The 137,042-nt window shown below is 55.5% G+C and overlaps 6 protein-coding genes across 7 annotated transcripts; 4 read left to right on the top strand and 2 right to left on the bottom strand.

Moving 5' to 3' along the window:
- Window positions 1–14,559: 14,559 nt before the first annotated feature.
- CFAP410 (cilia and flagella associated protein 410) lies at window positions 14,560–21,491 on the top strand. 2 transcript variants are annotated; one of them, XM_054175604.1, is made up of 7 exons: window positions 14,560–14,670; window positions 15,406–15,424; window positions 16,117–16,163; window positions 17,113–17,342; window positions 17,975–18,137; window positions 18,915–19,008; window positions 20,101–21,491. In XM_054175604.1, exons 1-7 carry the CDS (start codon window positions 14,594–14,596, stop codon window positions 20,224–20,226), a joined length of 756 nt encoding a protein of 251 aa, XP_054031579.1. In that variant the 5' UTR covers window positions 14,560–14,593; the 3' UTR covers window positions 20,227–21,491. The 2 variants fall into 2 exon arrangements, with proteins under 2 accessions (XP_054031579.1, XP_054031580.1); XM_054175605.1 differs by lacking the exons at window positions 15,406–15,424; window positions 16,117–16,163.
- A 2,604-nt stretch (window positions 21,492–24,095) lies between these two features.
- On the bottom strand, window positions 24,096–32,606 carry PFKL (phosphofructokinase, liver type). Its single transcript, XM_054175588.1, has 22 exons — window positions 32,466–32,606; window positions 31,832–31,905; window positions 31,652–31,729; window positions 31,377–31,566; window positions 30,861–31,026; window positions 30,073–30,117; window positions 29,881–29,989; window positions 29,462–29,557; window positions 29,290–29,382; window positions 28,161–28,286; window positions 27,987–28,051; window positions 27,431–27,494; window positions 27,197–27,343; window positions 27,008–27,078; window positions 26,806–26,893; window positions 26,508–26,660; window positions 26,196–26,360; window positions 25,921–25,982; window positions 25,473–25,584; window positions 25,293–25,392; window positions 25,054–25,159; window positions 24,096–24,951 (listed from the first exon to the last, which is right to left on the bottom strand). Exons 1-22 carry the CDS (start codon window positions 32,548–32,550, stop codon window positions 24,804–24,806), a joined length of 2,343 nt encoding a protein of 780 aa, XP_054031563.1. The 5' UTR covers window positions 32,551–32,606; the 3' UTR covers window positions 24,096–24,803.
- A 2,067-nt stretch (window positions 32,607–34,673) lies between these two features.
- PROCR (protein C receptor) lies at window positions 34,674–37,288 on the top strand. Its single transcript, XM_054175603.1, is given in 4 exon segments — window positions 34,674–34,857; window positions 34,976–35,212; window positions 36,750–37,016; window positions 37,102–37,288. Coding segments are annotated over 4 exon segments (801 nt in total). The 3' UTR covers window positions 37,215–37,288.
- A 12,625-nt stretch (window positions 37,289–49,913) lies between these two features.
- DNAJB11 (DnaJ heat shock protein family (Hsp40) member B11) lies at window positions 49,914–70,832 on the bottom strand. Its single transcript, XM_054175584.1, has 10 exons — window positions 70,699–70,832; window positions 70,393–70,549; window positions 66,445–66,542; window positions 64,997–65,129; window positions 62,783–62,925; window positions 62,192–62,274; window positions 60,375–60,432; window positions 58,266–58,377; window positions 57,584–57,743; window positions 49,914–49,987 (listed from the first exon to the last, which is right to left on the bottom strand). Exons 1-10 carry the CDS (start codon window positions 70,764–70,766, stop codon window positions 49,923–49,925), a joined length of 1,077 nt encoding a protein of 358 aa, XP_054031559.1. The 5' UTR covers window positions 70,767–70,832; the 3' UTR covers window positions 49,914–49,922.
- Window positions 70,833–71,298: 466 nt separating this feature from the next.
- On the top strand, window positions 71,299–84,915 carry TBCCD1 (TBCC domain containing 1). Its single transcript, XM_054175539.1, has 7 exons — window positions 71,299–71,649; window positions 71,745–71,894; window positions 74,628–74,994; window positions 76,382–76,568; window positions 77,691–78,188; window positions 81,997–82,159; window positions 84,606–84,915. Exons 1-6 carry the CDS (start codon window positions 71,299–71,301, stop codon window positions 82,124–82,126), a joined length of 1,683 nt encoding a protein of 560 aa, XP_054031514.1. The 3' UTR covers window positions 82,127–82,159; window positions 84,606–84,915.
- A 9,133-nt stretch (window positions 84,916–94,048) lies between these two features.
- CRYGS (crystallin gamma S) lies at window positions 94,049–98,687 on the top strand. Its single transcript, XM_009902896.2, has 2 exons — window positions 94,049–94,333; window positions 98,393–98,687. The coding sequence occupies exons 1-2, from the start codon at window positions 94,049–94,051 to the stop codon at window positions 98,663–98,665; spliced, it is 558 nt and encodes a 185-aa protein (XP_009901198.2). The 3' UTR covers window positions 98,666–98,687.
- Window positions 98,688–137,042: the final 38,355 nt, after the last annotated feature.

The raw sequence follows: 137,042 nt of genomic DNA, 5'->3' as shown, positions 1-137,042 counted from the left end.
CATCAAAGCAGAATCCTCTAGCTGGGCCCCTCAGTTTAGGAAAGATGTTGAGTTGCTGGAAGGTGTCCAGAGGAGGGCAACAAAGCTGGGGAGGGGTCTGGAGCACAGCCCTGGGAGGAGAGGCTGAGGGAGCTGGGGTTGCTTAGCCTGCAGAAGAGGAGGCTCAGGGTAGACCTTCTTGCTGTCTACAACTCCCTTAAGGGAGGTTGTAGCCAGGTGGGGGTTGGTCTCTTCTCCCAGGCACCCAGCATCAGAACAAGGGGACACAGTCTCAAGCTGTGCCAGGGGAGGTTTAGGCTGGATGTTAGGAAGAAGTTCCTCATAGAAAGAGAGATTGGCCATTGGAATGTGCTGGCCAGGGGGGTGGTGGAGTCACCATCCCTGGAGGTGTTTAGGAAGAGACTGGATGGGGTGCTTGGTGCCATGGTTTAGTTGATTAGATGGTGTTGGATGATAGGTTGGACTCAATCTCAAAGGCCTCTTCCAACTTGGTTAATTTTATTCTATTATCTTTGAAGCTGCCTAACATAGAGAAGACTATTTTGCAAGTATGGCTACAACTCTGCCCTAAAGTGGGTAGGTGCTGCAGGAGCTGGTCCTTGAACTCAATCTCCAGCTGACACGCCAGCACAGAGCACTAAGAATGATCCTTCAAAGAGAGCTGAGAAGCCAGAGTGTGATGTGAAAGGTGGCAAAGAGACAGCACTATCTACCAGCTGCATCCAGAGAGGGGAGCCAGGGAAGTATTTTGGGTTGTGCTGGCCTCCACCATGAAGGCCAGGAAACAAAACCCCTTAGTGTAAAAATCATATGCACTGTCAGCAGCAGAGACCTGAACAGAAAGGCCAAGGCAGGAGGAAGACAGTATGGATGCTGGTAGGTCATTATCACACAAAAGTTCAGGAGAAACTGCAGCTGAAGGAGGGAATTCCTACATGGAGTCTCATTAATGAGCTACCCCACCAGGGCTGAAAGGAAACACGCAGCCCTCATGCTCTCAGAACAAGACATGAGACAGCACAGAGGAATCACTCTCTCTGTGTAGAACTTCCTCCTAACCTCCAGCCTAAACCTCCCCTGGCGCAGCCTGAGACTGTGTCCTCTTGTTCTGGTGCTGGTTGCTTGGAAGAAGAGACCAATCTCTGCCTGTCTACAACCTCCCTTCAGGTAGTTGTAGAGAGCAATGAGGTCACCCCTGAGTCTCCTCTTCTCCAGGCTAAGCAACCCCAGCTCCCTCAGCCTCTCCTCACAGGGCTGTGTTCCAAACCCCTCCCCAGCTTTGTTGCTCTTCTCTGGACTCGTTCCAGCAAGTCAACCTCCTTCCTAAACTGAGGGGCCCAGAACTGGACACAGTACTCAAGGTGTGGCCTAACCAGTGCAGTGTACAGGGGCAGAATGACCTCCCTGCTCCTGCTGGCCACACTGTTCCTGATGCAGGCCAGGATGCCATTGGCCCTCCTGGCTGCCTGGGCACACTGCAGGCTCATGTTCAGCCTACCATCGACCAGTACCCCCAGGTCCCTTTCCACCTGGCTGCTCTCAGCCACTCTGACCCCAGCCTGTAGCACTGCCTGGGGTTGCTGTGGCCAATGTGCAGAACCTGGCACTTGGATGTGTTCAATTTCCTGCCCTTGGCCTCTGCCCATCTGCCCAGCCTGTTGAGGTCCCTCTGCAGAGCCTCTCTACCCTCCAGCAGATCAACTCCTGCCCCCAGCTTGGTGTCATCAGCAAATTTACTGCTGATGGACTCAATGCCCTCATCCAGATCATCAATGAAGATGTTAAAGAGCATGGGGGCCCAGCACTGATCCCTGGGGCACACCACTGGTGACTGGCTGCCAGCTGGCTGTGGCACCATTCACCACCACTCTCTGGGCTCAGCCTCCAGCCAGTTCCTAACCCATCACAGTGTGCTCCCACCCAAGCCAGGGGCTGACAGCTTGGCCACGAGTTTTCTGTGGGGGACAGTGTCCAAGGCCTTGCTGACGTGGCCAGGCTGGATGTGGCTGTGAGCAGCCTGATGGAGTACGAAGTGACCCTGCCCATGGCAGGGGGGTTGGAACTGGATGATCCTTGAGGTCCCTTCCAACCCTAACAGTTTTAGGATTCTTGTAAGCCTTACTGACAGTGCTGCAGTTTCACAATGCTTCAGACACTGCTTTCAGGAAGAGAGAGAAACCTCTATCATCTGGATATGCCACAAGGATCAAAGGAGGAGCAGCTTGCCCCACCAACAGCAGAAGCATGCCACATATGCACTTGCCCAAACTATTTGGCAAACCAGAAGCATGCTAGGCAGGAGCAGATAGACCAGGGGGAAAGCAGAGGAGTGATTTCCTCACACACATTATTCTTAGTAAATAACCTGACTCACTTTGCTAAGAATAATTTTACAGGAACACAGTGCTGAACCTGTTCAAATCTTTTCTCTTTCAGTTGCCCTCCACGAACAGCTTCTGTCAGGATTCTATTGCTTCACAGCATGAGGGGACCAGAATTAGAGCCTTACACTATTAAGCAGCCAACTTCCCACTTGCCCACTGCTCCTGCTGTGTGCCTCCTCTGTGCAGAGCACTTCACTAGTATCCAACATACTTCTGTCCATGAGGAAATCCTAACCTGCAGTTTTCCAGGGTAAAGTACAAAACACCCTCCAGGAACAACAACCATAGAAGTAGTCACAGAATGATAGAATTGTCAGAGTTGGAAAGGACCTCAAGGTTTATCTAGTTCCAATCCCCCTGCCACACCTCACACTACAGCAGGTTTCTCAGAGCCACATCCAGCCTGGCCTTCAAAACCTCCAGGCAGGAGGCTTCCACCACCTCCCTGGGCAACCTGTGCCAGTCTCTCACCACCCTCATGGGGAAGAACTTCTTCCTAATGTCTGTTCTAAATCCAACCTGCCTTAGCTTGGATCGATTCCCACCCATCCTGTCACTCTCTGACATCCTAAAATGTCCCTCCCCAGCTTTCTTGGAGCCCCCTTCAGATACTGGAAGGCCACAAGAAGGTCTCCTCAGGCTTCTCTTCTCCAAACTGAACCCCAGCTCTCCCAGTCTGTCCCCATAGCAGAGGAGCTCTGATCATCCTTGTGGCCCTTCTTTGGACATGTTCCAGCACCTCCAGATCTTTCTTGTAACAGAGGCTCCAGAACTGGACACAGAGCTCCAGCTGTGGTCTCACCAGAGTGGAGTAGAGGGGCAGAATCCCCTCCCTGGCCCTGCTGGCTGTGCTTCTATTGCTGCAGCCCAGGCTCTGCTTGGCTCTCTGGGCTGCAAGTGCTCACTGCTTGCTCATGTTGAGCTTCTCATCCACCAGCACCCTCAAGTCCCTTTCCTCAGGGCTGCTCTCAAGCCAGTCCCTGCCCAGACTTTATTGTTGCCTGGGATTGAGAGGAGGTTGGAGTAAGGTGGGGGTTGTTGTCTTCTGCCTAGTCTCAGGTGACAGATGGAGAGGAAATAGCCCAAAATTACACCAGAGGAGGTTCAGGTTGGAGGTCAGGAAAAATTTCTTTGCTGCAGAAGTGGTCAGGGATTGGCACAGGCTGCCCAGGGAGGTGGTGGAGCCTCCATCCCTGGAGGTGTTCAAGAAAGGTGTGGCCATGGCACTTGGGGACATGGTTTAGTGGCCATGGTGGCATTGGATCAACGGTTGGACTGGATAATCTTGGGGATCTTCTCCAACCCAAACAATTCTATGATTCTGTGATTCAAAGCCAAGCACCTAAAGGCAAGGCTAAGCTTAAGCACACAAGCTGGATTTGGAGGCACAAGCTCCATTAGCAGCCAGTACCCTCCATGTACTGCTGCTGCTTTAGAGAGCAGACTTCCCTGCCACCTTCTAGGGCCTTTCATTTTCCTTCCCTGAGATCTCCTGCCAGAGGCAAAGAATTCAGAGCTTCTGTCTACCAGTGGGTCAGCTTCCCTCTGTGACATTAATGGGAATTGCAGGTGCACTTCAGCCCAACTGTTAATGCCTTCAAACAGCATTAAAAAGGCTACATGCACTGGGGAGGGGAGGAACACACATCTGTTGGTGCAACCTTAGCTGTCAAGGGGAAATGAGCAGTGGAAAAAGACAGAATGATAGGGAAATTAAATTAGAATGCAGGAAGAGGATTATTAGTAACAGAAGGGAACTTTTACCTGTGCTGCTGGCCAAAATACTTTCAAGATGCTCAGCAAGAATCCACCAGAGTACAGGAAGCCCAGCAGACTATCCCAGTACAACGCTGACCTGGAGGGTTCTGGGGAGATTTCTGCACTCTAAGAGAACTCATCAGCCCAGCCCAGGTCTGATTTTGGTGGACTTCCTGTCCCTTGTTTCTCTGGGTTGCCAGGAGTTCCTCACAGAGCCTGGCAGGACAGCCCTTCAGGCATTCCTGCGAGGCTCTTGGCTCTCCTGCCAAAAGGTCTGGGGCATGATCAAAAGCAGGGTGAGTGAAGAGGAGAGGCAGGGCAGTACTCTGACTGACATGGCACAAGTGTGCTCTTGTAAGAGTTTCCTGGGTGTTGCCTGACAAAGGACATCCCAGCTTGCTCTCACTGTCAGTCCAAGCTGCTTGCTCAGACCTACAGACTAAAGAGACCTCCAGCAGCCTCAGAGAGGGCAGTCACCCTGGACAGGCTGTCACCTCCAGAGCAGGCTGGCTGAGAACTGCACATCTATTTTTGGTCTCACCTTGTCATGCTTCCTGCCCTCTCCAGGCTGATTTCCCCCTTTGGTTAAGGCAATGGTATTTTATCATAGCACCACAGAAAGCACAGGACATTCAACTTGGCAAAAAGCTTTTGGCACTGACTTTATTAAGCACCAATGATTTACACCACAGCCTTCTCAAACATGCTTCCACTTCTCCTGTCCCTCTAATAACATCCTTCTATGCCCTCTCAGGGTGTTACCTTCACCTTAGCTCTGATCCTATCCCTATTCCTCAAGCTCTTCAACACACTGGCAGTCTTTTCATCCAGACTACTCTGCCTTGCCCTCCACCCTGCCTAGCCAGTCTCTCAAAAGATTGATTAGATCATGTAGCAGAAGCTAATAGCTCTCAGCCCAACTGGCTTTTCACCCCAATGTACCTGGCCAGCATCAGTTCTTGTTCTGCCCCAGGTTCCTTTTAAGATCTCTTTTCCTTAGTTATCCTTTCCTGTCCCACTGATTTCCAACCCCAAATACCACCAGCCTGCAGGGAAATAGTTTCCAGAGCTTTTCTACAGTGCACTGCAGCTTCATTTCAGGCTGTACAGAGGGATGTCTGAATGCCAATCTCCACAGGTCACCTAACACCTGGATTGCAGAGTACAGGCATGGCAGAACTGCCAAGGTTTGAACATCCAAGGCTGCACTGCTAATGACTCAAACAATCCTAAAAACAAAATGTGAATTGGCTGAAAACACGTAAGTGACTGCATAGAAAGTTCTTTTTCTTCTCCTTCTTCATAAGTTCAGAGGGATGGAAAGGTTTCTGATATGGACACCAGCCTGTTGAATAAAACCTGGCAGCTTTCACCCCACTCATGTCTCTTAGGCCAGCACAGGGCTGCATGACATTAACAGCTTCCAGCCAGAGCACTAACAGGAGGGAAAGAACTCCTTCTGTTACCTTACAAAGCATACCAAGTGCTAACAGCCTTCCCTCACCTCATTGTTTTTCCCAAACCATTGTCAGAAATTCTGATAACAGGTTCATCAGGCTCACAACAAAGAGGTGATGGCCATATCCACCAAGAATAAAACATGCAAAGAATACTGCAAAGAATTAACCAGGTTGGAAAAGACCTTCAAGATCACCAACCCACCACCCAACAACAGCTAATCAACTAAACCATGGCACCAAGGGCCTCATCCAGGCTCTTTCTAAACACCTCCAGGGATGGTGACTCCACCACCTCCCTGGGCAGCACATTCCAATGGCCAAACTCTCTTTCTATGAAGAACTTCTTCCTAACATCCAGCCTAAACCTTCTCTGGCACAGCTTGAGACTGTGTCCTCTTGTTCTGTCACAGGTTGCCTGGGAGAAGAGACCAACCCCCACCTGGCTGCAACCTCCTTTCAGGTAGTTGTAGACAGCAATAAGGTCTCTCCTGAGCCTCCTCTTCTCCAGGCTAAATACTCCCAGCTCCCTCAGCATCTCCTCAGCTCAAGACCCCTCCCCAGCCTTGTTGCCCTTCTCTGGACACATTCAAGACTCTCAACATCCTTCTTAAACTGAGGGGCCCAGAACTGGACACAGGACTCAAGGTGTGGCCTAACTAGTGCTGAGCACAGGGCACAATGACTTCCCTGCTCCTGCTGGCCACATTGTTCCTGATGCAGGCCAGGATGCTGTTGGCCCAGGGGTCTTTGCCAACCTGAATGATTCTATAGTTCCATGATTCTATGGTTCAGCTCAGCACATACTGTTAACTCTCATCAAAACAAGCTGAAGCAACTGAAAACTTGCCAGCCTTTGCATTATATGAAGTCCCTATTTTACCAGTTTAGTCAAGCCCATATCATCCCCCACCTCCCCTACTAAGTGGCTGTACTAGCAGAAGAGAAACAGATCTTGATCAAGATACTTGCAAAGCATTCAAAGCACATGTTGATAGAAATGATGTCTTAAGAGGGGAAGCTTTGATTACAGTTTACTGTCAACAAGCAAACAACAAAAACCAGCCAACCAACCAAGACAAAAACTGCTCCCCTGATAACAGCTGGCCACATCACTGTCTTGTCACAAAGCTTTTCTAGAACTGGGGGTGCTGAGGGCACCAGCCCAACCAAAGCAGGCTTTAATTCTTCCCTGTGTTTTGTTTCCCTCCCCTGTATTTACATTCTAGTGGACTGTGAAGTTTCCAAAGTGCCATTTTTCCATTGCTCTTGCAGGGCTGTAGAAGATGCAAATCACAACACACTCCACTGCTTATCTCAAAATCTGGGAGAGATAGGAGCACGTCTAGAGCGGGGGGCCCCAGGTTCAGGGGATTCAGCAGGAGCTAGACCATCTGTGCTAGGCTCTTCCCGTGGGCTTTGTTGAATGCTCTTCTGAAGCCTCACCTGCATGCCAAACCGAAGAGATTCACATCCTCCTGACCTCAGAGGAGCGCAGTTTCAGCACTCTTGTGCAATCTCCTCTGGCTCGCTTTGGCTATTTGTAGTATCACTAAGGAAACCGAACGTGAGACTGGCGATCTCTATCCAACATGTGCCTTCCCCAGACGTGATCTCAGCTAACTTGTGCATCACTTAACTTCAGCCCATTCCTTCCCATACAAATACTCAGGAAATCAGGTTGAACGGGAAGGTAAAGCTACCATAGCTGTGTCTGAGCAGATTTTCACGTCGAGCACACAAAGATCTCCAGTGACCTCTAATGGCAGGCTGCCAAGCCTCTGGATCTCCAGAACCTGTGATGCTAAGCAGAGTGCATTGTATATTTGCTCTAAAGAGAGTGAGTCACACCTAGCACTGGCTGGAAGGGCTCACAGCACTTTACAAGACTGGGATGTAATTACCTACCGGACATGGAGGCAGAGGGATATGATGTGATTCACTTAAGATCATGCACCTGGTCTGGAAGAGCCACCAAGGATACAGTTCAGGGCTTCTCTGTCCCAATTCAAAGCTTTCTCCAAGTGAACCTGATAATAAAACAACTGGATTAGATACAGATACAGCCAAGTCTGTCTTAAATCCAGTGTTCTGCTCTACCCTTTCTTGGCAAATTCAAAGCATACACCAGAAAGCCAACTAGAGCCTGGGCTGCAGCAAGAGAAGCATAGCCAGCAGGGCAAGGGAGGTGATTCTCCCCCTCTGCTCCACTCTGCTGAGACCCCACTTGGAGTACTGTGTCTAGTTCTGGGGCCTCTGTTACAGGAAAGATCTGGAGGTGCTGGAAGGTGTCCAGAGAAGGGCCACGAGGATGAGCAGAGGGCTGGAGCTGCTCTGCTATGAGGACAGGCTGAGAGAGTTGGAGTTGTTCAGTCTGGAGAAGAGAAGACTCTGAGGAGACCTTCTTGTGGCCATCCAGTATCTGAAGGGGGCTACAAGAAAGCTGAGAAGGGACTTTTTAGGATGTCAGGGAGTGACAGGATGGGGGGAAATCGATCCAAGCTAAGGGAGGTTAGATTTAGAACAGACATTCAGAAGAAGTTCTTCCCCATGAGGGTGGTGAGACACTGGAATAGGTTGCCCAGGGAGATGGTAGAAGCCTCACCTCTGGAAGTTTTTAAGGCCAGGCTGGATGTGGCTCTGAGCAACCTGATCTAGTGGGAACCATCCCTGCTCATGGCAGGGGGGTTGGAACTACATGATCCCTGAGATCCCTTCCAACCCTGATAATTCTGTGATTCTTTTCTGAATAAAATACTTACTGTGAGCCAGTGCTTGGTGTTGGTTAGAGCCTGTGCAAGGGCAGAGTTTTAATTATGGAAAATCAGGGGGGAAAACCCAAAAACTCCTTACTTTTGATCTGACTTAATCCAGAAGTGACTTTGGCCTGCTCCTTGCTCATGAGCCAACAGGGGTTTTGGATTAGTTTTTCCCAGCAATATAGAGTACAATTAGCAGCTCTAGGGGCTTGACTTTTTGTGTGCTTATCCTCACAACTCAGCTGGTTTTTTTTCAGAATCCGTACCATTCCCTAACTTAGGAGTGGAAATCTCAAGCAACTATTCACACTCAAGGCAGGTCATGGTCACTGACATGGCTACAACTCACACTGGGTGCAGTTTGAAGTCCACATAGGCAAGGAAACACCAGATAGCCAAGGCAAAACCTTGGCTTATTTTCAGGCTGGCCCTCCACTCTATCTGGCTCCAGCCACAGGGTGTAGCAAATGCCAAGATACTCAAAAGCACATTTCACACAGAGAAGCCAGAGGCACCAGTAAGCTACCATAGAATCATTAGGGTTGGAAGGGACCTCAAGGATCAGCCAGTTCCAACCCTTCTGCCATGGGCAGGGACACCTCACAATACAGCAGGTTGCTCACAGCCACATCCAGCCTGGCTGCAAACACCTCCAGGCAGGAGGCTTCCACCACCTCCCTGGGCAACCTGTGCCAGTCTCTCACCACCCTCATGGGCAACAACTTCTTCCTAACATGCAATCTGAATCTCCCCATTTCTAGTTTTGCTCCATTCCCCCCAGTCCTATCCCTCCCTGACACCCTGAAGTCCCTCCTGAGCTTTCTTGCAGCCTCCTTCAGATACTGGAAGGCCACAAAGTCTCTTTGGAGCCTTCTCTTCTCCAGACTGAACAGCCCCAAGTCCCTCAGTCTGTCCTCATAAGAGAAGAGCTCCAGCCCTCTGCTCATCCTTGTGGCCCTTCTCTGGACACCTTCCAGCGCCTCCAGATCCTTCCTGTAATAGAGGCTCCAGAATTGAATCCAGTACTTTGGGTGGCACCATGCACCACCTGATGTGAGTGCACCAGCTCTGTAAAGGCTCTGGCCTCTCAGCAAACACAAAGCAGTAAGACTTAGCTTAGCAGCAAGGAAAGGAAATCTCACAGGAGCAGCATGACTTAGAGAGAGAGCTGAGCACCTGCAGCACTACCATGACTCAGGTGACGAGCAGCCATTTGTCCAGCCCCAGCAGTGAGGGTGGTTATCCAAATCCAAGGCATTTTCCCAACAAGAGGCTCAGTGTAGAGCTTAACACTCTCCCAGAACCTTCAATAGTAAGCCCATGTCCCCCTCTCTCACTTGGTAATGAAAAATAACATGCAGGTGTATCCTTTTATCAGGAAACCAGCGTCCCCCTAATTGCTCCCACCATGGGAGTTTTTAAAGTGCCACTCATTTGAGCAGCTTCTGAGAGCATTAAACCTGGCCTAATGCAGATTAGCAGAAGATTTACAGTAACAGCACTTGGAAAGGATAGGTTTTGGATTTATCATCTTGACAAATTCTAAGCTGCACACATGAGTCCAGAAATAAACATAGACCTAAGTGAGACCTCAGTTGCCATGCAAGGCAGCTCCTATGCAAAGCAAAACTTCCCTCTCATAGCATTTTCCATTGCATCAAAGTACTTTTGCTCTTGAAAAGGAAATAGAGAATAGCTTCACACAGCTAAGAATTCCTCTTCCACCTTGCAGCATAAAGCTCCTCTGCACAGGAAATCAATGGAAAGAAAGCAAGCCTGAGGTTCTGGTGACACTTGAAGCCCTAATGCTCACTCCACTGCATATGCAGATCTAGGCAGGAGACCATAGCATACGCAGCTCTAAGCAGGAGATTGGAAGCCTGAGCTGCCTGTCAAGAACTGTGATTTACTTCAGACAAAAGTCAGATTGCTTTCTTCACAGCACAAAGTTTTGTGAGGCCAGGTCTGGTGGTGTGAATTGCCTGGTGCCAGCATTTAGAGCATACACTCCATGGTGTGCCACACCTCATCATTTGTATGTACTCCTTAGTGTGGCCAGCAGGAGCAGGGAAGTCATTGTGCCCTGTACTCAGCACTGGTCAGGCCACACCTTGAGTCCTGTGTCCAGTTCTGGGCCCCTCAATTTAAGGACATTGAGACTCTTGAATGTGTCCAGAGAAGGGCAAGGAGGCTGGGGAGAGTCCTTGAGCACAGCCCTATGAGGAGAGGCTGAGGGAGCTGGGGTTGCTTAGCCTGGAGAAGAGGAGGCTCAGGGGAGACCTCACTGCTCTCTACAGCTCCCTGAAGGGAGGTTGGAGTGAGGAGGAGGCAGCCCCTTCTCCTTGGTGTCAAGCAACAGGAGCAGAGGAAATGGTTCTAAGCTGCACCAGGGGAAGTTGAGGCTGTATCCTAGGAAATATTTCTTCACAGAGAGGGTTCTCAGATACTGGAATGCCCAGGGCAGTGGTGGGGTCACCATCCCTGGAGGTGTTTAAACACCTGTGGAGCTGGCACTCAGGGACAGGGTTTAGGAATGACCCCAAATTGGGTCGAGGGTTGGACTAGACGACCTCTGAGGTCTCTTCCAACTGGATGTTTTCTGTGATTCTGTGAATTAGTAGAATAAATCTCTGTGGAGATCATTTTCTGTGTGCCTGAGTATGGCACAAGATAACCCTGATGTAATGTGAACACCAGAAGGGAGGCAGAGCTTTACAGTGTTCAAAGGAGGTTAACCAAAGCTCCGGCCCTGGCACTGCCAGACCGGGAAAAAGAAGTCTGAATTCTATGTGGATGTTAAAGAGGGCCAGGCTAAGAGAATCCCGGTGCACGGACGCGGCGGGGAGGCGCCGAGCAGCAGCCCTGTCCCGGGCTGTGAGAGGCAGTGGCCAGAGGGTGGCCGCATTGTCCGCAAAGCCGTGCAGCCAGCGCTTGGGCGGCAGCCGCGGCCGGCAGCCGGCAGCCTGGGGAGCCCGCAGCGCTGAGCTTCACATCGCGCTAAGGCTTCCTTAACTGAGAGAGCTTCCAAAAGGCTGAGCAGCGCCTTACAGTGTGAAACTTGGTCAGTGCAACGGCAGGGTTTAGAACTAAGAAGCGGAGAAGGGTTTAACCTGGCCGTGCCCAGAGAGTGGTGGTGAATGGTGCCACAGCCAGCTGGAGGCCAGTCACCAGTGGTATCCCTCAGGGATCAGTGCCGGGCCCCATCCTGTTTAATATCTTTATTGATGATCTGGATGAGGGCATTGAGTCAGTCATCAGTAAATTTGCAGATGACACCAAGCTGGGAGCAGATGTTGGTCTGTTAGAAGGTCTGCAGAGGGACCTTGACCGGCTGGACAGATGGGCAGAGTCCAACAGGATGGCATTCAACAAGTGCAAGTGCTGGGTGCTGCACTTTGGCCTCAGCAACCCCATGCAGAGCTACAGGCTGGGGTCAGAGTGGCTGGAGAGCAGCCAGGCAGAAAGGCACCTGGGGGTACTGCTTGACAGCAGCTGAACATGAGCCAGCAGTGTGCCCAGGTGGCCAAGAAGGCCAACGGCATCCTGGCCTGCGTCAGAAATACTGTGGCCAGCAGGAGCAGGGAAGTCATTGTGCCCTGTACTCAGCACTGGTTAGGCCACACCTTGAGTCCTGGGTCTATTTTTGGGCCCCTCAATTTAAGAAGGACATTGAGAGACTTGAATGTGTCCAGAGAAGGGCAACGAGGCTGGGGAGAGGCCTTGAGCACAGCCCTGTGAGGAGAGGCTGAGGGAGCTGGGGTTGTTTGGCCTAGAGAAGAGGACGCTCAGAGGAGACCTTCTTGCTGTCTACAACTACCTGAAAGGAGGCTGTAGCCAGGAGGGGGTTGGTCTCTTCTCCCAGGCAACCAGCACCAGAACAAGAGGCCACAGTCTCAAGCTGTGCCAGGGGAAGTTTAGGCTGGAGGTGAGGAGAAAGTTCTTCATAGCCATTGGAATGTGCTGGCCAGGGAGGTGTTGGAGTCACTGTCCCTGGAGGTGCTCAAGAGGGGACTGGATGTGGCACTTGGTGCCATGGTTTAGTAGTCATGAGGTCTTGGGTGCCAGGTTGGACTTGATGGTCTTTGAGGGCTTTTCCAACCTTACTGATTCTCTGATACTTGAGGACTGGAGGAAACCTGTGACTAACAAAGAGTCTCTGTGCTCTTATCACAGAAGCCTCCCCAGAGATCTTTCCCTAACTAATGAGGTGTCCTTCAAAGACAGCAGCAACCAGAAGTGACAGGATACAGCCTGAACTTCTCAACTTTTAAGATTTTTTTTAACTTTTTAGAACTTCTCTGCCCAGGGAGGTGCAAAGCCTCATTTTAATCAACATGGAACAATCCTTGTTGTCAATACAGACTAGGGATGAGGTCTCAGAAAGCAGCCCTGAGGAAAAGTATTTCAAGGTGCTGATGGATGAGAAGCTGGACATGAGCAGCTTGCAGCACTGAAGGCCAACGGCAGCCTGGGCTGCATCCAAAGCAGTGTTGCCAGCAGATCCAGAGAGCTGACTCTGCCACTTTGCTCTGGTAAGTCCTCACCTGGAGAACTGTGTCTGGCTCTGGAACCCTCAATATAGGAACCTGATGGAGCAGGTCCAGAGGAGGGCCACTACAAGGACAGGCTGAGGAAGCTGGGGGTGTTCAGCCTGGAGAAGAAGAGGCTCCAGGGAGGCTTTCCAGTACCTGAAGGGGACCTACAAGAATGGGGAAAGTCTGTTTACAAAGGCCTGCAGTGACAGGCAATGGCTTTAAGCTGGAGAAGAGCAGGATTAGTTTGGATGTTAGGAACAAGTTCTTCACTATGAGGGTAGTGGAACACTGGAATAGGTTGCCCAGGGAGGGCCCCTTCCCTGAAGGTGAGGCTCGACGAGGCCCTGGGCACTGCTGGTCTAGTTGGGGATGTCCCTGCTGACTGCAGGGCAGTGAGGCTGGATGACCTTTGGAGGTCCCTTCTGGCTGGACCATTCTATGATTCTGTGGGGTATTTGGTGCAGGGGGTGTACTTGTAAGAGGGGAACATGGAGTAGGTGGCCTGGGCAGGAAGGAAAAGGAAAGGAAGAGGGTTACCTGCAGATGGGAATTCAGGATAAAAGCAGGCTGCATTTGAGACCCCACAAGGATCTGCCTCATGGACTCTCCCTGTATTCAAATCAAGTTTTACAGGACTCCTGCGTCTCCTTTGTGAACACCAACCTCTAGTGATGAAAACTTTTCCTGCACAAGGATTTGGATCCTGCAGCTGCCTAAGTTGCAGAGAAGCCAGGAGCTCCAAAAACTGCTTCACTTGCATCCAAGTGCCTGTATATCCAGCTCTGAAAGCGTCTCTTGGCCCCTCACTTACCCAAAACCACCACCATAAAATAGAAAGTAAGTGCCAGCCTCCATCCTGCAGTCATTTTGGGTGTTGAATAAGGCAGAAACATGCAGTAAAACCCATCGGGAGGCTCTGCATTAACCCATTTTGGACCGTCAGCCTTTACTAACCACACCGTTTCTCCAGACCTTTTCAGCTCAGCTTTAGCAGTTCCCCCCACTCCCCCTAGAGCTGCATGCTGAGCCCCTGAAGGTACAAACTGGAGACACATCACAGCAATTATACTCCAAAAGGCGATGGAGGAGGACTGGTGTTGGGGCTCCTGGTGCCGCGGCAGTCAGCAGTGCTCCCTGTGTTTCCATGTATTAACGTGTGAGGTGGCGTAGAAACGTGTATAAATAGGTGTTTCAGTTATGCCCTCTTCATAAGGATAGAGACAGAGGTTTAAGTACACGTGTGAGGTTAGAGGAAGGCGCTGCTCTAGGCACAAAACGTTCTTTAATAAGATGTAATGAAGCGAATAATCAAACGGAGACCTAACTATGAAGTAATTAAACCAAACTGCACCTCAGGGAGCTCGAGGGCACCGAGCCTGCTGCAGTCAAGAGGGCTCCGCTCAGGAACCCAGGGTGGGCAGAGCCCCAGCAGGACACCCAGTGGGTCCGGACGGCTGTCGCTGGCTGCCGGCTCCCGGCCGGCTCCCCCCGGCCAAGCGCCAGGCCCGGGAAGCAGGGCAGGGGAGGGAAGGGAGCGCTGCGGGAAGGCTAAGGACGATGAAGCAGCTCAGCGCGCCGCGGAACTCGGGCGGCTGTGCCGTGCCGGGCCCGCCCCGCCTGGGAGGAGCCTGCGCGGCCGCTGGGACCCGCCGCTGGGGCCCGCCCCTGGCGACGGCGATGCGGCGCGGCCCTGCGCGGCCATGAGGCTGACGCGGGCCGTCGTGCTCGCACGATCCAAAGCCGCCGCGCTCGACGGTGTCCGCCGCCTAAACTGCTGGTGGGCGTCGGGGGGGGGGACGGCCAGGGGCCTGGCGGGAGGCGGGGCGGGCAAGGCTGGGCAGCCAGGCCTCGGGATACCGGCAGGCCTGGGGCGCAGGCGGGGATGGATGGATGGCGGGGCGGGGACTAGTTAGGGATGGATGGTTAGCGTGGGGGCACCAGTTAGGGATGGACGAGGGGAAACAGGCAGGGATGGATGAGAGGGAACAGGCAGGGACGAGGGAGGACAGTTAGGGATGGACGAGGGGGAACAGGCAGGGATGGATGAGGGGGAACCAGACAGGGACGAGGGAGGACAGTTAGGGATGGAACAGGGGGAACAGGCAGGGATGGATGAGAGGGAACAGGCAGGGACGAGGGAGGACAGTTAGGGATGGACGAGGGAGGACAGTTGGGGATGGACGAGGGGAAACAGGCAGCGATGGATGAGAGGGAACAGGCAGGGACGAGGGAGGACAGTTAGGGATGGACGAGGGGGAACAGGCAGGGATGGATGAGGGGAAACAGGCAGGGACGAGGGAGGACAGGGATGGACGAGGGGGAATAGGCAGGGATGGATGAGGGGGACAGGGCGGTGTGGTGTGGAGGGGGCCCACAGTGGGCCGTGCCAGAGCAGCCTCGGTGGGTCCTGGCTGGAGGTGGTGGCGGTGCCTGGCTGGGGCCGCGCAGGGCGGGCGGCGGCTGCGCCCCGCCGTGCCCCCAGTGACAGCCCTCTCCCTGCTCTCCTCCGCAGGGGCAGCCGCCTGACCGATGTAAGTACGGCGCTTCCCGCTCCCATCCTGCCGGGACGAGCCAGCGAGGAGGGGCCCCGGCAGCCTGCCGCGTCCAGCCGCGGCCTGTAGCCGGCGGTGCTGTCGCAGCGGGGAAGCCTTAGCCTGGGCCGGCCGCCAGGGCGGGGAGGGGATGATGCGGTTTGTCGGGGCGGGGAGGATGGCGCAGCCCTGGCCTGGGGCTGGCCCGCTGCCAGCGAGCTGCAGCGCTTTTCGGGATTGATTAGCATCTCAAAGGATTGTTGTTCCAGAGACACTTGGAAAATTCCCAGAAAGCAGGACCCTGAGTCCTGCCTCGGTTCTCTGGATCTTTGGATGACGTACTGTCGTTGGGAGAGGGCTGGCTGGGGTTAAGAGGGATCCTCTCCCGTGTGCGGGGGCTGGAAACCGGGTTGGAGGCTGCAGAGTTGCTGGAGCGGAAGGGCGACGTGATGTTGGCTGGTGTCTGCACTTCCATTCCTGAGCAGAGAGGGCACAGGAGCTGCTGACTCTGCACTGACTGGAAGCAAATCTGCTGGTGTTAAGCTCTGGTTAAACGGAAGCAAAATCCTCAGTTCTGGTTCTCGCTATTATCTTGCTTGCCTGTGATTTAAATTGGCTTTCCAGCACCACCACCCCCACCCCTCATTTCTGGGGGGTGTGCCAACTTGCTTTTTCTCTCTCTACCTGCCTAGATATCCATATGCCGGGATTTACCCAACATCGAGGTGATCACATTCAGGTGAATATCAGAGTGACAGCTTTGGAGGGGAGGGGGAAAATCACCTTTGTCATGGGGCTGGTATCTTACCATCTTTCTGTGATTGAGTGTCTGAACTGCCTGGTTCTTTTTGCCTCATCTCTCAAGTGGCAGAGATGCAGAAGTGATTATTCTCCTGCTAGCTCCTCTGCACCTTTCCCTTTGATGCTTAAGAAAATAATCCTGGTTTCAAGAGGTGTTAAAACCTCTTAGCACTATTGCTCCCCAAGTCCTTTTCAGTGGTTTAGATGGAATCGTCCAGGCTTCTCTGTAAGGCCAGTTTGCAGAATGCCTGTTGAAATGCTTCTTGGATCTTGAAAAGCTTTCCTATCTTTAAGCCTCCCTCCAACACTCCCATCCTTCACCTGCTCTAGGGAGCCTGAAGAGTCAGTGCTGCCTGCAAATTTGAGCCTTTTAGACTGCCAATCTTGAACAGGCTGTCATTCAGTGAGTGGGCAACTGCTGCCGAAAAGGGTGTGTGTGATGCGTGTGCAGGGGAAGCTGCAGCTGGTGCTTTTCTTCAGCAGAGAAGACAGGCTGCTGGGGTTTAATTACATGTTGAAAAAGATGAAATGTTCTAATTTTGTTCTGTGCAAAGCCATAGGCCCCTGCATGGCCCTTGCTGTGCTCTGCCAGGATGAGGCTCCCCAGTGAAGCTCTTGTAGGAAAGGGGGATGGAAAGCTGCTGTGCTGTTGGATCACAGCATAGGCTCCCGGCCGGGAGGCTGCTGCGCTGCAGGGGCTGTGCTCCCGGCCTGGAGGCTGCTGCGCTGGAGGGGCCGCGCTGCCGGCCGGGAGGCTGCTGCGCTGCAGGGGCCGCGCTCCCGGCCGGGAGGCTGCTGCGCTGCAGGGGCCGCGCTCCCAGCTGGACAGTACAGCAAAGAAGGGATGAGCTCAGTGGTCTCTGATCCCATGATTGATTCCCCTGCAGCGTGAATGGCATCTCTGACCTTGAGCCTCTGAACCAGTGCCAGAATCTGAGTGAACTCTACCTGAGGAAGAACAACATTGCAAGCCTAAATGAGCTCTTCTACCTCAAAAACCTGCCCCGGCTGCGGGTCCTGTGGCTGTCAGAAAACCCCTGCTGTGGCTCAGACCCCCACCACTACCGGATGACGGTGCTGCGTAACCTGCCCAGCCTGCAGAAGCTTGATAACCAAGGTGGGTAAACAGACAGCACTAAACCATGGGCAGCAGGAACTGGAAGCTGGTGATGTGTTGGTTCCTCTTGTTTAGGTGTCCTTTGACGACTCCTGGATGTGGTAGTGATACTCAGCCAGGTGGCATCTGTTGGAGGCTGTCTCCTCTGGGAGATCCACCACTCCTAAGCTGTTTTCTCCCTTCCTTGCAGTGCCAGAGTTAACAATAGCCAAGAGAGCCTGATTGCAGCTGAGACAATCCCAGTAATTAGTGGGGATTTAAAGCTCTCTACTTTGCTGTGGCAAAACAAAGATTCTGTAATTGGATCCACTGTTGTAACAAAAATGAGAAGCTTTTTCTCTCTGGTGGCAGTAATTTGGTGGCTTTTGGAGCCTTCTCCAGAGACAGGAAGTGGCAAAGTGTGTTTGTATCCCAGATACTTTTCCCTCTTTGAGAGGCTGGTGGCAGCTGCTGGCACTCCCCTGCACAGGTTTTACCACAGGAGGATGGAAGCAAAGGGCCTGCACAAAGGACAGGTTTTGGACCAAAGCCCTGGAGTGTAACTCTAGAGCAGCAGTACCTGCCCCATTACAAACACAGTCTTCTGGGCTGCTGGAGTTGATTGCAGCAGGATTTTGTTCTGGCTTTTGCAGCTGTGACAGAGGAAGAACTGTCCCAGGCGCTGGTGGATGGGGAGGAGATCACAGCCCCACCAGCTAGGAGGAAGGTGGAGAATGGCAGCCCTGAATCCAGTGCAGCCGAGTCCACAACGGAGACCGAGAGTGAGCTGCTGAACATCAGTCTGGAGGAGACAAAGTGAGGGCTTGCTCGGGAGCTCTTAGCATTTTGGGTCTGAACTTGAGGGTAGCATGAAGGGATCCTGCCAGCCAACCCTGACAGGCCACGGGCCAGGCCTGCAACTGTGTGCAGATTCCTGTTGCTCCAGTTGCCGTGGTGCAGCTGTGCTGGTTTAATAGCACTTGTGGGGCTGGTTCTGTATCTGCAAACCAGTCTCTTCCCTAGGTGGGTCCTTACTCTGAAGCACGTCAGCTGCATGTGCAGGCAGAGGTGGATCTTCTCTGAAGTGTGAGCTCCAATCCACTCTTGCTTAGCTCTGCTTCTGCCACATGCTTTGGTGCGTGGCAGAGCTGTGGCACGTGTCCCAGTGCAGTGTGCCATGGGCTGCAGTCCCAGGTATGGGAATCTGTCACCCCAGTTAGGGCTGCGAGAAGACTCTTTGTGGCAGTGTGCTGCTTCTCTTTTTCTAGCTGTGAGGCTGTTGCTTGACCTGTGGGAGTTTTGCTTGGGGATGTTGTGGCCAGCAGGCAGTGGTGGGGTGTGAATAGGTGTGCCTTGAATCCTTCAGCCAGATACTTCCCACGTGGTGACCATCAAGGATTAGAAAGGATTGGCCTGGCAGAGTTAAGGATCTCCCAGCTGGTCATAGCATCATCAGGGTTGGAAGGGACCTCAAGGGTCATCTGGTTCCAACCCTCTGCCATGGGCAGGGACACCTCACATTAGATCAGGTTGCTCAGAGCCACATCCAGCCTGGCCTTAAACATAGCAACATTTGCTCTTCCTCCCCTTCAGCAAAATTCGAGAGGAGCTTGGTATGAAGCCTCTTCCCAGGGACAAGTTTTCCTCCTTTTCACCTCGAGAGACAGACTGCAGCCGAAAGAAGAGAGTGAGTATCCTTGAAGACCAAACTGCTTCTCATCCTCCAGGTGTCACACCACACACAGAAAGCCCCATGGGGTTTGTCCTCCTGGGGAGGCTGCTCAGGAGCTCACATTCACTGGGGCTGTGCTAAGAACACATGGGAGTTGGGCAGCATCTGAAATGCAGCCAGCAGACTGCCTGGTGGAAAGGAGGCTGCTGGGTTGAAAGCTTAGCTGGTTCCTCAGCCTCCTCCGTGGTGTAACCTTGGGCCAGCCACATGGACCTTGGCTGTTGAGCTGGGAATTGCTGTCTGCTGGGCTCGGTGCCACCTCAGTTGGCATGGGAAGGCCAGAGTGAGATCTAGATATGTCCTGCCTTATCTTAATCACCTGCAATCTGTCTTTTGCTCACGTTGGAGGTGTACTTTAGTGGATTGCTTTGAAGTGGTATGCGGTGGCCTGGCCTTCAGAAGAAAAGGAAGCATTAGAGAAGAGGAAATGGCCACAGGTTGCAGCTGGGCAGGCTCAGGCTGGATGTTAGGAAGGATTTTCCCTAGAAGGACAGTTATTCAGAGAGGCTGAGGAATCTCTCCCTGGGGCTTTTCAAGACATGGTTTGACAAGAGCCATGGTCTGGTATTGGCAGTGGTCCTGCATTGGTGGGAGGTTGGGCTGGGGACCATCAAGGGTTCCCTCAGTCCTGAGCTTTTGTCATTCTATCAGCTCATGCTGCTCAGATCAGAGGGTTTCTGTCATTTCTCTTCCTACACATGGTCACACTGGAGAGAAGCAGCAGCTCCTGAATGTGCTTTTCCTCACAAGAAGCTACTGTTGGCGTGGTGGCCAGCAGCCAGAGGCACGTAGGCCGCCTGTGCTGGAGCTGGCTGGTGATTTGTCCTGCATTCCAGTTAGCCTGGCTCATCTCCTACAGCTTCTGCACATGTTTGCCCCCAGGGCTTGGTTGGTCTGGCCCTGTCAATGCAGGTGGCTGTTGCAAACTGCTGCCCATGGTGGTGGCAGTGGTGGTGACAGTGGAGTTCCTGGAGAGAGCATCCAATGTCCTTTTCCAGGCTGGCATCAACCTGCTTTGGTAAAGCAATGTCTGTCTTGTCCTGACAGAACAATATCCTGAATGCCATCCTGCTCCTCCTGAAGGAACTGGACACGGAGGGGCTGGAGCTTGTTCAGCAGTCGGTGGGGCGGAGGCTCCAGGCCTCTCGGAAGAAGGAGCTGCAGGAGGACTGACAACGCACATTACAGACCTCCCTGGAGCACCAGCCCAGCCCCGGGGTGCTGCTCTGCCCACACATGCCTGGCTGCAGCCCAAGCCTCCGTGCTTCCTGCTGTGTTTCCCCTGCAGTGGAGCTGGGACTGAGTGCCGCTGGCTGCCCCTGTAGCTCCTGACATCGTCCCTCGGCTGTGCCCATCGTGCTGGGGCTGGCAGTGCCTGCCCTGGCTCTCAGGAGCTTTCCTGCTCGCATAGCAGGTTCCATTAACCTTTGTACCTGGTGTGGCTGGGGTGGTTTGGTGTGAGCTGCAGGCAAGTCAGTGTAGCAGGAGGGAGCAGGGCTCAGTGAGGGACTCTGCTGTGTGATCAAAGGGGATGGCAGAGCTGGCTGGTGGCTAGAAAGCTCGCTGCTGCTTGGTGCCTTCCTGCTGGGCCAGCTCTGTGTGGAGCAGACTCTGAAGGCAGTTTCTACCACAAAGATTGGCTTTTGTGAAGTCTCTCAGGGAGATGCTGCCTGGAATGAACACCAAGAGCTGTCTGGTGCAGACTAAGGTCAAATGTCTAATTTCTCTGTGTCTTCAGCTCCTGAGTTCTCCAGGTCCCCATCAGCACATGTAGCATCTGACTTGGCAGTCAGGCAGCCTGGGGAAGAGCTCGGTGCAGCCTAGGTGAGACAAATTTCTCTCTGCCAGATTCTGAATGCTCAGCTGTGCTCTTACCCCCACATGCCCCTGCAGGCATTAGAGCAGCTTAAGGAGCTGTCAGGTCAGAGTGAGCAGCCTCTGTGCTTTCTGCAGTCAGGGAAGGAAAACAATCCAAGCTTTACTGCCCAGTTTGCACAGGCAGCTGCATTTACCAAGATTTGATGGAGAGCTGTTAAATACAAACTAAAAGCCTTGTGACACACCCAATAAAACCAATTAGCCCTCCAGGACGTGTCAGTTGTGGCTGGACTTTGGCAAACATGGCAAGAAAAACTGACCCTGGGCATCGCTCCATTAGGTCTGGTTCACAGCTCACATTGTCTGCCCTGCAGAGCAGGAGGAGGGCTGCGGGCCCCTGCCCCTTCCCGCTTCACTGGCCCTGGCAACTGGCTCCCCTGCCTCCAGGCTGCTGCAGGGCTGCTCTTCAAAGCCACTGTCCTCTGTAAGAGCCTTGCTTACAGAGGACAGGAATCAAAAGAGCTGGTGAGCAAAGCTCATTTGTGTGTGCAGAGGTGAAAGCCTGCCCAGGCAGGATGGTGGCCCCTGAGCCGCAGGACACAAGGCCTCTCTGCTGTGGTCTCTGGTGCTGCCTAGGGCAGAGTGGTCCTTCCAAATCTCCACTCTCCCTGCTCCAAAGGTGTCTGAGCCCCTTCGGGCTGGTTCATGCTGCCAGGAAACAGTGCTGCTCGGAGGTGGCAGCAGCCGTGTGTCCATAAGCCTGGTGGCTTGACCTTGATGGGAGGAGGCACAGTTTGAGCATCAGCACTTGGGTGAAGATAGCCTTTAACTCCTCAAATGACCTAGAATCACAGAATCATGTAATCATTTTGGTTGGAAAAGACCTTTAAGATCATCAAGTCCACCCATTATCTAACTCTACCACATCAGTGTCCCTGAACACCACATCAGTGATGGGGAGTCAACCATGACCTAGTTCTTGCCTTCTGCATTAAACCCAGCTGCATTTAAATGGACACAGTGATTTACAAGCTAGCAGACTTCCCTTGACAGCCAGGGCCCAAGAGACTTAGCCATCAGCTTGTTTGCTTGTTTGCCCTCTCCCAGGCTTTTTGCCGGGTGGCAGAAGTCACGCCTTTCCCATGCTGGAGGAGAAGTCAGCTGCCGTTTGAGTGTGCTGGGAGGAGAGTAATGGGAGCCAGCGTCACCGTTTGTCATCAGGGCCTCCTTTGTGGTGGAGGTGGTTAATGGAGCAATCGCCCGAGGCTGCTCTTGTCCCAGAGCAGAGCTCACTGCCTACGTGCTGCGCTTGTCATACTTGGCCACTAGCAGTGCCCCAGCCGCCGCCAGCCACCCTTGATGCTCCCGACCACGTCTTGCTGGGTGACCCTGCAGCATCAGGCTTGCTCTCGGCGCAGCCCCGAGGGGAGGCTGGGCCCTTTGGCCCTTGCCTCTTGCCGCCGGGGGCCTGGCAGCCTGCTTTTGCTGCAAGACACTCCTGGCTTGTTTTGCTCTCTCTTCCTGCTGGAGCTGGATGTGTCAGGGAGCCTGGGTGCTCTTCCTGGCAGGGCCCAGGGTGGTTGCCTCTCATGGGATGCAGGAGCTATGCCTGTCACATCTCCCTCCAGGAATTTGGCACTCCAGGCTTTTTTCCCTGGACACAAGTGAGGTGGTAGGGCTACAGTGACCCCTCTGGAGCTGGCTTGGAGTGTGAGGACAAGCCCTTCCCCCATTCACACCCTAAACTTGGCTGCTGGAAGACTGTGGTGCTGTGCCAACCCCTCCAGTGCCCAGCCTGCTGCTCTGAGCAGCAGGCTGGAGAAACGGCATGGTGGAGAGGAGCCAAGTGCCCAGGGCTTGCCAGCTGCACCTGGGCATGAGGCTCCACCTGGGCTGTGGTACAACCCCAGGCTTTTATAGCATGACCTGCTTTCACCCTGACCTGCTTCCAAGGCAGGGGGCACTGAGTGGTGAGGGTGGGTATGGAAAACACCAGAGGCTGTCTGTCCATGGGCACAGGTCCAGCATTGATTTGTGTTCAAAGCAGCTCTGGGGACTTGGGAAGGCCAATGGTGAGGCAGGCATGTGGGGCCACTGCACTGGGGGGAGCTCCGTGGCTGGTGGGAGGCAGCTGAGGCTCCATAGGAAGGTGGAATCATAGAATAGCTCAGGCTGGGACTTCAGAGATCATCTACTCCAACCCCCCTGCCATGGGCAGGGACATCTCTCCATCAGACTGGGCTGCTCACGGCCTCACCCAGCCTGGTCTTGAACACGCCCTAGGAGGGGGCAACCACAACCTCCCTGGGCAACCCATTCCAGAGTCTCACCACCCTCATAGTGAAGAATTCTTCCTCAGCTCCAGTCTAACCCTGCTCTCCCTCACCTTCAAACCATTCCTCCTTGTCCTGTCTCTAGACATCCTCATGAAAAGTCCCCTCTGCAGTCTTCCTGCAGGCTTCACTTCAGGTGGTGGAAGATCTTGTTTCTCACCTGCTGATGCTGGGAGGAGCAGTTAGGTCTCTGCCTGGGGTCCTCACAGCAGATACTTGCCCAGGAGTAGCAGCAGTGCTGCCTCCATCAGCTAGGTCTGCTGTTTCTCAGGGGAGATCCTCCTCCTCAGAGCCTAAAACAAATGATGTGTCCAGCTAGGGGAAAAGCACTGAAATTGAAAGGGGACTTGACCCACAGGGACAGCTCCATGGGGAGGTAAGAATAACTGCGTGTTCTACCCCAGATGTTGTCATGTGTCTTCATGATGGCAATGTTTCAGAGGCTGGAGCAGTGAGCCACAAGCCCCAGGAGGAACAAGTGGCCTGGGAAAGGGGCTCCAAGCAGCAGAGCCCAGCCAAGCTCCAGCACTGCAGGCAGGAGCCAGCACACTTGGCAGCCACCCTGAGAGGCTGCCTCAGGCAGCAAACACGTCGCCTTCAGACGCCGCTTCTGTGCTGCCTGTGAAGGCAGCAACCAAAACAAGCAGCAAGTTTTTTCTCCATGCTGGTGAAGTCTGCCCACAGGGGGATGCTGATCTTGCACCAGCTGTGGCCACCCACAGTGCCACTCTGCCAGGCTTTGAGGACACACAAAGCAGGGAAACATCCTGGCCTGGCATTAATCTGGTTGCAGCAAACCATCTGGCTTTGCTCATCCCCCTTCTAATCCCAGCTCTGCCAGCCTCATCCCTCCCCACAGGGCCTCGGCGCTCAGTGATCACTCTCTTGCAAGGCAAAGTTTGGCTCCAGTGAGTTTTATCTCTAGAGGAGGAGAGCAGCGCTGCAAACAGTACATGATCTGGGGGGAGGGGGAGTCACAGAGCAGTGGTGAGCTGAGGTGCACGGCCCCCGAGGCCGCGCAGTGCTGGTGGCAGCCAAGCAGCATGCGATGGGGCTGGGGAAGAGGGGGCTCGCCAGGACCCGTGCTCTGCACCAAGCCCCCCAGACACCCTACTGGGCAAACACCACCACCAGAGGACTGAACTTCACCCAGGCTCAACAGGGCAGCTAAGAGCCCCTGGGACCAGCCACAACCTGCTCTGGACTAGCACCACGTCCTGCTTGGCTCCCTTTCCGCGCACGGGGCAGGCGACTAAAAGCAGCAGCAGCAGTTGGCTCAGGCGGTCAAGCCGCTACGTAAGGAATGGAGTTGGCCCATCATTAAATAACAGGAACAGGCTAGGAAGCGAAGATCCAAGGCTCTGGGCCGAGCAGCCGGCCCCTAGCAACACCTCTCCTGCATCTGCACAGGGACCAGGCCCTGGCCCGGCGATTTGGAGCTGGATTGTGCTGTCTGGGAGCTGGGCCCAGGCTCTGCCCGCTTCAAGGGATGGATGGCAAAGCTACACGGCTACTGAGAACAGGAGGGACCCGGTGCTCCCCAGCCAGCATGTGGGAGTGTGGGGGGGAGAAGGGAGGCTACGGCTCAGGCTGGTGGGACTAGAAGCCCTTCTCGATGCTGAGCGTGCGGCGAGTGACGTGCTCCATCTTGCCCGAGATGTACTCAGTCAGGCTGATCTGGTAGTTGGCCAACATCTTCAGCATCAGCCGCAGGTTCAGCCACCACTGCTCCTGGGGCAGCCTGTGCCTGCGCAGGGAGGGGACGCAGCTCCAGAGCGGCCCTGGGGACCGCTGGAAAGGTTTCCCCTGGGACCTGGTAAACTGCTGGGGCAGGGGGACAGGGACTCACTCGAAATCGGTGACTTTCTTCAGCTCCGTCACGGGGCTGAAGGCCACCACCTTCTTCCTGAGCCCGATCACGCAGGCAGAGTCTCCCGAGTTGGCGAACACACGCCCTGGGAGGGGGACACAGCTGACCACGGCCACCTCGCCGGGGGCCGAGCGGCCAAGTCCAGAGCGGCAGGTGCTGCCCAGGGCCACCAGCCTCTCCCCACAGCAGCAGAGGTCCCCCCCCAGCCCTCAACTCACCCTTGCGGTAGGCCTCCTGCAGCTTCTCTGACATCCACAGCACCGCCTTCACTCCCAGCTTGGTCCCATAGTTGCGGTCAAAGGGGGTGGGGGCTCCCCCCTAGGGGCAGAGAGATGGCAATGTCAAGGCCACCCAGCTCCTGGGGCAAGTGGGGACCCGTGTTGCCCTGTCTCGCATACCTGCTGGAGGTGGCCCAGGACATTAATCCTGCAGTCAAAGATGCCTTTGCCCTCAGAAGAGTAGAGGTTGTAGAGGAACTCAGTGGTGTAGTGCTCATGGCATTTCTCATTGCTGGGAGAACAGAGGGAAGCAAGTAGGGGACTGCCTCTTAATCTGGAGGGTCCCTCCATGGTTCCCTAAACACCTCTCTTTTTACTGTTTTGTTCTCCCTGAGGCCCAGAGCCCCAGGCCATCTTCCCAGCAGGACCCTAGGGGTGGGATGGGGACACCATCCAGTGCATGCTTGTCCCCATGGCTGAATGTGGTGGCATCCCTGTGTACCCACCGTGCTGAACCCCACTGCACCCAGGGACCCTCTGCAGCTGCAGGAAGGGCTCAGATCTGGCCTTACTTCCCGCCATAGGGCTGGGTTTTCAGTGCCACATCCCCAGGGGGTCCCCAACTCACCGCAGCACCAACCCTCTCTGGATATCTGTCTTCATTTTGTCAGTCAAATGCTCCACGTTGGCCTGCAAGATGAATTCCAGGATGCTGCTGGCAGCCATCCCAGGTGCTTCCGGTCCTCTCATGCAGTCCCAAGTGTCATTAATGTCGACCAGCAGCTTCACAGCGCTTGGCCACGCGCCTCCAAACCCTGCCCTGCCCCAGAGACCTCCCTTTCCCTGTTTTCCTTCTGGTTTTACCCCAACCATGCTGCTAGAAAGAGCTCCTGCCCCACTCACCTTCAGGTCGTGGATGGTGAAGGGATCTTCATAGACATAGGCAGCATCGGCGCCCACCGCGATGCCAGTGACAGTGGAGAGGTAGCCACAGTAGCCCCCCATGGTCTCCACGATGAAGACGCGGCGCTTGGTGCCCGAGGCCGACTGCTTGATGCGGTCACAACTCTGTGCCAGGACAAGCAGGGGGCATCACACCAGGACAACCCATCCCTGCCGCCCGGGATGGGACACTGCTTCATCCCCACACCGTCCCGAAACACGATGGGCAAGCAGGACAGCTACGTGAGCTGCACCCTCTGCCCCGTCCCTCACCTCCATGGCTGCATTGACAGCCGTGTCTGAGCCCAGGCTGAAGTCGGTGCCAGGCACGTTGTTGCTGATGGTGGCAGGGATGACACACATGATGATGCAGAGCTCCTCGTACTGCCCACGGGCTTCCACCAGCTGCAGCACCCCCTCGTAGGCCTGCAAGCAGTGGAAGGCTGGGGAGATGCTGGCTCCATGGCTGGCTCCACATCCCAGAAGGGACGGTCTGGGGTAGCTGCACTGCCTGGGAAGCCAACAGCCCGCCCGGGCTCCCACCAAAACGGGGCTGAGGGTTCCTCCGCACCTCGAAGCCGCCGATGACCAGCAGCCCCTGGATGTTGAACTTCCGCACATTCTCCACAATCTTTTCCATACAGGTCTTGGGCAGTGTCCTGCAGTAGGGTAAGGGGAGAAGAGACTGTGAGGTGAGGACAGGGACCCCTGCAATCCCCAGGGACAGCAGTGTCCCCTCTGTTACATCCCCTCGTCCCCGGGGCCATGCTTACCGCTTGGTGCCCAGCATGGACCCTCCACGTCCCAGCCAGCCTGCAACATCGTGCCAGCCCACCTCACGGATCTGCAAGCAGCAGCACTCACTCAGTTTTGAGTTGGTGAAGAGGACCCCACCACCCCCTCCAAGCCCAAACTGGTCCCCCTGGTTAGCTCACAGCACCCAGGCTTGCTGCTCCTCTCACCTGCCCCTTGGCCAAGCCCTCGAAGCCATCGTTCACCACGTAGACAGTGTGCCCCTGGCAGATGCCGATCCGCACGGCCGACCTGACAGCAGCGTTCATGCCGGCTGCAGGGGCACCCACGTTCAGGATGGCCAGGCTGAAGGGGCTCTGTGGAGACAGGGATGAGGACAGTGCATCACTCTGTGTCCCCAGGGTGGGGATGGTGTCCCCTGCCACCCCCCCAGTCCTTCTCACCTTCTCCTGCGCTGGCTTCTGGTGTGCTAGCAGCTTGTAGATGTTCCAGTTGTTCTCAAAGCTCCTGCAAGGACAATACAGCATGGCTCCGAGGCACTGGGGGAGTGACCTTCCCTGGCTGCAGGTTTCCCCTCCCCACAGAGAAGCCCCCATCCCAACATGTCACAGAATCACAGAACACCAGGTTGGAAGGGACCCCAAGGATCATCTGATTCAACCTTTGTAGCTGATGGTGCAGTTGCAATGAGCTGGCCCAGCACCTTGGCAAGCTGAGTCTTAAGCTGCCCAATGGAGGGGAATCCACCACTTCCCTTGGGAGATGATTCCAATGTCTGACTGTGCTCATGGGCGAAACATTTTCTTCTGGAGTCCAACTGGAATCTCCCCAGCAGTAACTTGTCCCCACCACCCCTTGTCTTCTCCATGGGACTACTGGTACAAAGGGTGTCTCCATCCTCGTGGTAGCCACCCTTTATGTACTAGTGACAGCCACAACCGTGTCCTTTTGGCCACCCCATCGGGATCTCTTCCTCCCATCCCAGTCCCCACTCCTCACCTCCCCCGGAGCTGGATGGCCTCATCAAACCTCTTCTCATCCATGGCCTTCTGCACATCCTTGGTCTTGGAGAGGGAAGAGAAGCAGCACCATGACACTCCTGCTGATGGGAGAGGAGGGGAGCGGGACCCCCACCCCGTGGGCTGGTGTGCCTGTTGTGGCCCCAGTACTCACCACCTGCACACACTCCATGAGCGGCAGCCGCACGGACTGGTTCCCCGAGAGGCTCACCACGCAGGCAGGGGTGTCCGGCGTGGCCTCCAGCAGCGCCATCACTGCCTCCATCCCCATCTTGCTGCTCTGCAGAGAGGAAGGGGCACCCCCCCAACCCCATGAAACCAGGGGCACACCCATGCCAGACGGGTGGGCTGCTCCCCTAGGGTCACACGGGGATGGCTGCTGGCACGCAGCTGGGCTGACCAACAGCCCTGCAACATCTGCAGCTCATGAGGGGCAAGGGCCACGTGGGGACTGCCTGAGCCCCACCCCAGCGGCCACAATCTTTGGGAGGGGTGAAGGGAAGGCAGGCAGAGTGTTCCCCAGCTGCCTGCTCCTTTCTGCAGGGTGATCCCCGCAGGTGTGTGTCCCCTTTGGGGCAGTTTTAGGCTACCTCTTGGAAATTTTTCCCAGATCTTGAACAGAAGGTAGTAGAATGTAAATAAATCCCCACTGGGTGTAAAAAGGGAAATCAAGACAATTCTAAACAATCCCATTGGAGAGAGAGTTCCCAAACATTTAGTTCCCAAAACAATTTCTCTCTTCTCACTTCTTCCCTCTGGGAGAGACTAACTTGCTTCTGCTTGACCTTGGCTGCATTGTTTTGGCTAAGTCTAATATCTCCGCTTCTTTCTCTTGTCCTTTTGGTACAGGGTGGGTAAGGGGGAGGCAGGGAGACAGAAGCTGCTGCAGCTCCCCTGGTCTTTGGCCAGGGAGGGTCCTTGTGCTGTTTGTTAGTTGTAAATACTGTCTATTTTGTACATATTCATTGCATTCCGTTGTAGATTGTAGCCCTGCTTGTAAATACAGCTTTCATTTGCTTCCAACTGAGCTGGTCTGGCAAATGTAATGTTGGGGGGGGGGGTGGAATTTTCAACCCCCCACAGGTGGCTTCCCTGTGGGCAGGCAGCTGTGCCTGTGTTTGCCTTCCTTATCTGCAGGCAGCACAGCTTGGGCTGATGAAGACAGGGTAGGGGGCATGAAGCAAGCTCTTCTCCGCTTCCAACTGAGCTGCTCTGGCAAGTTTAATGTTGGGGGGGCGGGGGGGGGGAGTTTTCCAACCCACCACACCCCTCCCAGGACCTACCAGCACCCGGTCAAAGGCTGAGGGGGTCCCTCCGCGCTGCACGTGGCCGAGGACCGTGACGCGCGTGTCGAACCCCAGGCGTTTCACCACCAGCTGCGGGAAAGAGAGGGCCGTACAGAGGGGGCACCGAGGCACCGTGGGCTGCAGAGCAGGTGCCGGAGCGGGCGCTTACATCCTTCACGTAGTTGGAGGAGATGGGTTTGCCGCTGCGGTCGATAGCGCCCTCGGCGATGATGATGATGTTGAGCCGCGACCCTCTGCTGCGTGTCTGGGAGGGGGAAACAGCAGCTGCTGCGGCTCGGCCAAGACTCACCGGTGCTGGCCAAGGCTGAGCGTCCTCCACCCGCTGCTGCTCGCCGCCTGGAGGGCAGCCGCTCAGGTTGTGGGCGGTCACGTCCCCAAGCCGGCCAGAGCTGCCCCTGGCACGGCAGGGCTGGATTTGCGCTCGGCTGAGTGCCCTGTTTCACAGGGACAATGGCAGCAGCTCCCGAAGCTTCGCAGGGATCAGGCAGAGAGCTCAGCCTGGGTCCTTGTGGGGACTCTCTGGGGTAAAAAGGGGAATGAGGCTGCAGAACCACCCCCCAGTCTCACCTCCCCAAGCCTCTCGCACATGAGGTCCTCCCAGCCATCCTCTGGAGGGGATTCAGGGATGAAGAGCCAGTCGGCACCCGAGGCCAAGCCGGACACCAGCGCCAGGTACCTGGAGGGACACAGCGGTGGCAGCAGTGCCCCAGATGGTGACATCTTGTCCCAGCGATGGGGACCCCCACCCTGAGGCCTTACCCGCAGTGGCGACCCATCACCTCCAGCACGAACGTCCGCTGGTGGCTGCAAAGGCACAGGTGGGAAGAGGAGGGTAAGTGTGATGCCCTCTTAGGTCATAGGCTCACAGGATGTTAGGGGTTGGAAGGGACCTCCAAAGATCATTGAGTCCAACCCCCCTGCCAGAGCAGGACCATAGAATCCAGCACAGGTCACACAGGAACACAGCCAGAATGGTCTTGAATGTCTCTAGAGAAGGAGACTCCAACAGCCTTGCTGGGCAGCCTGTTTCAGTGCTCTGTGATCCTCACAGTGAAGAAGTTCCTCCTCATGTTGAGATGGAACCTCCTGTGCTGTAGTTTATATCCATTGCCCCTTGTCCTATCACAGGGTGAGCAGAGCCTGTCCCCTCCCTCTTCACCCCCAGCTCTCAGATATTTATATCTGATATTTATTACATCCCTTCTCAGTCTTCTCTTTTCCAGGCTAAAAAGCTCCAGGGCTCTCAGCCTCTCCTCACCAGGCAGGGCTCCAGTCCCTTCAGCATCCTTTTAGCCCTAGGTTGGACTCTCTCCAGCAGATCCCTGCCCCTCTTGAACTGGGGAACCCAGAACTGGACGTAATATTCCAGGTGAGGTCTCAGCAGGGCAGAGTAGAGGGGGAGGAGAACCTCCCTGGATCTGCTGGACACACTCCTCTGAACGCGCCCCAGGATCCCATTGTCCTTCTTGGCCACCAGGGCACATTGCTGACCCATGGAGAACTTCTTGTCTACCAGGACTCCCGGGTCCAGCCCCCAGCCCGCTCACCTCTGTGCGGTGGTGGTGATGGCATCAATCACCTCCATGATGCGGTGCAGCGCCGAGTCGGTGCCGATGGTCATGTCGGTGCCGCAGAAGTCATTGTCGATGGAGCCCACCAGCCCCACGATGTTCAGGTGGCAGTTCTCCCGGGCCACCTCTTCACTGATCTGCCCTGCAGAGGGAATGGCCACACCACTGGTGATTCTAGGGCGCTCCTTGCTTCCCCCCAGCCCAGATCCAGCAGAGCAGTGGAGGAGCCCAGTCCTCCTTTGGGGTCATAGCAACGTGGTAAGACCTCTGACCCTCAGCGTCTCTTGCATGCTTCCATGCCCAGGGAGGTGGTGGAGTCACCATCCCTGGAGGTGTTCAAGAGGGGATTGGACGTAGCACTTGGTGCCATGGTTTAGTCATGAGGTCTGTGGTGACAGGTTGGACTCGATGATCTTTGAGGTCTCTTCCAGCCTTGGTGATGCTGTGATCCCCACCCACCAAGGGGTTTTGGGAAGGGGAGGGTTCACCCACCATCTTGGACCAGCTCCTCCAGCAGGCCGCCCCACTCGGAGCGGAAGATGTCGGCGCCGGTCAGGCTGCCGTCCCCACCAATGACACAGAGGTTGGTGATGCCGTGCTCCACCAGGTTACGGGCGGCACGCAGCCGGCCTGCCCGCGTGGTGAAGGCTTTGCAGCGGGCACTGCCAATCACCGTCCCACCCTGGAGAGACAACGGGGGAACACAGCTCGTGGTACAGGCTGGGTGGAGGCTTTTGGGGTCCCACGTCCCCACCAGTGATCCTCACCAGCTGGATGATGTTGGAGACGCTGAGCCAGTTGGCTTGCTTAATGTTGTCTCCCCCCTCCACCAGCCCCTCGTAGCCCTGTAAAGAAGTGGGAGGCAGAGGTGAGGAGTGCCCCAGCACAGAGGCCATCAGTGCCTCCCCCCACTCACCCAGTGACTGGGAGCAAGGAGGGACACCAACCTCATAGATGAGGAAGACCTTGGCTCCCACGTATATCCCCATGCGGGTGACGGCACGGACAGCGGCATTCATCCCTAGGAAAGCAAGATGTGAGCCGGGCTGGTCCCCAGGACCCCATGCACAGTAGGAGACTGAATCCTATAGGTGACCCTGAAGTGTCCCCGCGAGTTGGGGGCACCCACGCGGGCAGAGACTCAATGCACAGGTGGGAGCTGCAGATGAGCAACTGCCCCAGAGCGAGACTTTGCTGGGAACAGCTGCTTAGCCCCGGGCGGGGTGGTGGGGTCGCACAGCAGAGCCTCCTCGTGGGGCCCGTGACCTCCCACAGAGGGCACTCCGGGTGCGATGGGGACGGGGAATCGCCGGGGGTGGCACGCACCGACCCTTCCTCCCTAGCGGGGAGGCGGGGAGAGTACGGGAAGCGGTAAGCAATATGGAAAGAAGGGGGGTGTTCCCCCGCTCCCTCCGCCCGCCCGGCCCGGGGGGAGCAGGAGCCACCTTCCCGCTCCGCGCCCCGAGGCCCCGCGGACTCTGTCCCCGCCGCGCCCGGGGAGAGCGACACGAAGCGCTCCCAGCGGGGCCGAGGCCGCCACCGGGCTGCTCTTCGCCACCTTCACCTCCCGCCGGGCCCTACCTTGCGCGTCCCCGCCGCTGGTGAGGACGGCGATGGCCATACCGGCCCCCGCCATCCGCAAGCGCTCCAGCTCCGCCGCCGCCATCGCTGCGCTCCCGGCACCGGCGCCGCCGCCGGACCCGCCCCTCACAGGCCACGCCCATCGCTGGCGGGCCCACGCCCATAGACCACGCCCCTGGCGCGGACGCGCCCACTCCCGCGCGCTGAGCGTCGGGGCAGGGGGAGTGGAAGATGCTGATCGGGGCGGGAGGGGTCCGGATCTGGAGGGGTCCTGACTTGGGGGGTCCTGATCTGGGGGAGAACAACCCTGGGGATCGGTGCAGGTTGGGGGGCAGCTCCATGGAGAAGGACCCGGGAGTTCTGATGGACAACGGGACGCCCGTGGGCCAGCAATGTGCCCGTGTGGCCAAGAAGGGCCAGAGGTTGTGGAGTCTCCTCTGGAGACTTTCAAGACCCACCTGGATGTGTTCCTGTATGACCCGCCCTGGGTGCTCCTCCTCTGTCAGGGGGCTGGACTCGATGATCTCTGGAGGTCCCTTCCAGCCCCTAGCAGGCTGGGAGCATTGGGGCTGTTGAGCCTGGAGGGGAGCAGCCTGAGGGGGATCTCATCAGTGCTGATCAACACTTCAAGGGTGGGTGTCTGGAGGATGGGACCAGGCTTTGTTCAGTGGTACCCAGTGACAGGACAGTGAGGAGGAACTTCTTGAATGTAAGGGTGGCAGAGCCCTGGAGCAGGCTGTCCAGAGAGATGGTGGAGTTTCCATCTCTGGAGACATTCAAAACCCTCTTGGGAGTGTTCCTGGGTGACCTCCTCTAGGTGAACCTGGCTTGGGAGCAGGGTTGGAGAGGATGATCTGCAGAGGTCCCTTCCAACCCCCATCTTTCTGTGCTTCTGTGCTGTGCCATACTGAGCCATAAAGCACAGAACTGTTTGGGCTGGAAAAGCCTTTTAAGATCAGCAAATCCAACCATTCTCTAACTGCACCGAAACAGGTATGAAACTATGGCCCTCAGCACCACATCTCTGCCGCTTTGAAACACTTCCAGGGATGGGGACTCAACCACCTCCCTGGGCAGCCTCTGCCAGTGTTTGAGAACCCTTTCAGTCAAGCAGTTTCTTCTAATATCTAACCTAACTCTCCCCTGGTGCACCTTGAGGCCATTTCCTCTCCTTCTGTCACCTGGGATTAGGGAGAAGAGACCAAACAACACCTCACTGCAACCTCCTTTCAGGGAGTTGTAGAGAGCGTGGAGGTCTCCCCTCAGCCTCCCCTTCTCCAGGCTGAACACCCCCAGCTCCCTCAGCTGCTCCTCACCAGCCCTGTTCTCCAGACCCTTCTCCAGCTTCATTGCCCTTCTCTGGGCCTGCTCCAGCCCCTCAGTGTCCTTGGAGTGACAGACCCAAAACTGACTGCAGCACTCAAGCTGTGGCCTCACCAGTGCAGAGTCCAGGGGACAATCCCTGCCCTGCCCCTGTTGGTCACACCGTTGCCGACAGAGGCCAGGACGCTGGTGGCCTTCTTGGTCACCCAAGCACACACTGACTCATCTCCAGCTGCTGTCAGTACTGTACCACGGCAGAAGGTGCCAGGATCTGGCACCCCAGGCTGTGCCAGGCTGTGCCAGTGGAACGAGCTGGACACTTTAGTATACTTTCTATATATTTTTTTCATTTTAATCTCTTAACACTTTTGGCTGTAATTAAACCCCAAACACACAGAGTGAGCTCAACCAGGGCTTTCTCCTTCTCAACCCCTCCATGCCCAGGGCATTGCACCGGCTGCTGGGATGCTGCATCTTGAGGGCTCTCTTGCCAGGGATGGGGGTCCTGTGGCCCCAGCATTTACTGAGAGCACTGGCACTGGACAGCCACTACAGGGCCCGATGGGTGCAGCATGGTGCTGTGAGGCTGCTTCCCTCCATCCCTCCCTTCTCCTGCTGGAGTGCTCCTCCGTCGCTGTGTCCCCGCTGGCCCCCTGCATCACCCAGAGGAGCACGGACAAGGGGTTCTTACCCGGCCAGCGGATGGGAAACCAGAGGTAGGTGCTGGCTGCTGCCTCCTCTGCCAGCCAGCGCAGTGCTGGTGCCGGGATGTCCAGCAGGTCCTGAGGGGAGCCTCATCCCACATCCCCGCCGCCGGGGGCTGCGGGGCCAGGCGCTGTCGGCACGTCCGGCAGGGAAGGGGTGCGGGTGGCTCAGGCTAAGGAAATGGGAGAGACTTGGCTGGGTTCCTGATCTCCACCTCCTGCAGCCCCACCTCCCCGCTCCCCCTTAACTGCTGGCCAGGCCAGCGGTGGGGCCACCATTCCCATCCGCATCCCTGTCCCTGTCCACATCATGCTCCGGTTGCTGCTGCTTTGCGGGGCCCTGGGCTGCGGGGCAGACCACGCAGGTGAGGCAAGGATACGGCGGTGGTGGGGCTGGAGGGGCCTGGGGTTGGCATGGGGGACACACACACACGGCTTACAGGCAGGGAATTGCCCGTGGGTGATGTCTGACATCTTTTGCAGCCCCACTCGCCTTCACCATGCTGCAGCGGACCCGCATCTCCCAAGGCAACTCTCTCTTCTGGGGGAATGCCAGCCTGGATGGGCAGCTCAGCCATCTCTTGGATGGGCTTAATGTCACCCAGGTGCTGCCACTGGAGCCCCCAGATGCCTGGGCCAGGCGACAGAGAGAGGTGACCTCCTACCTGAACTACTTCAGCCAGCTGGTGAAGCTCTTCAACAAGGAGAGGCCCATCAACTGTGAGTGGTGCCCTGGTGGGATGCGTGGCTCAGTGTGAGGGTGGGTCCCTCTGGGGAAGGGAAGCCCCCTCTGCACTGCCTGGGCATGGGGATGATGCCCTGGAGGCAGCCAGGCAAAGGGATGGAGCTGCAGCCAAAATGGAGCCATGTAAACCCCCTCTGGGCAAAAGAAGCCCTTCTGCACAGACAGGAATACTTCACCTGGAGCCAACCTGGCAACCTCCTGCTCAACCTCCTGCTAGCCCAAGGGCTGGGGGCTGCAGCCTGGGGGGGATGGTGAGGTATAGGCATCCTGCCTGGATCCCACCTGCAGCCCACAGCCTTTGTGGGAGGAGTGGGACACCAGTGACAATGGCTTTGTGTTCCTGCCTGCACTGCCCAAGCCCACGCTGATGCCCCTGCCCAGGGTGTGTTTCGCCTTCCTTCTCTTTCTTCCCCCCAAACCCAGTTTGGCCCCAGCTCTGCATTTCTCTGCCTGGCACTCTGGGAGTACTTTCTCTGGGTCTCTAGTGTGAACCCCACACCTCCCCTGGCGCAGCATCCCCAGGCTGCCTGTGCCTCCTTCCACGGGAGCAGGGAAGAGCTTGCTTCGTGCCCCTTACCCTGTCTCCATCAGCCCAGGCTGTGCTGCCTGCAGATAAGGAAAGCAAACACAGGCAGTGCTGCCTGCCCACCTGTGGTGGGTTGAAAATTACACCACCCCCACCACCCCCCCAACATTAAATTTGCCAGAGCAGCTCAGTTGGAAGCAAATACTGTGTTGGTGGAGACCCCATCCCTGGAGGTGTTTAAAAGCCATGTAGGTGTGGTGCTGATGGACATGATTTAACCTGGCAGTGCTGGGTTAATGGTTGGACTTGATGACCTAAAAGGTCTCTTCCAATCAAAGTAGTTCTATGACTCAAATGAAGCTGTATTTACAGGCAAAACTGCAACCTGCAATGGGATGCAATGAACATGTACGAAAGAGACAGGATTGACACTATTGCCAGGGATTTACAGTGAACAAACAGCACAAGGACCCCCCTGGCCAAAGACCAGGGGAGCTGCAACAGCTTCTCCCTTCCCTGCCTCCTTCCCTACCCCCCTGTAGACAAAAGGGACCAGAGAAAAGAAGAGCAAGGAAACTGTTAATAGCAATCACAACCAAGCAGCGCAGCCAGGGGTGCTAAAGCCGGGAGAAGCATCAGCCAGAGCCCAGGAAGCGAAAAGAGAGAAGATTGTTCTGCAAACTAAACCTGGTGGTAGATACCTCCCCAATGGGACTGTTCAGAACTATCATCACTTTCCCTTTTTACACCCAGTAGTGCTTTATTTACATTCCACTGCTTCCTGCTCAAGATCAGTGACAAAGGCACAGCCTGAAACTACCACCCCAGCCCCGCGGCCGAGCTGGGCGCAGACCGAGCTGGGGATGGCTCGGGCGGAGCGCGACCTGCTGCTGGCGCCGGCAGAAGGCTGCCGAGGGGGGGTGGGAGTACGAGGGGGGGTGGGAGCACACCAGTCCTCACCCCACTCCCTCCCTCCCTCCCCGCAGACACCCAGAGCCTGCGCTGCCACCTGGGCTGCCGCCTCTTCCCCAACGGCAGCGCCTACAGCTTCTACGAGGTGAGCCTCAACGGCACAGCTTTCCTCAGCTTCCACGTCCCCAACGCCACCTGGCAGCGGCGCTGGCCCGGCCGGCACGCCGTGGCTGACTACGCCCAGAAGGAGCTGATGAAGTACCCCATGACCACCCAAGCCCTCCAGCACTTCCTCAACACCACCTGCGTTGGCATCCTGCGAACTCAGAGTGCCAGGACTGGTCCGTGCCCGGGCTGGGGAGGGCAGGGGGTGGTGTGGTGGGGGTGATCCCCGGCTGTGACCTCCATCCCTCTTGCCTCTTGCAGGAAAGCAGAGCACTCGGTCGCACGCCCCGCTGGTGCTGGGCCTGATCCTGGGGACCTTGGCCCTGCTGGGCATGGCCGTGGGCATCTTCTTGTGCACAGGAGGGAGCTGCTAGCGGAGCCGATGCCCCACATCACCTCGTGGAGACAGAGGATGGACCCCACCAGCACAGAATCACAGAGAATCACAGAACTGCCAGGGTTGGAAGGGACCTCAAGGCTCAGCCAGTTCCAAGCCCCCTGCCGTGGGCAGGGACACCTCACACTGCAGCAGGTTGCTCACAGCCACATCCAGCCTGGCTGCAAACACCTCCAGGCATGAAGCTTCCACCTCCTCCCTAGGCAACCTGTGCCAGGCTCTCACCACCCTCATGGGGAAAAACTTCCTAGCATCCAATCTGAATCTACCCACTTCTAGTTTTTTTCCCATCACATCATTGTCACCCTGTGGATTCAGGGCCGAAGCCTGTGCCCCACAAGGGATGCTTCTCCCCAGCACTGCAGGCTCTGCTCCCAAAGGACACTGCTGGCTTCCCTGCCCAGTCTCAGCTGGGTTGACTCCCCAGCATCAGCACCCTGCCCTAGAGGTGGCCCCCACACTGGGCTGGCATGAGGCACTGAGACTTAACACAGCTTGGCACAGATGGAAAAAGTGGGGAAGAGGCTGGGCTTGGAGGCAAGGAAGTGGCAGGAGAAACAGGCTAGAAAGGGTTAAAAGGATGGCACTGAACCTCTCATTTATCCCTGTTGAAATGGGGCTAAATGCCTGGAAAGAGAGGATGTCACAGCTCTGTGGCACTGCTTCAAGGCATGGTGTAATAAATCTGTCCCTCAGATCTCAGGGCACATTTGCTTGCTCTCATTTCCCCCCCAGCAGCATCAACACAGGGCTGCAGATCAATCACAGGGGGCAGGCACAGGCTGCTGGTGCTGGGTGGGCTTGGCTGGGTGGGCACCTACAGTGGAACCCTGGAATCCTTTTGAAGGGAAGATGCTGGGGTTTGTGCCTCCTGAGCTCATCTCAGCCTGCCCCCAGCTTTGGGAGGCTGCTGGGGTTTGTGTCTCCTGAGCTCATCTCAGCCTGCCCCCAGCTTTGGGAGGCTGCTGGGGTTTGTGCCTCCTGAGCTCATCTCAGCCTGCCCCCAGCTTTGGGAGGCTGCTGGGGTTTGTGCCTCCTGAGCTCATCTCAGCCTGCCCCCAGCTTTGGGAGGCTGCTGGGGTTTGTGCCTCCTGAGCTCATCTCAGCCTTCCCCCAGCTTTGGGAGGCTGCTGGGGTTTGTGCCTCCTGAGCTCATCTCAGCCTGCCCCCAGCTTTGGGAGGCTGCTGGGGTTTGTGTCTCCTGAGCTCATCTCAGCTTGCTCCTAGCTTTGGTTTGGTCCAATGAAGTAATTTCCCCCATGGCCAAGGGACAAAGTTTCATTGAATTTTCATTTCCTCCTCTCTATGGAGGCCCTGAGGCTGAGTCCAGACAGCTGTAAGGGGACAGCTTCCCTCAGCAGACGAATGTCCTGTAAGGATGCTGCCCAGAGGGACAGGGGAGTGTGGGGATGCTGGGTGAGGGGCAGGGAAGGGACCTCAGGGTGAGAAATCCTTCTCCAAGGATCAGCTAAAGAAAGGTGGAGCTCTATCACCAGTGCTGTCCAACAGCCTTCTTTGCTTTGCTTTGCTTTCCTGCAGTCTGCTCTTGGGCTGCTGGGACTTCAGCTCTGTCAACAATACATTCCTGACTGCCTTCCCCTTTCGCCCGGAGCATGCTCTCCAGAGACCACAGCACCCTTCCTCTGCTACCCCAAGGGCAGGAAGAACTGGGGATGAGCCAGGGGCTGGCTTGGGCCACCAAAAGAGGGGACAGCACAGCAGCAACGAGCTCTCCTGGATTAACTTGCAGCTCATTCCTTTCCAAATACCCTTCCCTGAGGCTCAAAGCAAGAAGGGAAGGGCGGGCAGGGGAGAAGCTGGGAAAAGAGATGCAGGGCAGAGAGAGGAAGGCAAGATGACACAGTGGTCATCCTTAAGAAGAAATGGAGGAGGTCTCCAAAGCCCACATCTCATCACCCTGGCTGCTGGCCACCCTCTGAGCAGCCCCCGCCCCCAGTAGGTTGGTGGGGCAGGGGCCAGAGCACTCTCCACCCTTCAGCAAGCTCCTCTGAGAAAGGGCAGCCAAGAGGCTTAGAGGATCCAAAACAACGAGGCTGAGGCACAGGAATGTCACTGCCCAGCTTCTAAAGAGCCCTTGCTGGGGAGTGCTGAAGGCCAAGCACTGCCTGTCCCTGCTGGGGCCATCAGGGGCTGATGGCTGGGGCCATCATGAGGCTGATGCTGAAGATCAGGCAGGGTAGGTTTGTTCCTCTCTAAGGGCTGGAAATGTTTGTAGCCAGCTTCCAGTGTGGAACCCTCACTGCCCCTGCAGCCCTGCTCTGGCTTCGGGGTGTGGGACTTCTCTGCTGCCCACAGCTGCAGGCACCGTGGTCCTGAGAGCCCCGAGGTCCCCAGAGCAATCTGCTCATGAAGCTCCCCTGGGGCTGCACCTCCTTGCTCCTACGTGAGGGCAATGCCTCGATGCCGGGAAGGTGCTGCTGGGCTCGGGCTGGCAGCAGTGACAGACTCAGGGCAGAAGCAGGTTTGGAGGAGTGGAGGAGGTCTGGGACAGCAGGGCTTGTTTTGCTTTTGCCTTCTGAAATGCGTCATTGTCTTGGCCAGCTGAGGAAGCCTCTGCTTTAAGACAGCTGTAGAAAAGCCTTTTGCCTTCCCACAGGCCCCCCATGCCTGCTGGTCACAGCAGGAGAGCCCTCCAGGGAAGAGCCAACTGCTGCTGGTCTCTTGAGTCTGTGCCAGCAAGCAGCACCCAGCAGCAGAGGCCCTTTAAACAGCCTGCCCAGGGGGGGTGGTGGAGTCTCCCTCTCTGGAGGTATTCAAGACCTGCCTGGGTCTGTTCCTGTGTGATGTGCTCTGGGTTATCCTGCTCTGGCAGGGGGGTTGGACTGGGTGATCTCTCGAGGTCCCTTCCAGTCCCCACCATTCTGTGATCCTGTGAAAATCCCTGAGAAACAGCCTCAGCCTGAGCTGTGCCTGCAGGCAGTGCACCCCCATCCCAGGGCCACCTCCCCTGCTGGTGACCAGCACCTGCTCCTGACTCAGGCATGGTGGCCAAGAGCAGAGAGGTTAAGACAAGAGTGGCCACCTGCAGCACGTGGCAGCCCCAATGTCCCCAGTGGCCTCATCACAGAGCTCCCAACCCCTGCCTGCTGCAGCACTCCAAGGACACAGGGCCCAGCTGCCCCAGCCTACAAGCTGGGCTCCCTACTCCCCATAGCTCCAACAGGTTCCCTCTGTCCAGTCGCTGGTAGCCATGCTCCTGGCTGATCCTGCCCACAGTTTGATGCTTCTTCTGCCCTTGATCACAGCTTGGGACAGGTGCCAACACTTAACCAGGTCTTCTGTCAGCCAAGGGTTGTTTTGCATCTGCTCCTTCAGTTGTTTTGGGGTTGGTTTTGTTTCTGCAGAAGGATGAGTGAAACCCCCATAGAATCTTAGAATTGTTTGGGTTGGAAGAGACCTCTAAGATCAAGCCCAACCTTCCACCCAGCACCTCCATGGCCATTAAACCATCTCCCCAGAACACCTGCGGGGATGGGGACTCCACCACCTCCCTAGGCAGCCTGTGCCAATCCCTGACCACTCTTGCAGCAAAGAAATTTTCACTAGTCTCCAACCTAACCCTCCCCTGGCACAGTTCCAGGCCATTTCCTTTCCTTCTAGCACCTGAGACTAAGGAGAAGAGACCAACCCCCACCTGGCTCCAATCTCCCTTCAGGGAGTTGTAGAGAGCAATGAGGTCTCCCCTTGGCCTCCTCTTCTGCAGACTGAACACCCCCAGTTCCCTCAGCTGCACCTCCCCAGCCCTGCTCCCCAGACCCTTTCCCAGCCTTGTTGCCCTTTGCTGAACAAGCTCCAGCCCCTCACAATGTCCTTCTTGGAGTGGAGGCCCCAAAACTGAGGCTTTGACCAACCTCTCTCCATGAACACCATCCCAGTTGTCCACACCACTCATGGCAGGAGGCTTTGCTTCCTCTGCACTGCAAACTTCCCATCACTCAGCTCTGCTCCCACTGGCTTCAGTAAGGGCTGAGATAAGAGATCCAGCCTTGAACTATATTCTAGTGAGATGATGTCAGTACACTAGGAACAAACCTTCCCCTTTGCTCATGTCCCATGGGTGCTTCAGATGGGGTGGGTAAGTCCCTCTGTTGTCTTCCAGACAACCTTGTGGCAGGAGCTGATGATGTCCATGGTCATGTCCTTCAGGGGCCTCCAGCAATGGGCTCCTGTGCCTCTTGGCTGGGGATGGAATCATTTCAGTTGGAAAAGCCCTTTAAGAGGGAGTTGAGGGTCTTCAGCTTGGAGCAGAGGAGCTTGAGGGGTGACCTCATTCATGTTGCTAAAGCTGTGCAGGGTGAGTGCCCAGAGGCTGGAGCCAGGCTCTGCTGGGGGATGCCCAATGCCAGCACAAGGGGCAGTGGTGGAAGCTGAGGCAGAGGAAGTGCCATGGAAACAGGAGGAAGAATTATTTCCTTGTGAGGGTGACAGAGCACTGGAACAGGCTGCCTGGGGGGGCTGTGGAGACTCCCTCTCTGGAGATATGCAAGACCTGTCTGGATGAGTTCCTGTGTGACCTGCCCTGAGTGACCCTGCTCTGGCACAGGGGGATTGGACTGGCTGAGCTTTGGAAGTTCCTTCCAGCCCCTCACATTCTGTGATTCTGTGAAGATCTTCCAGTCCAACCATTCTCCAACTCTACCAAGGCTGGGGCTAAACCATGGCCCTCAGCACATCTCTGCCTCTTTGAAACACCTTCAGGGATGGGTCTTCAATCCTTCTCTCTCACTGACTCACAGAATCACAGAGTTTCAGGGGCTGGAAGGGGCCTCCACAGCTCAGCCAGTCCAACCCCCTGTGCCAGAGCAGGGTCACCCAGGGCAGGTCACACAGGAACTCATCCAGACAGGTCTTACCTATCTCCAGAGAGGGAGACTCCACCTGGGCAGCCTGTTCCAGGCTTCTGCCACCCTCAAAGGGAACAAAATTTTCCTCCTGTTTCCATGGCACTTCCTCTGCCTCAGCTTCCACCACTGCCCCTTGTGCTGGCATTGGGCATCCCCCAGCAGAGCCTGGCTCCAGCCTCTGGGCACTCATCCTTTACATATATATAAACATTGCTGAGGTCACCTCCCAGGCTCCTCTTCTCCAAGCTACAGACAGCTCCCTCAGTCTCTCCTTGTACAGAAGGTGTTCCACTCCATCATCCTCATGGCTCTGTGCTGGACTCTTGCAAGTAGCTCAGTAGTCCATGGGAAGGCAGTAATTGAGGAGCAGAGAAACCCAACCCCCGTGGGTCTGCTGGTGTCAGTGCTTGTGAGGCAAGTGGGCAGCAGCAGCCTGAGGGCTGCAGGGAGCAGGGATGATCCCTGCCAGCAGCCCTGACGCGCTGGGAGGCTGCAGCAGCGTCACTGCAGCTCTGCTGGGCTAAGCAAGCTCAGCTCCTCGCAGTTCACACCGAGGCCACAGCCCCACATCAGACTCACAGAGCGGTCCAGGCCGGAAGGGACCTCCAGAGGCCATCCAGTGCGACCTCCCCGCAGCCAGCAGGGACATCCCCAACTAGCTCAGGCTGCCCAGGGCCTCATCAAGCCTCACCTTGAATATCTCCAGGGAAGGGGCCTCAGCCACCTCCCTGGGCAACCTGTTGCAGATGTTCTCAGTTCTGGCACCGCCGCCTTCGGGAGAACCTTTCCAAGCCGGGAGCTGCACCGGGCAGAGGGGCTTGCAGCACCTTCAGCCTCCGGGCAGCCCTCCTTCTTGCACAGAATCACAGAGTGTCAGGGGCTGGAAGGGGCCTCGAAAGCTCCTCCAGTCCGACCCCCCTGCCAGAGCAGGGGCACCTACACCAGATCAGACAGGGACGCATCCCGGCGAGTTTCGGCTACCTCCAGGGAGGCAGTTTCTGTCTGCGGGGGGCAGGGGGAAGGTGGGGAGGGAAGGTCAGCAGAACTTTGGGGGTGAAGCCGGAGGGGCTCTGCTTTCCAGCAGCCTCCTGCTGCCGCACCAGAGTGGGCAGGTCCCTGGAGATGTGAAAGGGCAGAGGAAAAGGCTGTGCTGGCAAGCCCCACCTCAGGGGGTGCCCGGGACCCATCACTGCCCTCTTCCCTTTCCTCTCACCGCCCGGGGCAGCGATCAAGCCAGAGGAAAGGGGTGGGAAAAGCTGGCGGCTGGCCACCATCGGCACCGAGCAGGGCTACGTGGCAGCAGGACACCAGCAGCAGCCCCACGCCACACCTCCCACCCTGCCCCGGCTGGGCCCTCCCCTCCCTGGCACCCCCTGCAAGGCGCTGCAGCAACGCCGCTGCTCACCGGCCCGAGGATGCTGGGCAGAGAGGGAGGCTGCCGGGCAGAGAGGGAGGCTGCCACCTAGAAACCGCCTTAAAAACTCCTGCGAGGAGCCAGTCCTGCCCTCTCCCTTCCCAGTCAGAGGCCCCCCAAGGGCTTCAGCCTTCTGAGCAGATGCCTCCAGGAACGTTTTCGAGTTGATGTGTCCTCAGAGCAGTTTTTTCCTAGCACCAGCCACTTCCCCTCGTGCCTCTGAAGCAAGGAAGTTTAGATAAAGGCAAACACTTTAAAACAACAAATTCTCTGGAAAAAAGAAAACCAAGAAAACCACCCCCCCAAACAAGCTCAGCTGCAGTTTGCTGTCAGAGGAGTTCCCGTGGAGAAGAATCTGCTGCTTGGAAAAGACCCAGGCTGAGGGAGGAGGGGATGCCCTGGACAAGCAGTGTGACTTGCTGTGCTGAGAGAGAAGACCCCAGCCCCCAGCATGGATCTGAGCATTGTCTGGGTTGGAAGAACCCTCTAGAGATCATCCAGTCCAACCATCAACCCAACCCCACCATGGACACTAAACCCTGTCCCCAAGCGCCATGGCCACACCTTGCTTGAATACCTCCAGGCATGGGGACTCCACCAGCTCCCTGGGCAGCCTGTGCCAGTCCCTGACCACTCTTGCAGCAAAGAAATTGTTCCTCATCTGCAACCTAACCCTCCCCTGGCACAATTTCAGGCCATTTCCTCTCTATCACCTGAGACTAGGGAGAAGAGACTAATGCCCACGCCACTGCAACCTCCTTTCAGGGGGTTGTAGAGGGCAATGAGGTCTGCCCTCAGCCTCCTCTTCTCCACACTAACCACCCCCAGCTCCCTCAGCTGCTCCTCACCAGCCCTGGGCTCCAGACCCTTCCCCAGCTTCATTGCCCTTCTCTGGACCTGCCCCAGCCCCTCAATGTCCTTGGAGTGAAAGTCCCCAAACTAAACCCAGTACTCAAGCTGTGGCCTTCCCAGTGCTGAGTCCAGGGGCACAATCCCTGCCCTGCTCCTGCTGGCCACACCATTGCTGATCCAGGCCAGGATGCTGGTGGCCTTCTTGGCCACCTGGGCACACCACCACCAGGAACAAAACATCCCTTTGGGCCAGACTGCTTCCCAGGCCCCATGTGCCTTATGCTGAGGCTCCTGTGTACAGCCCCCAAACCTCAGCATCTGGGATGAGGCAGGGTGGCTTTAGATGCAGCAAGTGCCACCTGGAGAGGGACAGGAGGAGTGCATAAGGCTGCTGGGGCACAATGCTGCCTAGAAAAATAGACCCAAGTCCCTTTTTCACCCCCCCATCATCTACATGCTGATGGAATCCTCACCCCATCTGCTGCTTTACCTCTCCTGGGATGGGAGGGATCCAGCCAAAGCGTGGTAGGCAACATAGCCCTGCTGGAGGGCATGACATCTTAAAGTGAGCCTGTGGTGAGGCTCTGGAGGTACACACACAGCTTCTCACTTCAGAAGTCAGTTGGGTTCCCATCTCAGGCAGGCAAAGCCCATGTGCCCTTTTCAAACAGGGAGGACCTCTAGAAGCAGGTTTCAAGGCCAAGTGGAGGAACTGAAAGTGCCTCTAGTTAAACCCTGGCCTCAGGCAAGGCTTTGGGGTAGAAGGGGAGCAGGTAATGAGGATTCCTCTTGAACTTGATGCAGTTTGGGAGCAAGAGCTTTGCTTAGAAGGGGCTGCAAAGTCTGTGCAGCACAGGAGTCCCAGCTCAGAGAATCCCAGCCTCACACTGCTGGCTTGTTCCCAAGCCAAGAAGAGATGCATATGAACATCTAAACCTCCTAAGCATCATCTGAAGGAGTCTGCACACGCCGTGACTCACTCAGCTCAGTGTTACAGAAATAAAGGACACAGGATGTGGAGCTTCCACATCTCCCTGGCCAGACACCCTGGGGCCCCTGAAGGACAAATCCCTCCCCATGATCCCAGAAACAGTTCAGCTTCCCTTGGGCAAGCAGACCACACGTGGAAATGTTTGAAGCAGACCCTGGCAAGCACCGGTGCAGGCTGCTGCATGTGAAGAGAGAGCATGGGAAGCTTTGTCTGGAGGACAGAGGAGCCCAGCTTGGCACAGCCCCCTCAGCAGGGTTCAAAAAGGGAGATGGAAGCAAACAGGGCTGCTTGGTACAGTTTGGGGCTTTCTTTTCTGCTCACCCTCATAAAAGCTGGAGCTCTGCAGCTGTTGTTGCTGCTCCACACAGCACTGGGCCTCCCAGCATGCAGGCCCACAATGAAAGAACAACAAGACCCAGCTACAGGAAGGAAAAGAACAGGCAGGGAAAGGAAAAGCAGCAGCAGGAACTCAGCATGCCTGAAATAAAGGCAGTGCCTGCTGCTGGGGGTGCAGGTAGGCAGGGTGGTTGTGCCACCTTCTCCTTGAGACCGGTGTGGGGCCCCAGCCTTTTGGCCTTACTGCCAAGGGCCAGCACTGGCAGCGTGGCCACCTGCCAAGGAGCAAGAATGCAGCCACCGAGGGGCTGAGGCAACAGCAGCCAGCTCGTGCACAGGGACAGGGGGAGAAGAGCTTTTGCCTCAGATTTCATACAATTCCAGCCTAAGGGGGAAGGGAGGGACGGGGACAGAGCTGCCTGCAGACACCTGCCAAGGGCTGCTCATCAAAAGGGCAGGGGTTTGGCGCAGCAGCCTCAGCTGGGGGCAACAGCTCCTGTGGGGAGCTTCTGAGGAAGGTGAGCGCCAAGAGCGAGGCTCTGGCACCCCGGGGCTCCTCCTGCCCCTCTCTCAGCTAGTTCCTGAAGCCCCTGCGTTGCCCTGCCAAGGCAAACACACAAAGGATCCCACAGGAAACCTTCCCCATGCTGCTGCTTCCGCTGCGTCAGCTCCTGCTGGAGCTGAAGCCTTGGGTGGGACATTGCCAGAGCAAGGGCAGCACACAAAGGCCAACCCAGAGCTGCTCTCCACCTCTCTGAGCTGCTTCCAAGTTCACAATGAAGACTGCTGACAAACAACAAGGAACCAAACCCACCTGGAGTGTCTTGCTGCTGCTGCTCCCCAGTCAGTACTCCCATAAGCCAGCTCCCAGCTGCTCCCCAGGCAGGGGATGAGGTAGATGGAGAGCAGTGACAGTGCTGTCCCTCAGGGGGCTGTGCTGGGACCTGTGCTCCTTAGTATCTTTCTCCCTGCTATAGACAGGGGGTGGAGGGCACCACCAGCAGTGTGCAGATGGCACCATGCTGAGTGGTGCTGCTGATAGGCCAGAGGGACAGGATGGTGGCCAGAGGGACAGGATGGCGTCCAGAGGGACAGGATGGCATCCAGAGGGCCAGGGCCAGGCTGGCCAGGTGGTGCCCAGGTCAACCTCCTGAGGGTTAATGAGAGCAAGTGCAGGGCTCTGCACCTGGGCCAGAACAATCCTCACTATCAACACAGCCTGGGGGAGGAGGTGTTGGGAAGTAGCCCTGAGGAAAAGGACTTGGGGGTGCTGGTGAGGGAGGAGCTGGACAGGAGCAGGCAGTGTGAGCTTGCAGCTCAGAAGGCCAATAGCATCCTGGAGTGTTGCCAGAGGTCCAGAGAGCTGATTCTGCCACTTTGCTCTGGTGAGACCTCACCTGCAGTACTGTGTCCAGCTGTGGAGCCCTCAATACAGGAAGGACCTGGACCTGATGGAGAGGGTCCAGAGGAGGCCATGAAAATGATCATGGGGCTGGAGCAGTTCTGCTACAAGGACAGGCTGAGGGAGCTGGGGGTGTTCAGCCTGGGGAAGAGGAGGCTGTGGGGAGACCTAATAGCAGCCTGCCAGTACCTGAAGGAGGCTACAGGAAGGATGGAGAGAGACTGTTTGCAAAGGCCTGCAGGGACAGGCCCAGGGGCAATGGCTTCAAGCCAGAGCAGAGCAGATTGAGATTGGATGTGAGGAACAAGTTCTTTACTATGAAGGTGGTGGAACACTGCAACAGGTTGCTCAGGGAGGCGGTTGCAGGCTCCATCCCTGGAGATACTCAAGGTGAGGCTGGACAGGGCTCTGGGCAGCCTGATCTAGTTGGGGATGTCCCTGCTGGCTGCAGGGAAATCAGACTGGATGACCTTTGGAAGTCCCTTCTGGCCTGGACCATTCTTTGATTCTCACCTTGTGCCCCTGAGAGGGGCCTCAAGGGAAGGAGCAGAGCAGCATCCTGTATGAACTAATTTCTCTTGCTGCCTACAGCCCTCTCACTGCAGAGCACTGATCTGCTACAGGTGCCTCTCCTGAAGAACATGTGGAGATGATAACACTGGGGGAGGACTGGGCCAGATGGCTGCACTCAGAGCTGTGGTCAACAGCTCACAGAGACCAGTGACCAGTGGTGTCCCTCAGGGGCTGGCACTGGGACCAGTGCTGTTTGGCATCTTTCTCAGTGACATGGCCAGTGGGACTGAGCCACCCTCAGCAAGTGTGGGGATGACACCAAGCTGCGTGGTGTGGCTGACACGTAGGAGGGAAGGGATCCATCCAGAGGGCCCTGGGCAGGCTGCAGAGGTGAACCCAAGGCAACCTCATGAAGTTCAACAAGACTAACTGCAAGGTCCTGCAGCTGGGTCAGTGCAATCTGAAGTACAAACCCAAGCTGGGTGAGGAGTGGCTCAGGAGCAGTGCTGGGGGTGTCAGGTGGTGACAAACTCCCCAGGAGCCAGCAGTGGTCCCTGGCAGCGCAGCAGGCAGCTGTGTGCTGAGCTGCAGCCAGAGCAGCAGCACAGGGAGGGGATTCTGCCCCTCTGCTCTGCTGAGACCCCACCTGCAGCACTGCCTCCAGCTCTGGTGTCCCCAGAACAGGAACAACATTGAATGTTGGAGGGAGGGCCACAAGGATGATCAGAGGGCTGCAGAACCTCCCTTATGGGGACAGGCTGAGAGAGCTGGGGCTGTTCAGCCTGGAGAAGAGAAGGCTCCAGGGAGACCTCAGAGCAGCCTTCCAGTACCTGAAGAGGGCTACAAGAAAGCCAGAGAGGGACTTCTGACAACAGCTGGGGGTGTCAGGATGAGGGGCAATGGCTTTGAGCTGCAAGAGGGCAGACTGAGACTGGAGCTTAGGAAGAAATTCTTGACAGAAGACACTGGAAGAGGCTGCCCAGGGAGGTCGTAGATGCTCCCTCCCCAGAGGTGTTCAAGGCCAGGCTGGATGAGGCCTTGAGCAAGCTGGGCTGGTGGGAGGTGTCCCTGCCCATGGCAGGGGGGTAGATGTGGATGATCTTGAGGGTCCCTTCCAAGCCAAACCATTCTGTGACTTCATGAATCTATGCAGCTGTGATGAGGGTGCTTCAAGTGACAGACATCTTCCCAACAGAGACCAGAGCAGCACAGGTACTGCCCTGGCAGGTTCACAAGAGAGAGCTCCAGAGCTGTTGCTGTAGTCTCACCCTTTGCAGCAGCTCCCCAGTTCAGTTCACCTTGGAGCTGTCTCCTTGTCGATCCAGGACCCTGCAGCTGGCCCAGGGGCAGGGCTTTTTTAGTTAATGAGGGAGTTTTGGCCATTCCAACTCAAAACAGTTTTATTTCTGTGCTCTTGGCTTCACCCCTCCTCACAGAGGAGGGGCTGCAGGTGGAAACTTACACTTGGGGACAAGGAGGAAGAAGAACCAAGGCCACAAGAAGCCCTTCCCATCATTTTCCAAAACCTCCCAGTGAAAGCCTTGAGGGAGCCTCTGCTAAGCTGCTGTGGCTTCCCCTTTCAAACCAAGCATTCACTTCTGGAACAAGAGGGGTGAAGAGAGGCCCTCAGAGCTTCCAGAGACTCTTTTCCCCTGCTTTCCTAACCACAGGCCACAAAGGCTCTGGCCCCCACTCCACTCCCAACAGCACCCCAAAACCCCACCTCTGAAGCAACCCTCCCACCCTCCAGCCCCAGAGGAGAAAGGGGAGAAGGGCTGGGCTTAGAAAGAAGGGAGAAAAACCTTAGAACCCAACCCTTAGAAAGACAAAAGGGACTGCCAGCAAAGGAGGGGGGAAAAGCAGGAGGAGGCACCAAAAGAAAAGATGTGGAGATGGTCAAGAAAAGTCACATCAAAATGTATTTAAAAACCAGAAAGTCCAAGCTGCATGGAACTGAGAACTCCTGGGGGGGGGTTGGGTTGGGGGTTTTTTTGCCAGCTTTTTGGTGTTTGGTTGTTTTTTTGTCCCTGCTCAAGGAGTCTTCTTGGTTGTTCCAGGGCCTGGAACACGAGAGGCAGCACCAAGTTATGGCCCAAGAAGGGCTGAGCGTCCCCCAGCTCGGAGCCTTTCCACCGTCGACAAAGGAACAACTAAAGGGAAAACTGGAGACCCCTCAACCCATGGACACCCCCCCCACCCCCCCACCCCCCTCTTTTTCCACTCTCCAGTGGGCAGGAGACAAAGGAAAAAAGAAAAGACTTGAACCACACGAGCTTCTCCTTGTTTCACTCGAGTCCCATCGGGGCCGCCCGTCAGTAGCCCTGCAGGCCGTTGTACACCTTCTGCACCGGGCCCTGCCGCAGCAGCTGCTTCAGACCTGCGGCACAGAGCGAACCACACGTTACTGCAGGGCACCAGGGGGCCAGGGGAGGGCAAGGGGGGAAAGGGAGGGCAAGGGAGGGCAAGGGAGGGGAAGGGCGGGCAGAGGGGGCAAGGGCGAGCAGGAGAGCACAGAGCAGAGGGGGCCAAGGGAGGGCAGGAGAGCACAGAGCAGAGGGGGGCAAGGGAGGGCAGGAGAGCACAGAGCAGAGGGGGGCAAGGGAGGGCAGGAGAGCACAGAGCAGAGGGGGCCAAGGGAGGGCAGGAGAGCACAGAGCAGAGGGGGGCAAGGGAGGGCAGGAGAGCACAGAGCAGAGGGGGCCAAGGGAGGGCAGGAGAGCACAGAGCAGAGGGGGCCAAGGGAGGGCAGGAGAGCACAGAGCAGAGGGGGCCAAGGGAGGGCAGGAGAGCACAGAGCAGAGGGGGGCAAGGGAGGGCAGGAGAGCACAGAGCAGAGGGGCCAAGGGAGGGCAGGAGAGCACAGAGCAGAGGGGGCAAGGGAGGGCAGGAGAGCACAGAGCAGAGGGGGGCAAGGGAGGGCAGGAGAGCACAGAGCAGAGGGGGCCAAGGGAGGGCAGGAGAGCACAGAGCAGAGGGGGCAAGGGAGGGCAGGAGAGCACAGAGCAGAGGGGCCAAGGGAGGGCAGGAGAGCACAGAGCAGAGGGGGCCAAGGGAGGGCAGGAGAGCACAGAGCAGAGGGGGCCAAGGGAGGGCAGGAGAGCACAGAGCAGAGGGGGCAAGGGCGAGCAGGAGAGCACAGAGCAGAGGGGGGCAAGGGAGGGCAGGAGAGCACAGAGCAGAGGGGGCCAAGGGAGGGCAGGAGAGCACAGAGCAGAGGGGGCAAGGGAGGGCAGGAGAGCACAGAGCAGAGGGGGGCAAGGGAGGGCAGGAGAGCACAGAGCAGAGGGGCCAAGGGAGGGCAGGAGAGCACAGAGCAGAGGGGGGCAAGGGAGGGCAGGAGAGCACAGAGCAGAGGGGCCAAGGGAGGGCAGGAGAGCACAGAGCAGAGGGGGCAAGGGAGGGCAGGAGAGCACAGAGCAGAGGGGGCAAGGGAGGGCAGGAGAGCACAGAGCAGAGGGGGCAAGGGAGGGCAGGAGAGCACAGAGCAGAGGGGGCAAGGGAGGGCAGGAGAGCACAGAGCAGAGGGGGGCAAGGGAGGGCAGGAGAGCACAGAACAGAGGGGGGCAAGGGAGGGCAGGAGAGCACAGAGCAGAGGGGGCCAAGGGAGGGCAGGAGAGCACAGAGCAGAGGGGGGCAAGGGAGGGCAGGAGAGCACAGAGCAGAGGGGGGCAAGGGAGGGCAGGAGAGCACAGAGCAGAGGGGGGCAAGGGAGGGCAGGAGAGCACAGAGCAGAGGGGGGCAAGGGAGGGCAAGAGAGCACAGAGCAGAGGGGCCAAGGGAGGGCAGGAGAGCACAGAGCAGAGGGGGCCAAGGGAGGGCAGGAGAGCACAGAGCAGAGGGGGCAAGGGAGGGCAGGAGAGCACAGAGCAGAGGGGGGCAAGGGAGGGCAGGAGAGCACAGAGCAGAGGGGGGCAAGGGAGGGCAGGAGAGCACAGAGCAGAGGGGGCCAAGGGAGGGCAGGAGAGCACAGAGCAGAGGGGGGCAAGGGAGGGCAGGAGAGCACAGAGCAGAGGGGCAACAGAACGAAACAAGAGAGTCAGAAGGGTTGAATGTGCTGCCCAGGGAGGTGGGGGAGTCCCCATCCCTGGAGGTGTTCAAGAGGGGATTGGATGTGGCACTTGGTGCCATGGTCTAGCCATGAGGTCTGTGGTGCCAGGTTGGACTTGATGATCTTTGAGGTCTTTTCCAACCTTAGTGATACTGTGAAGAAGGACATTGAGACACTTGAATGTGTCCAGAGAAGGGCAACAAGGCTGGGGAGGGGTCTGGAGCACAGCCCTGTGAGGAGAGGCTGAGGGAGCTGGGGTTGCTTAGCCTGGAGGAGAGGAGGCTCAGGGGAGACCTTCTTGCTCTCTGCAACTCCCTGAAGGGAGGTTGTAGCCAGGTGGGGGTTGGTCTCTTCTCCCAGGCACCCAGCACCAGAACAAGAGGACACAGTCTCAAGCTGCACCAGGGGAGGTTTAGGCTGGAGGTGAGGAGAAAGTTCTTCCCAGAGAGAGTTGTTAGCCATTGGAATGTGCTGCCCAGGGAGGTGGTGGAGTCCCCATCCCTGGAGGAGTTCAAGAGGGGATTGAATGTGGCACTTGGAGCCATGGTTTAGTCATGAGGTGCTGGGTGACAGGTTGGACTTGCTGATCTTGAAGGTCTTTTCCAACCAAAACTATTCTAGGATTCAAACCCCTGAAACATCACCCCCAAAGCCCTAGGGGGGACAGCAGCTCTCCTGCTCCTTCAGCATCCCTACAAGAAGTAAGGACCAAGGTTAGTGATGCTGTCCCAGTGCTCTCATGCACTCCTGACCAACACCAGGCCAGTGGGACCCAGGGATAAAGGCTCCTGTGCTGCCAATGCCAAGCCCAGAGCACCCCCCTCGAGCTCCTCACAGCTCTGCAAGGGACAAAGCTGACTCCAGAGCTGCTTTGCTCTTGAAGCTGAGAACAACTTTACCATCTCAAGTAAAACTGCAGCTACTGAAGAGCTTCCTGAGCATTTCCAGGCAAATTCCTCAAGCTCATCCCCTCAGGTCCCCCCTACAACCCCAGAGGAATCTGCTGGCAGCCAGCTCAGGAGGGCTACACTTGAGTCATAGAATCAATAAGGTTGGAAGAGACCTCAAGACCTCTGGACTTGCCAGCTGCAGAGAGCCACATGAGTGATTGGAGAGCAGAGGTCTGCACACTGGTATGCAGTGCCTGGGGACACTGCTGGCCACTAGGAGTGGTGCCTGAGGGCATGGAAGAGAGAGAATCAGAATCACAGAACGTTAAGAGGTTGGGAGGGGCCTCCAGAGATCACCCAGTGCAAGCCCCCTGCCCAAGCAGGATCACTCAGGGTAGTCCACACAGGAATGCATCCAGGTGGGTTTTGCAAGCCTCCAGAGGAGCAGCTTCTTATCTGTGGCCTTTATCCTGCTGAAGGCCTGCAAGCCCTTAGGCATTTTGAAAGCCAGTTCCACCACACAGGAGTCTGGATGACTCCACAGATGCCACCTTCCCCAGCCCTGGAAGGCCATTCATAAAAGCTCTGACACACTCTGAGTGTCAAACTGCTGCCAGAGCAGGCCAAGAGAAGAGTGACTCAAGCCAACCAACCAGAACTCACTCAGCTAACTGCAGCTGACACACTCTGGCCAGTCCTTCACTGCTACTTAAAGGACAAGCCCACACAAGAGGGAGGAAGCCAAGTGCAGGAGTAGATGTGTCACTGTTTGTCCAGAGATAAGCAGAGGGGATTCCCTCCCTGAAGTCAGGCCCCAGGGCAAGGCTGCATCTCTGCTCTGACCAGCAGCAGAAAGCTCTCAGCCTGAGGCAGATCTGTCAGGCCCCACAACAGAGAGGAAGGCTCCCCACCCCCGGGGAGCTGCCAAACCAAACTGGGCTGCAGGGCTGCAGTTCTGCTCTTGGCTGTCCCCAAGGCAGCTCTGGGCTTGCAACAAAGCCTACAAACACCTGGCTTGCACCTCAACAGGGCAGCAGGCAGGCCTGGCTCAGCCCAGCTTGCCCTGTTGCTCCACTGCAGCCAGAGCTGTGGTCTCATTCTGGCCACATCAGAATGCACCAGGTTGGAAGAGACCTTTGAGATCCAACCTATCACCTAACACCATCTGATCAAGCAAACCATGGCACCAAGCACCCCAGCCAGGCTCTTCTTACACATCTCCAGTGCTGGTGACCCCACCACCTCCCTGGGCAGCACATTCCCATGGCCAATCTCTCTGTGTGTGAGGAATTTCCTTCTCTAACCTGCACAGCAGGTCAGAGAACATCACCACAGCTGCTAGCTTCAAGTGAGGCATGGAGATGGAGGATCAGAAAGGGAATCAAGCAACCAAACCCCAAGCTTTCAGCATTCAGGTCCTTTTGGAAGCCCACCCACAAGAGTGGATGCCCCTGCAAACCTTGTCCTGCTTGTCACTCTGGCTGCAAGTGCTTGATGCAGAAGCACAGAAAGGTAGGGACTGGAAGGGACCTCTGCAGGTCAACCAGTCCCAATCCCCTGCCAAGGCAGGAGGTGGTCACACAGGAACACATCCAGGTGGGTCTGAAATGTCTCCACAGATGGAGACTCCACCACCTCTCTGGGCAGCCTGCTTCAGGGCTCTCTCACCCTTAAAGTAAGGAATTTCCTCCTCATGTCTGCATGGAACTTCTGATGTCCAAGTGTGTGCTCCTTACCCCTTGCCCTGCCACTGGGCACCACTGAGCAGAGCCTGGTCCCATCCTCCTGACAGCCACCCCTGAAGTGCTGATCATTGATGAGATCCCCCCTCAGGCTGCTCTTCTCCAGGCTCAACAGCCCCAATTCTCTCAGCCTTGCCTCCTCACAGAGCTGTTCCAGTGCCCTCAGCATCTCTGTGGCCCTTTGCTGTCCCCTCCACAGCAAGTTCCTGTCCTTGAACCAGGGAGCCCAGAACTGGACACAGGAGTCCAGCTGTGGCCTCACAAGAGCATAGGACAGGGGGAGGAGAACCTCTCTTGACCTGCTGGCCACACTTTTCTTGCTACACCCCACAATGCCCAAGGGTCACACCAGCTCTGCTAAAGTCCTGGGAAAGTGTCTGTGCAGGGGCAAGTGGGATCAGGGCAGCCCTCTGCCAGGCAGACACAGTGCTTCCTGCTCCCTGGGCAGGGGTTCTGACTTCTTTCCTACACTCAGAAGTGTCCTCAGCAGCAGGGCAGGCCAGCCCCTGTACTCAAGCTGCTAGGCAGGGCATTCTCCCAGGGAGTGCAAGGCAAGGTCACTTCCCCTCCACAGCCAAAGGAGGCTCAGAGCCACTTCCTGGAGGATGTGGCTCCTCGATGTGCATTCCTGGAAAGGAAGGACACAGCAGGAGAGAGGTGTGCTCAGCAACCCTGAAAGCAAGTGGGCTTAGCACCAATCCCAAACCTTGCTCCCTGCTGGCCAGCTCAGGGCAGCTCCTCTGGCCTGAAGGACACCCTCAGAGTGCATGTTTGATCACTCATCAGGTTCCACCAGGAATCCTGACCTTTGGTGCTCCTGCACCTCAGGCACTGTTCACCAGAGGCAGCTTCCAGACTCTTCTGAGAGCACAAAGAGGTGACAGGACAACCTGGGCTCTTTGCTCCCTGCTCCTGAGCTCTGGGCACAGCAGAGTTAGAGCAGGGGATCCCAGGCTGCAGAGCAGGCAGCAAAGAAGCAGCAGCAGAGGAGGACAGGAGGCAAGGCAGGGAGAAAGGCACCTCTGAGAAACAGGCAACACATTCCCTGATGTCACAGGAAGGCAAACATTGCTGATCTGCCTCTAAAGGTTACAGTGCCCACAGTGATCCTCCCTGAGCATGTCCTGACAGCCCCAGCAGCTGTACATGTGGAGGAGATAAGAAGTTAGGGCCAGTGCCAAGAATAAGAACAGAAGGGGATGTTTTGAACTCTGAAGCCCACACTCTTTGGAAGTGTACCCTGACCTGCTGCCACACAGCCTGGCCAGACCTCACCCCTCACCCAGCTCCTGCAGGCACTGGGAGAGGTCCTGGGGCACAGCAATGCAGATCTGCCTCCCCTGCCCCTCCCCCAGAACAGTGTGGCACTGCCTTGGGAGGGAGCAGGATGCTTGCAGACCCTCCATGCCTAAACACATTCACAGCAGCACCACCACCTCTGTGTGCCCAGCTAGGGCTGCTCAGCCTGGAGAAGAGAAGGCTCCAGGGAGACTTCAGAGCAGCCTTCCAGTACCTGAAGGGGGCTGCAAGAAAGCTGGAGAGGCACTTTTGGCAAGGGCTGGGAGTGACAGGAGGAGAGGCAATGGCTTTGAGCTGGAAGAGGGCAGATTGAGACTGGAGATGAGGAAGAAATTCTTGACAGTGAGGGTGGTGAGACACTGGCACAGGTTGCTCCAGGGAGGCTGTGGATGCCCCCTCCCTGGAGGTGTTCAAAGCCAGGCCTTGAGCAAGCTGGGCTGGTGGGAGGTGTCCCTGCCCATGGCAGGGGGTTGGGACTGGATGGTCTTTAAAGCCCCTTCCAAGCCAGCCCATTCTATGAATCTCTGACATTGGTAAAGGTGTGAGAGCAATGTTGATAACCAGAGGCTTCTGTGAAGAACTTTCTCCTCACCTTCAGCCTAAACCTCCCCTGGTGCAGCTTGAGACTGTGGCCTCTTGTTCTGGTGCTGGTTGCCTGGGAGAAGAGACCAACCCCCACCTGGCTACAACCTCCCTTCAGGGAGTTGGAGAGAGCAATGAGATCTCCCCTGAGCCTCCTCTTCTGCAGGCTAAGCAACCCCAGCTCCCTCAGCCTCTCCTCACAGGGCTGTGCTCCAGACCCCTCCCCAGCCTCGTTGCCCTTCTCTGGACACCTTCAAGTCTCTCAATGTCCTTCTTAAACTGAGGGGCCCAGAACTGGACACAGGACTCAAGGTGTGGCCTAACCAATGCAGAGTCCAGGGGCACAATGACCTCCCTGCTCCCTGCTCCTGCTGGCCACACTATTCCTGATACAGGCCAGGATGCCATTGGCCCTCTTGGCCACCTGGGCACACTGCTGGCTCATGTTTAGGCAGCTGTCAATCATCACCCCCAGGTCCCTCAGCCACTCTGACCCCAGCCTGTAGCTCTGCCTGGGGTTGCCGTGGCCAAAGTGCAGCCCCTGGCACTGGGACTTGTTGAATGCCATCCCATTGGCCTCTGCCCATCTGTCCAGTTGGTCAAGGTCCCTCTGCAGAGCCCTTCTGCCCTCTAACTGACCAACATCTGCTCCCAGCTTGCTGTCATCTGCAAACTTGCTGATGCCTGACTCAATGCCCTCATCCAGATCATCAGTGAAGATGTTAAAGAGGCTGGGGCCCAGCACTGATCCCTGGGGCACACCACTGGTGCCTGGCTGCCAGCTGGCTGTGGCACCATTCACCACCACTCTCTGGGCTCAGCCTCCAGCCAGTTCCTAGCCCAGCTCAGAGAGCTGCTGTCCCAGCCAGGGGCTGACAGCTTGGCCAGCAGTTTGCTGTGGGGGACGGTGTCAAAGGCCTTGCTGCAGTCCAGGCAGACCACATCCACAGCCTGCCCCACATCCACCAGGCAGTCCCCTGGGCATAGAAGGAGATCAGGTTGGAGAGGCAGGACCTGCCCTTGCTAAACCCATGCTGGCTGGGACTTTACACAAGTCTTGCCTCTGTGAAAGCAGCAGCAGGGGTTGGAAAGCTGCCTGTGATGCCATTCTAGCAGAGGCAAAGCAGCCAGAGCCCAGAGCAGGGAGTCTCAGCTCAGACACAGCCAGCTACAGAGCCCAGCTCCCGCAGGCCGGCCAAGTGCCGCACGCCAGCGGTGCCACAGCCCAGTCCGGCCCAGCCCCTGCAGCAGCCAAGCTCCCTCTCTTCACAGGGCAATGGGAGTGAAAGCACAGGGCAGCACCAGCTGTGCCACGCTGCACAAGGGGCAGGGGGGCAAGAAGAGCTTCTCCTGGCCGCCGGTGGGGCTGCGGCAGCTTGTGCTGAGCCGCGGGCTGGCCGCTCCGCACTCACCTTCCCGCTGCTCGCCGGTCAGCTGCTCCCTGGGGAACTCCACATCGAAGGTGATGATCAGGGAGCCTTTGATGTTGTTGTTGTCAAAGTTTGGGAGGCCTTCTCCTTTCTTCCAGAGCTTGGCCCCGGGCTTTGTAATCTTATCTCGAGCAATGTGAACCTACAGACAAAAGGACGGTTCAGAGGGCTGCTGCTGCTCCCTGCCTGCCCTTTCCGCTCCACCGAACACCTTCAGCTGCTGCTGACTGCTTGCCAGAGGCACTGATGCTCCAGGCAGGACTCCTGCCAGCACTGCAGATGCAGGAACTGCTGGGACAACCTGCAGTCCGGACCCACACTCTGCACCTCTTGTCCAGGGCCTGCTCTGGCTCCACTGGAGTTGGTCTGGAAGGTTGTGGCCGAGGGCACGCTGGATACAGCCAGCAGCTGCACAGACTTCAAGCAAGGCTAAGCCTCAGCACAGGAGGCTTGCAGCAAAAAAAGCTTTCCCCATGAGCACAGTCAGTCACTGGAACCACCTCCCAAGGGAAGTCTCCTCCACTGGGCAGCTTGAAGACTCAGCTTGCCAGGGTGCTGGGCCAGCTCACTGTAGCTGCACCATCACCTAGAGAGGCTGGAGCAGGTGAGCCTTGCCAGCTGGCACTCTGGGATGCTGTGACCCTCAGGCAAAGCTCTGCCTCACCTTGTGCCCATCCAAGTGGGCAATGTCCATTTCAAAGCCTGTCAGCGCCTCGACCAGCGAGATTGTCACGTTGGTGTACAAGTCATCTCCTCTCCTTTCAAAGACTGGGTGCCTGGGGAAAGAGGAGACAGGGCAGTTACTCCCCTCCCAGGTCCCTGAGCTTCCTCCTCTCAGCTGGGGACTCAGGAGAACTCTCAAATCTGAGAGGAAGTGGACAATTGAAGAAATGGGAGCTTTGCTTTCCTGTGTGGGGCACACAACACTTCCAACCTTTCTATTTCTGGGGCAGTGAGTGGTGAGGTGTGGCAAGAAGCTGTGACTCACCCAACAATTTTTCTTAGGAGGGCATTTCCTTACAACAGGGAGCTCCTGTGGCTGGTGGAAAAAAGGAGCAGCTTGTGTGATTCACACAGCAGCTCCAAAGGCATGCCAGACTGTGAGGCACTCTGGAGAAGAGAAGGCTCCCAGGAGACCTTCTTGTGGCCTTCCAGTATCTCAAAGTGCCTACAAGAAAGCTGGGGAGGGGCTTTTGAGGCTGTCAGGGAGGGATAGGACTGGGGGGAATTGGAGAAAAACTAGAAGTGGGGAGATTCAGGTTGGATGTAAGGAAGAAGGTCTTCCTCATGAGGGTGGTGAGAGCCTGGCACAGGTTGCCCAGGGAGGTGGTGGAAGCCTCATCCCTGGAGGTTTTGAAGGCCAGGCTGTGAGCAACCTGCTGTAGGGTGAGGTGTCCCTGCCCATGGCAGGGAGGTTGGAACTGGATGATCCTTGAGGTCCCTTCCAACCCTGACAATTCTATGATGCTGGAAGGTGTCCAGAGAAGGCCACAAGGATGAGCAGAGGGCTGGAGCTCCTCTCCTATGAGAACAGACTGAGGGAGTTGGGGCTGTTCAGTCTGGAGAAGAGAAGGCTCCCAGGAGACCTTCTTGTGGCCTTCCAGTATCTGAAGGAGACTCCAAGAAAGCTGGGGAGGGACTTTTGAGGGTGTCAGGGAGGGATAGGACTGGGGGGAATTGGAGCAAAACTAGAAGTGGGGAGATTCAGATTGGATGTTAGGAAGAAGTTCTTCCCCAGGAGGGTGGTGAGAGCCTGGCACAGGTTGCCCAGGGAGGTGGTGGAAGCCTCCTGCCTGGAGGTGTTTGCAGCCAGGCTGGCTGTGCCTGTGAGCAACCTGCTGTAGTGTGAGGTGTCCCTGCCCATGGCAGGGGAGTAGGAACTGGCTGAGCCTTGAGGTCCCCTTCCAACCCTGACAATTCTGGTTCAAAAGAAATAAAAGTAGGATCTAGCCAGTGGTAAATCCAGCTGCTCAGCATCAGCAGAGCTGAACACCCTGCACAGCTCTGAGTGCCACAGCTGAAAGGCAAGCTGCACAGCTTGCCAAGCAGGCAACACTGCTCAGGAAGTCACTGAGTGCTTCCTTTTGAGTGACTCCTTTCTAAGTGGACTGAGAGCAGCCCTGCAGAGGACTTGGGGGTGTTGTTGAATGGGAGCCAGCAACATGTGCTGGCAGCCCAGAGAGCCACTCACAGCCTGGCCTGCAGCCAGAGAAGTGCTGAGGGAGGGGATTCTCCCCCTCTGCTCTGCTCCCCTGAGATGTCACTTGGAGTACTGTGTTAGCTCTGGGGTCCCCAGTGTAAGAAAGACATGGGAGATGTGCAGTCAGATCCAGAAGAGGGCCATGAAGATGATCAGAGGGCTGGAGCACCTCCCCTCTGAGGACAGGCTGGGAGAGTTCAGGTTGCTCACCACAGAGAAGTCCCTGAGGAGAACTTAAAGCAGCCTTGCAGTACTTACAGGGGCCTAGAGGAATGATGAGAAGGGGTAACAGTTTGAAACTGAAGGAGGGGAAATTTGGAGTGGGGATGAGGAGGAAATTCTTTTGAGTGAAGGTGGGGAGACACTGGCACAGGCTGCCCAGGGAGGCTGGGGATGCCTCCTGCCTGGAGGTGTTTGAGGCCAGGTTGGATGAGGCCTGGAGCAACTTGCTCTAGTGGGAGGTGTCCCTGCCCATGGCAGGGGGTTGGAGCTGGCTGATCCCTAGGGTGCCCTCCAAGCCCAACCAGGCATGACTGCATAAGCAGGCAGGGTGCAGCTGGGGCAGTTACTCACTTCAGGACTTTGATTCGGAAGCGCAGATCTCCTGGCTCCCCATCCACGTGGGGCTCACCTGTGAGAGAAAGCAAAGCTCTTTGAAGGAGCTGCCCAGGAACAGCCCAGGAAACCCCCTCCCTGCAGGTGGCTCAAGGCCAGGCTGGGCTGGGCTTGGAGAAACCTGGTCCAGTGGAGGGTGTCCCTGCCCATGGCAGAGGGGGTTAGGAACTGAATGATTTTTGAGGTCCCTTCCCCGGGTCTAGGAAGCAAACAGCACATTAAGCCCTAGAGACTTGCAAGCTCAGATGTGGAAGGCATAAAAGCAGCCAGGGGATCTTCACAGGACTTAAACCCTGCTCAAGTATCTCTTATTATAAAGTCCAGGACTGTGAGTACTGCCTCAATGATGTGTCACCTCTCTGCTGCTCTGGAAAACACCTTTCCTTAGTCCTGTTCTTCACCTGAAGGACTTCAGCTCCTTGGGCAGTGGGGGTTCCCTCACATGCTCAAGCCTGGGACAGATGCTCCTGCTCAAAAGTTATTTGAAACAGGAGATTTAGAATGTTTGTTGTGTGTGCACCCCCTGCCCCAGCCAAGGCAGCAGAACTCAGACTCAGCAAGGTTTGCTCTTGGACTTCAGCAGCATGCAAAAGCCTCTCAGCTTCAAACCACATCTGATGACCAGTCACCCAAAGCAGGGCTTGGAGGCCTTTCACTGCTCTGCAGACCAGCCTTGCATCACCTTGTGAGACCCAGCCTCCAGTCCTGCCTCCAGTTCTGGTGTCCCCAGCAGAAGGAGGACACAGAGCTGTTGGAGAGAGTCCAGAGGAGGTCACAAAGATGATCCAAGAGCTGGAGCAGCTCTGCAGGCTGGGGTCGGACTGGCTGGAGAGCATCCAGACAGAAAGGGACCTGGGGGTACTGGTTGACAGCTGGTTGAACATGAGCCAGCAGTGTGACCAGGCAGCCAAGAGAGCCAATGGCATCCTGGCCTGCATCAGGAGCAGTGTGGCCAGCAGGAGCAGGGAGGTCATTCTGCCCTGTGCTCAGCACTGGTTAGGCCACACCTTGAGTCCTGTGTCCAGTTCTGGGCCCCTCAGTTTAAGAAGGACATTGAGAGACTTGAAGGTGTCCAGAGAAGGGCAACAAGGCTGGGGAGAGGCCTTGAGCACAGCCCTGTGAGGAGAGGCTGAGGGAGCTGGGGTTGCTCTGCCTGGAGAAGAGGAGGCTCAGGGGTGACCTCATTGCTGTCTACAACTACCTGAAGGGAGGTTGTAGCCAGGAGGGGGTTGGTCTCTTCTCCCAGGCAGCCAGCACCAGAACAAGAGGACAAAGTCTCAAGCTGCACCAGGGAAAGTTTAGGCTGGAGGTGAGGAGAAAGTTTCTTCCCAGAGAGAGTTGTTAGCTGTTGGAATGTGCTGCCCAGGGAGGTGGTGGAGTCACCACCCCTGGAGGTGTTCAAACAGGGACTGGATGTGGCACTTGGTGCCATGGTTTAGTAGTCATGAGGTGATGGGTGACAGGTTGGACTTGATGATCTCTGAGGTCTCTTCCAACCTTATTGATTCTATGACAGGCTGAGGGAGCTGGAGGTGTTCAGCCTGGAGAAGTTAAGACTCCAGGGGGACCTCAGAGCTGTGGCTGCCTCCTCCCTGGGAGTCTTCAAGGCCAGGTTGGATGAGGCCTCGAGTATCCGAGCCTAGTTCAGAGGGGTCCCTGCCCATGGCCAGGGGATTGGAGATGATCTCTGAGGTCCCTTCCAACCTGAGCCATCCTGTGCTGATGGCAAAGGAGCAGGGTGAAGCTGAGCAGCAGGGCAGTGCCCACATCCATACCTTCCCCAATGAAGGGATACTCCATGCCGTCCCTCACGCCCGGCTCTATCTCCACTTCTAGCGTTCGCTCCTCGTTCACCAGCCTGCAACGGGGAAGAGGAAGCAACCAACAAGTTTTCAACCCCTGCTCAGGTTACTGGGGTAAGGAGAACACCCCCCACAACTTAGGGCACACACTGTCCTTGCTCACATCTACAAATGGAGGGCAAGCCCTGTAGCTCTTGTGTGCTGATACTCATCTAGGGGAAAGGGCAGAGCTCAGCTCCTAAGTGCAGCCAGCATCTGGATGTGTGACTGTAACACAGCATTCCATGCCCAAGTGTTCCCAGCTGGAAAGTGTGGGCTTCCCTGCCTTTGTTTATTCAGGTTTAGTTGTGGAACTGACTGTTCATGGAAATAAGAGGCAAGCTGGGAAGCTCTGCAGCTAATCTACTGCAGGAATAATGAGTGGGCCCTTGGAGCTGAGGAGGCTGCTGCTGGGTTTCTCCCAGGTCCTCAGATCTTGCTTGCTGGTAGCACAGGCACCTTCATCCATCTAGTGGTAGGTTTGGAGTAAACATCCAGAGAGCACTGAAGAGTTTATAAACTCACTTGACATTTGGACACTCATCACAAACAACCTCTTGAGTCATCTGGAAGCGCCCAGGCCCCAGCTGGGTGGTCCTCATCTCCTGCCGGCAGTTGCATTTCCGTTTGCCAGGTGCCTGTCTTGCCACTGGCTTGTTCCTGACAACCTGCATGGAAGAGGAAGAGGTTGAGACCAGCACTCCTGGGTCCCCACAAGGCTCTGGATGTCGTTAGTCTGTGCCTGCTGCCTCCACAGTAGCTCCAGCAAAACATTCTGATGACAGCTTTTACCTTGCATAGAATGGTAGGGGACGGAAGGGACCTCCAGAGATCATGCTGTCCATGCCCCCTGGAGGTCTTGCTGAGCACACATTAAATACCAGAAGAGCTCTCCCTGACACCACTGCTACCAGCCCCTTTCTTGCTCCTGCACATCCTCCCAAGCAGGAAAGGCAGCACCAGGATGAAAGACCTCACACTCTGGTCACAGAGCTTCCCATGGGTAAGATTATTTGGGGCTGCACGCTCCACAGCAGCAACTCAACACAAACTCCAAGATGCAGAACAGCAGGGAGCAGCAGCACCAGAGATGGAGACTGCTGAGGGGAAAAAAACCACCCCAGCAATCCAATCAAAAGGCCAGCACACACTGGCCAAGTGTGGTCTGCAGAGCATTGCAGTGAGGTGTTCATTATCACCATGGAATCATCACAGAGTGGGTCTGGTTGGAAGGGACCTCGAAGATCATCTAGTTCCGACCCCATCACCTCCCACTAGCCCAGGTTGCTCAAGGCCTCACCCAACATGGCCTTGAACACCTCCAGGGAGGAGGCAGCCACAACCTCCTTGGGCAGCCTGTTCCAGGGACCCACCAACCTTGTACTGAAGAACTTCCTCAGCTCCAGTCTAACCCTACTCTCTCTCTCACCTTCAAACCATTCCCCCTTGTCCTGTCTCTAGACACCCCCATGAAAAGTCCTTCTGCAGCCTTCCTGGAGGATTCCTTCAGGTATTGGAAGGCAGCTCTAAGTTCTAGACAGACCACTTCTAGCCCTTCCAGTTGGGCTAGAGCAGAAAATGAAGCCAGAGCTGGTGACTGACAGCCAATAGATGAGCTAGAGTGACCACAAGCATCCCTTGGAGAGAAGCTGCCAGATGGCAAAGATGGATAAATGGATTGTGCCTGTACTTAGCTACAGGCCAACAGCTTCAATAGCTTTGGACAGCCAGCACCTTGAATATTCAATAATCAATTGTTTTGACTTTGGACAGGCTGGAGAGATGGGCACAAGCCAACCTCAGGCAGTTCAACAAGGCCAAGTGCAAGGTCCTGCAGCTGGGTTGGGGCACTCCCAAGCACAAACCCAGGCTGGGTGAGGAGTGGCTTGAGAGCAGTGCTGAGGAGGGGGCCTTGGGGGTGTCAGTTGGTGGCAAACTCCCCATGGAGTTGGTCACTTGCAGCCCAGCAGGCAGCTGTGTGCTGGGCTGCAGCCAAAGCAGGGAGAGCAGCAGCACAGGGAGGGGATTCTGCCCCTCTGCTCTGCTCAGCCCCCACTGGCAGCACTGCTTCCAGTTCTGGTGCCCCCAGCACAAGAACAACATTGAAATGTTGGAGAGGGTCCAGAGAAGGCCACAAGGATGATCAGAGGGCTGGAGAATCTCCCTTATGGGGACAGGCTGAGAGAGTTGGGGCTTGGTTCAGCCTGGAGAAGAGAGGCCTCCAGGGAGACCTTAGAGCAGCCTTCCAGTACCTGAAGAGGGCTACAAGAAAGCCAGAGAGGGACTTTTGACAACAGCTGGGGGTGACAGGACAAGGGACAATGGCTTTGAGCTGCAAGAGGGCAGATTGAGACTGGAAATGAGGAAGAAATTCTTGACAGTGAAGGTGGTGAGACACTGGCACAGGATGCCCAGAGAGGTTGTGAATGTCCCCTCCCTGGAGGTGTTTGAAGCCAGGCTGGATGAGGCCTTGAGCAAGCTGGGCTGGTGAGAGGTGTCCCTGCCCATGGCAGGGGTTTTGGAACTCCATTACCTTGAAGGTCCCTCCCCACCCAACCCATTCTGTGATTCACAAGATCCTTCACTGTCAAATACCGAGAGAAAGATCATCTGTGCCGGTGCCATTCTTTGGCAGAGAGGCCACTCAGAGCGGTGGCCAGGCCAGGCAGCTCGAGGTGGAGCATCTGAGAGCTGAGCACACACTGCAGAGCCCAAGAGGCAAGCCTGAGGCACACTTACCTCTACAAAGTTTCCCGAGTACACCTCCTCCAGGGTGACCTCCAGGTCCACGATGATGTCGCTGCCCCGGGGAATGTTCCGGTCCTGCTGCCGGGGGCTCCCTCCAAACATGAACCCAAAGTCCCCAAAGAAGCTGGAGGAGAGCACAGCAGTTAGTCCACAACGGCATTCTGACCAAAGGAGGCTTTGATGAAGGCAGCCTGCTTGGCAAACCCCCCATGCCCCTTAGGGGACCCCCTCCTTAGGGCACAAAGCACCGCAGCAAACTCCCAGACCTCCTTTTGCTCCTGCAGGACCTTCAAAGCAAGCGAGCACTTGGGGAGAGTTTGCTGTGCTGAAGCACAGGACTTTGGGAGCAGGACTTAATGCCAACACCTAACCACTAAGGGAAGTCCTCTCTGTGCTGCACTGCTGCTCCACCACCAGGTGTAGTGCTCTCCATCTCCCAACACCTGAGGGGGGCTACAAGCTGAAGAGGGACTCTTTGACAAGGGCTTGCAAGTGACAGGACAAGGGGCAATGGCTTTGAGCTGGAAGAGGGCAGATTTAGACCTGAGATTAGGAAGAAATTCTTTGCAGTGAGGGTGGGGAGACACTGGAGCAGCTTGCCCAGGGAGGTCATGGATGCCCCCTCCCTGGAGGTGTTCAAGGCCAGCTTGGATGAAGATTTGAGCAGCCTGGGCTGGTGGAGGTGACTCTGCCCAGGGAAGTGGGGTTGAGACTGGATGACCTTTTTAAGATCCCTTCCAACCCAACCCATCCTGTGATCTCTGGCACTGCAAGTCAATGCCAGCAAGTTGGTTTTCAGCAGCTGGAGAACAGGAGGGCTAAGAAAAAAAATCTTCCCAGCAAGACTACATATTGCTCTTCTAAAGAGAGCAGCAGGCTGTGAGGTCTCACCCAGAACCATGGCAGAACAGCTGCAGGAACTTTAGTAAGCTTGTGCCTAGCAGAAAGAAATGAAGGGGCCTTAAAGAGAAAGTCAGGTTCTGCCTGAGCAGCACCCAAGTGCCTTCAGGTCTTCACAAATCAAATTGCAGAGCTGCTCTGAAATGCTGTGTGGGTCACTGCAGCATTGCTTTGCAAGAGGAAAAGTGCCCCCAGCTGTGATCTGTGATGCAGCATCCACCACAGCCCAGATGACACGAGAGCTCCCTACCTGTCTGCTGCAGCTGCAGCACCTTACACATTGCCCATGCTGGCAGTGCAGCCTGCCAAGTGAGCTCCCCCTGCCAAAAGCCATCACTGGCTCCTGCTCTTTGCTCCTGAGGCAGGGACTGATGCAAGACAGACAGCTGAGAACTGCTCATGGAATGCCCACTTTCAGTTCTCAGCTGCTGTTTCAGAGCAGTGCCTCCTGACTGGGCACAGGGCCTCACCTCAAACAGAGCAGCACAGAACTAGAGCCTCCAGGTCTAGAATAGCCTGAAGTGGCAAGATGTGCTTACTGTGAGAAGATGTCTCCATGGGAGCTCTGGTGGCCATCCTTCAGTCCTTCCTCACCATAGGCATCATACTGCTTCCTTTTCTCCTCATCTGACAGCACCTGGAGAAGGCAGGCAAGAGACAAGACCATGACCCACAGTTGAGCTGAGGTGTGGCAGGAGGCTGGAGAGGAACCTTGCTGCTGCTGCTGGACACCAGCACTGCCTACAACCTGCCTGCTGCACTGGGCTGGGGAAGTGAAACTGTCCTCAGTTCAGTCCAGCCAAAGCAGGGGTAGTTCATCAGACCAGCAGGAGGAACACAGGGAACAGAAACACTGAGTTGATCTTAGGGTCAAAGAAAGAATCAGAAGGAACAATTCCAATGGGTTCCTGCAGAGCAGGACACAAAGAACAGAATAGAATTAACCAGGTTGGAAGAGACCTTTGAGATCACAGAGTCCAACCTATCACCCAACACCATCTGACCAACTAAACCATGGCACCAAGCACCCCATCCAGTCTCTTCCTAAGCACCTCCAGGGATGGTGACTCCACCACCTCCCTGGGCAGCACATCCCAATGGCCAATCACTCTTAATATGAAAAACTTCTTCCTAACACCCAGCCTAAACCTCCCCTGGCACAGCTTTAGACTGTGTCCTCTTGTTCTGGTGCTGGTTGCCTGGAAGAAGAGACCAACCCCCACCTGGCTACAACCTCCCTTCAGGGAGTTGTAGAGAGCAAGAAGGTCTCCCCTGAGCCTCCTCTTCTCCAGGCTAAGCAACCCCAGCTCCCTCAGCCTCTCCTCACAGGGCTGTGCTCAAGGCCTCTCCCCAGCCTTGCTGCCCTTCTCTGGACACTTTCAAGAGTCTCAATGTCCTTCTTAAACTGAGGGGCCCAGAACTGGACACAGGACTCAAGGTGTGGCCTAACCAGTGCTGAGTACAGGGCACAATGACTTCCCTGCTCCTGCTGGCCACATTATTTCTGATGCAGGCCAGGATGCCATTGGCCCTCCTAGCAACCTGGGCACACTGCAGGCTTATGTTCAGCCTACCAGTGGCCCTCAGCCACTCTGCCCCCAGCCTGTAGCTCTGCCTGGGGTTGCTGTGGCCAATGTGTAGAACCTGGCACTTGGAGGTGTTCAATCTCCTGCCCTTGGCCTCTGCCCATCTGTCCAGCCTGGCAAGGTCCCTCTGCAGAGCTCTCCTGCCCTCCAACAGATCAACTCCTGCCCCCAGCTTGGTGTCATCTGCAAACTCACTGATGATGGACTCAATGCCCTACTCCAGATCATCAATAAAGATACTGAACAGGCTGGGGCCCAGCACTGATCCCTGGGGGTCACCACTGGTGCCTGGCTGCCAGCTGGCTGTGGCACCATTCACCACCACTCTCTGGGCTCATCTCTCCAGCCAGTTCCTAACCCAGCTCAGAGTGCTGCTGTCCAAGGCACAAGCTGACAGCAGAAGTAAAAACCCAAACCACACAACAGCAGCCCTGCTCCTCAGCTGCTTTTCAAGCACTGAGAATGTGTTTCTCCCTCTACAATCAATAATTCATAAGCCACAGTCCTGGGATACAGCAAAACTGTGGCCAGCAGGTCGAGAGGTTCTCCCTCCCCTCTCTTCTGCCCTGCTGAGGCCACAGGTGGAGTATTGTGTCCAGTGTTGGGCTCCCTGGCTCAAGGACAGGGACTTGCTGTGGAGGGTACTTGCAGAGGGCTACAAAGAAGCTGAGGGCCTGGAACAGCTCTGTGAGGAGGTGTCACAGGCTTAAGAACCATAGAGGTAAAAACAGCTCCTCCAGGAGTAGCAGAGAGTGCAAGGAGCTGAACAGAAGGAAAGTGTAATCTTTGTTATTTCCCTCCCATCATCCTGCACCCCCACTATGCAAATGGGCATTACTGTCTGGTCTGCCCTTTCCCTCCCTTTCAGCTCCCAGCACACACAGGCTGTTGCCCCTCTGGTGCTCTGGGGGAGGTTTGGGGCCTTTCTGTAGCCTTGGCAAAGCTCATTTTTAGCTAGGCAGTTTCAGCCTAGCATGGGAGGGGCACTGAGGCCTGGTTGTGGGAGAGAGTTTTGGCCTAACTGAAGTTGTGGTGAGCCCAGGTTGGAGAACTGGGCTGAGGCTGAACATGAAGCTGGGCATTTATATTCTCTGTATGTATTTGTGAATAGTCTTCCCATTTAAATTCCCAGCTCTGGTTTTATTTGCCTTCTTTGGGGAGGGGGGAAAAAAATCTCTTCCTGTCTGCTCAAACCAAAGGAGGAAAGGCTGAAGAGCACTAAGGCTGTTTGGTCTGGAGAAGAGCAGCCTGAGGTAGGGGGTAGGGGGGGTCAGAATCTCATCAGTGCTGATCAACCCTTCAAGGAGGGTAGGACCAGGCTTTGTTCAGTGGTTCCCAGTGACAGAACAAGAGGTAAGGGGCACAAACCTGAACATCAGAAGCTCCATCTAAACATGAGGAGGAACTTCTTGAATTTAAGGGTGACAGAGTCCTGGAGCAGGCTGCCCAGAGAGGTGGTGGAGTCTCCCTGTCAAGCCAGGTTCACCTAGAGAAGGTCACACAGAAACACATCCAGGTGGGTTTGGAATGTCTCCCGAGATGGAGGCTCCACCACCTCCCTGGGCAGCCTGTTCCAGTGACCCTTCAATTAAAGGAGCTCCTGGCCCCTGGGTAGCACTGAACAAAACCTGGTCCCATCCTCCTGACACACACCCTTGAAGTATGGGCATGGCACCTGGGGACATGGTTTAATAGCCATGGTGGTGTTGGACTGGATGATCTTGGAGAGCTTTTCCAACCCAAACAGCTCTATGGTATTACCACAGAAACAACAGGAATCCTCACACATGTGACCCACAGCTATCTTCCCCACCTTGATGTCTTCTCAAAGGCAAGCCAAGGACTTTTCATCAACTCTCAGCTCAGCCTTACAGCCAGGCCAGACACTTGCTCTTGTGCCAGTCCTTACAGCTGATGCAACACAACTTCCACCTCAAAGAACAATTACCAAAGCCCAAATCACTTTTGCTTGCTGCCTTCCATTTCCTCTTGCCTGAAGGTGGTATAGTTTTCTATTGTCCCTAACAAAAGCCTCTAATTAACCCAGTGGCCTCTCTACCTTTCTTTTTCACTTGGTAGGATGTATGAAACTGGATATGGTAAAGGAGGAGAATGGAATTTACATTATGGTCTTTACATTATGGGACCAGAGCATGCCATGAAGATGATCAGGGGGCTGGAGCACCTCCCTTATAGGGACAAGCTGAGAGAGTTAGAGCTGTTAAACCTGCAGAAGAGAAGGCTCCAGGGAGACCCCAGAGCAGCTTTCCACTACCTGAAGGTGCTACATGAGAGCTGGGCAAGGGCTTTTGACAAGTGCTGGGAGTGACAGGACAAGGGACAATGGCTTTGAGCTACAAGAGGATAGATTTAGACTGGAGATTAAGAAGAAATTCTTGACAGTGAGGGTGGGGAGACAATGGAACAGGTTGCCCAGGGAGGTTGTGGCTGCCCCCTCCCTGGAGGTGCTCAAGACCTGGTTGGATGAGGTCTTGAGCAACTTGGTCTAGTGGAAAGTGCTCCTGCCCATGGCAGGGAGGTTGGATTCCCTTCCAACCCAAACCACTCTGTGACTGCAAGAGTTCCTAAAAGCTCTCCTTTCTAGTTCCCCTGAATGTTCTAGGGTGAAACCTTGAAACACTAACTGTTGGCCAAAGGGAGCTTTGTGCTGCCAGCAGGTTTTATCACAAAGTCCTGCTCACCTCACAGTTTGGGAAGCGCTGGAAGGACTAAAGGGTCTCCGAGTTCCTTACAAGGGAGTGCACAACTTCACCCCTCTCCTTCCCCAGCAGCCACAGTCAGCCTTGCTGCATCCTGCCCTGCACCGCCGCTAGTGCTCCGCTCAGCAGCGCCCACGGACGGGCACAGGGCAGGGGGAAGACCCGCGGCCTCCGGCCTCACCTCGTAGGCAGCCCCTAAGTCCTGGAACTTCTCCTGCGCCCGAGGGTCGTCGGGGTTCCTGTCAGGATGCAGCTGCAGCGCCAGTTTCCGGTAGGCCTTCTTGATGTCCTTGATCGAGGCGCTGCGGGACACCCCCAGGATCTTGTAGAAGTCCCTCCTGGTGGGGGCGGAAAAGGAGAGGAAAAGGAGCGGGGCCCCGTCAGCGCCGCGGCCACTGAGCCTGCGGGGAGGGGGGAAGGCAAGCCCGGAGCTGAGGCAGCGGGAGTGGGGGGGCACAGGCCCGGCGGCGCGGCTCGGCGCACTCACCCGGCGGCGGCCTCCCCGCAGAGGCACAGGAGCAGAAGAAAGAGGCGGCCAAACCAGCCGGGGGCCATGGCGCGGCGGCCAGGCCTGCCCGGGGTGGGACGCGGGCAGAGGTAGCGACGCTCTCCAGAGGGGTCCGTAGCGCCGCAGCCGCCCGGCACGGCCCGGCCACCATTAGACGTGAAGGGGAGGGCGGCCACGGCGGCTAGCCAATAAGAGCACGGGGCACCCCCGCGCGCTGCGCGCCGCCGACCTATCGGCAGCGCACACTTCACCACAGGCTCGACTCCGCCGGCCAATGGCCCGCCTAGACGTTTGCTTTCAGCCCGCCGGGCCAATTACGGCTCCGTGCCTCACAGTAGCCCTGCCCTATCGCTGTACCAGGCCGCACGGAAGTATGAATTGGCCCCGTGGTAGCCAATCAGAGGGTGAGTAGTTTCTCCCCGCCTCCATGCTGGCTCCACCAGCCAATCGAGAGCGGCTCCTCGGGCAGTCCTCCACGGCGGGAAGGAAGGGAGGGCGGGCCCTGCCGTTGGCCCGCGCGGCTGTCTCTCTGCGCGGCGCCTCGGTGGCCGCGGGAAGCGCCCCGTGGCAACGGTCGTCATGGAGGCGGCGGCGGCGGCGGCGGCTCCGGTGCGGCTCTGGGTGAAGACGGAGCCGTTCCTGTTGGGTGTCCTGCCCGTCCCGCCGCCCGCCCGTCTCGGTCCCCACTACCTGCGGAAGATGGCCGTCTACACCCGGGCGCGAGCGGCCGAGGGCTGCTTCCCGCGGCTGTCGTGGCCCCGTTGGCGGCACATCGCCTGCGGGAAGCTGCAGCTGGGCCGCGGCCTGGCCTGGCTCTACTTCGAGCTCTTCCACAGCCTGCTGCGGCGGGACCCGCCAGGTCGCCTCGAGTGGGCCGAGGCTGAGGCGGCCTGTGCCAGCGCCGAGGAACTGGAGCGGGAGCGGAGCAAGGTAGGAAGCCCGCATCCCGCGGAGGGCGGGCGGGCAGGCGGGCGTGGGGAGAGCCCAACCCATCCTAACGCCTTTTCTTCTCCCCTCTTGGCAAGCTGTCGGTAGATACTCTGCAGTTCCTGCTCTTCCTGTACATCCAGCAGGTGAACAAGGTTTCTCTGCGGAGGTCTCTGGTCGGGGAGGAATGGCCGAGCCCCAGGACCAAGTCTCCCAGCCTGTCTGGCAAATCTACCAGCGACAACAAGGTATCTGTGGCGGTAGGGGTCTCCTGGGGCGGCCGTGTGGGGAACTGCAAAAGCTTGCCTTGAAGGGGAATGAGAAGTGGTTTGTACCCACAACGGTGTAACCCTGCCTGCAGTGAAGTCTAAGCCAGAGGGTTGGACTCTTCAGAGTCCCTTCCAAGCCCTGCCGTGCCAGGATGCTGTGACTCTGTAAGGCTGGGCCATTCTCTGCAGCTTTGCCAGCAAAAGTTGTCCATAGCGATTTCCTTGAGCCTGAGACCAGCATTGTCTCAGGTTTTTTGGTATTCTTCTTCTAAGCAGCAACTCCCTGCTTGCCTTTTCTATTACTCCAGTGGGAAGCTTTTCATGTGTGGGAGGATGCTTTTGTGTGATCCACTGTAGAGTGTTAGCATCCCAGCATGGTCCTTAGCATGAATTTGTGTTTCAGAGAGGAGACTTGCTTGGTCAGCTGTGGATCAACCACATGCAAGTGCTGATAGAACAGAACAGAACAGAATTAACCAGGTTGGAAAAGACCTTTGATGTTTCCTTTTGAAGTAATCTCAAGTATTTTGAAAGAAGAGAAGTGAGTTGGATGTATCAGATCCAGCTTGTGGGCAGCTCTGCAAGAGTGAATTAGGGATTGGTGACATCACTGTAAAGGTTAGCTACAGACCTCTGGGTTTCTGTCAGGGCTATGAAGCTGGGAGCTGTGTGAGCTGGTGAGATATAGCTAGAGGCAAGCTAGCTGAAGTAATGAAAAATAGGAAGTCTCTTTACAGTGAAAGGCTAAGCACATGAGAAGAGGAACAGGAGGAACTCATCCAGGGCTGTGAGTTGAGTGCCTGGTCTTGTTTAAGAGCTGATCTTTTGGTCTAGACAGGGAGGAGGTGTCTTTTGACTGCCACTGTACTCCTCCTTTCCAGTACCCTTCCATTCTACCTTTCCAGTACCTGAAGGGGTCCTGCAAGAAAGCTGGGCAGGGATTTTTGACAAGGGCTTGTAGTGACAGGACAAGAAGCAATGGCTTTGAGCTGGAAGAGGGCAGATTTAGGCTGGAGATGAGGAAGAAATTCTTGGCAGTGAGGGTGGTGAGACACTGGCACAGGCTGCCCAGGGGGGCTGTGGATGTCCCCTCCCTGGAGGTATCCAAAGCCAGGTTGGATGAGGCCTTGAGCAAGCTGGGCTGGTGGGAGGTGTCCCTGCCCATGGCAGGGGGTTGGAACTGGATGATCTTTGGGATCCCTTCCAACCCAAACCATTCCAGAGGTCCCCAGAGGTTTGGATCGCAGCAGGACTGGGACTCTCCTCCGGTGTTACTTCTCTCTGTGATGGGTGAGATTCTCCCAGCATTGGTGGTTCCTGATGTGAGCCATGTCCCCTTTGCAAGTAGGGCAGGGAGGCTTGTCCAGTGCCAGGGGATGTCTGTCACAGCACAGGGGTGTCCAGCTGCTGGACAGGATGCTCACAGCTGCTTGTTGAAGCCTGCTGGCTGCAGCCCTTGCTGCTGGTGGTGCCGGTGTGCGGTCCCAGCCGTGCGTTGCTTGTTCTGCAGCTGACAGCAAAGGTTGTCTTTATTAAGGCCTCCATAATTCTAGTCATCTGCTATTTTGTGTGTGTGTGTGTGTGTCTAGAGTGCTTTAGAATGTGAACTCATGATTCTTTCAGAGGTCATTTGATTTATTGTCCTGCTCTCTGGGAAGAAATGACCCTCTGCTTTTTCCCCCGCAGCGCCTTGGGAGGCGACACTGAATCATGTTTGAAGGTCTGGAACAGTTGCAGCTGTTTTCCAATAGCAAGACCTTGACTGTCAGTTATTGATTTGTTTCCTATCTGCAGCTGCCAGCAGCAGCAGCTGGCTGAATTTGTGTGGGAAGGCTTGCAGCAGAGTCTGTTTCTGCTTTTTAGAATGAAATAGCTGGTACTTGGAGTCACCATATAAAATGTGCTTGTTTCTTTTTCTCCTTTTTTGGGTGGAGGTTGCTGTCTGTGTTTGTGGAGAGCAGAGCAGCAGAAGCAGCAAGCAGGGGAAAGCAGGAGTTTGGGGCTGCTTTCTGCTCTTTCAGAACGGGTGGAAGCAAGGATGCTTTGTAGAATGTCCATGGAGCTTGTGAGCTCTCTGAGAGCTCACCAGCCTCTCCTTGTAGCTGAGAACGAAGTCTAGCATGGCAGCTCTCCTCCTTGGTTCTTCTGTTGCTTGGAGGAGGAAGTTATCATCAGTGCATCCCAGGAGTTTCCTGGATTGCTTATGCCCTGCAGCGTTGGCTCTTCAGCTGATGTCAGAGTAGTTAAAGGAGGGCAGCAAAGGTGATCCAAGGGGCTGGAGCACCTCTGCTATGAGGATAGGCTGAGGGAGCTGGGCTTGTTCAGCCTGCAGAAGTGAAGACTCTGGGGTGACCCTTACAGATGTCTTCCAGTACCTAAAAGGAAGCTGCAGAAAGGCTGTGGAGGAGTCCCTCTGCAGAGACAGCACAAGGGGGAATGGTTTGGATCTGAGGAAGATCAGGGTTAGACTGCATGCTAGGAAGAAGTTCTTCAGTCTGAGGGTGGTGAGACTCTGGGACAGGTTGCCAGGCAGGTTGTGCATGTCCCCTCCTGGGGGTGTTCAAGGCCAGGCTGCATGGGGCCTTGAGCAGCCAGGTTTAACTGAGAGGTGTCCCTGCCCATGGCAGGGAGGTTGTGAGGTCCCTTCCAACCCGAGCCGCTCTGTCATTCTAACTCACCTCCTTCTTCTGTGTTTCTTTCCTGCCTGCCAAGAACTGGAATGATCAGGACCACCTTGCCTTTGTGCAGAGCCACCTCTTGGACATGCTGGAGCTGCTGCTGGAGCCCGAGCAGCTGAGCGCCTCGCGGCCCGGCGGCCCCGGCGGCGCGGTGTCGCTGGAAGCCGCCCGTGCCCTGGGCTTCCTGCTGGAAGGGGCGGCGAGCGGCTGCGGCACCGTGCGGCCCCTGCACCAGCTGGCGCTCTGGCAGCCCTGCCACCGGCCCAACGGCTACTCCAAGGTCTCCAGAGCCTTCTCCTTGCCCAAGCTCGAGAGCTGGCTGCGCTCTTGCCTGACTGCAAACCCCTTTGGAATGAGTGCCTGCCTCAGGGCTGGGAAGAAGCTGGCGTGGGCACAGCAAGGTAGCTGCCAGGCCTTGTCTTTCCCTTTTAGACCCCACTGCTCTCCTCAGCTCCCTGAGGGGAGGTCTGGAGAGCAGGGCTGGGGAGGAGCGGCTGAGGGAGCTGGGGGTGTTTGCTCTGGAGGAGAGGAGCCTGAGGGGAGACCTTATTGCTCTCCACAACTCCCTGAAAGGAGGTTGGAGTGAGGTGAGGGTGGTCTCTTCTCCCTAGTCTCAGGTGATAGAAGGAGAGGAAATGGCCTGAAATTGTGCCAGGGGAGGGTTAGGTTGGAGAGGAGGAACAATTTATTTGCTGCAAGAATGGTCAGGGATTGGCACAAGCTGCCCAGGGAGGTGGTGGAGTGCCCATCCCTGGAGGTGATCAAGAGCCGTGTGGCCATGGCACTTGGGGATGTGGTTTAGTGTCCATGGTGGTGCTGAGTTGAAGGTTTGACTGGATGATCTTGGAGGTCTCTTGCAACCAAAGCAACTCTATGATTCTGTGAAATAACCCCAGCCTCAGCAACTTTTGCTGAGCAGGTTCTGGCAGTGCCTTCTGTCAGTGGAGATGGGGCAAGGGAAGCCGAGAGGCAGGTCTGGAGGCCTGGAGAGTGCTCCATCATCCATCTGTGTGTGTTTGTCTGGTCTGTGGATCTGTTTTGTGACTTCACTGCAGAGGCCCTGCAGGGTGAGATCAGGATTGATCCAGTGCAGCTGGGCACAGGGGATCATGGATCAAGTGATGTGTTTGTGACAAAGCTGAGAAGTGCTCTGGGTTTCCTTCCCTTGAATCAGAGCCCCTTGCCTGCAGGGCCGTGGCAGTGGAGCCAAGGCACCTTCCCCAGGTGCTGATGAGTGTTGTGTTCCTCAGACTGTGCAGCCCTCAGTGGCAGTGCTTTGGGTAGCTCTGGGAGGTTGCTCAAGGCTTGTACTCTAGAGGGAGCATTTCACTGCCTTCAAACACACACTCCCTGCTTCCAACATCAAACCTGTCCTTATGATCTTCCTGCCAAGCTGAGTCTTGTGTTCTGGAAATGGAGATGCCTAGGCCAGGGCTGTCAGGAGCTTGTGGGAGGTTTTGGCTGCCCCTGGGAGAATCTTAAAGTGGTTTTGATCTTTTGAAAGCTTGAAGGATCAAAACTTGATCTTTCAAAAACTTCTGGAGGTTGTGACTGCTCTGTACTGCTGACCTGCCTGGCAGGCATTGGTGGATGAGCTGACTGATGTTTGAAGGGATGCTTTCTGATGCACCCTTGAAGTTCTGGGCTGATCATTTCCTTCTGGGATTGCTGAGTGGTGTGGGAAGTAAAGCATGGTGTGTGCCTCTGCAGGGATCATCACAGGTAGCCTTTGTGTGCCTTTTTCTTTGATACTTCTTTGGTTTTCCACTGGTGAACTTTATTTTGCAGTTGAAGGGGCAACCAGGAGAGCAAAGATTGCCTGCCACACTCGTGGGGTGCCTGAGGAGTCCTCCATGGTGATCATGAGCCAGGTGTACAAGCAGACCCTGGCCAAGAGCTCAGACACCCTGGTGGGGGCTCATGTGAGAATTCATCGCTGCAATGAGTCCTTTGTCTATCTCCTCTCTCCCCTCAGGTGAGTTCCTGTTCTCTGGGACACAGCTGGGTGCTGGTCAGCAAGCTGATCCTCTGCTGAGCTCCTGTTCTCTGGGACACAGCTGGGTGCTGGTCAGCAAGCTGATCCCCTGCTGAGCTCCTGTTCTCTGGGACACAGCTGGATGCTGGTCAGCAAGCTGATCCAGAGCTGAGCTCCTGTTCTCTGGGACACAGCTGGGTGCTGGTCAGCAAGCTGATCCCCTGCTGAGCTCCTGTTCTCTGGGACACAGCTGGGTGCTGGTCAGCAAGCTGATCCAGAGCTGAGCTCCTGTTCTCTGGGACACAGCTGGATGCTGGTCAGCAAGCTGATCCCCTGCTGAGCTCCTGCTCTCTGGGACACAGCTGGGTGCTGGTCAGCAAGCTGATCCAGAGCTGAGCTCCTGTTCTCTGGGACACAGCTGGGTGCTGGTCAGCAAGCTGATCCCCTGCTGAGCTCCTGTTCTCTGGGACACAGCTGGGTGCTGGTCAGCAAGCTGATCCCCTGCTGAGCTCCTGTTCTCTGGGACACAGCTGGGTGCTGGTCAGCAAGCTGATCCCCTGCTGAGCTCCTGTTAGAGGGGCTGAAGCAATGACCAAGTGCTGCTTTTGCTCCTGCTCACAGCGTCCTCACCCTCTTGGATGAGGGGCAATGGTCTGAAGTGAGAGAGAAGCAGATTTAGACTAGATCTTAGGGAGAAGTTTTGCACCAGGAGGGCCACAAAAATGCTCAGGGGGTTGGAGCACCTCTGCTACAGGGACAGGCTGAGGGAGCTGGGGGTGTTCAGCCTTGAGAAGAGAAGGCTCCAGGGAGACCTAGTAGCAGCCTGCCAGTGCCTGAAGGGGGCTACAAGAGGCATGGACAGAGACTGTTTGCCAAGGCCTGCAGGGATGGGATGAGAGGCAGTGGCTTCAAGCTAGAGCAGAGCAGCTTGAGATTGGGTGTGAGGAGCGAGCTCTTTACTGTGAGGGAACACCGGAACAGGTTGCTCTGGGAGGTGGTTGAGGCCCCATCCCTGGAGATAGCGAGTGTGAGCCTCAGCAGGGCTGTGGGCAGCCTGCTGTGGTGGAGGATGTCCCTGGCTGAGCTCTGGAGGTGCCAGCTCCTGCTGTGGTTCTTTTGCAGATCTGTCACCATCGAGAAGTGTCGCAGCAGCACGTTCGTCCTCGGCCCTGTGCAGCAATCTGTCCACGTCCACAGCTGCGACAACATCAAGGTCATAGTCATCTGCCACCGCCTGTCCCTTTCTGCCACCACTGGCTGCACCTTTCACACCCTGACACCCACCCAGCCTCTGCTCCTCCCAGGCAACCAGGCGGTCACCTTCGCCCCCTACCACACCCATTATCCCACGCTGGAAGACCACATGGCGCAGGTGGGCCTGGCCACGCTGCCCAACCACTGGGATAACCCCATGCTGGTGTGCAGGGAGAGCGGTGACCCCGGCCTCTTCAGCCTCATGCCCCCCTCGGACTTCTACACCTTTGTGATTCCTTTTGAGATGGAAGGAGACACCACGGAGACGCCAGGGGGCCTGCCCCAGGCCTACCAGAGGGCGCTCAGCCAGCGAGAGCAGAAGGTGCAGATCTGGCAGAGGACTGTGAAGGAGGCAGGTCTGACCAAGTGAGTGTTGCCTGCCCAACAGCAGCCTGGGAGCTGTGTGCAAGCAGAGGATTCATTTGGTGATGCTTTACCCGTGGGTTGGTTTGCAGGAGACACGACTTGCAGGCCGCTCCTGGAGGAAGCGGCCCTCCTGGGGGTCCTTGGTGTTGCAGTGAGAACAGCAATGCTCCCAGTCCTGCCTCTGAAGGAGGTGCTTTGGCAGGAGTGCAGGTGCACAGTCTCACAGTATAACTAAGGTTGGAAGAGACCCCAAGGATCATCAAGTCCAACCTGTCCCAACAGACCTCATGACTAGACCATGGCACCAAGTGCCACGTCCAATCCCCTCTTGAACACCTCCAGGGATGGGGACTCCACCACCTCCCTGGGCAGCACATCCCAATGACGAACGACTCGCTCGGTGAAGAACTTTTTCCTCACCTCGAGTCTAAACCTCCCCTGGCACAGCTTGAGACTGTGTCCTCTTGTTCTGGTGCTGGTCGCCTGGGAGAAGAGACCAACCCCTTCCTGTCTACAACCACCCTTCAGGTAGTTGTAGAGGGCAATGAGGTCTCCCCTGAGCCTCCTCTTCTGCAGGCTAAGCAACCCCAGCTCCCTCAGCCTCTCCTCACAGGGCTGTGCTCAAGGCCTCTCCCCAGCCTTGTTGCCCTTCTCTGGACACAGTCAAGTGTCTCAATGTCCTTCTTAAATTGAGGCCCCCAGAACTGGACACAGGACTCAAGGTGTGGCGTCAGCAGTGCTGAGCACAGGGCACAATGACTTCCCTGCTCCTGCTGGCCACACTATTCCTAATGCAGGCCAGGATGCCATTGGCCCTCTTGGCCACCTGGGCACACTGCTGGCTCAGGTTTAGGCAGCTGTCAATCAGCACCCCCAGGTCCCTCTCTGCCTGGCTGCTCTCCAGCCACTCTGACCCCAGCCTGTCGTGCTGCATGGGGTTGGTGTGGCCTCCTGTTGCTACAGGAGGAAGGTGGATGTGCAGTAGTGACCCAGTAGTGGTGCAAGAGGTGTACAAACCTTCTCAACTCAGCCTTGAATCTTTAAAGGTAGCAGAGTGGAAACTCTTGTTCTGGAGTCATCCCTTGTGCTTATCAACCTCATCTGAGGTGCTTCCCCCTCCAGCCATTTTCCTCTCAGTTTAAGAAGGACATTGAGACTCTTGAAGGTGTCCAGAGAAGGGCAACGAGGCTGGGGAGAGGTCTTGAGCACAGCCCTGTGAGGTTAGATGGTGGTGTGGCTCAGTTGGTAGCACATAAGACCTTTAATGGGGAAGGTTGTGAGTTCAAGCCTGCAGTGGGCACTAGTGTCCTCCCTACTCTAGTCATGAGGTCTGTGGTGACAGGTTGGACTCGATGATCTTTGAGGTCTCTTCCAACCTTAGTGATACTGAATACTGAGAGGCTGAGGGAGCTGGGGTTGCTTAGCCTGGAGAAGAGGAGGCTCAGGGGAGACCTTCTTGCTCTCTGCAACTCCCTGAAGGGAGGTTGTAGCCAGGTGAGGGTTGGTCTCTTCTCCCAGGCAACCAGCACCAGAACAAGAGGACACAGTCTCGAGCTGCACCAGGGCAGGTTTAGGCTGGAGGTGAGGAGAAAGTTCTTCACACAGAGAGTTGTTAGGCATTGGAATGTGCTGCCCAGGGAGGTGGTGGAGTCCCCATCCCTGGAGGTGTTCAAGAGGGGATTGGATGTGGCACTTGGAGCCATGGTTTAGTCATGAGGTCTGTGGTGACAGGTTGGACTTGGTGATCTTTGAGGTCTCTTACCACCTTGGTGATTCTGCTGCTTCTCACCCCAGGGTGCTGTGAAGGTGTTTAGCCTGTCAAAAATCTTCCTGTGAACGAACTGTGAGGTAGTAGGGATGCTATGCTGAGGTTTCCCATCCCCTGCAGCAGGCACAAGAGGCCAGAGCTCACTATTGCAGTGCCTTCTTTCATGGAAGGGGGAAAGCTGTGGGGAGTTCAGCAGCTTGCTGCAAAGGATCTGGGCAGCTGACAGTGTAAAACGTCCCTGACTCCTGCAGACAGGGAAACAAGCAGGGAGACAACTGGGAAGCTTAGAGCAAACAGGCTCTCAGACTTGTAGAAAGAAAAGAAGCTGCCATGCTTGAATGAGGATGTGAAAGGGAATGTTAGATATAAGAAGACATCTTTCAAGCAGTTGAAGTTGTCTGAATGAGGAAAGTGGGGCAGAAGAAGAATGTAAATCCTGCCAGGCTGAGAGTAAAACCCCCCTAAGACAGGAGCAGGGAGACAGCTTGAGGAGCAACTTGCAAAAGCATAAAATCCTGTTTATTCATTTCCCAGCCTATCAGCCAGAGAGGCTTTCAGGGGCAGCAGCAGATCAGGGGATATAAAAAGCACTTGGAGAAGATAAACCTGGAAGGGAGGAAAGAAGTGACTGCCTTTGGTGCTCACAGGCACTGGGCAGGAATCGAGGCTGGTTTCTGTCCCAGAACCCTGCTCCTCAGGGAATGCCACCAGTGGAAGGGAGGGTGCAAAGAGGAGCTTGAAAGCAAAAAAAATAAAGGGTCTGGCCACACTGAGCCTCTCTGGAGGTGGGGCACAAAGATGAATAGGGCTGGGATGCTGCTGTGCCCAGGACAGGCTGGCTTCAGCACATCTTGACAGGCTGGAGAAGTGAGCCAGTGCCAGCTGCAGGAGGTTCAACAGGTCACAGTGCAAGGTTCTTGCAGCTGGGTCAGGCCAACCCCAGGCTTAAGTCTTGGGTGCAGAATGGGTTGAGAGCAACCCTGAAGAAAGAGGCTTGGGGGTGTTGGTTGCTGAGCAGTTCCCCAGGAGCCAGCAGTGCCCTCCTGCAGCCCAGCAGGCAGCTGTGTGCTGGCTGCAGCCAGAGCAGTGTGGGCAGCAGGGCAAGAGAGGATTCTGCCCCTTGGCTCTGCTCTGCTGAGACCTCACCTCCAATCCTGTGTCCCCAGCAGAAGGAGGACACAGAGCTGCTGCAGAGAGTCCAGAGGAGGCCACAAAGATGATCCAAGGGCTGGAGCAGCTCTGCTGTGAGGCCAGGCTGAGGAAGCTGGGGGTGTGCAGCCTGGAGAAGAGAAGACTCCAGGGGAACCTTAGAGCTGCCTTCCAATAGCTGAAGGGATCCTGCAGGAAGGCTGCAGAGAGACTTTTCCTATGGGTGCCTGGAGCCAGGCCAAGGGGGAATGGTTTGAAGCTGAGGCAGAGCAGGGTTAGAGTGGAGCTGAGGAAGAAGTTCTTCAGTGTGAGGGTGGTGAGAGTGTGGCCCAGGCTGCCCAGGGAGGCTGTGGCTGCCTCCTGCCTGGGGGTGTTCAAGGCCAGGGAAATGCTGCCATGAGCCTGTGCTGCTTTTGAGCATCTGATCAGTGCCAGAGTTGGAGAGCCTAAGTGGTGTTCCCTATTACTGCCAAAAGCACCCCAGAAGAGATGTAGCAGTTGTGGGAGTTGTTTGAGTGTTGTTTAGAAGTGAATTCTTTTCCTGCTCTCCATCCTCTCTCTGTCAGAACAGGACTTTGTGCCTCTAGGGCTTTAACCTTGGTTACTGATCTCTTCCTCCCTTTTCAGGCAGGTTTTTGATCTCTGCAGTCCTGTGGAGCAGGGTGGCTGTGCTGGTGGGGAGGTTTGCAGTGCTTCTCTAGCTGCACCAGGTTCTGCCTTTGGGGTTCATGATAGTCAAGAGTCACTTGCTCCAAACCTCCTGAGCTGAGCTCAGCCCAGCCCTTAGCTGACGGACCTGGAGGTTGGTTTTGGCAGTGGAGGTGAGAAGTGTGGTACTAGAAATAAATGGGATCTTTGCATACTGCCCTGCTGGTCTGCTCTTGGTTCCAGGGATCAGAGGAAACAGTTCCAGGTACTGGTGGAAAACAAATTCTATGAGTGGCTGGTGGAGACAGGAAACCGTCTGCAGCTGGACAGCCTCGTCCCTCCCGCCCTGGGCTCCAAGCAGGCAGCAGGGTAGCAGCCTCTCCCTGTGCAGCAGGGCAAAGGAAAGGTGAGTAGAGGGCCTGAGCCTCTTGATTCCCATCCATCCAGAGGAACTGTCCCATCTTTGGGGGGGGTGAGGGGGTGTGCAGCCTGGGCAGAACTAGGAGGCTGTTCAGTGGAGGTTAAAAAGTAGGATAGGATAGGATAGGATAGGATAGAAATAGAATAGAATAGAAATGGAATAGAATAGAATAGAAATGGAATAGAATAGAATAGAAATGGAATAGAATAGAATAGAAATGGAATAGAATAGAATAGAAAAGAAATAGAATAGAATAGAAATAGAATAGAAATAGAAATAGAATAGAATAGAAATAGAATAGAATAGAATAGAAATAGAATAGAAATAGAAATAGAATAGAAATAGAAAAGAAATAGAAATAGAAAAGAAATAGAAATAGAATAGAATAGAATAGGAATAGAATAGAATAGGAATAGAATAGGAATAGGAATAGACTAGAAATAGAATAGACTAGAAATAGAATAGACTAGAAATAGAATAGAATAGACTAGAAATAGAATAGAATAGACTAGAAATAGAATAGACTTGAATTGAATTGACCTGGTTGGAAGAGATCCCTGAGATCATCGAGTCCAGCCCACCACCCAACACCATCTAATCAACTAAACCATGGCACCAAGCACCTCATCCAGTCTCTTCCTAAACACCTCCAGTGACGGTGACTCCACCACCTCCCTGGGCAGCACATTCCTATGGCAAATAACTTTCTATCAAGAACTTCTTCCTCACCTCCAGCCTAACCCTCCCCTGGTGCAGCTTGAGGCTGTGTCCTCTTGTTCTCCCAAGAACTTTGCTTTTGGGTTTAGCTTTTGTTTTGCAGTCAAAAGCTCTGTGCAGTTCATAGAATCATAGAATTGTCAGGCTTGGAAGGGACCTCAAGGCTCAGCCAGTTCCAACCTCCCTGCCATGGGCAGGGACACCTCACACTACAGCAGGTTGCTCACAGCCACATCCAGACCGGGATGAGGGATGAGGCTTCCACCACCTCCCTGGGCAACCTCTTCCAGTCTCTCACCACCCTCATAAGGAAGAACTTCTTCCTAACATCCAGTCTGAATCTCCCCATTTCTAGTTTTGCTCCATCCCCCCTGGTCCTGTCACTCCCTGACACCCTCAAAAGTCCCTCCCCAGCTTTCTTGTAGCCACTTTGAGATACTGGAAGGCCACAAGAAGGTCACCTCAGAACCTTCTCTTCTCCAGACTGAACAGCCCCAACTCCCTCAGCCTGTCCTCATATCAGAGCAGCTCCAGCCTTCTGCTCATCCTTGTGGCCCTTCTCTGGACACTTTCCAGCACCTCCAGATCCTTCCTGGAACAGAGGCTCCAGAACTGGACGCAGTGCTCCAGCTGTGTTCTCACCAGAGCAGAGTAGAGGTGGAATTCAAATCTGCTCCTTGTGGACTCAGCACCTCCCTGGCTCTCTGCAGGTGTTGGGTTGGGTTTGGTGGGATGCTCAGACATGTTGTACACAATCTGATGTCCAAACTCCTCTGAGCAGCTGCTCTTTCTCAGTGGCTGTGTGTGTGAAGGGCTGCACTTCCCTGTGTGCCTAGCAGAGTTGAAAGCAGCTTCAAATGATTCCTGCTTTGCAGACTTTCTCTTCCCAAGCAGAGTTTAGGAGCCAGAGACAAGGCCTGGTCATACTTTTCTGCCATTGCATGTTTCAAACCATTAGAAGTATTACTTTCATGGTGGACCACAGGCTGGCTATGAACCAGCAATGTGCCCTTGTGGCCAAGAAAGCCAAGGGCATTGTGGGGTGTAGCAAGAAGAGTGTGGCCAGCAGGTCTAGGGAGGTTCTCCTCCCCCTCTGCTCTGCCCTGCTGAGGCCACATCTGGAATATTGTGTCTGGTGCTGGGCTCCTTGGTTCAGGGACAGGGACTTGCTGGAGAGGGTGCAGCAAAGGGCTACAAAGGTGCTGAGGGGACTGAAACAGCTCTGTGAGGAGGAAAGGCTGAGAGAATTGGGGCTGTTGAGCCTGGAGAAGAGCAGCCTGAGGGGGGATCTCATCAATGCTGATCAATACTTCAAGTGTAGCTGCCAAGAGGACAGGACCAGGCTTTGTTCAGTGTTGCCCAGTGCCAGGACAAGGGCTAAGAGGCACAAACTTGTACATCACAAGTTCCATCTGAACACAAGGAAGAAATTCTTGAGTTTCAGGGCTGCAGAGCCCTGGAGCAGGCTGCACAGAGAGGTGGTGAAGAGACATCCCTGGAGACATTGCAGACCCAGCTGGATATGTTCCTGTGTGACCTTCTCAAGTGACCCTGCCTTGTCAGGGGGGTTGCACCTGATGATCTCCAGAGGTCCCTTCCAGCCTCTGCCATTCTGTGATTCTGGGAAAGCTGTTTGGGTTTGGGTTGGGTTTTCTTTAGTCTTTGGCATGTGCTTTCTTGGCCAGTAAAATGTGCTCCTCTTGTTTCCTTACAGAGTTCTGGGAACAGGCAGCAGGACCCTGGAAAACAGCCCTCCTGAAGCCTTTGCAGCTGTCCTGTCTGAGCACAGCTCTTGGTGTGGACCTGCTGCCCAGCCTAGATGTGGGTTGGGTTCTGGCTCAGGATCTCCAAGCACTGCTGCTTCCCCAGGAGTGTGCTGTGACTCCTCTGCTGACGAGGTGCATGTCACTAGAGGAGGCTGCAGCGTGCTTGCTGCAGTGGGGAGGCTGGCAGGGTGTGCAGGTGTCCAGCAAAGGAGCTCCTCCTGGTGCAGAGCTGCCCTGGCCCTGCCCATCACTGCTGTGGGACGGTAGGAGCCAGCTCCCCACTGTTTATAGCTGTAGGAAGGAAAGGTTTGATTGTTTTTAATGACTAAAAGCCACTGGATGTGTTTTTACCTGAGGATGGCACTTCAGCACTGGAGCTTTATGGAATGAAATATCTCAGGTGTTTGCAGTGTTTTGGCAAATGTCAATAAACCAAAGTTGTCACCAGAGGCCTGGCACCTGTCCTAGGGAGAGGGGAGTGGCACAGGGACACAACAGCTCTGAGGGCAGCAAAGCTGGGGGAAGGGGCTGGGGAGGAGCAGCTGAGGGAGCTGGGGGTGTGCAGCCTGGAGAAGAGGAAGCTGAGGGGAGACCTCATTGCTCTCTACAGCTCCCTGAAAGGAGGCTGGAGTGAGGTAGGGGTTGGTCTCTTCTCCTTAGTCTCGGGTGATGGAAGGAGAGGAAATGGCCTGAAATTGTGCCAGGGGAGGGTTAGGTTGGAGATGAGGAACAATTTCTTTGCTGCAAGAGTGGTCAGGGATTGGCACAGGCTGCCCAGGGAGGTGGTGGAGTCCCCATCCCTGGAGATAACCAAGAACCATGTGGCCATGGCACTTTGGGACAGGGTTTAAAGGCCATGGTGGGGCTGGGTTGAAGGTTGGTCTGGATGATCTTGGAAGTCTCTTCCAAGCCAAGCAATTGTGTGATTCCATGTTTCTGAAGTGATCACAGTGGAGCTTTGAGATGTGCTCTTCAGCTACTAGGATGCCTTTTGATAGGACCTGTGCTGTGCTTGAGCTCTGATCTTCACCACTCAGTGTCTGAATTCAAAACCCCAAACCTCAGCCAAGCAGTAAATGACCTCCCAACTTCCTAGCAGCAGAAGCTGTCAGCAGCAGCACCAGGTGCCTGAAGACACCCTGCCATGGGGTGCTGCTGGATGTGTCTGCCTCAGGCTGTCCTACCTGAGTGCATTTAGCAGAGCTGCTGTTGCAAGCCTGCTTGTCCTGGCAGATTTGAAATGGAGCCTGCGTGTTCCAGGCACTGCTGTGCCAAACTCCTCTGCCTTTGTCTTGCTAAGCCCCTGGCTGCTGCAGGGGTGGTTTTTTTTCATCATGCATTGGCTGGGGTGGGGGCTGGGTCCACACACAAGCCACAGCCCTCACCCTGCTTGCTCTCTAGGCCGGAGTGTGGCTAAAACAAACACCTCAGCCAGTGCTGTGAGGGTTTGGGGTTAGCTTGTGAGGCTAGCAGAAGTGTGGGCATTGCTCTTCACTGCTTTAACACCCATGGTGCTCTTAGACTGATGGTTGGACTCGATCTCAGAGTCCTAGGCAATCCTGGGGTTCTATTTGATGTGAACATCACTCCCTTTGGGGGTGTGTGTGTGTGAAATCACTCCCTTTGTGTGTGGGGGATGTGTGAAATCACTCCCTTTGTGGGGGGGGTGTGAAATCACTCCCTTTGGGGTTGTGTGGCCAGACTTCTCCTCTGTGTTGGGCACTGTTTGGAGCATCATCTTGCAGCAGCAGGTGCCTGGAGAAGAGAAGGCTCCAGGGAGACCTTAGAGCAGCCTTCCAGTACCTGAAGGGGGCTACAGGGGGGCTGGGCAGGGACTTCTGACAGAGGCTGGGAGTGACAGGTTGGGGGGCAATGGCTTTGAGCTGGAGGTGGGGAGGTTGAGACTGGAGATTAGGAGTAAATTCTTTCCAGTGAGGGTGGTGAGACACTGGCACAGGTTGCTCCAGGGAGGCTGTGGATGCCCTCTCTCTGGAGGTGTTCAAGGCCAGGCCTTGAGCAAGCTGGGCTGGTGGGAGGTGTCCCTGCCCATGGCAGGGTGAGTTGGACCTGGATGATCTTTAAGATCCCTTCCAACCCAACCCATTGTGTGTCTCTGTGAGCAAAGCTCAAGCTGCAGGTGTGCTGTATGCTCTGTAGCCTCCTGGCTGCCCAGATGTGTCCATGGGGAGCTCTTGAAGCAGAGCTTCTCCTCAGAGCCTGCAGTGTTTTCCCTCGGCGTGTGTTGACCCTTTCCTAGCTGCATGCTTGGCTGCCTGGCACTGCTGTGGGCTCAGTGTTGGGTCTGCTCCTTGCAGGTGAGGTTGGGCCTTTCAGAGCTGCCTGGGATGCCTCTGTGTTCAACGTGCTTGCAAAGCAGAGCAGCCAACCTGCTCCCCCTCCCACCTTCCCCACCCTCCAGGCCTTGGCGGGGGGGGGGGGCGCGTGTTTTGAGTGCATTTGGCAGAGTTTTGGTGTTCTGACTCAGCAGATGGTGACAAAGGCAGGATGGTGAAGCCTTCCTTTATTCCATAATCCTGTTTGCTTTTCTGGAACTGGGCTGCAGCCCCAGAATCACTGACTCAATTTTTGGATCCCATTCTCATGACAAAGCGGCTGGCTGGTTTCAGACAAGCCCGTTATAAAAAGGGGGCCTCAGATCCAGCCCCTTTGTAACAGCTTCTGACATTCCTCCAGCGCTGGGCAGCTTGGCTGGCACGGAAAAATGTCCAGAGCTGGAACCAAGGTAAGGCCATTTGCAGTCTCCAGGTGCTTGTGGCTAGGAGGGGGGAATTGAGCAGGGGTAAGCGGTGGAGAAACTTGGGCTTCTTCGTTTCGCTGACTGAAAGCTTCCCCTCCTGTCCGTGTGGTGGCAAAAGGAGATGCTTGAAATCCCTTCATCAATGGAGGGAAGCTGGAAGTGAGCCCTCCTGGGTCTTCTCCCAGATCTTGGCTGTCTCCAGAGCACTGGAATAGGCTGCCCAGAGAGGTTGTGGAGTCTCCTTCTCTGGAGACTTTCCAGCCCCGTCTGGATGTGTTCCTGTGTGAGCTGTGCTGGATTCTCTGCTCCTGCTCTGGCAGGGGGGTTGGACTGGATGATCTCCAGAGGTCCCTTCCAACCCCTAACATCCTGTGAGCCTCTAGGTGTGGCTGTGGGGGGGGAGGAGGGAGGTGGGACACAGTGACTGGTCAGGGGACATTTGGAAGTGCAGCAGGAGCTGATGCCTTGTAAGTTGCCTGTGGAGGCTGCTGTGCCCATGGTGAAGGTGCCCACCTGCATGTGCAGGGCAGAGTGCCATGGAAAGCATCCTTGAGAGGGCCTGAGTCCCAACACCAGTGGCATCTGCCACAGCCCCCTTCCATGGTGGAGCAAAGGGTGTGCTGTAACAGAGAGACACCTGAATGTTGCCTGTAGTACCAGAGGCTGTAGTGCTCCCCAAGGGATGCAACCCAACCTCCTAACAGGGAACTGCTTGAAGGAGTCCAGCAAAGAGCCACAAAAATGATGGAGTGGAACATCTCCCTTACACAAGTAGACTGAAGAAGCTGGGGGCTCTTTTGCTTGGAGCAGAGGAGCCTGAGGGTGACCTCATTCATGTTGCTCAAGCTGTGCAGGGTGAGTGCCCAGAGGCTGGAGCCAGGCTCTGCTGGGGGATGCCCAATGCCAGCACAAGGGGCAGTGGTGGAAGCTGAGGCATAGGAAGAGCTGAATGTGAACTGGAGAAGGAGGTAGGTCAGAAAGCCCAGCTTCAGCTGGAGTGATGTGGGGACCCAACTCTGACGCTGTGATCTTCAGTCTGGAAGTTAGCAAAGCTGAGCTGGTTGGTCATGCAGACTTTGCTGCAGGGCTGGGACTGGGCAGGAAGAAATGGCTAGGAAAGGAGGGTGAGAACTTTGGGCTAGTGGGCAGTTTGTCCTGTGAACCATCTAGCAGCTGTTAAGAGGCTGTGGCCAGTTGTGTCTCCATTGGATGAGTTTTGGGTTACCTTCCTGTTAAGCTGTGGAGCCCACAGGACCAGCGTGGGCAGAAGGCTGAGTAGCAGAGTGGTTTGGAGGCGCTGGCTGATGCTGTGGAAGATCTGCATTCAGCTTCTGCTTCCCTGTGACCTTGGCTCAAAGTGGTTTGGCTGTGAGCAGGTTTGGAGGCTGAGGATGGGGCTGCTGCTTGCTCCTAACCCGCTGGCTGCACATGGCAGAGGCACGGTCTCCAAGTGCTGCTGCCTAAAGAAGGTGCTGGGCAAGTGACTGATTCATGGCCCTCTCCTCTGTCTGCTTGAAGAGCCTTACACACCTGCTGCCCTTCCACCTGCTGAAGGCCATGTCCCCTGTGGGCATGCTGCAGGGAGTTGTGTGTGCTGCTGTGCTGCAGCACCACGTCCAGGAGCAGCTAAGGCGGCGTGAGGGCACAAACCTCAGCTGTTCTCTGTGCCCTGCTCTTGTCTAGCCCATTCCAGGGAGAGGAGAGAATCAAAACCTGACTTCCCACAGCCTCAGCAAGCAGTCTGCCCTAGAAGGGGGTCACTGCCCCCTCTCTGCTTCCTCAGGAGGCAGTGGGCACTGCTAGCTATGGTTTGCAGTTACTGCTCATGAAGAGCTGCTGCTGGGAAGAGAACAGAACTGCTGTGGGGTGGCCAAGGCAGCTCCATAAGGGAGAGCTGCTAAGGCAAGACTGTTTTCTGCCCAGGTAAGCCCCAAAAAAGCCAAGTTTGGGCAGTTAATGGTTCAGTGCCATAAACAGAGCAACTTGGTGGCTTGACTGAAGGTGATTTGCACTGAGGTTAGACTTGACCCAATGGGATGGAAGAGTGGAATGGAAACCTGTAGCTCAGCTGTCACTGTCCTGGGGGTGAGAAACCTCTGCTCTCCCTGTGCCTGAGCCAGTGGAGGAGAGTTGAGGAGTATGAAGGTCTGAAATGAATGGAAGGGTGTGTGCAAAGGGCTGTGGTGGAGCGTGGGTGGGCAGGAGCCCTCTCCTTAAGTTCCTCTAAATGGCCTAAGAAGAAATCCAGGAACAACACTTGTGGTTGGTCCCTTTGCTGTGGGCATGGCCATACCCTTGCTGTGCTCTTGGATTTCTGTGGCTTTAGAAGCCCAGGTAAAATCCTCTGCTAGGAGCAGCAGGGAGCTTTCCCACACTGAAGTTCAGCTGTGCTGGGCTGGGTGGGGAGAGAGCATCAAAAGAGCTTTTCTGTTCAAAAATTAAAGGCCAGCTTGCCCAGCTTCACGCATGGTTGCTGTGATGGAGCATTCCAGGAGATTAGGTTGAGGATTAGGAGAAATTTTTTTGCTGCAAGAGTGGTCAGGCACTGGAACAGGCTGCCCAGGGGGGTGGGGGAATCACCATCCCTGGAGGTGTTCAAAGAACAGGTAGATGGTGGCACTTTGAGGCATGGTCTGGTGGTCGTGGAGCTGTTGGGCAGAAGGTTGGAGTCAGTGATCTTAGAGGTGTGGCCAGCAGGGAAAGGGAAGTTCTCCTCCCCCTCTGCTGTGTCCTGGTGAGACCAGACCACACCTGGCTTACTGTGTCCAATTAGGGGCTCCCCAGTTCAAGAGGAGCAGGGATCTGCTGCAGTGTGTCCAGTGGATGCTACAAGGATGGTGAAGGGACTGGAACAGTTGTGTGATGAGGAAAGGCTGAGAGCCCTGGGGCTGTTTAGTCTGGAGATGAGAAGGCTGAGAGGGATCTCATCAATGTCTTTCAGTATCTGAGGGGTGGGAGTCAAGAAGAAAGGACCAGGCACTTTTCAGTGGTGTCCTGTGATGGGACAAGGGACAGTGGACACAAACTGGAACCCAGGAAGTTCCACCTCAACATGAAGGGAAGCATCTTTGGTGTAAGGGTGCTGGAGCCCTGGAGCAGGCTGCCCAGAGAGGTTGTGGAGTCTCCTTGTCAGGAAACTTTCAAGCCCCATCTGGATGTGTTCCTGTGTGACCTGTCCTAAGTGGCCCTGCTTTGGCAGGGGGTTGGACTTGATGGTCTTCAGAGGTCCCTTCCAACCCCTACCATTCTGTGGTTAGTCTGACTCCCCAGGCACCTGGTCGTGCCCATGGGACACACTGACCAACCAGCTCTAGGAAAACTGTGGCTAGACTTTTGTAATGCTAAGTGAATAATAGAAAGGACCCCAAACAAAACACCCAAACAGTCCAAACATAATGAGCAGGCTGTCCCTGACTGGAGGCTATCTCCTGGTTTGAAGCTGTGCCAGTGAGCACTGAGGTTAGAGGGATACCAGCAGCCCCAGTCCAGGTGAAGAAGATGGGAGCAGAAGGTGATTCTGTATCTCAATACTCAGGCTATGGAAAAATGATGGGAGAAGAAGATTCCAAAGTGCTGTGGTGGAGTCACCAGCCCTGGAGGTGTTCAAGAGGGCATTGGACGTGGCACTTGGTGCCATGGTCTAGTCATGAGGTCACCTGTGGTGACAGGTTGGACTTGATGATCTTTGAGGTCTCTTCCAACCTTGGTGATCCTGTGGCTAAGGTGTTTACACCACTGTGTCCAGAAACCTTCCCTCCAGAGCATCTGGAGAGAATTGGTGGGGGCAGTCTCAGATGCTACCAAATAACACAGGTCTTGTAGTAATAGGATGAGAGGAAGTGGACTGAAACTTGAGGAGGGCAGGTTTAGACTGGAGATTAGGAGGAAATTCTTGACAGTGAGGGTGGTGAGACACTGGCACAGGCTGCCCAGGGAGGCTGTGGATGTCCCCTCCTTGGAGGTGTTCAAGGCCAGGTTGGATGAGGCCTTGAGCAACCTGGGCTGGTGGGAAGTGTCCCTGCTTATGGCAGGGGGTTGGAACTGGATGATCTTTGAGGTCCCATCCAAACCAGGTCATTCTCTGACTCTCTGAAGTCATCAGTACAGTTCTGGAAGGCTGGAAAAGGTAGAATGCCATCTTGAATATGCACCAAACATGTAGATCAAAGCTCTAGAAGACAGTGGGGTAAGCAGTCAGTCTCCTGGTAGGGTGGAAGGCAGGCTGGTGGCTGGGTGCAGCTTAAAGGGATCTGTTGAGACCAGTTCCTATCGGAGTGATGTCATTTTTGGCATGTCCTGACTTGCACAGTCCTGCAAGCAGGCATGGCCTGTGCTCAAAAATGCCATGGTGGTTCAGGAACCCCTGTTGTGAAGAGCAGCTCTTGAGGAGTAACTGTCATGTAAGTACAGCTACAAGTGATAGTATGAGAGGGAATGGCCTCAGCTTGCCCCAGGGAGGGATTTAGGTTGGATAGTAGGAAAAAGTCTCCTCCAAAAGCCTTGTCAAGTCCTTGAAGAGGCTGCCCAGGGAAGTGGTGGAGTCACCATCCCTGGAGGGATTGAAGAGCTGTGTAGATGTGGTGCTGAGGGCCAAGGAGCAGTGGTGACCTGGCAGTGCTGAGTTAACAGTTGGAATTTGTGATCTTAAAGGTCTCTTCCAAGCAAAAGCATTTGATGATTCTCTGATCTGGAAGGATCTAAAGCTGGAGCTGTACAAAGCAGTGGTCTGGGACTAGGGCTTGGCAATGTTTCCCTGGAAGGCTCTTGGAAGAAAGTGTGCAGCACCTCTCCAGAGCTGGCAGCCTTGCTGATCCCTTGGGCAAGGGCCATGGGATTTTCTTCACCAGCTCTTGAGATCATTTTGAATCATAGGATCAACCAGATTGGAAAAGACCTCAGAGACCATCAAGTCCAACCTATTGCCTAACACCTCCTGACAACTAAACCATGGCTCCAAGTGCCACATCCAAGCCTTTTCTGAGCACCTCCAGGGATGGTGACTCCACCACCTCCCTGGGCAGCACATCCCAGTGGCCAATCTCTCTTTCTGTGAAGAACTTTCTCCTCACCTCCAGCCTAAACTTCCCCTGGTGCAGCTTGAGACTGTGTCCTCTTGTTCTGGTGCTGGCTGCCTGGGAGAAGAGACCAACCCCCACCTGTCTACAGCCTCCTTTCAGGAGTAGAGTCAAAGTGTCCCTAAGCAAAGTGCTTTGCAGTCAGCTGCCTGGCTGTAGAGCAGCTCTTGGGATGAAGAGTGGGGCTGGATCAGGAATCTGTCAGCTCTGTTGTGAGCTTGCAGCAGCCCAGGCAGAAAATGCCAACCACAAATGCAATCCTCACGTGCCTGTGCCGTCCACCACATGTGTGGAGCGCTGCTTTGGTTTGTCTTGGCACTGTTAAAGCTTGCCTGATGGATGGGCTTCTGAGACAGCAAGTTGTGGACCTGATGGAGTGTCAGCAAGGAATCATAGACTCATAGAGCTGTCAGGCTTGGAAGGGACCTCAAGGCTCAGCCAGTTCCAACCCCCTGCCATGGGCAGGGACACTTCACACTGCAGCAGGTTGCTCACAGCCACAGCCAGCCTGGCTGCAAACACCTCCAGGGATGAGGCTTCCACCACCTCCCTGGGCAGCCTGTGTCAGTCTCTCACCACTCTCATGGGGAAGAACTTCTTCCTAACACACAGGGCTAAGAAGACATGACCCAGGAAGTAAGAGCCCTCACCACCCTGGCAGCAGTAAAGGTCTAACTGCAGACACTTGCTGAGGCAATGGGAATGAGATGCTGCTTACTGCAGGCCATCTACTGCCTGTGGCTTCCTTGGCCATCATTTGGTAGCTACTGGCCTAGAGAAGGTGGGAGGGAAGTGTGCTGGTTATGTTTGTCTGCAGACAGGAGAGGAACTTCACCAAGGGAGCTTCAGGTTAGATTGGGACAGAACTGGGTGCTGGGAAGGGCAAGACATTGGTGGCAGCCGCAGGCACTGGCAAACCAGCTTGCCAGGGGTGGGTGGGATGCAGTCGATCCTGCTCAGGGGTTGGACTTGGTGAGTTCTGAACGTCTGGAGGGCTCTGCTGTCAGAGGTTTCATGCTGTGGAATGAACTGGTGGCTAGGCTGTGGAGGTGGGCAGGGGTGGAGACCCCCATCTGAGGGGCCGAGAGCCCCCTGTGGGGCTGGGCAGGGGATGAGAGCCCCCTGTGGGGCTGGGCAGGGGACGGGAGCCCCCTGTGGGGCTGGGCAGGGGACGGGAGCCCCCTGTGGGGCTGGGCAGGGGACGGGAGCCCCCTGTGGGGCTGGGCAGGGGATGAGAGCCTCCTGTGGGGCTGGGCAGGGGCGGAGAGCCCCCTGTGGGGCTGGGCAGGGGATGAGAGCCTCCTGTGGGGCTGGGCAGGGGTCAGGAGCCCCCTGTGGGGCTGGGCAGGGGTCGAGAGCCCCCTGTGGGGCTGGGCAGGGGTCGAGAGCCCCCTGTGGGGCTGGGCAGGGGATGAGAGCCCCCTGTGGGGCTGGGCAGGGGACGAGAGCCCCCTGTGGGGCTGGGCAGGGGACGGGAGCCCCCTGTGGGGCTGGGCAGGGGACGGGAGCCCCCTCTGAGGCTGGGCAGGGGTCGAGACCCCTCTCAGTTGGACAGGGGATGAGACCCCTCTCTTCTCTCCCTCCTCTGCCTGCCTTCCAGGTCACCTTCTATGAAGACAAGAACTTCCTGGGCCGTTGCTATGAGTGCGACAGCGACTGCCCTGACTTCCACAGCTACCTGAGCCGCTGCAACTCCATCCGCGTGGACGGGGGCACCTGGGTGGCCTACGAGCGGCCCAACTTCTCTGGCAACATGTACGTGCTGACTCGGGGAGACTACCCTGACTACCACCACTGGATGGGCCTCAACGACCGCCTGGGCTCCTGCAAAGCCATCCAGATAGTAAGTGGGACTTCTGAGCTCACACACCTGTCCTGAGAGGGCTTCAGCGTGCTTGGGGGTGCCATAGAATGGTCCAGGCTGGAAGGGACCTCCAAAGGTCATCCAGTGTGACCTCCCCGCAGCCAGCAGGGACATCCCCAACTAGCTCAGGCTGCCCAGAGCCTCGTCAAGTCTCACCTTGACTATCTCCAGGGGTGGGACCTCAACCACCTCCCTGGGCAACCTGTTCCAGCGTTCCACTACCCTCATAGTAAAGAACTTGTTCCTCACATCCAATCTCAATCTGCTCTGCTCCAGTTTGAAGCCATTGTCCCTGCTCCTGTCCCTGCAGGCCTTTGCAAACAGTCTCTCTGCAGCCTTCCTATAGCCCCCTTCAGGTACTGGCAGGCTGCTATTAGGTCTCCTTGGAGCCTTCTCTTCTCCAGGCTGAACACCCCCAGCTCCCTCAGCCTCTCCTTGTAGCAGAGGTGCTCCAAGCCCCTGATCATTTTCATTGCCTCCTCTGCACCCACTCTATCAGGTCCAGGTCCTTCCTGTATTGAGGGCTCCACAGCTGGACACAGTACTCCAGGTGAGGTCTCACCAGAGCCAAGTGTACGAATCACCTCTCTGGATCTGCTGACAGCACTGCTTTGGATGCAGCCCAGGCTGCCATTGGCCTTCTGTGCTGCAAGCTCACCCTGCCTGCTCCTGTCCAGCTTCTCCCTCAGCAGCACCCCCAAGTCCTTCTCCTCAGGGCTGCTTTCTATCACCTACGCCCCCAGTCTGTACTGATAGTGAGGATTGTTCCATCTCACGTGCAGGACCCTGCACTTGCTCTTGTTGAACCCCATGAGGTTCACCTGGGCCACCTCTCCTGCTTGTCCTCTGGATGACATCTCATCCCTCTGGTATATCAACAGCACCACTCAGCTTGGTGTCATCAGCACACTGCTGATGGTGCCCTGGATCCCTTCTTGGTGACCTGCAGGACCCTTGGAGGCATGGCTAGGGGGGTTTGACATTGTGTCCTCACAGCCAGGCTTAAGAAGAGCAGACTGGGTGGCTGGGCAGTGAGATGGACTGGCAACTGGTTGAAGGACAGGGCCCAGAAGGTTGTGGTCAGTGGGGCAGAGTCTAGTTGGAGGCCTGTGGTGTTCTCAGGGGTCATTATTCAGTCCAGTCCTGTTCAATATCTTCATCAATGATCTGGACAAAGGGACAGAGTGGACCCTCAGCCAGTTTGCTGATGGTACCAAACTGGGAGGAGTGGCTGACACCCTGTGAGGCTGTGCTGCCATCCAGAGTAACCTGGTCAGGCTGGACAGCTGGGTAGGGAGAAATCCAATGAAATCCAATGAGGGCAAGTGCAGAGGAGGAACCTGAGGAGGAACAACCCCATGGATCACTACAGGTTGGGGCTGACCTGCTGGAGAGTAGCTCTGAGGAAAAGGACATGGGAGTCCTTGTAGCCAACAGACTGACCATGAGCCAGCAATGTGCCCTCACAGCTGAGAAGGCCATTGCCATCCTGGGGTGCAGCAAGAAGGTTGTGGCCAGAAGGTTCTCCCCCTCTTCTCTGCTCTCTGAGGCCACAGCTGGAGTGTTGTGTCCCAGTTCTGGGCTGCCCAGTTCAAGTAGGGCAGGGACTTGCTGGAGAGGGTACAGCAAAGGGCTGTGAAGATGCTGAGGGCACTGGAACAGCTCTGTGAGGAGGCAAGGCTGAGAGAATTGGAGCTGTTTAGTCTGGAGAAGAGCAGCCTGAGGGGGGAGCTCATCAGTGCTGATCAATATTTCAAGGGTGGGTACCAGGAGGATGGGGCCAGGCTTTGCTCAGTGGTGCCCAGTGACAGGGCAAGGGGTAAGGGGCACAGACTTGGACATCAGACTTTCTGTCTAAACATGAGGAGGAACCTCTTGAATTTAAGGGTGGCAGAGCCCTGGAGCAGGCTGCCCAGAGAGCTGGTGGAGTCCCACACCTGTGGCTTTATCCCACACGTCCCAGTGGTGCCCCCTGCAGAAGCTGCACAGGGCCCTGCTGCTCACAGGTGTTAGCTCCGAGCATCCTGGAGGAGCCCCAGCAGCAGCGTGCGGAGCTCAGCTGGGCCTGAGAGCTGGTGGGGAGCAGGCTGGGGGAGGTGGGGGGGGGGAGGATGATGGTGTCCAGGCAGCTGCAGATGAAAGCTGCTGCTGCTGCAGTGCCTTCAGGCAAGGCGACGCTTCCAATCGCCGCTGCTCGCTGCAACGCAGCTCGTCGTGGGGGCGGCAGCTCGTTAAGCTCCTGGCTGCCCGGAGGAGCAGGGAGTGGAGGAGGTTTGTCTCCTTCTGAGGTGGCTGAAGGGTTTGTGGTGGGATTAGGCTAAAGTTCCCCCTTCAAACTGTACCAGTGTTGAAGCCAGCAGTGGGGCAGGGAGGCTGGCTGAGATGGAGAGCCCGTGGCTTGCTGAGGTGGCCTCGTCCCTCCCTGCAGCCTGGCGCTGGTGGAGCTTTGAGCTGGGAGTGCTCTGCTCCGGCTCGTTGCTTTTGTGCCCTCTCTGCACGTGTTGCTCGGTCAGGACAAGGGGTGAGGGGCACAAGCTTGACCCTGAGAAGCTCCATCTAGACATGGGGAGGAACTTGTTGAATTTAAGTGTGCTGGAGCCCTGGAACAGGCTGCCCAGAGTGGTGGTGGAATCTCTGTTTCTGAAGATGTTCCAGACCCACCTGGATGTGTTCCTGTGTGACCTTGTCGAGGGCATCCTGCCTTGGCAGAGGGGTTGCACTTGGTGATCTCCAGAGGTCCTTTCCAACCCCTGACAGGCTGTGATTCTGTTACCCCAGCTGTCACCCCACTATGCTTGGGGTGGTAATGTGAGTTGTTCAGGCTTGTGCTGGTGTGATGGGGAGCTGGTTTGTACCTGATGTGAGCCTGACCATGCCTCCTGCTCCCATCTGCTGGTGACCATCAGAGCTGGGGACGTGTCAATGCCTGCTTCCAGCACTCTGCTGTCTCCATGCTCCTATGTGACCGACTCTGGGTGACCCTGCTCCAGCAGGGGGGTTGGACTGGAGGATCACAATACTGCAAGGGGCTGCCCAGAGAGGTTGTGGAGTCTCCTTCTCTAGAGATATTCAGAACCCACCTGGATGTGTTCCTGTGTGACCTACTCCAGGTGATCCTGCCCTGGCAGAGGGGTTGGGCTGGAGAGCTGGGCAGAGAGGAACCTAGTGAGGTTCAGCAAGGATAAATGCAGAGTCCTTCATCTGGGAAGGAAGAATAAACTGCACCAGTACAGATTGGAAGGCTGCTGGAGTGCAGCCCTGTGGAACAGGACCTGGGAGTCCTGGTGGACAAGAAGTTATCCATGGGACAGCAATGTGCCCTGGTGGCCAAGAAGGCCAATGGGATCCTGGGCTGCAATCAGAGGAGTGTGGCCAGCAGATCCAGGGAGGTTCTCCTCCCCTTTTCTCTACTCTGCCCTGCTGAGACCTCACCTGGAATATTGCATCCAGTTCTGGGCTCCCCAGTTCAAGAGGGACAGGGATCTGCTGGAGAGAGTCCAAGGGAGGGCTGCAAGGATGCTGAAGGGACTGCAGCCCTGCCTGGGGAGGAGAGGCTGAGAGCCCTGGGGCTGTTCAGTCTGGAGAGAAGACTGAGACTGATCAATGTCTATCAATAGCCGAGGGCTGGGGTTCAAGAGGGACAGGGACAGGCTCTGCTCAGTTGCACCCTGGGATAGGACAAGGAGCAATGGATAGAAACTGCAGCACAGGAGGTTCCACCTCAACATGAGGAGGAACTTCTTCACTGTGAGGGTCCCAGAGGCCTGGAGCAGGCTGCCCAGAGAGGTTGTGGAGTCTCCTTCTCTGGAGCCTTTCCAGCCCTGTCTGGATGTGTTCCTGTGTGAGCTGTGCTGGATTCCATGGTCCTGCTCTGGCAGGGGGGTTGGACTCGATGACCTTCGAAGGTCCCTTCCAGCCCCTAACATCCTCTGAGCCTATGATTTTTGTTGATGTCCCTTCCAAGCCTTAGTGTTGTGTGACTCTGTGATCTCCAGAGGTCCCTTCCATTCTCTGATTTCTCTCTCTGCTTTTCCCCAGCCAAGTGGAGGCCGGGGCCACATCCAGGTCTTTGAGAAAGGAGACTTTGGCGGGCAGATGTTCGAGGCCACCGAAGACTGCCCTTCCGTCATGGAGGAGTGGCACATGCGGGAGGTGCACGCCTGCAGAGTGCTGGAGGGCGTCTGGGTGTTCTATGAGCACCCCAACTACCGGGGCAGGCAGTACCTGCTGCCCAAGGGCGAGTACCGCAAGCCTGTGGAGTGGGGAGCGGCCAGCCCCGCGGTCCAGTCCTTCCGCAGCATCGCCGAGTGAGGCGCCCCCTGCCCAGCCTGCTGCTGGCCGCCAATAAAGCAACTGAGTCACTCAGCTCAGCCTCTCCTGCTTCTTCCTGTCCTGCCCTGGGGGGAGCTGGCACGGAGCTGAGCCTGCTCTAAGCAGAGCAACTGCTGCCAGCCCTGACTCTCTGCCTTGGTGTTCCTTCATCCCGCCTGACCCCATGCCCTCCCCTCCATCCTGCTGCTTCTCTCCAGGGAAGAGCTACTCCAAAGCCAGAGCTTGTGCTCCAGCATCTGGGCAGTCTGATCTTCCTTGCCCAGGGAAGTGGTGGAAGCCTCATCCCTGGAGGTTTTGAAGGCCAGGCTGGCTCTGGGTCTGAGCAACCTCATGTAGTGTGAGGTGTCCCTGCCCATGGCAGGGGGGTTGGAACTGGCTGAGCCTTGAGGTCCCTTCCAACCCTCACAGTTCTGTGATTCCATAATGGAGCAGTGAGACCTCCTCTCCCCAGGGCTCCCAGTTTTGATGCTGGCTAGGGGTAGCTCAGTCTGTCCTGACCCAGCCAGCAGGTTAAGGGAGGTTCTCCTTCCCCTGTAGTCTACCCTGGTGTGACCACATCTGTGTCCAGGTGTGAGCTGCCCAGTTCAGAAAGAACAGGGAACTACTGGGAAGTGTCCAGTGGATGCTACAAGGATGGTGAAGGGACTGGAACAGTTGTGTGATGAGGAAAGGCTGAGACCTGGGGCTGTTTAGTCTGGAGAAGAGAAGGCTGAGAGGGGATTTGATCAATGTCTATCAATATCTGAAGGGGGGAGTCAAGAAGACAGGACCAGGCTCTTTTCAGTGGTGTCCTGTGATAGGACAAGGGACAATGGACACAAACTGGAACCCAGGAAGTTCCACCTCAACATGAAGGGAAACTTCCTTGGTATGAGGGTGCTGGAGCCCTGGAGCAGGCTGCCCAGAGAGGTTGTGGAGTCTCCTTGTCTGGAGACTTTCAAGCCCCATCTGGATGTGTTCCTGTGTGACCTATCCTAAGTGGCCCTGCTTTGGCAGGGGGGGTTGGACTCAATTATCTCCAAGGGTCCCTTTCACCCCTTTACCATTCTATGACCCTGGGAGAAGGGGGTCCCTCTGCTTGCTGTGTTGCTGCTCTGTGGTGGCTCAGGAGAGGGGATGGCTGAGGGCCAGGGAGAAGGGATCAGACTTGCATCCATGTCACATGTAGCAAGCCCCAGCCTGGAGGAGCCTATGCAGACAACAGTCCTGTTGCTGGAGGATCATGTCCCTCTTGTGATGCATGGGACGGTGGGACTGGGGGTGGGAAATGAAGATGAGAGGAAGAGATTCCAGAGCAGACAGTGGGGAGATGGCTGCAGGCTCTCTGGGAGCTGATGCCAGCCCAGTGTCAGGTAGAGGATGCCCCTTGTAGATGCAAGACATGGGGTGCATCTCTCTGAAATAGAGCTAAGCACTGCATCAAGCTGGGCAGCTGAATGGGGGAGAAGAGGCTTGATGTGGCCAGAGACAGTTAGTGCCTCTGAAAGCTTCTCTGAGGTGTGAGGTTGGTGCTGAATGATCCTACAGGGCAGGAAAAGGTCCTGGGCACCTGAGACAAACAGGGAGCAGAGGGAGCCATGAGGGTCCCAGCCAGCCCTGTTTGCCACCAGCTGGAACACTCCATTTTGCCCAGTGCTGCTGGATGGAAGCATAGAACTGTTTGGGTTGCAAAAGCCCTCTAAGATCATTGAATCTGACCATCAACCCAACACACCATGGCCACTAAACCATGTCCCCAAGTGTTTCTTGAACAGCTCCAGGGCTGGTGACTCCCCCAGCTCCCTGGGCAGCCTGCTCCAGGCTGTCAGACTGGGCTGGCCCTGCGGCTCCGTGCCAAAGCACAGCCCAGCACAGCAGGAGTAACTGATGGCTGCTGTGCAGGGCACTCTCCTCCTGGGCACCCTGGGGACCTGCAGCCTCTTTTGCATATCCTGCCAAGGGGCCTTGGGATAATGATGCTGGATGTGGAAGCAGAGCCCTTCTGGCCGTGCTCGGTGGTCTCCTCCCGGTTGATGTATGAGGTTATTACAGAGCAGGGAGGCAGGGTAGGGTGTGCTTGTCAAGCCACAGCACTGGCAACCCTTGGGACCTCAGCCACTGGTGAGGAGTGGGAAAGGGACTGCTGAGAGGGACATCTCTGACCCTGCAGGCTTCCCCCAGCACAAAGGTGAGGTGAAGAAAGTTGCCTTCCTCCTCCTCCTCCTGCCACAACCCCTCCTACCTTAGTCCCTTGCCTCTATTTCAGCCCTTTGCTGCAAGGAGTGATGCATCTTCCTGACCCACTTCTGCCCTGCCTTGCCTGTCTCCTCTGTCACCTCTCCATCACAGGTCAGCTGGATGCATCCTTGGGTCTTGGTGCATACATCCTACAATCAGAGAGTCATAGAATGCACTGGATAGGAAGGGACCTCTAGAGGTCCAGCCCCCTGCAGTAAGCAGGGACACAGAATCACAGAGTTGTTTCAGCTGGAAAAGCCCTTCAAGGCCATTGAGTCCAGCCATTCTCTAGCTCTGCCATGTCTGCTGCTGACCCATGTCCCTCAGCACCACAGCTCTGCCTCTTTCAAACACCTGCAGGGGTGGGGATCCAACCCCCTCCCTGGGCAGCCTGTGCCAGGCTTTGAGAGCTTTCAGCCAAGGGTTTTTTCTCATGTCCAACCTAAACCTTCCTGGTGCAACTCGAGGCCATTTTCCTGTGTCCTCCTGTTGCTTCTCAACTAGACCAGGCTGTTCAGAGCCCCACCAAGCCTGACCTTGAAATACTGAAATATTCCCCCAAAATATTTCTTCCCAGCCAACCAGCCCTTCCAGCACCCAACTGCAGCTCCCATTTACCCCCTGCCTTCTGGCAAAGCTCTCAAGTGCAAGGCAGTGGCTTTGATGGGAAGCCTCTTGCCATGGAAGGAAAACCTCCTGAGGGTCAAGGTGCTCCGTCCATCACCAACCATCTCCCACTCTGATTCTGGGGAGTCTCTGCCTGGGCAGCTTGCTTCCCCAGCCTGCATGGTGGGATTGATCCGTCCCTGCAGTGGGTGTCAGAGCTGCAGCAGGCAGATTTGGGGTGCTACAGCCACATGAGTACCCCAGAGCATCAGAGGAACCAGATCTGCTCCTCGTTTGCCCTTATGGGAACATGTCACAGAGTCCCAGAACCCCAGGTTGGAAGGGCCCCCAGGGGCCCTGCTCCAACCTCTCTAGGTGATGGTGCAGTTGCAATGAGCTGGCCCAGCACCCTGGCAAGCTGAGTCTTTGAACTACCCAGTGGAGGAGACTCCACTGCTTCCCTTGGGAGATGATTCCAATGTCTGACTGCTCATGGGGAAACATTTCCTTCTGGAGTCCAACAGGAATCTCCCCAGCAGTAACTTGTCCCCATCACCTCTTGTCTTCTCCATGGAACTCCTTCTACAAAGGGAATCTCCATCCCCTTGGTAGCCACCCTTTATGCCCTGGTCCATGGCAATAAGGCCTCCCCTCAGCTTTCTCTTCCCCATGCTGCACAAGCCCAGCTCTCATGGCAGGGCTGCCAGGCCTCTCATCATTCTCCCGGCCCTTCTCTGGACACTTTCCAGCCCGTCCACATCTTCTTTTCTTTTGTACAGCAGGGACCAAAACCTCCCTGTGTCCTCCCTGTGTCCTTCCCATGCAGAGCCTGATCTCCCCAGCGCGAACACTCAATTATCCCAACGCCTTCCCTCTCCCTCCTCCCCGGCTGCCTCTCGCCCTCTGGTGTCATTTTGCCTTTGTGCCCTCCGCGTCGGCCAGCCACGCAAACGCCGCTAAAATATGCGAGCCGGGCAGGGCGGGCTGGCTGTTTGCTTATTATTATTTTTGATTTCCTTGCTTTTCTTCCTTTTCTCGATGACTTTTCCTCCACCGGGGGCCCGCTGCTCGCAGGGCTGCGGGCGGAGCGGGGCGCGGATGGAGATGAGCGGCGGGGAGGGCGGCCGCGATCCCAACCGCAGCCTCGCCGCTGCCGTTTCTCGCTTGACAGCTAATTTCCATTTCTCGGTATCAGGGGGTCTGCTCCGGTAATTGGCATGCAGATTGTGTCTGATGGGCCTGTTAGACACGAGAAAAGGCTCTGCTCGTTAGAATAAGCCAACCCCAGGCTGATGGATGGGGTGTAAGGAGGTCATTGCAGGAGAGAATATCCCGGTGCCTGCCTGCCTGCGCGCACCTATGAAATTTCACGTCTCCTGCCCTCCCCCCACTCCGACTTTCTTTATCCAGCAAACTCTAATCTATCACATTTCATTGAGACAAATCCTGCTCCATTTCTTTCTCTTTCCTTTTTTTCCCTTTAAGGGAAATGTGATGGAACCTGCTCCTGGATTTAATAAGGAGATGGTGCGGCGTAGCAGGAATTAAAGCGGTGCCATGCTTCATTAGCAGCTGGGGATCACGCAGAGCTGGCCCAGATGTTAATTACACTTGGGGAATTAATTGGTATCAGGCGTTCTTCTCCTCCATCATCTGTAATCCGAGGGGTGTGCAAGGACTTCTGGAAGCAGAGGCAGCTGGGCAGGCGGCTGGCTCCCCTCCTCAGCCGGTCCAGCCGTGGGCCACAGGTTGTCTTTGAAATCTTTGAAGCCACCTCCATCTAAATCCCCTTAGTGGGGACTCGCTGCTGTTTCCCCCTCTTCTCCTGCTTCTGCCACTCTTCTCCAGACTTTTCCTCCAGCTGCTGGGGAAAAGCAGGTCCAGCTGGGCCTGAGGAGCAGTGAGAGGTGGCACCGCTTTGAAGGATGAAAGGCCATCCCCTTTGAAGCTGGCTGTCCTCAGGGAACCCTAGGGCACCTTCCGTGAGGACTGGTGGGATGGTAGCTTCCCTTTCTCCTGCTCCCTGACCCATCCTTACAGGCCCCTCTCTTCCCTCTAGCTCTGGGTGCAGATGGGTGCTGTTCCCTGCACACCACAGGAGAGCCTCTGCCTGCTTCTGCAGCACCTCTCTGCTGCTGAAATCCCCTCAGTTCTTGAAAGAAAAGGGTCTCCAATTTCTTCCTTCCCCTTTCCCACCTTGGATCCAGTCTGGTGAAATGCAAAAGCTGCTAAAAAGCTGGGCAGAGGGGGGAGCTTTTTGCTGGAGGACAGATATTATGTGCTTGGAAATTGAGAATATTCCTCTGGGTGCTGGCAGTTCCTGTTCTGAGCTGGCTGGTGGTGACCCAGCATGAGGCACTATTAGCTCTGCCATGGAGCATCACATCTTTGGGTTTCTTCCTGGGCTGGGAGAGAGGGAGAGCTAGCGAGCTTCACAGACCCAGTGGGACACTTGTGCTCACCTTTGCCCCCCTCCCCCCAGCCTTCTTCCAGGCCCTAATGGTACAAGCTTGTGGGCACCAGAGCCACAGCCTGAAGCTCTCACCAAGGTGGTTGTGATACCATCAGCCCACGCTCCTGTGTTTGCCTTCCTCTTCCAACCTTTACAGCAGTGGTGCTCCTGGGTTGCAGCAGCAATTCTCCTTGCTGCTTGCTGTGGACATAGCCTGAGCTTTTGTGCTGCTCACAGAAGTCCTCAGGGCTTGGTGGATCTCTTTTTGGAGCTGCTGATGCTCTTCAGTCTCGAGGTATCAGCAACCTGGTGAGGCACCTAGCATCTACTAGCAAAAGTCATTAATGAATTAGACCCAGTAGTGCCCTTTGAGAACAACATTTCATTGTCATTTGGTTCCCTTGGAGCCCTGCTGCTTTAGATCTTACTTTTCCCACCATTTCCTCACTGAAAGCAAAGGTCCTGTGGGTTCAGCCACAACCTTAGACCATACCTGGGCAGTGTCTGAAGGTCCTTACTACTGATTACTAGCAAGGTTTTGCCAGTGTGGCCCTTCCAGATGTCCCTTTCCACTGTTTTATGTGCAAACCTCTTTGTGACTTCCCTGATGGCAAAGGCTGCACAGAGCAAAGCATGGCAGAGTCACCATCACTGAAGGTCTTTAAGAAAAGATTGGATGTGGCACTTGGTAGCATTGTTTAGATGCTGTGGTGGTGTTAGCTCATAAGCTGGAATTGAGCCAGCAGTGTGCCCAGGTGACCAAGAAGGCCAATGGCATCCTGGCCTGCATCAGAAATACTGTGGCCAGCAGGAGCAGGGAAGTCCTTGTGCCCTGTACTCAGCACTGGTTAGGCCACAGCTTGAGTCCTGTGTCCAGTTCTGGACCCCTCAGTTTAAGAAGGACATTGAGAGACTTGAATGTGTCCAGAGAAGGGCAACGAGGTTGGGGAGAGGCCTTGAGCACAGCCCTGTGAGGAGAGGCTGAGGGAGCTGGGGTTGCTTAGCCTGGAGAAGAGGAGGCTCAGGGGAGACCTTCTTGCTCTCTCCAACTCCCTGAAAGGAGGTTGTAGCCAGGAGGGGTTGGTCTCTTCTCCCAGGCAACCAGTGACAGAAAGAGAGGACACAGTCTCAAGCTGTGCCAGGGGAGGTTTAGGCTGGAGGTGAGGAGAAAGTTCTTCCCAGAAAGAGTAATTGGCCATTGGAATGTGCTGCCCAGGGAGGTGGTGGAGTCCCCATCCCTGGAGGTGTCCAAAAAAGGCTTGGATGTGGCCCTTGGAGCCATGGGTTAGCTGTCAGGAGGTGTTAGGTAATAGGTTGGACTTGATGATCTCTGAGGTCTTTTCCAGCCTGGTGGATTCTATGATGATCTGAGAGGTCTTTTCCAGCCCCAATAATTCTGTGATTCTGTGATCTCAGGAAGTTGTGCTCAAGATGGGCTTTGCCCACCCTGCTTGGAGCTTGTGGCTCAAAGTCTGGCCCAGCTCTGGGTGTGCAGAAATTGCACAGGAAGGTGCAATAGCAGAACTGAGCTGCTTTATATCTCATGCCCCCCCCCCCCACATATCCTGGAGAGCCCTCTGGGGTTTTCTCACCATCAGGGAGGTGGTGGAAGCCTCCTGCCTGGAGGTTTTTGCAGCCAGGCTGGATGTGGCTCTGAGCAACCCACTGTAGTGTGAGGTGTCCCTGCCCATGGCAGGGGGCTGGAACTGGATGATCCTTGAGGTCCCTTCCAACCCTGACAGTTCTATGATTCTATGGTGTGCAGTGCCATGGGAGCTGGGAGATGCCTCTCTGGCACATGAGTGGTGATGCCCTCATTTTGCTGCAGGAGGCTGCTGGCACCTCGGCCTCAGGCTCTGCGGCTCCCCTAAAGTTGCGGAGGGAGATGGAGAGAAGACGACACTGCCCAGGAGGGCATCAGCCTTTCCTTTGCCGGTGCCTTTGGCAGTGCCCAGCAGAGGGCAACAGAAGCAAATGGAAGAGACAAGACCTAGCAAAGCAAGGCGCAGGAGGAGCAGTTCTCCAGCCTGGGAGCAGAGCGATGTAGGAGCAAATGGGACGGAGTGCGAGAGGGGGCCACGAGCAGTGAGATGCAGTGGGAGCAGTGCTTGGGAGGGGCTTGAGAAGGGGCTCCGAGCAGAGCAGAGGATCCAAGGATATTTGGGTAGGGGTGAAAGCAAAACAACGGTTTCAGAAATCCCAAACTGATAGCTTTGGGTTTAGGATGGAGAAGGAAGGGAAGATATTTAACCTTTTGGGTTACACTTTCTCGGGGTTTAGGTCATTTTCTTAACATGAAAAATGCTGCTGTGATGGGCATAGCTGAACAGCTCCAGTGCATGCAGGGTGCTGGAAGAAAAGGCTCTGAGAGTTCCCAGCACTGATTCTTTTCCACCTAGTCCATTCATGCCACTGACCTGAGCCCAGTTTCTGAATCTCTTTCCTGGTGGCTGGTCCCTGGGAGATCAAATCCCACCAAAGCCACGCTGCCCAGAGACCTGTGCTAGGCTGGGGCTGGCACTGCTCTCAGGCTCCCTTCTGCCCTGCAAAGGGAAAACTGCAGGGGGCTGGGGAGAGGAAGCAGCAGGGGAGAGGTGAGCAGAGCATCCCTTCCACCTTCCCGCTGCTGGATCAGCTCGGGCAGGAGCTTCTGAGCTACTGCATTACTGCTCCCTGTACGTTCCTGCCTGGCTTGGCAGGGGCTCACATCCTGCTTGCAGGTTTCCTGCAGATGGCTTTGCAGCTTTCTTTTTTCATTCTTTCTTCTTTAAGTGTGTGTCCCAATCTGTTGGGAATTACAGGGGCTGTTCTAGCAAGGGGAGATTTCCATGGCAGGAACATGATCCCCCACACAGGTGCCCTCCTAGTCAGGAAAAGGCATCTCCATAGACACTACAGGGAAGGTTTTTTTCTTTCTCCTAACCTGGGTGCAGAGCTGAGACCTGGCCTGTTTGAGGGGGGGGAACCCACAATTATTGGAAAACAAAGGACACAATCCATATGGCAGGGAGCTCTGAGTGATGGGGAGCAGCCCCCTGCTTGGATGCAGGGTGCCCAGAGGGGCTGGGCAGCCCAGCAATACCAGCTGGGGAGGTTATTTGGGCAGAGAGCCACGCCATGGTTGCTGCAGTCTGGGGCTGGGGGTAAAGCTTCAGGGAAAAAGACTTTTTTTTTGGGGGGGGGGGGGGGAGTCTGGGGGAGGCCTTTTGTAAAACCATGGAACCACAGAATTGTTTCAGCTGGCAAGACCTTTCAGATCATTGAGTCCAACCTTCAAGCTAAACCCACGGTGCCCATTAAACCGTGTCCCAGAGTGAAATCTTTTGCTGAGATGCAGCTTGCTCGGAGAGGGCACAACTGGACGCCAGCCCTAAAGGAGAAGAAAGAAGGAGCTCTACCGCCTTTCCTCCGTGGAAGCCCTCAACGTGGCTCATTAAACCCCAAGCAACGTGCAATCTGCCCATCTCGACGGTTATCTCCTCATCTGCCTCCTCTGCTGCCACCTTCCAGACGGTCCTTATCTCCTCTCACCTTGCCCAGAAACGCAGCCTGCGTCTCCCGCTCCCCGGGCTGGAGGCAGAGGCAGCTGCCCGCGCCGAGGCTTCTCCCTACCTGTGATCTCCTCAGCTCTTATCTGCTGCTGGGAGTTTGGATTCAGCCCCTGTCTCAAAGTCAAACGGATTTCTGGCAGGGCGAGCGCGGCGAAGGGCAGGGCGCTGGGGAGGGCGAGCGGGCGGGCGGGCAGGGACTGCGCTCTCCCCTCCTCCGCCCTGCTCCAGCCAATTCTCCAGGTAGCTCCCAGCCCCATTTCTTCTGCGACATCATCAATTACATTCGGATTATTATTGCTCATTCACAGCCGAAGTGAGCGGCAGACAGCGATTTCCTAATGGGGAAATGTTACAGGCAACTTATTAAGGAACAATGCGTCATTAAGGGGGGAGAGCTTCAAAGGCTCAGCAACGCATTTCAAAGGACACAATGCAAGAGGAGCCTGCAATGGCATATCTGGGGGACATGGGCAAAATTTGTGACAAGGAATATACTGGGTCCAATGTAATTAACTAATTCTCCATCAAAGGGGGTTTAGAACTGAATGGTCAGGGAATTCAATTATGGGTTTCCTAATGAACCACTCTGTGCCAAGGCAGGAGGATGTTTTTGCCTGGAAAAGCAGGGCTGAGGATCAGGACTAGGATTTGCAGGGGGGTTTGGGGAAGAGAATCACCAGAAAAGCTCATCCTGGGCACATGTTTGGGGGGCAGAGGGATGCACTGTGCAGGGAGGCACTGTCTGGGTCTCCTGTGACAACTGCCTGTCCCAGAGACAGAACTGTTTGAACGGAACAGTCGTAGGATTGGTTTGGTTGCAAGAGATCTCAAAGATCATCAAGTCCAACTGTTGACCTAAGACCACCATGGCCATTAACCCACATCCCAAAGTGCCATGGCCACATGTTTCTTGAACACCTCCAGGGATGGGGACTCCACCACCTCCCTGGGCAGCCTGTGCCAGTCCCTGACCACTCTTGCAGCAAAGTCATTTTTCCCAATCTCCAGGCTAACCCTCCCCTGGCACAACTTCAGGCTGTTTCCTCTCCTTCTGTCACCTCAGACTGGGAAGAAGAGACCAACCCCCACCTGGCTCCAGCCTCCTTTCAAGGAGTTGTAGAGAGCCATGAGGCCTGGCCTCAGCCTCCTCTTCTCCAGACTAAACAATCCCAGTTCCCTCAGGTGCTCCTCCCCAGCCCTGTTCTCTGGGTGGCCCACCCGGCGTGACACCTTCCCCTGGCAGCTGGCATTTGGCAGACTGACATCTCTTTTGAGTACAAGGCTGGAAGATGCAGCTTCCCATCCCCCAGGAGGCAGGCAGGATGGCTGCCCTGAGACTAGCACTGCCTGATCCCATCCCTGAAACACCTGGGCAAGGGAGATTTTCCTCCTCCACTGCCTGAATCCAGCCTCCGGTAAAGCTCACATCGTTCTCCATCTGTGAAAGGAGCAGCCACTAGTTTCTCTTTATAACAGAAAGTTGGTTTGCTCACTTTACAAAGGGGAATTTTCCCTTCATTCTCCTCCTTTTTTTTTTTCCCCCCCTCCCCTCCCCACGTTTAACAACTGATTTGTGTGTTGCATGAAAGTTACACAGCTCTTTAGATGCATTTGCTATTTGATTTTCTTTCATTCAAAAATATGTCAGTAATCTTTTTGTTAACATGAAAGATAAAGGATTAGTAATGCAAGATGCAGTTTTCTTGTAACCTTCTTGAAAGCAGACTATAGTTTCTTATCTGGCTCTAACATTCATTTTCCTGAAATGAAAAAAAAAAAGAAAGAAAAAGGGGGAAAAAAAAAAAGAAGGACTTCTTAAAATGAAATAAACTCTATTTGGTTCAGACCAGCAGTGCTAGCAAAGGAATTTATTGCAGCTGGCAGAGTGGAGCAGCTGCAGAGAAGTCCCCTCTGTCACAGAAGCACAGAAAGCATCCACTTGGAAGAGACCTCCAAGCTCATTCAGTCCAACCCTCTGCCCAGCACTGAAGGGGCAACACCAAACCCTGGCTCCAAGTGCCAGGTCCACACTCTGCTTGAACCCTGCTCAGGGATGGTGACTCCAGCACTGCCCTGGGCAGAGCATTCCAATGTTTGAGAGCTCTCCCTGTGAAGAAATATTTCCTAACATCCAGCCTGAACCTCCCCTGGTGCTGCTTGAAACCATTTCCTCTGCTCCTGTCTCTTGCCACCAAGGAGAAGGGGCTGCCCCCTCCTCGCTCCAACCTCCCTTCAGAGAGTTGTAGAAAGCAATGAGGTCTCCCCTCAGCCTCCTACACCCCCAGCTTTCTCAGCCCCTCCTCATAGCCCAGGTGCTCCAGGCCCTTGTCCAGCCTCATTGCCCCTCTCTGGACAGGCTCCAGCCCCTCAATGTCCTTCTTGTAGTGAAGGGTCCAGAACTGAACACAACACTTGAGATGTGGCCTCACCAGTGTTGAGCACAGGGGGGATGGTCACCTCCCTGTCCCTGCTGACCACTGTGTTTCTAATCCAATCCAGGATGCCAGTGCCCCCCTGGGCACTCTGCTGACTCATGGTCAGTCAACTATCAACCAGAACCTTCAGGTGCCTTCTGGGCTGCAGGTGCACATTGCTGGCTTCTGTCCAGCTTCTCCCCCACCAGCAGCCCCAAGTCCTTCTCTGCAGGGCTGCTCTCAATCTCATCATCCCCCAGCCTGCACTGATAATGAGGATTGGCCTTACCTGAGTGCAGGACCTTGCTCTTGGCCTCGTTGAACCTCTCCAAAAGCAGCAGCATGTTGGCATGTCCCAAGCTGGAGGCTGGCCACCCATTTCCTGGGCTTGAAGCTCAGGGCAAATGTGCAGCACTGGGCTTCCTGCCCTCTGCTCGCTGTGTGCACCACCATGCCCCTTCCAGGTTTGGCCCACAAGTGCTTGTGAACTGGTACAATGGCACTGGGTGTCTTGCAAAGCCTGAAGACTGCAGAGGCCAAGGAGGAATTTGGTGGGGGGTTATATGCTCTTGATCCCTTGAGAAAGGTTTCCAGTGGAGCCACACATTTGACAAAGGTTTTCTCTGCCAGCAGCTCACAAGTCTGCTAAGTCACTGTGGTGGTCATGAGCAGAGCCCCAAACCATGTAATGGGCTGGGGAGCATCGAAGCTGATGGTCCTACTGATGGTCCAAGCCATCATGCTCTATCTGGTGCTTGCAAACAGAGCTATGCTGTAAAGCCACTCTTTGGCCTCTTCTGGGCTGTCTCTGCCACCCCTCTTAGACACCAGGAATTTCCATCTCAACATCTGCTGCACACAGCTCATGAGCAGAAAGGGGTTCGCAGCACTGCCAGCTCCTGATTACTCATCTGAGGGCTCTTTGGTCTCCAGGAGGTCCCACCTTGCATACCCCACCTGTCTTGGCTGAGGGCTTCCTCTTCTCCCTATCAGCTGGGTACAGCAGCTCCTGCTCAGAGCTGTGCAAGCTGGGGATAGCAGGTAGGGAGGGAGAAAAGGGTGGAGAAAAACAGCAGCAGGGGGAAAAGAGGACAATGCAAGGGGCTACTAGGGATCAGCAGGTCCTCAAGCATCACTCACTGAGAAAAACAACTTAAATTTGGTAGAGTTGATTTCTCTGTAGTCTTGGAGAATGAGACCAAAGACAGGGGGAGTGGGGGCTGGTTTTCACAGCACCAAACCTCTCCAGTGGAAAAAAACCCATGGTGGCAATAGCAAAAGGGGGTTCAGTAAGCCCAGGAGGAGAGGTGGTCCCTGTGAGTGTGCCAGAAAGTCCCTCTGCCTACCCTGCTGCTGACCACTTGCTCTTGTGGCCAAGAAGGCCAATGATATACTGGGGTACATCAAGAAAAGAGAGGTCAGCAGGTCAAGGGAATTTCTCTTCCCCCTCTTCTCTGCCTTGCCGAGGCAACATCTGGAACATTGTGTCTGGTTTTAGGCTCTCCAGTTCAAGAAGGACAGGGAATTGCTGGAGAAAAGGAGGCTCAGGGGAGACCTTAGTGCTGTCTACAACTACCTGAAGGGAGCTTGTAGTCAGATGGGGGTTGGTCTCTTCTCCCAGGCAACACAGTCTCAAGTTGCTCCAGGGGAGGTAAAGGCTGATGTTAGGAAAAAATTCTTCACAGAAACAGAGATTGGCCGTTGGAATGTGCTGCCCAGGGAGGTGGTGGAGTCACCATCCCTGGAGGTGTTTAAAAAGAGCCTGGATGAGGCACTTAGTGCCATGGTTTAGTTGATTAGATGGTGTTGGGTCATAGGTTGTATTTGTTGATCTTTGAGGTCTTTTCCAACCTGGTTAATTCTGCATTCTGTATTGCTGATGGAAAGAAAAGGGTTTCTATGGCCCACAATGCAGACTGAAAAGCACCACACGGGTTGCAGAAGCACCACGTGGGTTGCAGAAACACTACGTGGGCCGCAGAAGCACCGCACGGGCTGCAGATGCACCACATGGGTCGCAGGAGGACCATGTGGGTCACAGAAGCACCACACGGGTCGCAGGAGGACCATGTGGGTCGCAGAAGCACCACATGGGTCGCAGAAGCACCATGTGGGTCACAGAAGCACCACACGGGTCGCAGAAGCACCATGTGGGTCGCAGAAACACCATGTGGGTCACAGAAGCACCACATGGGTCGTAGAAGCACCACGTGGGTTGCAGAAGCACCACATGGGTTGCAGAAGCACCATGTGGGTTGCAGAAGCACCACATGGGTTGCAGAAGCACCATGTGGGTCACAGAAGCATCACATGGGTTGCAGAAGCACCATGTGGGTTGCAGAAGCACCACATGGGTTGCAGAAGCACCATGTGGGTCACAGAAGCATCACATTGGTAGCAAAAGGACCATGCAGGTCACAGAAGCACCACGTGGGTCACAGAATCACCACACGGGTCACAGAAGCACCACGCGGGTCACAGAAGCACCATGCAGGATGCAGAAGCACCACGCGGGTCGCAGAAGCACCACACGGGTCGCAGAAGCACCACGCAGGATGCAGAAGCACCACGCGGGTCACAGAAGCACCACTCAGGTCGCAGAAGCACCACGCGGGTCGCAGAAGCACCACGCAGGATGCAGAAGCACCATGCAGGTCGCAGAAGCACCACACGGGTCGCAGAAGCACCACATGGGTCGCAGAAGCACCACGCAGGTTGCAGAAGAAGCACCACACGGGTCGCAGAAACACCACGCGGGTCGCAGAAGCACCACGCAGGATGCAGAAGCACCACGCGGGTCGCAGAAGCACCACACGGGTCACAGAAGCACCACGCGGGTCACAGAAGCACCACGTGGGTCACAGAAGCACCACGAGGGTTGCAGAAGCATCACATGGGTCGCAGAAACACCACGTGGGTCACAGAAGCACCACGCAGGATGCAGAAGCACCACGCGGGTCGCAGAAGCACCACACGGGTCACAGAAGCACCACACGTGTTGCAGAAGCACCACGCAGGATGCAGAAGCACCACGTGGGTCACAGAAGCACCACGCGGGTCACAGAAGCACCACGTGGGTCACAGAAGCACCACGAGGGTTGCAGAAGCATCACATGGGTCGCAGAAACACCACGTGGGTCACAGAAGCACCATGCGGGTTGCAGAAGCACCACGCGGGTCACAGAAGCACCACGCGGGTCACAGAAGCACCACGTGGGTCACAGAAGCACCATGCGGGTTGCAGAAGCACCACGCGGGTCGCAGAAGCACCACGTGGGTCACAGAAGCACCACATGGGTCGCAGAAGCACCACGTGGGTCACATATGTACCACGCGGGTCACAGAAGCACCACGTGGGTCACAGAAGCACCACATGGGTCGCAGAAGCACCACGTGGGTCACATATGTACCACGCGGGTCACAGAAGCACCACGTGGGTCACAGAAGCACCACGCGGGTCACAGAAGCACCACGCGGGTCGCAGAAGCACCACGCGGGTCACAGAAGCACCATGCAGGTTGCAGAAGCACCACATGGGTCGCAGAAGCACCACGCGGGTCACATATGTACCACGCGGGTCACAGAAGCACCACGTGGGTCACAGAAGCACCACATGGGTCGCAGAAGCACCACGTGGGTCACATATGTACCACGCGGGTCACAGAAGCACCACGCGGGTCACAGAAGCACCACGTGGGTCACATATGTACCACGCGGGTCACAGAAGCACCACGTGGGTCACATATGTACCACGCGGGTCACAGAAGCACCACGCGGGTCACAGAAGCACCACGTGGGTCACATATGTACCACGCGGGTCACAGAAGCACCACGTGGGTCACAGAAGCACCACATGGGTCGCAGAAGCACCACGTGGGTCACATATGTACCACGCGGGTCACAGAAGCACCACGTGGGTCACAGAAGCACCACGCGGGTCACAGAAGCACCACGCGGGTCGCAGAAGCACCACGCGGGTCACAGAAGCACCATGCGGGTTGCAGAAGCACCACATGGGTCGCAGAAGCACCACGCGGGTCACAGAAGCACCACGCGGGTCACAGAAGCACCATGCGGGTTGCAGAAGCACCACGTGGGTCGCAGAAGCACCACGCGGGTCACATATGTACCACGCGGGTCACAGAAGCACCACGTGGGTCACAGAAGCACCACATGGGTCGCAGAAGCACCACGTGGGTCACATATGTACCACGTGGGTCACAGAAGCACCACGCGGGTCACAGAAGCACCACGCGGGTCACAGAAGCACCACGCGGGTCACAGAAGCACCATGCGGGTTGCAGAAGCACCACGTGGGTCGCAGAAGCACCACGCGGGTCACATATGTACCACGCGGGTCACAGAAGCACCACGTGGGTCACAGAAGCACCACATGGGTCGCAGAAGCACCACGTGGGTCACATATGTACCACGTGGGTCACAGAAGCACCACGCGGGTCACAGAAGCACCACGCGGGTCACAGAAGCACCACGCGGGTCACAGAAGCACCATGCGGGTTGCAGAAGCACCACATGGGTCGCAGAAGCACCACGCGGGTCACAGAAGCACCACGTGGGTCACAGAAGCACCACATGGGTCGCAGAAGCACCACGTGGGTCACATATGTACCACGCGGGTCACAGAAGCACCACGTGGGTCACAGAAGCACCACGCGGGTCACAGAAGCACCACGCGGGTCGCAGAAGCACCACGCGGGTCACAGAAGCACCATGCAGGTTGCAGAAGCACCACATGGGTCGCAGAAGCACCACGCGGGTCACATATGTACCACGCGGGTCACAGAAGCACCACGTGGGTCACAGAAGCACCACATGGGTCGCAGAAGCACCACGTGGGTCACATATGTACCACGCGGGTCACAGAAGCACCACGTGGGTCACAGAAGCACCACGCGGGTCACAGAAGCACCACATGGGTCGCAGAAGCACCACATGGGTCACATATGTACCACGCGGGTCACAGAAGCACCACGTGGGTCACAGAAGCACCACATGGGTCACATATGTACCATGCAGGTCACGGAAGCACCACGCGGGTCACAGAAGCACCACGCGGGTCACAGAAGCACCACATGGGTCACATATGTACCACGCAGGTCACATATGTACCACGCGGGTCACAGAAGCACCACGCGGGTTACATCCTGCGCCTTTTGCAGGGCTTAGCACTTAAGCCACAGGAACAAAAGGAGGGGCCTGGAGCCTTTGCCTGTGGTGTTTAAGCCCTCTCTCCTCCCGCGCTAACAGACCCATGCCTCGGTTTGAGGGAACAGTCTCTTTTCATATCAAAGGAGCGCCCCGGCTCCGTGACCCAGCCCTGCTTCCCGTCCCCCCCCCCCCCGCCTCCCCTCCCCTCCCTGCCCATTTGAATATTTCCTATATTTCCTGAGCTTTTATGCCTCTAAAAGAGAAGTGAATTTGTGGAGAGTTGAGCTCTCCAGAGCTGTACTTCAGAGCCGGGAAGTAATTCAGGGTGAAGCCTGTATTAATCTCAGGTGAGAGAGATATTTAAATTCAGGCTACCAGTGTGAATATAAAATGGGGATCTCTTTACAAAACTTTCAAATTGTAATATGCAAAGCTTAAAGGGAGAGGGGGAAAAAAAAATATAGGAGAAGAAGAGAGAAAGGAGGGAAAAAAAAAGAAACCCCAAGGGAACAGCTTTCTTCTGGAACATTTTTGTTCCAACCATCATCTCTTTACCTTTAATATTTATTTATTTATTTAGTTAATTAAATAAAATAAAAAATCAGGAGCCCTCCCTTTGCCATTTTGTGGTTTGAAATTAAACCTTTCTCTTTTTATTTTATTATTTGTTATTTTTCTCTCCCTCTCCTCCCCTCCCCCCCCCCCCCCAAGTGGAGCTCTGTAGCGGTGGCAGGTGGTGGGTGGGGGAAATGGAAGTGACTGGCTGGGGGAAATAAATGGCGGGCTCAAAGTTTAGCTGGGGCCTGTGCGCCCATCGGGGGGGTGAAGTCTTACCTGCCACCGCCCCACCTGGGGAGATGCTGCCTCTGCCTTGCTTTCCAGGCAGCTGCCAGCCAGCAGACGAGCCGAAACATGTACGTGGAGGGAGGGGAGAGGCAGCGCAACAATATCCTTGCTGCCCTACTCTGACAACATCCCTGCTGCCCTCCGACAGCAACATCCCTGCTGCCCTCCTCTGACATCATCCCTGCTGCCCTCCTCCTGCAACATCCCTGCTGCCCTCCTCTGACAGCATCCCTGCTGCCCTCCTCCGATGGCATCCCTGCTGCCCTCCGACAGCAACATCCCTGCTGCCCTCCTCCGACAGCATCCCTGCTGCCCTCCTCCGACAACATCCCTGCTGCCCTCCTCCAACAGCATCCCTGCTGCCCTCCTCTGACAGCATCCCTGCTGCCCTCCTCCAACAGCATCCCTGCTGCCCTCCTCTGACAGCATCCCTGCTGCCCTCCTCCAGCAACATCCCTGCTGCCCTCGTCCTGCAACATCCCTGCTGCCCTCCTCTGACAGCATCCCTGCTGCCCTCCTCTGACAGCATCCCTGCTGCCCTCCTCCGACAACATCCCTGCTGCCCTCCTCTGACAGCATCCCTGCTGCCCTCCTCCAGCAACATCCCTGCTGCCCTCGTCCTGCAACATCCCTGCTGCCCTCCTCCAGCAACATCCCTGCTGCCCTCCTCTGACAACATCCCTGCTGCCCTCCTCCGACAACATCCCTGCTGCCCTCCTCCAGCAACATCCCTGCTGCCCTCGTCCTGCAACATCCCTGCTGCCCTCCTCCAGCAACATCCCTGCTGCCCTCCTCTGACAACATCCCTGCTGCCCTCCTCCGACAACATCCCTGCTGCCCTCCTGCGACAGCATCCCTGCTGCCCTCCTCCGACAGCATCCCTGCTGCCCTCCTCCAGCAACATCCCTGCTGCCCTCCTCTGACAGCATCCCTGCTGCCCTCCTCCGACAGCATCCCTGCTGCCCTCCTCCTGCAACATCCCTGCTGCCCTCCTCCGACAGCATCCCTGCTGCCCTCCTCCGACAGCATCCCTGCTGCCCTCCTCCAGCAACATCCCTGCTGCCCTCCTCTGACAACATCCCTGCTGCCCTCCTCTGACAACATCCCTGCTGCCCTCCTCTGACAACATCCCTGCTGCCCTCCTCCAACAACATCCTTGCTGATCCATTTTCAAGAAGGGAAAGAGGGATGACCCAGGGAACTACAGGCCAGGCAGTCTCACCTCTGTGCCTGGTAAGATCATGGAACAGATCCTCCTGGAGGCACTGCTGAGGCAGAAGAATAAGGAAGAGGTCATTGGGTACAATCAGCACAGCTTCACTGAGAGCAAATCCTGCCTGACTAACCTGGTGGCCTTCTATGATAAGGTCACAACATTAATAGACAAAGGACAAGCAACTGACATCATTGACCTGGGTCTGAGCAAGGCCTTAGGCACTGTCCCCCACCACATCCTGGTCTCCGAGCTGGGGCAGGATGGGTTCCATGGACAGACCATTCAGTGGATACAGAACTGGCTTGATGGTTGCACCCAAAGGGTGGCTGTCAGTGTCCATGTCCAAGTGGAGGCCAGTGCCAAGTGGAGTCCCTTAGGGATCAGTCCTGGGGCCAGGCTTTGTTGGTGCCATGGGCAGTGGCATTGAGTGCACCCTCGCAGAGGTTTGCTGATGACACCAAGCTGTGTGGTGCAGCAGACACACTGGAGAGAAGGGATCCTGCCAGAGGGATCTGGACAGGCTGGAAAGCTGGGCCCATGATAACCTCATGAGGTTCAACAAGACCAAGTGCTAGGTCCTGCATAGGCTGGGTAGGGACTGGCTTGAGAGCAGCCCTGAAGAAAAGGACTTGGGGGTGCTGGTGGATGAGAAGCTCAACATGAGCCAGCAGTGAGCACCTGCAGCCCAGAAAGCCAACCAGAGCCTGGGCTGCAGCAAGAGAAGCACAGCCAGCAGGGTCAGGGATGGGATTCTGCCCCTCTGCTCCACTCTGCTGAGACCACAGCTGGAGCTCTGGGTCTGGATCTGGAGCCTCTGTTCCAGGAAGGATCTGGAGGCACTGGAAGGTGCCCAGAGAAGGGCCACGAGGAGGAGCAGAGGGCTCTGTGGGAATGGAAAAAAAACACCTAGAAGTGGGTAGATCCAGACTGGATGTTAGGATGAAGTTGTTGCCCATGAGGGTGGTGAGAGCCTGGCACAGGTTGCCCAGGGAGGTGGTGGAAGCCTCCTGCCTGGAGGTGTTTGCAGCCAGGCTGGATGTGGCTGTGAGCAACCTGCTGTGGTGTGAGGTGTCCCTGCCCATGGCAGGGGGTTGGAACTGGCTGAGCCTTGTGGTCCTTTCCAACCCTGACAATTCTCTGATTCTATGGCCCTCGCTGCCCTCCTCCAGCAGCCCTGGGTCAGCACTGGGCTGAGCTGGTCCTTCACCCTCAGTGCACATTCAGCCTTCTCCTTCTAAGCAGATAACATTTGAGTATCAGTTTGTGATGCTAGGCAGCAAATTCCTTGTGTGCATTCTGGTAGTGGTGGGGATCAGCTTGCAGATGTCTGTGCCTGGCGTGTTGAGCAGCATCACCCAAACCCTCCGTGGGACAGCCCCATGCTTGCATCCATGGCAAAATCCTTCTGCTGCAACCGGCTCCCAGGTCAGGAGAAATGGTGACAGATGACATGCTGTTATCAGCTCTGTCAATTAATTAAATTATACATTATGCTTATGAGGGTGATAGACTGAGCCACTCTAGATTAAGTGTCTCAATTAAGTCTTTAATTTAGACTTAATAAGTAAGTTATTGTATGTTAATAAAAGATCAATTAGTTGTTAAAAGAGCATTGATCCAGGTACAAGAAGTGTGTCAGGGAGGCATCAAGCTGGCAGCAAGGGGACAGGGAGCTGGTGTGCACAACTTATGTACCATGAGATTTTCGATGCAGTGAAACTGGGCTGGGCACAGAGGCACCGAGCTGGCTCTGAGCTGTGGGCTGGGGAGATCACAGCCTGCTGTGAAACCTGGCTCCACCTGAGCTGTGAGGGCTGGGACAGGCAGCTCTTAGAATCATAGAATCACAGAATCGTTTTGGTTGGAGAAGCCCTCTAAGATCATTGAGTCCAAACATCAGCCCAGCACCACCACGGCCATTAAACCGTGTCCCCAGGTGCCATGGCCACACATTTTTTGAGCACCTCCAGGGGTGAGGACTCCACCAGCTCCCTGGGCAGCCTGTGCCAGTCCCTGACCACACTTGCAGAAAATGCATTTTTCTTAATCTCCAAGCTAACCCTCCCCTGGCACAACTTCAGGCCATTTTTTCTCCTTCTATCACCTGAGACTAGGGAGAAGAGACCACCCCACACCTGGCTCCAGCCTCCTTTCAGAGAGCTGTAGAAAGCAATGAGATCTGCCCTCAGCCTCCTCTTCTCCAGACTAAACACCCGCAGTTCCCTCAGCTACTCTTCGCCAGCCCTGTTCTCCAGACCCTTCCCCAGCTGTTGCCCTTCCTTCACCTGCTCCAGCCCCTCAATGTCCTTCTTGGAGTGAGAGCCCCGAAACTGAACACAATGCTTGATGAGTGGCCTCACCAGTACTGTGCACAGGGGGACAATCACATCCCCGATCCTGCTGGCCACTGGTCAGGCCAGATCCTTTCCTCTCCGTGAGAGAAGCATTTCTGCTGTCTGGAATGACCCCAAGGAAGGACCTTGGCTGGAGAGCTGCCAAACAGAGAGGGACCTGGGGGTGCTGATTGACACCCGCCTAAACATGAGCCAGCAGTGTGCCCAGGTGGCCAAGAAGGCCAATGGCATCCTGGCCTGTATTAGGAATAGTGTGGCCAGCAGGAGCAGGGAGGTCATTGTGCCCCTGTACTCTGCATTGGTTAGGCCACACCTTGAGTACTGTGTCCAGTTCTGGGCCCCTCAGTTTAGGAAGGACATCGAGACACTTGAACGTGTCCAGAGAAGGGCAACAAGGCTGGTGAGAGGCCTTGAGCACAGCCCTGTGAGCAGAGGCTGAGGGAGCTGGGGTTGCTTAGCCTGGAGAAGAGAAGGATCAGAGGCGACCTCATTGCCCTCTACAACTTCCTGAAAGGTGGTTGTAGACAGGAGGGGGTTGGTCTCTCCTCCCAGGCAACCAGCACCAGAACAAGGGGACACAGTCTCAAGTTGTGCCAGGGGAGGTTTAGACTCGAGGTGAGGAAAAAGTTCTTCACTGAGCGAGTCGTTCGTCATTGGAATGGGCTGCCCAGGGAGGTGGTGGAGTCGCCGTCCCTGGAGGTGTTCAAGGGGAGATTGGACGTGGCACTTGGTGCCATGATCTAGTTGTGAGGTCTGTTGGAACAGGTTGGACTTGATGATCCTTGGGGTCTCTTCCAACCTTAGTTACTGTGATACTGTGAAAACTGGAAGAGAAGTGTCTCCAAACCAGCTGCTTGTACAGCTTGCTCTGACAGAAGCCGCGCATCGCTTTACGCACGCCTGCTGCTCCTCCTGCCAGGACCCCTTCCATCCGCGCTCCCTGCCAGAGCTCTGGCAGGGAAATTTTGGTTGAGCACAGGCTGGTGGAGAGCCCGAGAGTGGAGCTCGCAGGGGGGGAAGGGAAGGGAAGGGAGGGGAGGTGCGGTGCGGGCTGTTAGCCTAGCCCTGCTTTCAGCTGAATATGGATGACATCATTATACCGGTGATCCTTTCAGCAACAGCGAGCCGGGGCTTTAAAGTAGCGACCTACAGCATACAAATGATGGGTTTAAAGGAAATAAAAAAAGAGATGATTTGAATAGCACACATTTAGAGAAGAAAAGCCTTCTCCCCCCCCCTCCCCCCTTCCATTTCTAATACGGGGCAGGCGCCCTGCATTGGAGAAGAAATTAAAACACTCCACCTAAATACACTCCAGGCAGTAACAATGGCCAAGTTAAGAAGGTTAGGAGACTTAGTTGTCCCAGCAACATGTCATCAAGTTGAAATGAGCAGGAAACACAGATAACGTGAGTAAAGAGGAGATGGGGGGGGGGTTGGGGGAGGGGGGAGGAGAATAAAACCACGGGAGGAGGAGGGGACAAAAAAAATGCCAAGAGACTGAGAAAGAAAAGGGAAACCCCTTTTGATTTGCTCTCTCTCGTTAGGATGAATCTGATTCTCTAGTCTGGAAAGGAGGCTGAAATGTAATCTGCTTTTGTGTGAGGGGAAAATGTGTCATCAGCACTTCTTCCCTGCACTACAGCAAGATTTCCCCCAAATTAGCAGGGATATTTGAGTTGAGCTGCAAAGGAAAAACAACCAGAAGCCTGAGCTGTCGTTGCAGAGCATTTGCAACTTTTTATTATTAACCTTCTCCTTTTTTTGGGGGGTGGTGGTGTGGGGGTGGTGTGTGTGTGTGTGATTGTCCTTTCTGGTTTCTCCCCTCCACGGCAGAAGAGTTTCCAAAGGAAGACAAAGCACACCAGAGACAGGGGTTTGAAATGCAGCTCCCTGTGCTTAGTGAGCTCAGGGCTCTCTTAGCTCTTCCAGCACGGGAGAGGGTTTTGTGCTGGACGCTGTACGTGGGTGCAGGGAGATGCAGGCTTGCCCCTGGCAGAGGACAGAGAAGTGGTGAACAAAGAGAAAGGAGGAGCTCCTCTGAGCCATAAACCCAAATCTGCCTGCTTAAGCTTTGGGTCCCTTCCAGCCCTAACAGTGCTATGAATCTGTGAAACACCAGCACCGTGCATGATGTGGGAGAATGGTGCCAGAGGACTTGTCTAGTGCCATGGGGCCTGAGGAACCCAATTTTACACACCTGATCCAGCCCCTTTCCAAACTCCTGGCACCCCTGGAGTCCCTCAGCTACATTTGAAGATGTCATCAATGTATCAGAGACTAAAAGGTTGGAAGGGACCTTTAAAGGCCATCTAGCCCAACCTCCTGCAGTAAGCAGGGACATTTCTAAGCAGATGGTGTTGCTCAGAGTCCCATCAAGCCTGACCTTGAATGTTTCCAGGGATGGAGCCACCACCACCTGCCTGGCATGGGATCATAGAATGGTTTGGGTTGGAAGGGACCTCAAAAGTCATCCAGTCCAACCCCCCCTGCAGTCAGCAGGGACACCTTTAACTGGATCAGGTTGCTCAGGACACCATCAAATTTGACCTCGAATGTCTCCAGGGGTGAGGCTTCCACCACCTCTCTGGGCAACCTGCTGCAGTATTTCACTTCCCTACCATGGGCTGCTTCTGCTGACTGAGGGCACCAGCACAAGGCTGTATGGTTCATAAGGCACATCAGCACCCATTCCATGGGGGCAAACCTGTCACTGGAGCCTACAGCTTTTGGTGGACATCTCTCCAAAGCCTGGGGAGTTTGTATGGTGCTCCTCGGTGCCCACCACTCCTGTGTCCTTCATGTAGAATCACAGAATCACACAATGGCAGGGCTTGGAAGGGACCTCTGAAGATCATCTAGTCCAACCCCCCAGCTAGAGCAGGATCACCCAGAGTCCATCAAACAGGAACCCAGGTGGGTTTGGAATGCCTCCAGAGACAGAGACTCCCCAGCCTCTCTGGGCAGCCTGCTCCAGAGCTCTGCCATGCTCAAAGGGAAGAATTTTTTCCTTATCTTCACATGCAAGCTCCTGTGTTCCAGCTTGTGTCCACTGCCCCTTGTCCTGGCCCTGGACACCACTGAGAAGGCTCTGGCTCCATCCTCCTGCCACTCACCCTTCAGCTATTGATCAGCATCAATGAGATCCACCCTCAGCCTCCTCTTCTCCACGCTGATCAGCCCCAGCTCTCTCAGCCTCTCCTCACAAGTCTCTGCTGCAGTCCCCCCCAGCATCTCAGTGGCTCTCCACTGGACTCTCTCCAGTACCTCAAATGTAGGTTGGTTATGGGGTCCAACCAGTCCAACTCCCCTGTAGTCAGCAGGGACAGCTTCAACTAGATCAGGCTGCCCAGTGCTTTGTTGAGGCTCACCTTGAATATCTCCAGGGATGGGGCCTCCACTGCCTCCCTGGGCAACCTGTTCCAGTGTTCAGCACCCTCATGGTAAAGAACTCAGCATCTCAACATGCTCCTTGCCAAGGTATTTCTGTGTGCTTGCAGCTTACCTGCAACCACCCCAAACAATCCTCCTCCCTGAGACCAACCTCTCCTCTCTCCTTCCCACCCTTTTCTTCCTCCAGAATATTTATTTGCTGTGCCTTTTCCAGAAGAGTCTCTTGCTGTGGCTTCTTGTTGTGGATTATATTTTAAAGCAAGGATTGATTCAGTTAATTGATGGAGAGCTTTGCCTGGGAGGATTTCCTAATCCTTGATATTTTATCTTGGCAATAATTGCAATGTTTGTGATTATTCCAAAGGACCAAGGCAGAGCAGACAACAAGAAAATAAGCTCACCCACTCCTGGTTTGCAGCCCCTCCAGGCACCTGGGTGGGCTCCTCCTCCACAAGATATTCTCTGTGCAGCAGCTCAGGGAAGACAACCAGGCAATGCATGGGGTGAGGTGCTGGGGAAGGGTGAGGGCCTGGGTACATCATAAAGATCACTGGGGGTGGCACGGGGACACTGAGGACTGAAGATTCTGGGTGACATCTGAGGATGTCCCTGCTCACTGCAGGGGGGGTGGACTAGATGACCTCTACTCTGCCCTGCTGAGACCTCACCTGGAGTGTTGTGTCCAGTTCTGGGCACCTGGAGTGTTGTGTCCAGTTCTGGGCTCCCCAGTTCAGGAGGGACAGGGATCTGCTGGAGAGAGTCCAATGGAGGGCTCCAAGGATGCTGAAGGGACTGCAGCCCTGCCTGGGGAGGAGAGGCTGAGAGCCCTGGGGCTGTTCAGTCTGCAGAGGAGAAGGCTGAGAGGGGATCTGATCAATGTCTATCAATAGCTGAGGGCTGGGGGTCAAGAAGGACAGGGACAGGCTCTGCTCAGTCGCACCCTGGGATAGGACAAGGGGCAATGGATGGAAACTGCAGCACAGGAGGTTCCAGCTCAGCATGAGGAGGAACTTCTTCACAGAGGCCTGGAGCAGGCTGCCCAGAGAGGTTGTGGAGTCTCCTTCTCTGGAGCCTTTCCAGCCCTGTCTGGATGTGTTCCTGTGTGACCTGTGCTGGATTCCATGGTCCTGCTCTGGAAGGGGGGTTGGACTCGATGATCTTCAGAGGTCCCTTCCAACCCCTGACATCCTCTGATCCTATGATGATCCTATGACCTTTAGAGGTCCCTTCCAACCTGGGTGATTCTGTGATTCTGTCTTTGCAAGAGACAACAGTGAATAGCTACCAAGGACAGCTCAGGATCCCAGAGTCATGAAGGAATGGACTGCTGGAGCTGCCATGATATCTGGGAAGTCCTTGTAGTCAGGTGGAGTCCCTGGAGACTAGAGAAAGGGAAACATCTTACCCATGGTTAAAAAGGGTAGAAAGGAGGACTACTGGCCCCTCAGCCTCACCTTAATGCCCAGGAAGACTGTGGAACAGATCCTCCTAGAACCTCTCCTGAGGCCCATGGAGGACATGGAGGTGATCTGAGACAGCCAGCATGGCTTTGCCAAGGCCAGGCACTGCCTGGTGGCAGCCTACAATGGTGTAGCTACTTCAGTGGAGAAGGGAAGGCCAAGAGATGTCATCTGTCTGGACTTCTGAAAAGCCTTTGACACAGTCCCCCACAACATCCTTCTCTCTAAGCTGGAGAGATGGGGATGTGATGGATGGGCTGTGCAGTGGGTAAGGAATTGGCTGGATGGTTGCATCCAAAGGGCAATGGTCAACAGCTCAGTGTCCAGGTGGTGATGGGTGGGTGACAAAGGGTGGCCCTCAGGGGTCTGCACTAGGACCAGTGCTGTTCAATATCTGCATCAGTGACACAGACACTGAGATTCAAGCACCCTCAGCAAGGGTACAGATGAGACCAAGCCGAGTGATGTGCCAGGTGGATGGGATGTCATCCAGAGGGACCAGGACAAGAAGGAGAAGTGGGCCCAGGTGAACTTCATGAAGGGGGGAATGGAAAAAAAACTAGAAGTGGGTAGACTCAGATTGCATGATAGAAAGAAGTTCTTCCCCCTGTGGGTGGTGAGACACTGGACAGGAGCCAGCAACAGGCCATTGCCAGAGATGGAGAGAGGGGATCCTGCCCCTCTGCTCTGCTCAGACCTCACCTGCAGTGCTGTGTCCTTCTGAGCCAACTGAACCCTGTCTGCTTAGATCTGGTGAAGAGCATGAGGGAGGAGATGCCCCAGGAGGATGCTGGATGCAAAGCAGGCACAGCCAGGCTGGTGCTGGTGGTGGCACAGCCAGGCTGGTGCTGGTGATGGCACAGCCAGGCTGGTGCTGGTGATGGCACAGCCAGGCTGGTGTTGTGGTGGCACAGCCAAGCTGGTGATGGTGATGGCACAGCCAGGCTGGTGCTGGTGATGGCACAGCCAGGCTGGTGATGGTGATGGCACAGCCAGGCTGGTGTTGTGGTGGCACAGCCAAGCTGGTGATGGTGATGGCACAGCCAGGCTGGTGCTGGTGATGGCACAGCCAGGCTGGTGATGGTGATGGCACAGCCAGGCTGGTGCTGGTGGTGGCACAGCCAGGCTGGTGTTGTGATGGCACAGCCGGGCTAGTGGTGGCACAGCCGGGCTGCTGCTGGTGATGGCACAGCCAAGCTGGTGCTGGTGGTGGCACAGCCGGGCTGGTGCTGGTGGTGGCACAGCCGGGCTGGTGCTGTTTGCCAGCTGGCCGCTGGAGGCTGCTGCTGTCTTTGCAGTCATCAACAGCTGCCTGCGACCCAAGCAAGCCAAGCCTGGGCATGAAGGAGGTCGAGTGGAGGCTTCTTGGGCCTCCTCCTGCAGCCCAGGGCTAAGCAGGGCTGCAAAGCATCCTCCCTTGTCTTTCTGTCCTTCATAGGAAGGAGGTTGTAGGTTGGGCTGGATGATGGGAGAGGTCTTTTCCAATCACAACGATTCTGTGATCCTGAAGGCAGCAGGCTGGGAAGGGATCTCAGCATTCATAGAATGCCAGGTTGGAAGGGACCTCAAGGATCACCCAGTCCAACCTTTCAAGGTGAGAATATAGTTGAAATGAGATGGCCCAGTACCCTGGGAGAGGGTTCTTTGTGCCATGCTTTGAGGAAGCAGGATGGCCTTCTAACTTTAGTGGTGCCCACGTGGGTTTTCCTAAATCCAGACTTCTCTGTTTTCTTCTAAGCAGAAGCTCTTCAAAATGGGTCCCAGCTCAGGTATTGGAGACATCCCTGACACATGGTAGGGCCTTGAGTGCCTTAATTTCCCTGACCAGGATCACCTGGGACCCTGATCCACACACCTTGCTCCCAGCAGGCTCAGAAGCTCCATTTAAGCTCAGACCCAGGCACTAAACATTGTGCCCTGTACTCAGCACTGCTTAGGCCACACTTTGAGTCCTGTTTCTGGTTCTGAGCCCCTCAATTTAAGAAGGACATTGAGACTCTTGAAGGTGTCCAGAGAAGGGCAACAAGGATGGGGAGAGGTCTCAAGCACAAAGCCTTATGAGGAGAGGCTGAGGGAGCTGGGGTTGCTTAGCCTGGAGAAGAGGAGGCTCAGGGGAGACCTTCTTGCTCTCTACCACTCCCTGAAGGGAGGTTGTAGCCAGGAGGGGGTTGGTCTCTTTCCCCAGGCAACCAGCACCAGAACAAGAGGACACAGTCTCAAGCTGTGCCAGGGGAGGTTTAGACTGGAGGTGAGGAGAAAGTTCTTCCCAGAAAGAATAATTTGCCATTGGGATGTGCTGCCCAGGGAGGTGGTGGAATCACCACCCCTGAAGGTGTTCAAGAGGGGATTGGATGTGGCACTTGGAGCCATGGTTTAGTAATCGTGAGGTGTTGGGTGACAGGTTGGACTTGATGATCTCTGAGGTCTTTTCCAACCTTGTTGATTCTATGATCTGCTCCTGGTTGGGACCATGCTGTAGGTGTGCTTGTCTCCAGCCCTGCCTCTCACCTGTGTAAGTCTTGACTGTGTGTTGTCTTGAGCTTGTTTCTGCCTCTCTAGGATGGACCTATGACCTGGTCCATCCCCTCCTTGTGTCAGGGGCTGGTGCTGGGCTCTGTTAAGAGAATTTGGCTGTGATGTTGAAGGGCTTGTTGGATGAAGGCAGTGCTCATGCTGAGCTCACCCTGGGCTCCCAGCTCACCCCACCTTGCACAGCACTACTGCTACCTACTGCATGCTGCAAGACACAAGCTGGTTGTAACTGCCCTGCTATGGGCAGGAACCTGATTTTCCTCCAGCCTATGAAGCTTCCACTGCTTTGAAGTTCAAGTCTAGATGGGACATGCTCTGAAAGTCTGCTTTAAAGCTTGGGTGTGAAGCAAAGTCAGAGCTGGAAGTCCAAACTGGAGACACCTGACTTCTCTTGTGGGAATGATGTGCTGATTTTCAGGTTCCTTGACTTTTCTTTTTGGTTGGTTTTTTTTTTGCTTGCTATAATTTGACCAAGTCCTTGGAATACATGGAGCCAGTCCTTAAATTACAGGTCTCAGATCTCACACCAAAATGCCTTCAGTGCATGGAGTCTGCCAAGCTTTCATCAATTGCAGGTGGTGTTTCCCACCTTCCCCTTGATAGTCCTCTTGATTTCAGCCTCCTGGAGTCATAGAATAGAATCATAGAGCTGTCAGGGTTGGAAGGGACCTCAAGGATCAGCCAGTTCCAAGCCCCCTGCCATGGGCAGGGACACCTCACACTGCAGCAGGTTGCTCACAGCCACCTCCAGCCTGGCTGCAAACACCTCCAGGCAGGAGGCTTCCACCACCTCTCTGGGCAACCTGTGCCAGGCTCTCACCACCCTCATGGGCAACAACTTCTTCCTAACATCCAATCTGAATCTCCCCACTTCTAGTTTTGCTCCATCCCCCCAGTCCTATCACTCCCTGACACCCTCCAAAGTCCCTCCCCAGCTTTCTTGCAGCCCCCTTCAGATCCTGGAAGGCCACAATTAGGTCTCCTTGGAGCCTTCTCTTCCCCAGACTGAACAGCCCCAACTCTCTCACTGTGTCCATAGCAGAGGAGCTCCAGCCCTCTGCTCATCCTTGTGGCCCCTTTCTGGACATACTGCAGCACCTCCAGATCCTTCTTGTAATAGAGGCTCCTTAAGTGGTGTTGCTGGTCCCCAGCTCCTTCAGGTGTGCCTGATCACCTTGTCAGCACCTGCTGCAGTGGGTGTGTGGGTGCTGAGGGTATGCCCAGTGGTAGTGAGCAGGAGAGAGGCAGTTGGGGGTGTGTGTTTCTCTCTCAGCCCCCTTGCAAGGCAAAGCATTGCAGGGCTGGAGAGCTCAGGGCACAGGAGGGGGCCTTCATCTCAGTGTGGGGCTTCATCTGAGGAGACTGGATTAGCTCCTAGCAATACTTACTGGGTCAGTCCCCTCCTGCTGATGATTTTGTATATGTGTTGCTGGTGCTAAATCCAGGGAAGCAGAGTCTGGTGACGTGACTTGCAGGAATGGAGCTCAGCTTTATCAGCTCTGAAGCCCAGCTGCTGAAGTCCTGCCTTTTTCCTAAACCTGTAAGGGCTGGAATTGCTCAGGACACTCCTGAGTTTAAGACCTGCCTAAACACCTGGGCAACTGTGTATGAAAACCATCTGGTTTGCCTAGGTGAAAGAAATACCAGGCTTTACTGGAGCAGGTTGCCCTGGCAGGTCATGGGTGCCCCCTCCCTGGAGGTGTTCAAGGCCAGGTTGGATGAGGTCTTGAGCCACCTGGGCTGGTGAGAGGTGTCCCTGCCCATGGCAGGGGGGGTTGCAACTGGTTACTCTTTAATGTGCCTTCCTGTGCAAACTTGTTTTCAATACCTGCAGCAAAACAGAGCACGTCCTCAGGGCCCTGTGCATCATCTCCTGAAACAGCCTTCCTGTGCTCCCAGAGCTGATCCTCACCTGGAGGTGACCAGGGAGGGGTGTTTATAGAAGTCAGAATAAAACAGGCTGCTGGAACCTGTGCTGAGAAAGACTCATCATGGCAGAGAGGCAGGGAGTGGAGGCCTGTGGGGTACCTCTGCCAGTGTTAGCAGGGACTCACTCCTTCCAGCATCTCTCTGCCAAGACACCAGAACCACTCCCAGTAAGAAAAAAACCTGGGGATTCAAGGCAGCTTCTTGTTCTGGCAGAGCTTTGGTTTGGCTTTTATTATTTCATTGGGGGCTTTTTAGTAGTAGTACTTTTTTTTTTCCCCTCAGTGGGAGAAATTGATATGCAAAACACTGGCTGCAACTGAGTCCCTGCCTTTAGGCAGCCAGGCTAATAGCTAAACGAGATGGAGAACACAGAAGGCAGCAGGCATGCAGAGCTGTGGTCAGCTCAGGTGAGATGCAGCCCTGCAGAAGTAGATCTACCACAACTTTGTATTCCCAAAGGCTGGGAGCTCTGTGAGGGTCATCAGATGGCTCTGCTCAGGAAGCAGATTCACAGTGACCAGAAGGATGTGCTGAGATCTCTGTGAGGGTCATCTGATGGCTCTGCTCAGGAAGCAGATTCACAGTGACCAGAAGGATGTGCTGAGATCTCTGTGAGGGTCATCTGATGGCTCTGCTCAGGAAGCAGATTCACAGTGACCAGAAGGATGTGCTGGGAGCTCTGTGAGGGTCATCTGATGGCTCTGCTCAGGAAGCAGATTCACAGTGGCCAGGAGGATGTGCTGGGATCTCTGTGAGGGTCATCAGATGGCTCTGCTCAGGAAGCATATTCACAGTGACCAGAAGGATGTGCTGAGATCTCTGTGAGGGTCATCAGATGGCTCTGCTCAGGAAGCAGATTCACAGTGACCAGGAGGATGTGCTGGGAGCTCTGTGAGGGTCATCAGATGGCTCTGCTCAGGAAGCAGATTCACAGTGACCAGGAGGATGTGCTGGGAGCTCTGTGAGGGTCATCTGATGGCTCTGCTCAGGAAGCAGATTCACAGTGACCAGAAGGATGTGCTGAGATCTCTGTGAGGGTCATCTGATGGCTCTGCTCAGGAAGCAGATTCACAGTGGCCAGAAGGATGTGCTGGGAGCTCTGTGAGGGTCATCTGATGGCTCTATTCAGGAAGCAGATTCACAGTAACCAGGAGGATGTGCTGAGATCTCTGTGAGGGTCATCAGATGGCTGTGCTCAGGAAGCAGATTCACAGTGGCCAGGAGGATGTGCTGCTTTGCACAGTCTGTTTTTAAGCTGCTGGTATTGTTGGTGATCCAGCTGGTGTGGTGGCTCTTCTGGGTGAATTCCTGGGCTACTTTTGGAGGCTCTGCTCCTGTTGGACTCCAGTGTGAAGCAGGTGTGGCATGAGTGGAAGGTTCTTCCTTGGTCCCAGTAGTATTTTGAGCATACCAGAGCTGCAAATACTTTAGGAACAGAAAGGTGGAGGGGGGAAGCAACGTGTTCCCCAGGAATGCTGTGCTAATCCTGTCCCTGACCCTACCCTTTGCATGCAGAACTTGCTGCTGAGAGTCCTTCATGGCTGTGCTGCTTCATCTTCCTGGGCTTTGCATCTGGCACTTATGGTGTGAGCCATTTCCTGAGAGCCTCAAGCATCTGGGCAGCTGCTTACAGCATGCTTCCATCCACTGTCTGCCAGCAAATTCTTCCTGCTTCCTGGGTAAGTGGTGGGGCCACTCTACAAATGCTGGGGGACAGGAATGCTGTGTGGTTTGGAAGTGGCAGCACTGGGGGAAGCCACTGTCCTTTCCCTTTCATCCACAGAGGCAGCCCCCCCCGATCCAAACCCGTTTTTCATACACTGGGGTAAGAGGGGAGCAGGGAGGGAGAGCTCATTATAGCCCTTGATGTTGGGAACGGCTGGATGGCTCATTAGAGTGGGCAAAGCCAGTCGTTTCCTCTCTGCAGCTTGTTCGCAGGAACTCCGTGGAGGGCAGGAGTTCATTTACAAACAAATATCCTGGCTGGAGTGCCTGCAGGGCACACTGCTTCTGCAAGGGGCTTCCGTCCCAGCAGCCAGCCTGCGCTCTGCTGCTCCTTTCTGGCCGTAGCTCAGACCAGCAGCTGCATCATTTCGAACCAAAATTACTCTGATTCTGCAGGAGGCAGCCTAAGAGGCGCTTGGCTGTGGGTCTGTAGTGACTGAGGCTCAAAGGGGCAGCTTAGGAGGTGCTTGGCTGTGGTTTTGTGGTGACTGATTCTGAAAGGAGAAACCTAGGAGGTGTTTGGTTGTGGGTCTGTGGTGACTCTGATTCTACAAGGGGCAGCCTAGGAGGTGCTTGGCTGTGGGTCTGTAGTGACTGATTCTGCAAGGGGCAGCCCAGGAGGTGCTTGGCTGTGGGTCTGTGGTTCTGCAAGGTGCAACCTAGGAGGTGTTTGGTTGTGGGTCTGTGGTGACTGATTCTGCAAGGGGCAGCCTAGGAGGTGCTTGGTTGTGGGTCTGTGGTGACTGTGGCTCTGCAAGGTGCAGCCTAGGAGGTGCTTGGCTGTGGGTCTGTAATGACTCTGATTCTGCAAGGGGCAACCTAGGAAGTGCTTGGCTGTGGGTCTGTAATGACTCTGATTCTGCAAGGGGCAACCTAGGAAGTGCTTGGCTGTGGGTCTGTAATGACTCTGATTCTGCAAGGGGCAGCACAGGCGATGCTTGGCTGTGGGTCTGTGGTGACTGTGGTTCTGCAAGATGCAACCTAGGAGGCGCTTGGTTGTGGGTCTGTGGTGATTGATACTTCAAGGGGCAGCCTAGGAGGTGTTTGGTTGTGGGTCTGTAATGACTCTGATTCTGTGAGGTGCACCCTAGGAAGTTCTTGGCTGTGGGTCTGTAATGACTCTGATTCTGCAAGGGGCAGCCCAGGTGGTGCTTGGCTGTGGGTCTGTGGTGACTGATTCTGCAAGGGGCAGCCTAGGAGGTGCTTGGCTGTGGGTCTGTAGTGACTCTGATTCTGCAAGGGGCAGCCCAGGCGGTGCTTGGCTGTGGGTCTGTGGTGACTGTGGCTCTGCAAGGGGCAGCCTAGGAGGTGCTTGGCTGTGGGTCTGTAGTGACTCTGATTCTGCAAGGGGCAGCCTAGGAGGTGCTTGGCTGTGGGTCTGTAATGACTCTGATTCTGCAAGGGGCAGCCCAGGCGGTGCTTGGCTGTGGGTCTGTAGTGACTCTGATTCTGCAAGGGGCAGCCCAGGCGGTGCTTGGCTGTGGGTCTGTGGTGACTGTGGCTCTGCAAGGGGCAGCCTAGGAGGTGCTTGGCTGTGGGTCTGTAGTGACTCTGATTCTGCAAGGGGCAGCCTAGGAGGTGCTTGGCTGTGGATCTGGCTGCTGCTTATTTGCCTTGTCTCAAACCATGTAAGCACTGAATGGGGCTGGATGAGTCTCCTCCGCTGGAAATCATGTGGAAAAGGAAGAGCTAAATGGGGGGGAGGAGGGAGTGTGGGGGGCTCCAAGTGCCTTCCCACCACCCTACCTGCACTCTTGCACAGGCAGTCACCGCAGCAGCACTGTGCTGCTGCCAACAGAAACTTGGAGAAGGGGGGGGGTGGTGTGTGGAGGGAGTAAGAGAGAGAGCCAGCAAAGAGGCAGCAAGAATACTTATCAAGTGGCTTGGACCGTAGCCGATTTGAAATATTACTAACCTTGCATTTTCAAATTTGATGCACAACAACCAAGATGCTAATACTTCCCTTAGTTTGGGAAGGGGAGGGGGGGGGGAGGAAGGCAAGAAAAGGGTGGGGGGAGGGGGAAAAAAAAAAAGAAATCCTTTCACCCATCTCTCCTAGCCGAAGATTAGGAGAGAAGCTTTAAGAAGATTTAAGAAGGGGAGGGGAAAAAAAAAAGAGAGAGAGAGAGAGGGGAAAGAAAAAAAGGAGAGAGAGAGAAGGGAAAAAAAGAAAAAGAGGGGGAAGGAAAGGGGGGGGGGGGGTGAAAAAAATAAAAAATCAACTTCTGAGCAGCGGAAAAAATGGTTTGTGATTCAGGGGCTCCGGGCAATTCATCATGGAAATTGGGTTTCTTAGCCGACATCATGTGAATCCTTTCGGCCCTGTCAACTTTTTAATACATTACATTGAGAATGTAAATCGTGTTGGTGAAGGGGGGGGGAAAGGGGAAAAAAAAGGGGGGGGGGGGAAGGGGGGAAGGAAAAAAAAGAAGAGAGGAGAGGGAGGGGAAAAAAAAAAAGAGGAGGGAAAAAAAAAGAAAAGAAAGAGAGCGTCTTCGTTTGGGGTTCGGAGGGGAGAGGCAGCTTGAGGCCTGTAATTTATATTGGCTCAGTAATGATGGGGGGGGGGGAGAGGGAAATACATTTGCACAGCCCCCTCCCCACACATACACACACCCTGTGTGCCTCTGGCTGGGCACCGAGGGAGGGAGGGAGGCATGGAGAGAGGGGGCTGCAAAGGAACAAACCAGCAAAACTGCAAGCGTTGGAAGCGTTTGAGCCTCTGGAAGGGCGAGGGCTTGAAAGGCCGTGGGAGGGATTTAGTGGTAGTTGGTTGTCTCTTCCTTCCCCCACTTCCTTTCATTTTATTTTCTGCTCTTTTTTCATTCCTTTTCCCTTCATTTTTGTTCTTTTACTTTCTTTTCCTCCCCCCCCCCTTTTCTTTCCTTTTCCTCTTTTTTTGTTCTTTCTTTTTCCTCTCTTTTTTGTGTTTCTTTCTTTCTTTCCCCTTTTTCCTGCCTCTCTCCTTTCCCCTTTTTCCTGCCTCTCTCCTTTCCCCTTTTTCCTGCCTCTCTCCTTTCCCCTTTTTCCTGCCTCTCTCCTTTCCCCTTTTTCCTGCCCCTCTCCTTTCCCCTTTTTCCTGCCCCTCTCCTTTCCCTTTTTCCTGCCCCTCTCCTTTCCCCTTTTTCCTGCCCCTCTCCTTTCCCCTTTTTCCTGCCCCTCTCCTTTCCCCTTTTTCCTGCCTCTCCTTTCCCCTTTTTCCTGCCTCTCCTTTCCCCTTTTTCCTGCCTCTCCTTTCCCCTTTTTCCTGCCTCTCCTTTCCCCTTTTTCCTGCCTCTCCTTTTTCTTGTCTTTTCCCCCCCCCCTGTCTTTCCTCCCCCTTTTTTTCTATCTTTTTCCCCCCATCTTGTCTATTTTTTTCCTCTCTTTCTTTTGGTGCATTTTTTGGCTTGCTCTGCTCGAGCTCTTCCTTCAAAGAGAAGAGCACAAACAAATGTTGTGGCCCTGGAGGAAGATGAAGGCAAGAGAAAAAGGAAGAAGTGAAACATAGCAGGCTGGGATCTTGCCTGAGTTTGGCTGCTTTCTTTGCTCCCCTGCTACATTCTGCTGATCTAAGATTACCTCTTCAGTGGACAATGAAGCTGATGCTGATTTGCCTGCTGGCACATTCCAAAGCATGAAAGGAAAGCAGTGGATGCAGGACCTGCAGGTAGTGCTGTGAGATTTCTGAGACCAGGATCTGTGTACCTTGAAGCACGAACCTCGTGGTGAATTCGCTCTCTGAAGGCATCCTTCTGGAGGGGCAGTGCAAGCTAGAGGCACCACAAGGGGACTGCTCACAGCCCTGGATAGGGCTTAGCTGCTGGATGGGCTCACAGCTTGTTGGGTTGTGGGGCATCAAGCATCTTACTCCAGCTGGTCCCTTCTCCTGTGCCTTGAAATAGAATTGGTTGGGTTAGAAGGGTTCTCTAAACGTCATCTAATCCAACTCCCTGCAGTCAGCAGGGACATCCCCACCTAGATCAGGGTGCTCAGAGCTCCATCAAGCCTGACTTTGACTGTCTTCATGCATGGGGCCTCCACCACCTTGCTGAGCAACCTGTTTCAGTGTTCTACCTCCCTCACAGTATTGTCCTAATGCCCAACCAAGATCTACCCTGCTCCAGTTTCAAACCATTGCCCCTTGTCCTATAGCTACAAGGGCTTGTAAAACACTCTTAGCATTAGCAGAGTGGGGTTGATAGCCACCTAGAAGAGGCAGGGAAAGCACAGAGAATATGACCCTAGAGGGGTGCTGTCTTTGTTGCTTGGTTTGTGTGGTTCTTTTCTCATTGGATGATGCAACATGGTGATTAAGAGGCTTATTTTATACAAGTCATACATAATTCAGGATGGAAGGGACCTCAAAGGTCTCTCTGGGCTGCAGCAAGAGAAGCATAGCCAGCAGGTCAAGGGAGGTGATTCTCCCCCTCTACTCTGCTCTGCTGAGATCCCACCTGGAGTACTGTGTCCAGTTCTGGAGCCTCTGTGCCAGGAAGGATCTGGAGGTGCTGGAAGGTGTCCAGAGAAGGTCCACAAGGATGAGCAGAGGGCTGGAGCTGCTCTGCTCTGGAGACAGCCTGAGAGAGTTGGGGTTGTGCAGGCTGGAGAGGAGAAGGCTCCCAGGAGACCTTCTGGTGGCCTTCCAATATCTGAAGGGGGCTACAAGAAAGCTGGGGAGGGACTTTTGAGGGTGTCAGGGAGTGATAGGACTGGGGGGATGGAGCAAAACTAGAAGAGTGGAGATTGAGATTGAATGTGAGGAAGAAATTGTTCCCCTGAGGGTGGTGAGAGCCTGGCACAGGTTGCCCAGGGAGGTGGTGGAAGCCTCATGCCTGGAGGTTTTTACAGCCAGGCTGGATGTGGCTGTGAGCAACCTGCTGTGGTGTGAGGTGTCCCTGGCCATGGCAGGGGGCTTGGAACTGGCTGAGCCTTGAGGTCCCTTCTAACCCTGATAATTCTATGATTCTACACTGATGTCCTGCTCAGAGCTTGGCAGACTTCCCACTCCAAAAGCTCTGTGGGCAACTCTGGAAGAAGATGGTGGAACAAAATCATGCAAGCAGTCATGCTAAGAAGTATAGTAGCAAATAGGACAAAGAATTGATTGGTTTCAACACAAGCTATGAGAATCTGGAAGGCTCCTTCAGTACTCTGAGAGGGGGGAAAATGACTGAAAATGGGAATTGTAGCTGGAACATGTCAGGAAAGATCAGGGGGAAAAGCTTATTTGCTCTGCTGAAGACTTCTTGGGAAACATCTGAACAGCTTAAACCATTCTTAGGAAAGCCACACATGGGTGTGATGCTATCCAACACACTTGGATGCTATTTCCCACCCTCTTCAGACAGGAGATTCAGGTCTGACCTGCTTGTGGTGAAGGTTGTGAGCAACTCCTAGCTCTATCTCAGACACATCTGCACCTCACTGTTAAACCTGGCTGCCTGACTTGAGCCTAAACACCCCTGTGCAGCCATCTTACAAGGACCTCCCTTTGAGGTAGCTTTCAGACCTTTTGCATCCAAGGGCTGGAGCACCTCTGCTGTGAGGGCTGCAGCCAGAGCAGTGTGGGCAGCAGGGCAGGAGAAGGGATTCTGCCCCTTGGCTCTGCTCTGCTGAGACCTCACCTCCAATCCTGCCTCCAGTTCTGGTGTCCCCAGCAGGAGAAGGACACAGAGCTGCTGGAGAGAGTCCAGAGGAGGCCATAAAGGTGATCCAAGGGCTGGAGCAGCTCTGCTGGGAGGACAGGCTGAGGGAGCTGGGGATGTTCAACCTGGAGCTTATAGATGTGGTTGGGTTTTACTGGTTCAGGGATTGATAACAAAGAGTATAGAAAGAGCCACTCTGAGCAAGTTTTGCTTGGGTTAGGGACTTAGGTTAGGAATGCCCTGGGGGCTTTAGGGCTGCTAGGGACTTCTGCTTCTGTTAGTTAGCTTCTTATAGAATCACAGAATTGTCATGGTTGGAAGGGACCTCAAGGCTCAGCCAGCTCCAAGCCCCCTGCCACGGGCAGGGACACCTCACACCACAGCAGGTTGCTCACAGCCACATCCAGCCTGGCTGTAAAAACCTCCAGGCAGGAGGCTTCCACCACCTCCCTGGGCAACCTGTGCCAGGCTCTCACCACCCTCATGGGGAAGAACTTCTTCCTAATATCCAATCTGAATCTCCCCATTTCTAGTTTTGCTCCATCCCCCCCAGTCCTATCCCTCCCTGACACCCTAAAAAGTCCCTCCCCAGCTTTCTTGTAGCCCCCTGCAGATCCTGGAAGGCCACCAGAAGGTCTCCTGGGAGCTTTCTCTTCTCCAGACTGAACAGCCCCAGTTCTCTCAGTCTGTTCTCATGGCAGAGCAGCTCCAGCCCTCTGCTCCTCCTCCTGGCCCTTCTCTGGACACCTTCCAGCACCTCCAGATCCTTCTTGGAACAGAGGCTCCAGAACTGGACACAGAGCTCAGGCTGTGGTCTCAGCAGAGCAGAGTGGAGGGGAAGAATCCCCTCCCTCGAGGGCTTCAG

The sequence above is a fragment of the Dryobates pubescens genome, chromosome 32 (genome assembly GCF_014839835.1).
Source record: "Dryobates pubescens isolate bDryPub1 chromosome 32, bDryPub1.pri, whole genome shotgun sequence".
Taxonomy (NCBI): domain Eukaryota; kingdom Metazoa; phylum Chordata; class Aves; order Piciformes; family Picidae; genus Dryobates; species Dryobates pubescens.
This window is presented reverse-complemented; position numbering and strand designations above follow the sequence as displayed.

What these genes read in the sequence shown, in the direction of transcription:
- DNAJB11 (XM_054175584.1), bottom strand. Translation starts at nt 70,766, where the DNA reads ATGGCCCCCGGCTGGTTTGGCCGCCTCTTTCTTCTGCTCCTGTGCCTC. An exon ending in GTATCCCTTCATTGGGGAAG is followed by an intron (nt 60,433 to 62,191) that starts GTATGGATGTGG and finishes TTTCTCTCACAG; the next exon opens with GTGAGCCCCACGTGGATGGG. An exon ending in TTCCGAATCAAAGTCCTGAA is followed by an intron (nt 58,378 to 60,374) that starts GTGAGTAACTGC and finishes CTCTTTCCCCAG; the next exon opens with GCACCCAGTCTTTGAAAGGA.
- PFKL (XM_054175588.1), bottom strand. Translation starts at nt 32,550, where the DNA reads ATGGCGGCGGCGGAGCTGGAGCGCTTGCGGATGGCGGGGGCCGGTATG. An exon ending in TCATGGAGTGTGTGCAGGTG is followed by an intron (nt 28,052 to 28,160) that starts GTGAGTACTGGG and finishes TCCCTCTCCAAG; the next exon opens with ACCAAGGATGTGCAGAAGGC. An exon ending in TCCATGCTGGGCACCAAGCG is followed by an intron (nt 26,894 to 27,007) that starts GTAAGCATGGCC and finishes ACCCTACTGCAG; the next exon opens with GACACTGCCCAAGACCTGTA.
- CRYGS (XM_009902896.2), top strand. Translation starts at nt 94,049, where the DNA reads ATGAGACCCCTCTCTTCTCTCCCTCCTCTGCCTGCCTTCCAGGTCACC. An exon ending in CCTGCAAAGCCATCCAGATA is followed by an intron (nt 94,334 to 98,392) that starts GTAAGTGGGACT and finishes GCTTTTCCCCAG; the next exon opens with CCAAGTGGAGGCCGGGGCCA.
- CFAP410 (XM_054175604.1), top strand. Translation starts at nt 14,594, where the DNA reads ATGAGGCTGACGCGGGCCGTCGTGCTCGCACGATCCAAAGCCGCCGCG. An exon ending in GCAGAAGCTTGATAACCAAG is followed by an intron (nt 17,343 to 17,974) that starts GTGGGTAAACAG and finishes TGGCTTTTGCAG; the next exon opens with CTGTGACAGAGGAAGAACTG. An exon ending in ACTGCAGCCGAAAGAAGAGA is followed by an intron (nt 19,009 to 20,100) that starts GTGAGTATCCTT and finishes TTGTCCTGACAG; the next exon opens with AACAATATCCTGAATGCCAT.
- TBCCD1 (XM_054175539.1), top strand. Translation starts at nt 71,299, where the DNA reads ATGGAGGCGGCGGCGGCGGCGGCGGCTCCGGTGCGGCTCTGGGTGAAG. An exon ending in TGGAGCGGGAGCGGAGCAAG is followed by an intron (nt 71,650 to 71,744) that starts GTAGGAAGCCCG and finishes CCTCTTGGCAAG; the next exon opens with CTGTCGGTAGATACTCTGCA. An exon ending in AATCTACCAGCGACAACAAG is followed by an intron (nt 71,895 to 74,627) that starts GTATCTGTGGCG and finishes CTGCCTGCCAAG; the next exon opens with AACTGGAATGATCAGGACCA.